The following is a 121,896-nucleotide window of genomic DNA, read 5'->3' on the forward strand; positions in this document are numbered from 1 at the left end:
CGCTTTTAAATATGCCACGTAACACTTCGACTGGCATTAATAAGCAGCCGCAGCTTAAAAAAAAAAATAAATAAAACACTCCATAGCTCCTGGTCACGACAACAAAAGTGACTACTCGTGGTAAAATCTGTCCGTCCTATCAAAGCAATATTTAGATAGGCTCCAACTCGGACAGATGAGGCACTGGAAGCACGGCTAAACTTCCCTTTATTTTATTAATTTATTCTTTTGTGAGTCCTCATTTTTGCAGTCATTTTGTACAGAGTTTCTTCAGCCTCTCCACTTAGGCCACTGAAAGCTTGTGGAGCAGCACTGTCCAGAGCTACACAACCATGCATCAACAACCCATGCAGGTTGATATAATCTAGACTGTTGTCTGCCCGGCAGCCTGGCCTCACAGCTCTTATCCCTGTGCTCATCATCACGGAGACAATGAGAGCAGCTCTCAGTGTAATAGCCCTCACTGTGGTTTGTCCCACTGCTAAACCCAAGCCTAAATGGGCACGACACCGACAAGCCATGTCACACCTCACACACCTTACTAAGAGGGATGTACAGGATTTAGCTAATTCCTGACAGTATCATGCTAGATTTATTTTTGTACTTAGAAAAATATCCATTAAATTGTCTGAGAGGCATTTACATCACAAGATTAAACGTCACACGTTGCACATTTCCAATTTGGACAAAATCAACATGTGCCTAGAGATAGTAAAATTAGACAGATGTAACACCATTTTAGTTGCATACCGTTTACAGGTGAAAAAAAAAATAATGATAGCTTGATGATCAAACCAACTGATATTGTTTGTTTGAAAGCAAGATAAACAGTAGTTGGGAAATGATGGAAGTGCGCTAAAAGGTTCAGGAGCAAGTGGACAGCGAGGTGTCCACCTCCTCTGAGCGGTGTTTGGTTTCTGGGGGGGTGAGGGAAGGATTCAGCAGGAAGCCCTGATAAAACCATCATGCCCATCCCCCCTTCCCCGAGACCAAAGAGGCAGGGGCTGGGAGTCGCATGTGAGGACTGTAACCCAAGAGGTCTTCACTCACATGACTGAGCAACTCTTGGCCTTCTCCTTCTTGAACGTGGAGGAGAGCAAATCTGACTTGCTGGGCAGGTGGAGGAGTCTTTTGGAGAGGCGGCGGGTGGGGCTGGGCTTTTGGAGAGGCTGCAGCTTGTTGATGCAGGCCATTGCTGCGGTGCGGAAGACACTGTGGATGCTCTTCTCTGAGGTGAATGCCGAGCACTCCAGGTAAGCCTCTGCACCCAGCTGCTTGGCCATGGCCGAGCCCTGCAATCAGTGGAGTCACAGGTTTGCTGCAGCGTCACCATGCGAGTCAGGATGAAATGCCCTCGCATAATCCATTTATTGGTCAAGAAATGAAAAATTGTTGCCTTGCCATCATCAAGTGGGTGACAAGTTACTCACGCTGTTCTTTGGGCTCCCGATTCAAATTAGTTTTTTTTCCTACCATTTTTAAAATCATAAATCCAGAAGGATTAAGTTGCTCAAACATTTAAAGAGTCAGATTGCAAAAATAAATTTGTGATACCAGAGAAAACTTAGGTGCTTAAAGCCTTAACCTATACAAGGCATGCATAAAGTCTCTTTACAATAAAAAAAAAAAAAATTATTCCAAAAGCAATCGATGAGACATTGTAATCAGATTTGCTGTATGTACTCAGTAGTTAAAGTTTTTAATCACATTGCATTTGTGTATTTCAGGTACCCTGTTGAAATAGGTAGTGGTAAATGCCCTAACCCTTGGAAGGGATGGCCCTGGCCACCTGGTTCACCAGTTATCACTCCCCAGGACTTCTTTCTGTGGGGTTATGTTAAAGATATTATATACCAAACAAAGATATGGGACATCACTGACCTAAAGCAAAAGATCTGATGCCATTGCGACCAATGATGAGGTGATGCTACAGTGAACATGACAAGTTTATTAAATGTTCAATTGCTTTTGTAATACATTTAAGTTGTAAAGAGCCTTCATGGACACCCTGTATTCTGATACATCAAAAGCCCTGCTTCTTCAATACTGCAGGGCCTCAATATAAAGTACAAACAAAAACTGAACACCGAAAAATAATTATTTATACCATTTAAGCGCATTTACCATACAAACATCTTATTCCTTAAAATGTGTTACTGTGTTTATTGTCTCACCTGCTCATAAGTGATAGGAGTCTGTTTCTGATTGGACAGCTCCATCAGTGTGCAGACATCTGTGCGCAGGTCAATTTTACAGCCAATGAGCAGGATACGTGTACTTGGACAGAAGTCCAAAATCTCAGTTTTCCACTGTGGAAACAAAATAAAAGCCATCTCACTGGATCGGTTTTGTTTAGCAACGTGCGAAGGAAGAAGAAAAAGCAGAGGCCATTACCTTCTTCAGACTGCTGTCCACAGTGTCAGGACGGCTGATATCAAAACACAGCAAAACTGCATCTGAGTCACTGTAGCACAAGGGCCTCACATTATCATAGTATGGAGAACCTGAGGACAAAGAAAGAGTCATCAATGTGGGTAAAAGACGAGGCATCTCTGATATGATTATAAAGAGTTCCATATGCTACAAGAGACATTAGCAAGTTAGACATCTGAAATGTAAATTTGAGTTGAGTTAAAAATGAGTTTTATATGGTTGTATGCGAGATAAGTTTCAGATGGATCTTTCAGCCACAATTTTGGCATGTTGCCAAATGCTTCTAGATGTTTTCATTATCTTCACTGTGAAATTCTGACACATGGTTTCTGTAGTTTGCAGGTTCCCCTATTTTTGATTCCTATACATTTTAAATTGCAGGGTTACATTTCTTGTGCATCATCACACAAGAAATATATGTAGCAATGCCAAAAGTAGAGGTCCAGGCCTATAGGCAAGGCAAGACATCTAAGGCTCTATTGTGCTAAGGATCAATTTATTTTAAATAAAGATTGTTGCTGGTATTGATCGCTGTGACAGGCAGTTGGTCAGAGCAAAAAAGTGTGATTGAGAGAGCAGGAGAATACAGCTGCAGGGATTATGTGGAATCTGCATCATTTCTCTCGCCGAGTCTCACTTTGCTGTCCCTGGAGCTGCTCTTTTCCCTGCTCCTGTAGCCTCTGCTTGCATTTCAGAGGGAGAGAAGATGACAATCGAGCATTAAATCCTCATTGATCTTCTCTTGCAGTAGATTACGCAAGTGGAACAGTGGGGCTCGGGGCAGGCAGACGCTCCCACTCATGCTCAGAATCCTTAAGTAAGCCACCCACCCCCCAAAATCCTCTGCTCGGTGCCGATACCTCCAGTCCCTCTGTTACCACAGCAACAGCCTTGGAATCCACCATCTACATCAGGCACTCCTCCCACCTCTTCATAAAGGCTCGCCTTAACTGCCAATCAATCATTTTACACAGCAAACTGCCCACCCACCTATTGCCAGGGACATTCCTCTGTTCCAAAACAGAGCTGAGGACTGCAGACACACATCATCACACAAAAAGCACATATCCACACATTGCAGTGCCACACCTAGTGAAACACACTCACTATTTAAATTTGGCAGCAGGCAGAGGTGATTTCAATTTGTGATCGAATGAAACAGAAGAGGCTCAATGGGATTACTGTTTACTTTAGGCTCCGTGTTAATCCCAAAAGGAATTCAGTGTTCCCCTTATAGCAACTGATAAAAGCAGTCTATGTAATCACTCATTAGATATTACACAAGCGCCCTAATTGAGTTACAGTATGGAAAACAATGCATTGGAAGAAAAATGTATGAAAATGCACACGCAACATGGATGCTCGCATTTAAAATCAGTTTCATGAATACTTAATGGTTTTCCACATTATCAAAGGGTAAAACTGAATTTGCCAGCTGCCAGGCGCTGTGAGTGGAATAATGACAAGCTGTGATGAAATTCCTCAGGGCTCAATGTCCTGAAGAAAGTAAACACCACGGCAACGGAACAAAGGGAGTTGCTTTTTGCATTACAACTCTGTTTCTTCACATCTGGAATGAAAATTACCTTCCATAGCAAATTAACTAATACATTCTCATGCAAGTAAATGACTTGCTGCAATGATAATTTCAATATGGCAGACATCGCCACCTACTCTTAGGCCTAGAGCAGAGAAGCCACACTTAGCTGAGAGACAACTTCACGTTTGCCAACGGAGTAAAATTGAGACATTCACATCAGACTAATGAGCACCAGTAGGATGACGGCTCTTTGTATGGAGGTGTCATGTCTGAGGTATCTCATAGCAGAGTCAGACACAGGGTGCCCTATAAATCTTCATCTCCTGTGAGAGGTTATCACACAGTCGGGAACCTGGGTGTGATCCTGCATTAAACAGCCACTGATCTGAATGCAGAAATCAATAGGAAGCTGCACAGAAGCTGTGCAGGGGGTCCAAGAGCCTTTGCAATTAAAACTGACAAATTAGTCACCCTGCCAATAGGGAAGGAGATGACAGGGACATCTAGGGTTTGTGTTTGTTTCTCAACCCTGTTAAAATTGATTTTATCTCCTGTTCTGGACAAAGAAATCTGTAGGCGTATATTTGTCTCAAAACCAAAAGGAAATAACACAAATCAAATGGTTGAGCAAATGTTAGTATTTAAAAGCCCATCAACATGCTGTCTGTGCACAGTAGCAGCCTTGCCAACATCTTCCTGAGACTACAGGCCCCAGTTTTTAAAATCCTGGAAGAAAACAGTTGCTATAGTAGACAGAAAAAGCCACAAGGAAGAGAGGAGGGAAAGCATGAGTGTGTCCTACTGAGGCAGATCACAAACAGCCCTCCTACGCCATTAATCTGTCACCCCCTGCAGTCCCATATCATAGGTTACCAGTTTCTTGTTTCCTCTCTTCCCTCCTCCTTTTCATTGCAACGATCCAGAAACAGATCAATGCAAATGCAGTACTATAACATGGCCCAAATGTTTCCTTTCTTCCATTTCCACAACAGATGGGGAGTTTCTGAGGCATGAAACGTGGAGAGTGAGGCAGACCAACTGGAGGATGGAAGGAAAAGGAGAGCAAAACCATGCGGCTGAACTCCACTCCATCCGTCTTAATGGTGTGGTGCCCAGAGCAAAGTGTTGAGGAAATTGGGCCAGAGAAGAAGTAGGCTTCACAGGCCGAGATGGCGGGCCTTGTGCTGGCGCATACAGGTGGGGGAGGGGAGGATTCACTTGTATGTGTGTGCATGCCCATTTCTGTGCGTGTGTGCTCGATCAACTGCGTGACATGGTCCGTCTTCATCATTAGCACACTCCTCTCTGAGATTGAGAATACAGGGGGTCAGACAGATTAATGATCCAGTGACGGGATGACTCAGAGGTTTGGGGATGGGAGCAGCACTGCCCCTCCTCCCATACTCAGCCAACTGGGAGCTGTGCTGCAGAAAACTGAAGACCTTATAGACGGGCCAAAAAAAACAAACTACAATGTGTCAGGCAGATCTCTGGTTTGACATGCCAGAGTCGGTCAGAATCAATGCTGAAGCCCCCTACAGAGAGAAAGAGAGCACGGCTCTTTGTTCCCAAGCAACATTACATCTCCAGTGCTAACGAGCTTTACTTTATAACGCAACACCATCAAAGCTGATCACTTTGGATTTTAGAGACAAGTCAAACCGCTGACGGGTTTAAAATATTTAACCTTAGGCCTTAATGTGCACTGAGATACAGGGGTCAGTGAACTACCTGAATAGTTTGTAAAATTCAACACCTTTATTACAATCAAAAATGAACCTTGTGCTGTAGTTAACCAAGTGATCAATCACCAAGTCATTTAAAACATATATAAATGTCAAACATTGGATGATTTGAAGAGCTACTGTTTTGCTGTCATTTGCTAACAAAACAGGCAATTTGAAAAATCTATTTAGTTTTTCCCCAGACTTTACAGAGCAAATGATCTTTTAAGCATACAAGTTATGGCCTGATTGATCTAGAATAAAATAATCAGTTGTAAGCCGACTGAACCTCAAACTTCACTAAAATGACTTTAAACTGAGTGGCCATTAGCAATGACTAATAAATCACCATTAACAACGCCTTTCTTTTAGAATTGTAGAGATTGTTTCATCATCTTAAATGGATATTGGGTTCATTCCAAATCAATCTCATTTATGTATTGTAAAAGAAATTTTATATACAGTGCCCTTCAATACTATACAGCCTTATCAGCGAGCAAATTCAACCTGAAATGAATCAGTAACACCATAACAAGTTTCATTATTCACCATTCATGAGTCACAGCCATTGGACGATGTTCCCCTTTCTCCCCTTTTCATCCAACATGTCCACTCAGACGCAGCTGATTAAAACTGGTGGATTGATTTTGGTCTGTAAATCCACAGCAGAGCTGGGAGAAGAAGCTGCCTGCCATGTGGAGCTGATGAGGTCAGTCCAATCAGTGAAGGGGAGTCGGGATAATGAGTGGACCCTCCCGATGCGGAGGGGCCACAGTTGAACTCCACGCAATTAGTGCAAATTACAGCAAGAAGAGGAACCTGTACGCGGTGACCAACAAATAGCCCCTTTGCCTGTCATCCATCACCTGGAGCCTGACAGGAGATACATGAATTAAAAAAATAAAAATAAAAAAGGAAATATGAGGGAGGAGGTGGTGATATATGGTTTTCTCTAAGTGGGATCAGACAGGGATAAGTCTTTAAATCAAACCCCAAAACCTTAATTTAATGAGGTGATTAATAAAAATATTCACATCACCATAAATTACATATAGCTGTTGGCAGTAATTCTATAATCCATTATTGCATTCTTCCTCTCTTGCTCATGTACAGTAACCTAAATGTTGTGTTTTCTATAACGCTGTGCAGTACATGTTTGTTTCTGGGTCCGTCAGTGCCTGACTTGCTTATTTGCCCCAAAACAAGCGGCTCAATTTTGGATTTTTTTGTAAATAAAGAGGGATCAAAAGTAACAGGATTCAAGAGAAAAAAAAAAAGTGACAAAGAAATTGTAAAAGGGAACAAAAGAAAGTGTCTGACAGTCATTGGGTCGGCCCTCTTCAGTGTTAATCCCCTGCTTCATGCTGTAGAGTGGGTGACCTCGGGCAGCATATGGAGGCGAATGCAGGTCACCAGAGTTTCTGAGCAGCCTCCTGCATGTCTGCTCCAGAAACCCTTGCTGCTCAACAGGATGCCTCTGTGCGCCCATCATCCCCAGGCACCAGGCCCACTCTGGCCAGACCAAAGTCCACAGTCTGGGATTAAAAAGTAGGATTTGGTCTGGGGAGAGAATTACACTCACTTTTTCCTATTGCGTTTGGACACTGGGGAGGGGTGGTGTGTGGTGGTGGGGGGGGAGATATGAGAACACTGAATACTGCATCATCTCATGTAAGTGGGACTGTTACATAAAGGATTTGTTGCGCGCACACACGCTAGGTTTCTCAGCCATGGTGACCCAGTGAAGCTGCAGCAGCATCCAGCACCAGTGTGTGTGTGTGTGTGTGTGTGTGTGTGTGTGTGGACGTAGGCTGGGGAGGAAAAAAAAAAAAGCCCATTGTGCAGTGAGCATGAGGGGAATCAAACAGGTGCTGCAGACTTATGTTCACAATATTCAGGTCAACACACTAAACAGCCGATCCCTCCAGAGAGAGACACTGACACATTGACCCTCTTTTTCACGCTTTGTGTAAATGAACATATGATGCACAAAGTCAGCAACAACAAGCGAAGCAGAATAAATCTCCATTTTCCACAGTGATTATTCGTGCAGAAATGTACAGAGCTTTGCCCCCTCCCCCCCTTATCGTGGAAAATAAAGATTTGGCGATAAAAGAATACATTTGTATTTTACAGGCAATTCAACAAGTGTGGATTCTGTGTGCTCACGTCAACAATGAGTATGAACTCTGGGCATAAACTTTAACACCCCCCCCCCCCCCCCCCACAGTGCACAGCCTGGGGAGGGTCGGTCAGTTACCTGAAGTGTCCCACAGGCTGAGCTCCACTCGCTGCTCCTCCAGCTCCAGACAGGCTGTGTAGTTTTCAAACACGGTGGGCACGTAGGTCTGAGGAACAACCAGCAACACGCTGCCGTTAGTGTGTGTGTGTGTGTGTGTGTGTGTCTGTCAGCTACAGGTCATCAAATTCATCCAGCTACATCAGAGCAGCAGCTGATCGCATACTCGGGATTCAAGCAGACTCCGTCAATTTGACGGAATTTCGGATCAATCAACAGTTGAATCTCTGCAGCTGCAGATCGAGCCAGCACTGGCAGCAGGCTGCAGTTTCCCTGAGCATGCAACGGAAAAGCCTGTGCAATTCAAGTTATTGTGGTGAAGGAGAAGAAAATAAGCCCAAAAAAAAAAAAAAAAAAAAAAAAAAAAGGAGGTGGGGGGCGAAAATTCAGAAAAATGCGCTGATTGTCTTCCTGCCATACCGAAGCATTTTACGAAAACATAACACTCTGATAGTAAGATCATTTTTAGTTACCCCCCCACACACCATGAGCCCCATCAGAGCTTACCTCTGGGTAACAATCCTTGGCCAGGACTTGCAACATCGCCGTTTTTCCGCATTGGACGTCTCCCACAAGAACCAGTTTACATCTCACCACCAGCGGTTGTGTATTTCTCCTTTCCTTCATGGCGCTAAGAGTTGTCCAGCTTTTTCTTTTTTTTTTATTTATATTTCGGAGAATAATATGAAAAGCAAGCGGCAGACCAGCCCCAGAAACCGTCCCAGTGAGGTGCAGCCCCGGAGTCCGGCTCTCTCAGGATGCCCGCAGTTGATCTGATTGAATTTGCCACTGCGGCTCTTTATAGAGGCGAGCAGCAGCCAATGGGAGCCGTCCTTTCCTCAGGCTTCACATCCCTCACTGCACTCAGCCATCAGCAGCACAGCCAAGGTAGGACACCACTGGGATCAACTGGCTTTTATTTCCCTCTGCTTTCCTCACAATATATCATAAAGCGAGGATTTCTTTTTTTACTGCAGCCTGGCAAGTAAACATAACATTATGCACTAACTGTCTCAGCTCTGTTTCTCACATCCGGGGATTGTGAAATACAGCAGCCAGCAGTCAGCCTCTGCAGAACTCACCTGTGGGGTTTGTCTCCTGTTCTGCTGCTAATTGATCGGTTGCATTGACTAGATCAATAGTGAACCACTGGCTGAGCACAATGGAACTGAAGGACCAACCCACAGTGGACTAATTAGTTTACTTTAATCTGCACTACGAGGTCAAGTCAGCTTAATCCAAACCGCTCGTCTTCTTCTCTCTGAAAGCATCTTCCATATTCACGGCTGCTCTGAAATTTGCTGACTTTGCTGCTTTAGAACTGAACTCCTTGAGTTTAGATTGTCTAGACGAAACAGTGGTGCTGGCTTTAAATCCCACAGTGACTCTATCAGCCCTCCATAAGCACAGACAGATAAGATTTAAAGGACTCTTTAGTGAACGTTTGCTGATCAAAGGGCAGTCTGACCTGTGTCAGTGTAATACCGCCACGCTGACCTGTGGTGGGACGGTGCGAGGCCCCCTGATAGGTGTCAAGCTATCGGCTGTCTAGAGGGTCGGCTCAGAGGTCTGTTCTCTTCTGGTGCTGGTCAAACCCCTGGAGGCACACAGACAGTGACTTTCACACCACAAAGGTTGTTTCTGTATGGAAATGGCATCTCATTGTTAGGAAAGGTAGAATTAAAAGATAAAAGTCAATTAACTGCCTTCTCCTGTGTCTGGCAGCTCACGGTCTAATTTACTTACTGTTGCCTTGCAGTTTCTACACCAGCGGGTCAAAGCAATTTGCGTCTGATAACAAACAGGCTGCACCATTCAACCCATGCTGGGAGCTGTCTATGGTTTACAACCCAATATGTCTTGTTGTCATAATACACAGCTCTAAATTATTTGGGCTGGGCTGCCGGCCAACAATGACATGTTTTGTGTTGCTTAACACTTGAACATGGACATTTTCTCTCTTTATACATAGTATTTCTCTACAATAATGCACTGTGATCTGTGCTAAAATGATACAGCCCGCCATCACTGCAAAAAAAAAAAAAGAAAGATGTTTTACAGGTGAAGCTATTCGAAAAAGAGAAGTCAGACTCTTAAATGAGGAAATGAAGACAAGTGAGAGCTCGGGAAACATGGAGGTGGGGCAGGGAGGGATGTGTCTTAGATAAGAAAGGAAATAAATTCAACTTTCATAAAGGGTCTTACAAATATGTAATTGGTACATATTATGGTAAGCTGGTTGTTTTAATATTTAGCTTGTTGATAAAGGACACAGCATTATCAGCATGTTTGTCACATATAATAGACCACAGAGTAATATGAGTTGTGATGAAGACAATGAATGATGAAAGACGTGATAGTTCATGAATCGTTCATATGCAGTTCCTGAACAACCGTGAATGTCTTGGAGTTTGTAAAATGTTATTATGCTGTTTTCATGTTAGAATACATTGGACATGCTGATTCAAATTCAGCAAACATTGAAACATGAAGAAATGCATGAATTCCTACTCAGTGAAGGCCAGAGTTAGGCGGCTCTTCACTTTTGCCATATGCCTATGCTATCAGGAAGACTAGCAGCTAAAAATAGAGCTCTGTGTTAGTATAAAAAAATCTTTAAAATATTTTAGACCATTGAAATTTAAAAGTCTTAAATGAAAATGATATTAAACGGTGATAATACAAGTAAGTGCTGAAAAAAGAGGGCTTGGATTTCAGACTGCTTAACTTTTTTTTCATGCACAAATGGATGATAAACGCATTAACAGTTACAGTGTAAATTAAAGCGGGAATGTGTTCACATAGGCTTCAGCTGAGTGGAGCCCAGATTTCAGTGCTATGCTGCCGATTGAAGCAAACCTGAGAACAGCAGTACACACGGGGAGAAAGGGACGGCTAGTCAGAAATCAAGTTGCAGATAATGAACTCTTCATGACTTTTCTAAACTAATTGCATTGAATATATTACTGTCTGTGCAGTCGCTGTAGGACTCTGATGGGACAGGGAGCGGCAGGTGGCTGTGAATAATCATCGTGCTTAAAGTGACACCTTCCAATATGGCGAGTTGGAGGAGGAGGTGGCTGGGGACAGGAGGCCGCACAAGGCCTCAGATAAACAGATAAAGCTGAGTCACTATCTCTCTCCCAGGGTTCTCAGGCGTTTACAAACCACACCAGGACACTTTTTTATTTTCATGCTGCAATATCGTCAGCAGGGGCTGATGGAAACCGGCACTGCCAGCATGAATTTAACGTGTAATATGCCACATTTTTCATATGCACCATGTGACCAATCAGAATTATTTCAACAGATTTATGTGAAAGGATTAAAGAGGATCTTTTTGGTTACCTGTCCTCACATGTTGCATTATGACATCTCCTGGAAGGTGCATGCATGATGGAAATCTTATAATGAAACATGAAAAACCTTGATTACACAAAGTCACCGATACACAACTGTCAAAAATACAAATGTAGGATGTAAATTAATGTTTAATCTCTTTATCTGAAAAGATTTTATTTCCAAACCCAAAATATTTTTCAATGTTTATGTCATTATGTCTAACCATGTTTAAAGTTTTTCATTATTTTCTGTGCATGTATATCTGTTTAAATATAACAGTGCAAAAATCATTGTGACATTACAGATTTAGATGATGAGTGCTCGACAGCACCAGTTTGACCTGAAGGCACCAACGTCCAACTTCCGTCCTCTGTTAGTTGTGTTGTGAATTATTGAGAAGAAATAAAAGCAAACGGAAATGTTACTTGAAATGTTTTTTTTTTATTCACCCCCTCTTTCAAATGTGCTGTTGACAAAAGATGCGCACCGTACACATCATCATCAGACACAGTTGGATATCATTTATCCCGTCAACTTGTCAGAAACTACAGAAAATGTTGATGGTATTATTAGACCAGACAGCTTATTCAGTATTGGAGGTGGGTACAGCATAACAATCAGTGCATTTATTGCATCATAAAGCAGACATATAAATGATAGTAGTGCAATTATACCCCATCGTAACTGAGGAGATTTCTTGATAGTCTCAGATAGTGTCTCGTCAATGCTAGACTTTGTATTGCATACAGAATTTAGGCAAGTGGAACATAATCAGAAATAATAATTGTAAAAAATTGTGCTTTGGATGTCCAAAGGACAATTCACCTTTTATAGAAATTTCCTGCATTAGAAATAAAATAAACAGGAGTAGTTGAGATATATATATATATATATTTATACGACATATGATATGTATCATTTACATGATATATATATACCTTTTATATTATAAATACAGATATCTATGTGTATATATCTTTGAAATTAGAGGAAGGTACTGTGCTTTCTGTTCCATCAAATAGAAGTTATGTATCTCAAACCTGGTCCTTCAGAAATGAATGTGTGTGTCAGTGGAAACAATCTTTATGGTGGTCCTAAATAACTGCAGTGCATCGTTCTAAAAAGAGAAGAAAATAAGTAAACACGTGCTTTAAGAGGCTTTCATAGTTTTGTGTAGTGACTAAAACAATCCTACTTCCTGTCAGCAGTTGGTGTTTCTGTGAAATTTAATGACGATGATGACTGAATAATAATAATAATCTGCATATTGGATATACAGTATGTACAGTTAAGCCTTGATAATGCATACATGTGACTGGTTATGATATTTTGCTTTGACAAGTTATGTGAGGATGGTCCTAAAAAGCCTTTCTGATGAAAAAGGAATACAATATGTCATGCACATACATTAGATTATTTACATAAGTGGTATGTTGTTTGCTGAATTCTATAGTTTTGCGTGATAGAAGCACGTGGAGCAATCTAAGAATTTTAGTGCATGATGAAATGCATCCATTTTTGTAAGTGCAGTGACAGAAAATCAAGGCAAACCAATGCTTAAATTAACATCAAATATTTTGGATGAATATTTTGATAACTGCCAAAACACTTAGTTGTACTTTCACCTGGAAATGGTACATATTTATGTGAATTAATAATGTATGTCCTGTATGGACAGAGGCAAAACTTTGGGTACAAAACCTCTAGTAATATAAATACACCACCAGATGTCGCCCTCCATGTTCATATAAACCTGCAACACTCATCGTGATTTTAATTGTTTATGCAAAAAGACAATGAGAGAATCTATTCGTGCTTATTAGGAAGAATCCTTGCACAATTTGTGGCCGTGGTCAGAAAGCCAAATTGTCTGTTGATGAAGCTTTCTCAGTCCTGTAGCACAGAGCTGTAGTGGATGCTCACTGTTGTTCACAGCATGCCTCTTTGTCACTGAGCAGCTCTCTGAGCCGATAGCTACAGTCCATCCAATACACCACAGAATCCTGAGCCTGGGGCAATGTGTCTCTCCTCTATTATAGAAACAAATGTATTTAGTGTGAGTGATTATATCTGGCTATGCTACAAACCACATTTCTCAGTGGAAGATATTTCACTTATTTCTTTGGGCTTAAAAAAAAAAAAAAAAAAAAAAAAAAAAAAAAGCATGCCACAGTGCAGAACTGAGATACAGGATGATCAGTTTAAATAATGAATTGAATCAGTGAAATAATTGATAGAACCACATCTGAAGCAAATTATTTTTTCAAAGCCAGTGAGCCTGCATTCATGCAGTCTCAGCTGTGACAGATGGATATGAACTGTTGATGTGCACTTCTACGCTTATCATGCATGAGTTCTGTTTCACTGCTGCGTACATAGATGTGCCAAAGCCATACTGCGAGCCAAGATATGAATTACAGAGAGTATCAGTTATTGTAGAAAAAAAAGATCACAACAAAGAGAGAAAGTAAACATTAGAAGAGGAGGAAGGTTTTTGTTTTCCTTGGTTGGAGTAGTGACACTGTGTTGATAGTGCCTGTTATGAAAAGTTTTGATTGAACTGGAATGACAGCTTGCAGGCAGCTGTAAAGATGGAAGACATACTGAATGGGGTTTCTGTTACACTCTGGACTCTTTGGCCAGAGAGGGAAGCCAGACTTATCAAAACCTTGGGAAGTTGGTAAACTATTCACCTTGTGTTTTTGACGGCTTTGCTAAGCTACAGTACTGTATGCTAACATACTCTGACTTCACAGATGTGCTGTTTATCTGCAATATGAGCCAAATCAGCCCATCCGTGTCTGCGATGGCCACATGTGGGCGTCTGAACACACACATGGGCTAGCTCAGCTCTGCCAGATGGGGGACCTGACCTCCATTGTGAAAGCAGGGAACTGGGAATAAGGTCAAGGTCATGGTGGGAGGAGCAGTGAGGGGAAAGGGAAGGTGGTGTGCAGTGACTGCACTGCTGTACTGGCTTTTGCTACCAGTACGCATGCAGCTGTAGAAAGCGGCCCTGAGTTGTCGCGTGGCTGTGGGAGCAGAGAGCTCTTTCCAAGGGGGCAGCAGCGAGGTGGAGGCCCTTCTTTCTTTTATGGTGTTGGTCAAATCTTCGTCCTCAACCTGCTCTATCACTGCTTCTGTTTCTTGTCTTCCTCCAGATCACCAGTCTTCTGCTGTATCCCTCTCAGGGGACCCTGCTCTTTTCTTTGCCCGAGGTGTGGCTAGGGAAGGCGGTGGCTTGCCTTAAAGAGATGAGGGGGGCTGCTGCCCCCTGGTGGCACCCTGGTCCCTGTGCTCTATGACTTCTAGTCTGACCCCAGCCGACAGCACAGGCTGCTTCTACAGGGGACAGAAGGAAGATTTAAAGAGATAAAATGATGCCAGTTCCAATAGCAAAAGAGACATACACGAAAAAAAAAAACTCACCTATGCCTGGGTGGTGATCATTCTATCAACTCTTGAGTCTCAGAAAACTAGAGGTGGGAAGCACAAGAGAGGTGAAGTAGCCTACGGATGACAATTTAGTGTCAAAAAAGAGGAACTGATTAACTATACTGCATACTTGTTGGCTGGAGTTAGCTGAGGGTGGGGTGATCACACTTTGGTCCAGTAAGGGATTAACAGGGGCGGAACAGGGGAGATGTGTAGCCCGCCAGTAAATTTCTAGGTACTCTGCAAGGTGTTCACATGCATCATCCAGCTGATTCTCATCCAGGATGACATCAAACATCTCCTAATGGGCAAAAGAATGGTATACAAGAGACAATAAATACTACTCAGTGACCAGAAAAGATCCCCATATGATTTTCAGGTCTTTTTTTGAGCAGAGAGACATACAGGTGGACACTGAGCTAGTTTGTCCCCCGCCATCATCTGAACGTTGAGGTGTTTGCTTTGGGACTTCCCTCGAGATTTGATCAGCCTTTGAAGAACCTTTTAAAAGAGAGGGAGATTCAAGCAGTTCAAAACTCAGCTGTCCAATGCATGGCTGAGTTTATTTATTCATTCTTTATTTCCTTAATATGTTACACATTTACACATTTCTACAGAGTGCTCTCAATACCATATTTTTTAAATAATGTGCATTTACCTTTACGTTTTTTTCTTTTAATGCATATTTGCATATAGTTTATCGTATTTGTACTTTTGCTGAAACTGCTGCTCTATTTCTTTTATCTCTACAAAGCTGACTCTAAGAAATGCAGAAAAAATTCCTATGTACATGTACTATAATTTACCTGTCCAAATGGCAATAACATATATTCCATTCTATCATAAAATGGTGAAAAAGTCTAATCACTTGTTCATTTACAGAGCTAAAGATACAATGACTCACATGCAGAAGCCATTAGCTGTTCAAGATGTGCTTGACTGAATGAATAAATGGTACAAAATGGTACGATCAGCATAGTTGTAGAGAAGCTTTCTGTTGACTGAGTAATTGACCAACATGATTCTTGCGTGAATGTATTTCTAAAGTGTGTGTGTGTGTTGTGCTTTACTTTAGGCGAGGACACTTTGACATAGACTATGATGGGAGCCAGAGATGTTTTGAGAAGCTGCGTTGGTTGGTTGATGGTGTCAGCATCCAGAACAACCAGCTGAAGAGACTTAGCCAACTCAAAGATCCTCTCAATCTCACTTTGAACCTCAGCTGTGAGGAAAGGAAACACAGACATGGATGTGTATGATGTTAAACACAGGCTTGACATGAAAGATGGAAGAGACATCTTTTTTTTCTTTTGCTGCAGATATTAATCTTTATTTAGCAAAAAACACCAAAGACACGTCACTCACCAAGACTGGAGCGCGTGTTGGATCTCTCCATTATTGCCTTCTTGTTCAGCACTGAACGCTTCGCCAGTGACAGATCAGCAGTCACCCGTGTAATAGAGATCCTAAAGAAGAAGCAACTTATCACAGCAAACCCACAACCGTTCCATTTCAAAGGAGGAGACAAATTTGTGTTTTCTAAAAATAAATCATCATCATCATTACCATCATGTGTCCTATTGACCATGAATATGTGACAGGAAGGAGAGCAGCTCTGCAGCTCAGTCAGTGTTAGCACTGACTGAGCTGCAGATGCAGACAGGAGGGCAACCAGCTGCACTCACCTGCCATCAAATCTATGCTTGAGGAAGTCAAACAAGGCTTTCTGCATCATGTCTGTTACCTAGGTGAGAAACAGGAAGAGCGGAAAGACATTAGGAGGGACTGTGCACCTATGCTTGCACACTCAGCACCACATTACCATTTACATTCTTGATTTTGTGAAGGGTTTGGGTTCCCACATCAGGGGTTACTTACTGATACCCCTTTTACGGTAAATATGGCACTTTCTTTCATTATATGTGTCACTATTACCCAAAGAGGCAAAGAAATAACTGAACACCAAACAAGTAAGAACAGGAGAGTGTAGGGAGAGAGGGAAGCCATCCAATAAGCTTCAGGAACTATCAGCACATAAACAACAGAAGCACCAGCAAAGAACCGATACACTTGGATTGCACAGCAATAAAAGCTTTGCTTGTGCCAATTGAAACATTAAAGGGACTTAAAATTGAAACATTGCAGGTAGGTCTGAGTTTGTGTTAACATGTAGGGACGGGAGGCTTTGTGCTACAATGACCACTTGCACGTATCAAAGAAAGGGAATCAGAAAAAAAAAAAAAAAAAGCCTGTTTGACGCAAGTAAAGGCTAAACTGTTGAAGCTATACTGTCATCGACATCGACCCTTTCCTGTGAGTGAATATCAGCGAAATTACAGCACAGTGTTTGGTGTTTGTCTTTAACTAGTTAATTTGGTCAGGCAGCATGAGATTTGACCACAGGTGGTCCAACCATATACACAGTCGTTTAATCTAGAGTTTGTGTCAGCACTTAACATAAATACAGTAATACAAAGCAATACAATACAATTCTTCTATTCCATCACCATTTTACTGTATTGACATCCATTATGAATTTATACTTCAGCTTCCACTCAAGGATGCCTCACAAGAGGAGTTATAGTGGTTGACAAATACAAATAATAAACAATTATATTTTATAATGGCTCATGTACTGCCTTCTTCTATAACCTAAAAGAAAAAGCTGCTTTTATTATTTAACTGTCAACTGGACAGCTGTATGTATCTACAAGAATGACCTGATCAGAAATGGCAGCAAATTAGTGAGAACATGAGAAGATACCCAATCAGTCAATTTAAATGTACACACACAACATATCCTCTCATTTGTAAAACCAGTACACTCCTCCAAGACACTAAGGCACACTACAGATAGTCATGGTACCATTAAAGGGCATATTGCAGCTGCAGCCCTCTTCTCTCTGTCTCTTCCTTTCTGATGGAGCTACCAAACTCAGCTGTTTCTGTCAAAGATAACGTTTTGTGTCGGACTTTAATACAAGCTAGGCTAACGTTAGCTTACGTTACAAGCTAACTGTGCTGTTTCTTACCTTGCTCTAGGTTTCTCCCAGCTTCACCGTCACCACCTTTTTAAAAATATTTGTTTGGAAAATTTCTTAACCCTTTATTGTCTTATTCTCTCTTCTTTTCCTTTCTGATCAGCGGACTGATGCTGACTGGACATTTTCCTACTGAACTTCAGACAACAGAAAAGCAAAGCTCAGCGAAGCATTGGCGGCCAAACCATTCTACTTAAGTAGTTGCTAAGTTACCGTGCGTACTTAAAGAAACGCAAAAAGAAACACAGCTGGGTGAACGGGAAGCACAATGGAACAAGCCAATGTGTAGGTTACTGGTATGGTATTTATTATATAACAAAATAAATTGAGAATGCATTTGTTCGGCCATTCTTTGTCAATCTTTGTTTAAATTGATGCCAGCTAGCATAGCTGTGCGAGAGTAGCCTACGTTAAGTAAACCTCACTGCCGGATCACTTACACTAGTTAGTCGCTTCGAAATGGACTGCTAGCTAACTGGTTAGCTAACTGGTTAGCATGCTCGGCTGACGAACTGATGACATTATTTTTGACATAACGTTACTATTACTTACCGTTCATTTGGAAACGGGCAGAGCACCTGCGAATGACATATTTCTGCTCCTCGGAAACACCCACCGGATAGTGTCCGTATGTTTCATAATTCACGAACTCGTTGAACACAAGTTTACCATTTTAAGAACATACACTCACATGACAGACGCTCATCCTGGCCGACCTTTGGGAAACTGGGTTGGGAATTAGATTATGCCCTGGGTTAGTTCCAAGTAAGGGCATGATTTATACGAAAGTCAATGATCCATTCACTGAACACTTAAAATATTTTTTCCCTGAAAGCCTACACATGATCTGTTATCTCTTGCAGACATGCCCATAAAATAGGCTACAGGTCTACATAAGTTAAACTGTAGCATATACACAAGAAAAATTCAGCAACAAAGCCTGGTATTTATTTACTCATAAAAATTATAAACAAGTCAACAGGCGTGGACTCGGAGCTAAGAAGAGGTCACGTGGGACGCTGGGGCTGGAGTGACGGTAAATTTGCGGTCAATCTTTGTGCAGAAATAAAGCCAACATGTTAAATAAACTCCTCTCCCCCCCCCATGTCACTTTCTCTGTTACTTGACTGCAGCTACAGCCCTCTCCTGTCCGTCTCTGCTGTTTCTGTCAAAGATAACGTTTTGTATCGGGCTTTAACACAAGTTAGACTAATGGAAATTAGCATTAAAGCTGGCCAGTTAGCTTACGTTACAAGCTAACTGTGCTTTTTCAACAACATTTGTATAGAAAATTTCTCTACCCTTTATTTTCTTATTCTTCTTTCTTTTCCTGTCTGCTGACTGGACATTTTCCTACCGAACTTCAGACAACAGGCTAGCATAGCAACAGTAACCAATGGGGGCGGGGATTAGCGAAGGATCGGTGGCCAAACCATTTGTTGTGGGGGGGGGGGAGTTAGGAAGAAAACAACATCTTTCACTAAAATAGTTCATCTCAGTGGGTGACTTGTTCGCTTTACTGGTCTAGTCTGTGGACGCGTCCTGTCTCCTGTCTGGTCTCGGTCCGTTCCTGGAGGGGTGCCGTCACCCGTCTGGTCTGGTTCGGCCTAGGTCCTGGGGGGGGCGCCGTATCTGCATTAGCCCAGTCCATAACTCGCAACCAACTAACTCCGTAGACACGTTCAGGTGCCCACACCGGGAATGGACCTTTACATACATATTACATTATATACATATTCATACATTACATTATATACATATATGGTTACAGTAAGTCATACAATCACATTACATTTACATCATGTATACATATTAACGTTATTATCACTAACCCCGGGGTTACATTACATTATACATTCACATCACCTACCCTAGCCAGGAATCGAACCCCTCCCACCTAGGTGCGGGGCGGCAGCGTTACCGCTGCGCCACAGCGCTGGTCGAGTTGCAGCTGACATTTGCGCTACTTCACCATTTCACATTTACGTCACCTGACCTAAATGTGACGTGAAGACGTCATTACGTAAACGTGCCGTAAACGTGACGTCATCGCGTAAATGTGACGTGACCCAGAGTGGGCTGCGATTGGCTCCAGCATTCCACGTGACCTCTTCTTAGCTCCGAGTCCACGCCTGTTGACTTGTTTATAATTTTTATGAGTAAATAAATACCATGCTTTGTTGCTGAATTTTTCTTGTGTATATGCTACAGTTTAACTTATGTAGACCTGTAGCCTATTTTATGGGCATGTCGTGCAAGAGATAACAGATCATGTGTAGGCTTTCAGGGAAAAAATATTTTAAGTGTTCAGTGAATGGATCATTGACTTTCGTATAAATCATGCCCTTACTTGGAACTAACCCAGGGCATAATCTAATTCCCAACCCAGTTTCCCAAAGGTCGGCCAGGATGAGCGTCTGTCATGTGAGTGTATGTTCTTAAAATGGTAAACTTGTGTTCAACGAGTTCGTGAATTATGAAACATACGGACACTATCCGGTGGGTGTTTCCCAGGACCAGAAATATGTCATTCGCAGGTGCTCTGCCCGTTTCCAAATGAACGGTAAGTAATAGTAACGTTATATGTCAAAAATAATGTCATCAGTTCGTCAGCCGAGCATGCTAACCAGTTAGCTAACCAGTTAGCTAGCAGTCCATTTCGAAGCGATTAACTAGTGTAAGTGATCCGGCAGTGAGGTTTACTTAACGAAGGCTACTCTCGCACAGCTATGCCAGCTGGCATCCATTTACACAAAGATTGACAAAGAATGGCCGAACAAATGCATTCTCAATTTATTTTGTTATATAATAAATACCATACCAGTAACCTACACATTGGCTTGTTCCATTGTGCTTCCCGTTTTGCGTTTCTTCTTTAAGTACGCACGGTAACTTAGCAACTACGTACGACTCAGCAGTAAATCAGCGTAAAGGGGAACAGGAACTTGGGGGGAACCAAATCGGTTGACACACCGGCCCGGGGGGGGGGTAATCTGGATTAGCTATCTAGATTAGCCCAGTCCATTACTAGCAACCAATTAACTTAGAATATACATAAATATACATATATTTAATTTATTTATTATTAGAAATATGATAGATATGATAGACATCTACTTAATTTATCCTTAGGGAAATACCAGAAGTGTGTTAGTGCCTCTCTCCGGTGAGTGGTGTGATAAGTGACGCCAGCTGCTGTTTTATAGTCGGTGTGATGTTGAAGAGCTGAATGAAGCCGGTCCATGTGTGCAACTGCTAGTTACCATGGTTACCAGCGTCCACAAGCCAAGCTAAGGTGAAACAGACTTAGCTTTATAGCTACCTACACTAGCATAACTTAGGGTAACTTATGCTGTGAACATAACCTGGCCAGTTTTTGTTCCGACTTTCGGCTTAAAGTCGGCTACAAAAAGCGCTGCCCCTTCACTGATCATCCTCCTTGAACATGACCTCACCGTTTCTGGAAAATCCAGTGGCCTTAGGTGCAAGAATTGTTAGAGGTGCTCTTCGGAGGGGGAGAGTTTACAATGTCAATCATGCTTAACAAAACATTTTAAAAGTAGCTTTTCCTTTTCTAGAGGGCCCTCACATTGCTCACATCGTCTGACAAAGACATTGAGGTGTTCATACAAGAGTACATGACAATTTTGACAGTTACCTGTGAGCTGGTGGCTTGAGCAACACTACAGTGTCTCCTTCAACTGTAAAATAGACTTTTCTCATCTGAGAAACAACTATGCATTTAGTATTTTACCACCAAAGCACTTGCTGCTGGGAGCTGCCAGCATCAGGATCTGATTGAATACCCCCTTGTATTCCCCCCCTGAGCCAGCTCCTCTGAGGCCATGTAATCTGCTGGAGCGGGGCCCCTCCAGTCTTTCTCCTCAAATTTTTCTTATTGTTTGCTTAAAATAATATTAATGCTTAATATGTTACACACTGTATCATCCACATTCCACTAAAAGAGTGATAAATGCACAGCAAATACATACAACTTTGGATTATATTATGGTCCCGATTTGCACTGCTGGCACTATAATTGATAGAACACCAATTAGAAAATTGCTTAAACTTTATCACAAATAAGACAAATCAAATTAATTTCACTTTGATTTGGCCCCCAAGTGATTTCCATGTATTCTTCATTGTGAGACAATGTCAGGAGGAGTTATATAATGATATTATATCAGCTATAGTAACTCACACAATCTGAATTTTTTTTGTCAGGCTTCCTCTCTTGCCTTGTTTGTAGAAACAGTGTTGCTTTTAGCTGTTCTTGTCGGTCTGAACTCTTCATAGCGCTCCATTATCATAAGCTGCTCCTCTTGGCAGAAATATGCGGCACGTAATCGGACAATTTTTCTGTGGAAATGGCATCAAATGACGCCTAAACGCCCCTTTTTGTGTGAACGTGCACAGAGCCTGGCGAGGCGAGCCTGGGTCAACAAATCAAGTTGATAACCACCGTTATGATACTCGTTATCTCTGGTTGGAGCTTACGGCTTTGTCGAGCCAGCTCACCCAAAGAAAGCCCAGCTCTGTTGAGCTTCCTTTGTAGTATACCCCTCAGAAGTCTCCAAATCAGGTCCTGGATGCTTCCTGCTCCAACACACCTGATTCAAATGAGTGACTCCTGATCAGACTTCAGCAGAGCTTGATGATGAGCTGATCATTTGAATCAGGTGTGTTGGAGCAGGAAACATCTAAAACCTGCAGGACAGTGTCCCTCCAGGACCGGAGCTGGAGACCAAAACCCTCCTGAGACCAGAGACTAGACCAGTTCTTGTAGGGCCTCTTTAACTGAAGGTATTTTTGAGCTATAATCATGTCTGTAGCAGAATCACAGCAGTGTCTTGTGTAATGACAATAAAGCTACTTTCCTTTCCTATATTTTCTGAGGTTTTTTTTAAATATACTTTTACTTAGGTAATTTTTTTAAGCAAATACTTTTGCACTTTTACTTAAGTAACACGTGACACGTATAGAGATGGTGTGTTTTCCTGCATATGTTTGCATGCACAGTGCAAGGATGAAGTGAATTAGTCTATTTTCAAACAGCTTTGAAAAATGCATGACCTTCAGAATAAGGGGATGAAATGCACAGTGGCGTTGCTCATTTATGGTGGGATGGAGAAAGAAAGGCAAGGAGGATAGCGAATGTAGGAAAGGAAAAAAGGGAGGCTACATTCAAGAACAACAGCGAGCAATGGAAAATAATATGCATAGGAAAGACAAAATGGAGGGAAAGTGGGAAAGAGAGATGGAGGCGGGCTGGTGTTCACCACTGGAGCATCCCCAAAGCCCATCACCAGAGTGATACATAAATATTTCACATGCACAAGATAAACGGCTTGGCACACGGCCTGCACAGTCACAGAGGAGAGAGCAAAGCAGAGAGAAAATGCTGGAGACATTCTGTTCAATTACACGCCTCACATTTCAACATGTTCGTTTGCAAGAATTATTTGGAAATGCACATTTTCTACGATTCATAATGTTTAAGGGCAATGGGTTGATACAGCTCATCCTCTCTGTGCCACATAGAGTTAAGGAGCCTGTAGGTGATTATCACACACAGTAGCTGATAACAAAGGGGCGTACATGCAATTATGGATCACAAATACAGAAAATTGATCTACAATTCCTGCTACAGGTGGTATAATTTCATCAGGATGTGACTGTGGTGTTTCATATCAATGTTAATTGGATAATGGAGGCAAGTGTGATTCCCTTTAGATCAAACCAGGCAAGTCCATACTGGAGTGGGAAACAAACCGAATGAAACAGGAACAAACAAAGGCAGTACAGCAGAGAAAAAAAAGCAGAGACTCAACTGAAGTGTGTTAACAGTTATTAATATTGCTAATTTATGTTTTATATTGTTTGTATTGTTTTTCAAAGAATCTAATTAAAGTGTGTAAAATAAGGAGAGACGATGAGTGTTTGTAATTGTTTCAACGCTCTCCATCTTAGTTTAGCAACTTGACATGATAATGTTTGATAATCAGCATTAAGCACAAAGTGCAGCTGAGGCTCCTGGGAGAATAAAATCAAGACAAATGAGATAATGAATCAAATTGTCAAAAAATAAAAGGAAATAATTTCCCTGTTTGAGATATTGAAGCCCTTATCTGAAAGACATCCAGGTTGTCACGCACCAGCCCATTTTGACTGAGGAGTATTAAAGTTCGTCTTACCTCGTATCCTTTCAGGGAAGGACCCACCAGCACCACAGGCCGCATAGAAGGAACCACATCATATGGAGGAACATGTTCAGTCTGCAGAGACGACAAGAACAGAAATGGTTGATTGATGGAAAATATGAGACATGCTAAAGTGAATTTAATGACTAACACATCTAAAACAAGTAGTCACACTGGTTTCACAATTCACATACACAACCTGTATCCTCACAGTGTTTTAATATTAAAAAGAGCTAGAGGGGATATTGCCATACGCACCTGTTTCTGCTTCTGTTTGGCTTTCAGAATAAACACAACAAAAATTAGGCAAGAATGACAAAAAACTAAGAAAACCCTGCAGGTAAGTAATTATTTTAAAGGCAAATAAAGTCAAATGCCGTTTTTTTCTATTGCTTTCAAACTTGGTACAGCAGATTTCACTTCAGGGGATTTGCTTATGTTTGCTTATCATAAGTTTAAGATGTTTCCTCACATGTATTACTTTGTGAAGGGAACATTATAGCCTAAGAATAGTCATTGTATGAAGCTAACCCTGTGAGAGCATGCAGTCTCAGTAGAAGCAGAACAGATAGATGCAGCAGCAGGACTCCTCCTGTCTCACTTACCTGCAGATGGCGGGGTGGACCTCCAGCCTCCGGATGACGCGTTGCCTCCTTTCCTGCGGAGCAACATAATGCAGAGCTTCATTATGCGTAAATTCCCTCAGGAAGCAATTTAGATAGAAAGACTTAGAAAAAAGAGCAACACATGAGCAAAAGCGTGTTACGTCCAAAAATATTTCAGATGGTACTAGACAGGAAGTTGGTAGAAATAGGGCAATAGAAGAAACAGAGGGAGAAAACAAAGACACAAACTCAAAGACAAGGAGAAGAGTGATGCTGCAGACAGATCTTTCATAGCTGTGTGACCTCTGACCTTGCTGCTGCTTTCTGCTCTTGTTTTATCCTCATGGCTTCAAGTTTGACTGGGCTGGGGATGAAAGTGATGTCTGCCCCTTCCTTCACCAGCCGACCAATCCACCAATCATTGTTATATTTCTGCATGACAGTCAAACACACCTTCTATGAGTGAGAGGTTATGATGCAAACACGACAAAAGCACATAGTGTATGTGCAGGGGGCAAAGACATCAGTGTTAAAACCTTATCGCTGAAGGCACTCACCTCTTTTATGTGCAGAAAGTCTTTGGTTTCAAAATTAATAGCAGCACCTTGGACTGGGCAGTCTTCATCAAGGGCTCCACAGTAACTCACGTTGGTTTTCACTGCAAATGCTACTGGTTTAGACTGTTGAAAGGCAAACAACGCACAAAATATTGATACCATGACGTTACACACAGCCTTTCGGGAGCTGAAGCTGAAGTTAAATCCAGGTTGTGACCTTTGACCCTTGTGGTCTCACCTTGGCTCTCTCCAGCTGCAGCTGAGCCTGGCGCTCGGCTTCACGCCGAGACGCCTCCTGGTCCTCCTCCAGGGACAGGTCGGAATCAGAGGGTCGACTAGTGTAGGAATCGGCTGAACCCTGAAATAAAGAAGGAGAGAAGTGAAAATAAAAAACCCAAACAGAGCTGCGTCTAATACCTCGTAGCAGTTGTTCAGAATTCCACCTACAGCTCCGGCTTCATCTCCGTCTGTGTCCCCGGTGTTTTCCTCCATGTTTAACCTGTCTGTAATGCCGACTGTCCCTTCCTGAGATCATGTGACTTAACTTGCTAGTTCCTGCAGCTTTCCAAAGCAGCTCTCTCAGGGGAACACACGTGTGTACTGCAACAACACCAGCAACCACTGGAGCACTGTTGATTATTTATCCACTCTGCCAGGATCACTAGATGCTGGCAAGAGCCCAAAGTTTTGTCCCAGAGATTCATGTGGACTCTGAGTCACAATAGTATTCATTATACAAAATAGTGCTTTAAAAAAGGCTGTGGAAAGTTTGTGGAAAAGGTAACAAAAACAGAAACAATGACAAATTCAACCCTTGACAAGGACACAGAGCAGAAAACTCAACACTGTCATTAATAAATACTTACATTAAAAAAAACTTTACTTATAAACAACATTCACATTTACAGTAAAGTGATAAAACTCCTTCAAAGCTCACCTCACCAGATTTGTCCTCTCACTGGAGAGAAGCTGGATCTCCCCCAGTTGCTTCAGTTCAAAGTGGGTGTGAAGCTAAAAGTCCCCTCACATACCAAACAGGATCACCCCCATTCGACAGCCAAATATAGCTCCATAACTACGTCATCCCTCTTTCACCTTTTTTCCCCCCTCAACCTGTCTCCTCCCTGCACCCCACCGGCTCCATCTCTCCTTTGCTTTTTCCGCCTTCTCACAGTCAGAGCAGAGTGTGCAGATATCTTTTAATTATCAAAGCCTGCCTGGGGTGGAGCAGAATTTGGAGGGGCTACCATCGGAAGAAACAAAACCCAATTAAAGCACATTGAGGCTTACTCACGGATGAGGATGCGTAAAGGCTATAGTCTGAAGTACAACGTTTTTGGCACAAAATGTCAATATAGATTTCAACTATTTTGCTGTAACTTGAAGAAAAAGCATTATGTTCAATAATCCATCTTTGAATTTCATAAAATAAAGCACTCTATTATGTTTACTGGGCTTTACTGGATGTTGTTAAAAATGGTAATATACTGGCAACCCTCCAGCCAGTACTCAACTGTAAAATCAATAGAATATCTACTGTAAATCAGTCCTAGTTGCATTATAGCAGCATCCTGTAAAGTGGATTACAGTAGGAGACTAGCAGCAGGGTTGCCATTAGTCATTTATATGGCAGTCTTTCACAGTGGCGCACATGACCACCGCTTAGTCACTCTGTCATATTTCAGGACATAAATCTTTAGGTAACGCATCACACTGCTCAATATTGTCTGGATTCCCAAAAAGCGATGACACAAAATGGGCAGATAGCCTGTCTGCTTTTTGACTTTTAAATTGTCCAAAACCCCAAAACATTTCATAACTAACTATCAAAGCCTCAGTGTGGTGCCCACACAGTGTTGGCATGACTGGATAAATTTACTAGCCAATAATATGATTACAGTAGAAACAGTTCACATAATCACTTCACACGTGCAGTATATTTTCTTGCTAGTTTGGGGTTTTTTTTTTAAAGTCTGACTCTTGTAGTTTTTAATGTAAAAGAGACAGAAGTGTTTATAGACTGCAAAGTCATAAACTGGAGTGGCCTTGGTGTTACTCAGTCTGCTCGGCGACCGACATTCATGTTATTGCCATTTTAGTTGCAGTCTTGGTTAATGTCAACTCATAGCGGTGACACGTCCCATAGTGCTATGTCATTCAAAGCCAAGCAAGTATGGGATATTTGGGATTTGAAATAAGTTAAATGTCTCTGGGACAAATACTGAAAATCCAAAACATTATAGGTATACGGTAAATAGATATGCAAACTTTCAAACTCTTCAGCATTTAAAGGCTGATGACCAATTTGAACCAGATGTATTATCAGAGACAGTATTTCTCACTCTGCCTCTTAGCCAAGCTTTAACTCTTAAATCCCTGCTGCTCACCAGACAACTCTGGGATCAATAATGGAATCTGATATAACCACAGACATTCAGGTTTTCCACAGATGTTTCTGTAAAACCAGCAGTCCATTGTTTCTTGATTTTTAAACAACAAGCACCCATTCACAACACAGTCGTCCTTGTACCAATGAGGAAACAAGAGAAAAGGAAGAAATGGAAACCCTCCCATACTGGAGCTCCTATTAGACACTGAAACATGAGATAATGACTCTGCAGCAGTTGTGTATTTTCACCAGCAGAGGGAAGTATAAACATTACAAACAACTTGACTTCATCTGAGAGGCAACTGTGAATGGCACCTTCCTCATTGCGTGAATCAGTGAATGGGCTGTGCTTATGCTTGGTCTTTATTTCCACAATGTGTGAGTTGGTTAGGTATTTATGTAGACATATGGATTGGTTGTTCATTTTATTGTTTCAGTTTCAATAATCATAGTCGAGGTTTTGCACTTCTGTAAAATTTCAGACTGTGGTTATGGCACTCAAAATGGAATCAAGAAACTGATTAAGCAAATAAAACAAGTGCGACCTCAAATACTGCAATTTAAAGGTGTTATTGACAAACAAAATAACAGATTCATCCTTCATGACATTCAACAGATGGGCCTCCCAGTGAAGCACAAGTTCAAATCTGAGCTGTTCAGATTGAGGAGATTGACAAACTGCATCTGGACAGTATGTCCAAAGAGGATACGGGAGGGAGTGGAGGGATGCTGGGAAAGTGAGTGAGCCAGAATAGACTTCTGCTGAGACGAGAGTGAGAGGAGAGGAGAGAAGACACGATAGAGAGCTAAAGGAAGACGTCTCAGAGCAGACAGACGGGGGACTCATGAATGAAGAGGCTGAGCTCACATGCAGCGTGATTAAACAAAAAGCGAAGCAACAGCGTACCTTGTTACAGATGAGTCCTGTAGCGCTGGAGTCGGAGGCAGACATGATTCTGCTCTGCCCCCCACCCCCCCCCAATTGTACAAAAAAGGCGTAACCCTCCTCCCCTCTGGCTGTGGTTACAGGGGGAGAGAGAGAGAGAGCGAGAGAGAGAGGCGCGCTCAGACTAAGTGCTTCAAAGCTGACGCTGCTCTGCTTTAACAGCCATTTCCTCCACAAAACTGATGCCCTGACTGCAGCACTGGTGTGTACACACCCGCATACTAGAACGCTACAGTGGCTCTCTTCAGCTTCCTGCCAGTCCAGTCATGTAAGAAAAGGAGCTTTCGTCTGGTTTCATGCATCCTCTCCTCTCCTTTGCTGTCCTTCAAAACCCCTCACCTGGAGGGCTTCCAGGATGCAGAGAAGAAAGAGCTATATCAAGTCTGTGTTAAAGTCCTTCACTTTCTAACAATGTCAGAGGTCAGGGAGTTGAGGTGGGCTGGGTTTTTTGGCTCTGACTTTTCCCCCGAAAAGCAGCTGGTGGGGCAGCAGACCTCCATTGGAGGATTGGGCATGGGGCAATAGCTTCAAACAGATACAGGCACATTGATCCTGGGGTTGGGAGGGAATGCATTTTTAATTTTTTTAATGACAAAACGCTCATGCATATATTTGTTGATTGTCCAAGGTTGTCATCACTGTTTGTGGTTTTAAAGTCCTGGTTTAGGGTAGCATTTCTCTTTTCCCCTGTTCATTTACAGACCAAAGTACTGTGCGAGGAAGGTCTCTACATTGTTTAATGAACTTTATATTCTGATTTGGCAAAATTGCCCATATGGCTAACCAGGAAAAGCCCAACTCTAGGTTTTAGTGGCAGATGAACCGGTCTCAGTTTTGAAGGAGCTAGTGACAGCCAGACTGAGAACTGAGTGATTTCAATACCTTTAGTTGTGTGTTGGTTGTGGGCTGGGGCTCTGTGGAGCTGGTTGAATATCTGATGTGAAATTTTGTTCTGTTTTGTTGCTCTTACTGTTCTTTTTGTTTCTTTTTGATGTATAAATGTGGCAGAAGTGTAGTTGCCTCAGTTAGTGGTTAGTAAAATGACTTCTTTTTAAACCTAAAGCCTCTCCTCTCCTCTCCTCTCCTCACTCTCCCCAAGGGTCCCCTTTGCCACAATACCATCCATCTTGCTCCAGCATCACAAGTTTTCCTCTCATGTCATTTCCTACTTTGGGAAATACTGAAAAAATTGATGAAAATCAATCAGTTCCAAAAGCAGATTCGTCTGGTGTTTACTCTTAACACTGCAGAGTATCATTTCTCACTGGGGCCGACAGAACTGCTATAAATAAGGCAGAACAAAGACTGGACAGTTATGTAAGCCATGCTAAGTTTTAATATCAGTAACCAGGCAAGGAAGAGCCGAGAGACTACTGAGTCTGTAATTATAAATCTGCCCTCTGCCAATTAGTGCTTTTTGGAGCAAGTTCCTTTCGCTGAACAGGTGACCTCATCAACAGTTTTAATGGGAAAAACACTGAACAACTAGCAGGAGATAAGGAGACAGATGGAGCAGAGGACATGCATGGAGCTATGAAGAGGGACAGAGGAGGGCAGGGCTGTGCCCACCCGCCTGCCTGTCTGCCTGTCCTGCACCATCCTTCTGACAGGAAGGTGATGCATGAGCCTACAGAAGGAAATGCAGCGGTGAGTCAGCAAGCAGCTATCTTCACTCCATCAGATGTCTTATTAAGCCAGGAGAGAGGTCTCTCTCGTTGGAAGCAGTCGCGTTCCTGGCAATCCAGTGCTGCGCGCCTTGCTCTCCAGGCTGCCCAAGGCACTGAGGACCCTGCTTTGGCGTCCATTATACAAGCAGCATGTCCTCGATCACCCTCATTCAACTTTGTCTGCTTTAGAATTAAGTGCACTCCACCAGGGCTTTCAGCAAGAAACGCCTCAGGGCTATATTTCTGTGTTGTTGTTGTTTTTTTTTTTTTTTTTTTTTTTTTTTTTAATTAAAGGGAAGCAGGAAGGCAAGAATACCAATATACACACACAACAGACACACACACACACACACAAATCATTGTAGTTAAAGCAACTCGCTCCAGCAGATGCCTCTGGAACAGAGAAGATTGGGTGACTATTTTCATCATTAGTGTTGTGCATGAAGCAGCTATGGAGTAGCACAGCTTTTCACACTGTGAGAGAAGCATTCAGAAGAAAACAAAAAGAGATTTAGAGACAGAAGGAGGTGGCGGAGATGGGTTGGGGGGACGTATATAACAAATTTGATTGATGGAGCAAGAGAAAGAGAACATGAACGCTCAGAAGCTCCAGAAAAAAGGGATTCTTATGAACGTAATGTTGTTTGTTTGCTGTGCCAGCTCTTCATGTTGAACAGTGAGGTAAAGGGACAGACTGAGAGATGAGGGGAAAGGTGAAAGACTTAAGACAGCGAGAACAATAGGACCGGAGATTAGCAGCAGATGCTTGTACTTTTTGTTATTTTTTATTTTTTGCTGTTCAGTCCGTCTAAAAATAGCTCTCCTCTCTTTCTCTCTACATCTTTGCTCCTCTCCTTCCTTGCATTCCTCCCTCCCATCTCATACTGGGGTTGACAGTGGGGAGAAGATACCGGAGGATTGTCAAAGTTCACTGAGTTTTGATGAATTCCCCCCAGAAAGAGAAAAACAGATCTGAGACTGTCTCAGCTATATTCACTGATGCCAGATAGCCCAACTGAATGCGAACTATGTGCCTATATGAAGATCAAGAGTAGACAGCCGCTGAGGCTCGTCTCTGTTCAGTCTGCAGCATGTATACTGTCTCTGCAGCGGTGTTGTTTCTTCTGTCCAAAACAATATTACATACAGTGTTAAGCTCTCCTGGTGCAGGGCCTATTCATTACGTTTCTTTATTTAGCCCATTTCACATAAGTTCACACGGGAAGATACACAGACCGAACTTATATTAGGTGGTCAGCGGTAAAAGATTCCAAAGACAATGTCCACGAGCAAATTAATCTGCGATGTACTGTGATGTATTAACCGTCTTGTGATTGGATCAGCAACATGCTCATTCTCACAGAAGCATGGCTATTTTTCATAATGTGCTTTTACTCCTCGTATTCTATTCACAATAAATAAATAAGAGTATGAATCTGATCATCCATTCAACACCAACTTTCAGGACAAAAAGCATCCATTCCCTCATGTTTATCTCAGTGTGTCAGTGTGACCACAGTCGCCTGTCCACATTTACACCTCTTTGATGGTGAAGAAGAACATTGCTATCTGTTTTTAGTGATTGCTGAGGCAGCATCACAGGAAGAGGTGGCTCATCGAGGGCCATAGAGAAAGCCTTTTTAACAGTGCAACCAGAGCTGGGCAGAGCGGATCGATAGGAGATCCACCCAGATTGATACAACTTCCCATTCCCAAGCGAGCTCCACCCTCCAGTTCTTATGTTACCTCAGGATACTTTTTCCTTCGTCTGCCTGTAATGAGCCCTTGGCAGATCCTACAACCTATAAATAACCACTTACAAGTAATTTCAACACACGCCAGAGAACAGCGTTTGCAGAAAAGAGCAGGATGTAAAAGCAGAATGGAGATTTAAGAGTACGGCACATCTTGTGTGAGCTAACTATAACGCGGGATGCTACTGTGCAATGAGGGCAATGTAATGATGTGTATGATCACAGAGGAGTTGACAGTGAAGCTGGCACACCGAGGAGGAAGAGGAGCAGCGAGGAGCGGGTCAGGGATCTCCGATTTTCATCAATGCTGTCGACTTGGCCTTGCTGGCTATGCTGTGCATACTGAAGCTTTCATCCCTCCAGGGATAACTCACCCTGACTTCACCAAACTGCTTCAAAGTGTGAGGCTGGAGCTAACCCACATAGAGCTGTGTATGTACCTACAGTGCAGCACACAATGGCACAGCCCTGCTGCATCCTTCATTAAATCAGATGTGTTTGTTGGAAGCTGACCTGATTTAGGCTCTAGGTTTGAGTTGGGCCTAATTGGTATGTCTTGACTGGTGGGCTGAGCAAACTGAGGCGATGTCAGACTTATCAATATGTAATAATGCCCTACATTTTTGCACTTTCCAGTTTTGCATCTAAAAATCAGTCTCTACATAATCTAAGTTTATGAATATACTCCATAACGAAGATATTTAAAACAAATTAACCCAGATAAATAATATGGAGATGTTCAAAACAGAGATTTTACTAGATGAAGCAGCCTAGCATACAGATGTCACATGAAGAAAATGTGAGAGCACACTCACATTCTGACTTGGTTCTTTAGTAAGTAAAAAATAATTTTAAAAGGCAAGGTTTCTAATGAAGAACTCATGAGAAGCTGTAACTGGAATCTTTGGTCCTCTCAACATTGCTGGTTCATCAGATTTAATCAAGGCATTGCCCACTGACACGCCAATATGCACATGCACACATGCACAAACACACACGCACACACAAAGCACTCCTCACGGGACAGGCTTTTAGTGCTCTGTCTCATGCAGTATTTAATTGACCCCACACAGGAAGCCCAGCAGTCCCAAATGCACTCCTTCCCCCCATCAACAGAGAGAGCATGAATGCCTTTGAGTCTGCCCACAGCCTCCCAGCATGGCTCCTCTGTCACACAACTGCACTAAATGCCATTGTCTGCTTTAGTGCAAATCAGACTTGCCACAGAAATGTCAGTGCTGACAGTGAAGAGTTCGGACATCCATCAAATCTGACCAAAACGCTTAAATGTTAATGTTAAATTCTGCTGCGTCCCACTTTGATGGCCACACCACACCAGCACAATCCCTCAAACTTTCAGTTAAAAATCAGTTAAAAATCAGTAGAGCAGAGCCAACTTCTGAAGTGAACCAATATTTAATCAGGGATTACACAGTTTTGGTAAAAATCTGTATTATCAGGGTTCTAGTTCCTATAAACACAATTTCCACTGAGGAGGTTCGATGAAGAAGAGATGGCAGTGTACTTACTCAGTTGGAGGTGGGAGAGCACACTCCCTGTTTCTCTTGCTCGCTCTCTTCGTTAGTCAGTCATGGTGTTCTCTCTCTTGGGTAACACTGAAGTGTACTGTAGCGTGCTTGTAAGCAGTCTATCCCTCTCTCCCTCTCTGCACCCCCACCCCCCTCCTCTTATTCTCCACCACTCACAGTGCACAACCCTTTGCTACGTCAGTGAGGCTCTCTCTGCTCTGCATAACGTCCTGCCCACCGCCTCTCCTCCTCTGTTCCTTCATCTTCTGCCTCACCTGTCCGATGGGACTCTATTGGAAGCGCGGGCTGACTTCATTCAGGACTGTAGCAAACAGGGATGTTTCGATGTGAAGAATGAAACATAAAGCATTGTGTTGTGTCACTTCTTGCAGACACACTGAATGTGAGAGCTATGTGAATACCTGAATACACCTGCATATGTTCGTTGCATATCCCGTCTTTTTTTAAAAAACCATGGGAATCAGTATGATGTTAAAGCCTTTTCTCTGTGCAGGCCTCTCTTCTTTACTGCCTAAACATTTATTGCACATATTTGTACATTTTCCCTCTAACTGAAGCTGACTGGCCCTGTAAAATGGCCCACGCCCAAGAGGAAGCAGTGGTCCTTCACGAGCACAATCCCAAAGGGGTAAAATCTTTCTGTTTTACAGTCCGATCCTTTTTTTTCCCAGCCACTGTGGATTTCAACATGTCAGAAGCCAAAGTTTAGAGACAGGAGGAAGACTTATGGTGCTGAGGGATTCCTGGAGCTGTGTTAGTTGTCTCTGTTCGACATGTGGGGGCGTCCCCAGCGTCGCCCTCTGTTCACCAAGTGTGTTGTTTAGATGTCATGGCTGGCTGTACTCTGACAGCTGCTCAGCTGCTGAGTGCATGTGTTATGGATGTGTACAGATGTGGATTTATTTATTTATTTGTTTATTTTTTTAAACCATACCAATTAAACCTACATTTCAAGAGAAGAAGCACTTAACTGCTCTATGAGTCAATTTGTGCACAGAATGCGTAATGCACAGTGTGAAATAAATAAGATGCATTGAAAGACAGACCTCAATAACACCATAAAACCATGACTGTGGATGATGTGAAAATCTCCAGCAAAGTTGGGATTCATAATTCATGGGAGTGGTTGCAGGAAACAGGGAGTTGAAGTATAAAAAAAAAAAAAGACAGGGAGAAAGAGACTGAGGAGACATCCATTCGAATTTTACATGAGCAGAAGATGTGAATAAAACATGAATAAATGAAGGTTTGGAAGTTAAACTCCATGGTGCTTTGCACTGAGCAGAAGAAAAAAAAGGAGAGAGCAGCTTTTGGAGCTGCACCCAAGCATTGAGTGCAGATGTCTGTCAGTCGGTCCCACATGAGAAGCCTCTGTGGGCAGAGCTACTGCTGGTGCATTATGGATGAAGGGCTATTTAAAGCACTGGGGATGCTGATTTTTGATTTTGAGTGGAGGGAGATGACACCTTACTGCTGCCAAATCCTTTCACGAGGTTTCTGCTGTACTTGATGGGTTCAGACATGCAGGTACAACGTGCGTTCTGATGTTGACCTGATCCCTGTTTGAAGTAAACGCACACCAAGACGAGGGAGGGGGTAAACAGACTGGTGGGATGTCGGTGAAGTGAATGACTGTCACCAAGCAGGGCAGCACACAGGCGGGGTAGTTCATGTAGTCATAAAGCACAGATATATTACATAATATCTGTTTTTCTGAGCAGTTCATGTAACTGCAACACAGACAGTCTGATTGAGCTGCCAATGTAAATATTACCAGGGATTCATTTCTGAGATGACTTGACATTATTCAAGTTTCAGCTGAATGATGTAATCAATTAAGAAGAAAGCAGTGTAATATTTTAATTTGAGAAATGTTCATTTACAGCATACTTAATGGTGGTGCTCATGTGCAGCTGTTGGAATTGAATAACAGTGCAGCTGAAACGGAAATACTGGAATGTAAAAATCTGACTTTTAGTCATTCCAGCCCCTAGTTTTCATCTTCGTGGTACTACCAACATTTTGATAAATAATATAAATGTATCAATAATAAATCAATATAATAAGCAGAAAACATTTTGGCTTCGTAGGTTGCATATCAAAGAGCACTGCTCTGTCTTCAAAGCCAGGAAAGGCAGCACCCATAGAAAAAAAATCTCATCAATAAATGCTATGCACCACAAATGAAAAAAGCAAAAATCACACAAGTCATTTTCAGGCTATTTTCCAAGAGGGGCTGTTCAATTTGAAGAGCAAAAACAGCCTCAGTGGGATTCTGGAGAAACTTTTAGCACTCCAGTACACAGGGTGAATCAAGTGTACAGACACTGACTAGACCCCCTGCAGTTTGCCTACCAGACACACACTGAAGCAAATGATGCAATCATCTGGCTTCTCTAGACGACCTTTTCCAAACTGGAGAAGCCTGGTAGGAATGACCGACATTGTGAGTTCTGACTTTTCGGACACCTTTAACCCAGTCCAGACCCTCTGGGTGGGAAAACAAGCTCATAGAGATGCAGATGGATGCCCGGATGGTGCCTGTGCGAGAGGGATTATCGCACCAGTGAGCCACAGTTTGACAGCATTTCACAACTTTTCTTCTTCATGAAAGATAAAATATCTACCCGTCTGTGTATCAGATGTGTGGGACGTGGTGTGTACAGAAATTGGTGCAATTATGTTATGATAACCTGAGATTTCAAAAATAGTCAGGCGTCAGCAAGCACAACAGGGTAAAATATGAACCAAAAAAGATGAAAGGTTTTGTGAGGGGCTTTTTTTCAGTTATTGCAAAGTTGTTTCATCACACTTTTTTTTTTTTAGGAGAATAATATCATTCTGTTAACCAACAGCTGAGTTTGGAGTGTATTATCAAGACAGAATGAATGCATTTGCAAACATGGGATTAGATTTAGTCATTTAGATGAACTTGATGGCGACATGAGGATATTGCAATACCATTGACAGCTATTACATCATCAGTGCCCATATGAGAGCGTTAGCGGAGGAACCTTTCACTCTGAATTCATCCCCTTTAACTCTCCGTGTATCATTCACATCTTTTCTTTAGGTTGTCAAGTGGGACAGTTTGACGCCCTACTGCACGTTTCTCTTTTCCCAATGCTGTCGGCTTGGAACATGAAGTACACAAAAAACATCCTGTTCATAAACACATCTGATTTAATGAAGGATGACTCGCAGGGTGTTAGTGTCGGTCAGTCTCTGAGAGAAGAAGAGTTGTGATGACAGTCACTCGTTGTCATTTATAATGAGCAGTGGGATGTGAAGGGCTTTCTGATCCCAATGAATAAAAACTCTAACAGCATGTTTCCTCTGCGCAACTTCAGCTTCTCCTGAAACAAAACTTTAGGTTTATAATTCATTTTATAACCTGTGATGAGGAACAGTCCGTTTTCATCTGGTGCCCCAGATTACCAGCTATATGATATTTGGTGGAAGTGGATGTCATGAGCATTTAAAACCCACTGCAGCCAGACTTGGCTGTCCCTGAGTGCAACAAGAAATAAAAATTCCCTTTTCTCTCCTTTACACAGCACACTGATCATCAAAATCTCATCATGTCCAGTACGGGGGGGTGGGGGGGGGGAGAGAAGAGCAAAGCTGAATAAAACCAACCTCGTTAAGAAGAAAGACGCTTGAATTGTTCAGGGACATCCGCAGTTACCGGCGATCTCCGTCTCCTGAGTCCAACTTGCGTGGAAAATCAAACCACAGTTTTCACAGTGAGGAACAACTACAGACCGAGCATCGCTTCGCCTTCTCCTCCAAACCGAAAAATACTAAAAAATAAAAATAAATAAAATAAAAAAAAAGGAAAAAGCCGACTACTCTGCCTCTCAGCTCTGCGTCTGGATGCGGAGCTCCGGAGACATCTGCGCTGTAAAAAGCTCCAGTTTGTGGACGCACGACATGATCAATGACTGTACACACGGATGGATAGATTACAGCTTCGGCGATAAATTATGCAAGACCTGCACTTTTCACACAGCCCGGTCCTCTCGGGATTTCTGCGGCTTCTTGTCGGATTTCTATTTTTGAATGTGAATCGGTGATGATCATCTGGGAGTTCAGCATCAGCCCTCCTCAGTTTGTGTCCTCACTCATCCACTGATCGTCTGCTCTCATTACAGATGAACTACATCTGCAGAACTAAACTGTTCGTCCCTCCAGTGGGACTCACACGGATAAAACTTGTTTTTCCCTTTAGGACTTGTTGAAATGTCATTATATTGCTGCATTGTTGCACTGATCTGAGCATGGGGACAGTCTCAGATGTCCCACCGTCCTTTTTGCTGCCCTTACTTACTGCTAGAGGTTTTGTGGTCGCTGGCTGAAGCTGCCCAGATCGGGGAGATGGGATCCGGATCCTCTCGGTTTTCACTGATCCAGCACTTCGGCCCCCTCACATCCTGTAAACGCCATCCGGTTACACGGGACCCATCGACCGGCCCCTGTCAGGTGGCTTGTTGCCAAAGTCAAAAGACAGGAGAAAGTCACTTTGGACACACACACACACACACACACATTTTCAGAAATAAAAATAAAATATTAAGTGCAACTCTACACAGCAACTGCTGCAACAGGAATATCTCTCGGGAAAGTTAGGGACAAGTTCAAATTTAAAAAGTTTCCCTTCAAATGTATGTTTAGGTTAGTTTGTCAGAGTGTGAGTGGTTGTTGGTCTCTGTCTGTCTCTGTGTGTTGGCCCTGTGATGGGCTGGTGACCTGCCCAGGGTGACCCCGCCCTCAGTCAGTGTGAGCTGGGATTGGCTGCAGCACCCCCCGTGACCCGGAAAAGGAAAAGCGGTAAAAGATGGATGAATAACAATTAATGTCGTTCATCAGCCCTCGAAGAAAAACAAATAAACAAAAAAAAAAAACAAAATAAAACAAAAAAAAAAAAAAAAAAAAAACTGAAATCCACGGACAGATATTGTTTACCTCAAAGCTTAAATTGTCATTCGCTTTCTTTGGCCTCCGTTTCTGCTCTGGATTTTCAAAGTGTCCACATTGTTAAAGTTTTGAATCTTGTGAGGCCACACGCTTGCAGGCTCGTCATGATCTCAGATATAAGACGAAAACTACAAACCTTCCAGTGTCCAGAGCAGATAGCAGACATCACTCTGACGGTGTCTGTCAAAGAATCGATGAACTGAGAATAGAAAAGCATATTTATGATTTGAGGTGGACTAACTTAATCCAGACTGGGCTCATAAGCTTTGGATGGTACAGCTGGTATGTAACTCTTCAATCCTCCGTTTCTCTTCGGAGAAATAACTCACAGTCTCAGGATCCCCACAAAATAAGGGCTCTATTGATGGCTCATGGCGCCCACTGCTGGCCAAGCTCACAACACTGTGCAGAAGTCTGAGACCACTTCATGGGACTCCTTTAGGTCTCACCGTGGACAAAGCTGTACAAACCTTAGTTTGGATTTTAGAGAGAAAGCTCTGGCTATTTGCCTTTATCTACTAGAACTGAGCTTGTTTTGTCACTGTTTTGAAGCTGTTTTCTGTTCTGTGTTATATGTTGGTAGTTCTTTTGGGATTGGTTTGTGTTTCTCTGCCTTAATTTTTACAGATGAACTTCAGGCATTTAACTATGTTAAATTCCTTATTTGCCCAGAGACCTAAAACATGAGAAGGCCTCGAGTCTTCTTCGGTGCAGCGCAGCTTTCTTTAAGCGCCTTTTGGCACATTTTATTTATCTTTTTTATATTGATACATTGCATTGCTTTTTGAAGCCCATATCACTAACCCTTATTGATTCAGGATGTAGGTGGTAGTTTAACTTCTTTTTTATTTAAGTAACTTATCTATAGATGGCTTCTTATGCTTGTGCTGCAGTTACTCTTTGATGTCCATGTGTGAGCTCAATGAAGTTGATTTAATGTTATTTGTGGCATCATTAGCAGTATATGGCTGTCAGTGTTATTCTGGCCTGTTACGATCATCACACAGTAAACTATTCAATTCTAATGGATCTACTTTGTTTTGATAGTCTAGTACATCATGTGGCCAGGTTTAATAATCCTGGTGGGATCTGTGAGGGTGTGTGGTTGTTTTTAAGGGTGAAAAGTCAACAGACTCTTCTGTGTAAACACTGCTGTTGGCTTACCGGTTTCCTCAGTAATGTGATTGGCTGCTTGCTGGCAGGTTGTAGACTCATCTGATACTGTTTTTCTGTGTGGCTTCGCTGTTAAAATATCTTCCTCTGATGAATATTAACAATTCATATGGTGGAGTTTTATCACCATCCCTGGCTCAGGAGAGCTCTGAGTGCTGGTTATACATGTTCCCCAGCAGGGGGAGATATAATGTTGTCTGAATGTCATGTGTGACTGAAGCGCTCGAGTTTCATTTTGATTTTGGCAACTTGAAAGAGGGAAAAGATATTTGCTTTGAAAATGTTTGCTATAATAAAACCGAAAAGGAAGATGCAGGCCAAAGAACTGATGGACAAGGCTGCAGCAAAAGTGTAAGTCAAACACATACAGACACACTAATGTCACCTCTAGGGGGACTCCTGAGTTCACGAATGGGAATGTTGTTTGTGTGTGTGTGTGTGTGTGTGTGTGTGTGTGTGTGAGAAAGAGAGACGGAGGGAGAGAGAGGTCGAGGCGGTGGGAATGTACTGTATCTCTGGCTGGAAGGAGCCAAGGCTGTCCGGCCAATATCACTGTTTTTTTTCTCTCGCTTGCCTCTGAAATAAAAATCTCCTACAGACGGCCAGACCCGCATCGGAAACGCGTGACGGCGACAACGTGAGGACAGAGGACTGAAGACAGAGGACAGAGGACAGGACAGGGTCTTAGTCAGTGTTACAGTTACTCCTGTAACATGGGTTTCAATGGTAAGTACGATGCTTCTTGGTCAGCGTGTTAGTGTCTCTGTTCCCGCACTATGTGCGTTTGTTGCGGGTTTGCTGAAGTGAGACGCAGAGAGAGAGAGAGAGAGAGAGAGATAAAGAGAGAGAGAGAGATAAAGAGAGAGCAGGCAGCGCCGGAGATAAACACCAAACAGCTGACTTGTACTACATTATTTTGCTGGTGATGGTGATTGCCTGAACTGATGTGCGGGACTGTGCAGCTTTTCATTTACACTTCTTTTCAGAGGCATTTTTAAACGCGAAGAGCCGATTCATCCTTTTTACTCTGCGAGGTGGCATTTCCACCACATTTCTTCTCGTCCTGTTTGGGATCCAAACACCATGACGTGCACCTCCATGCTGGGGGAGACTGGATCAGCATGTTCCCCACACAGACCCGGATCATAGTTAGTCCTGACACCTGCCCCCCCGTCCCTCTGTGAGGGGGGTGGAGGGTTGCTGATTGAAGGCTGAAGTTGTACGGAGGAATTTGTGAGTCCCGGTAAGTTGGTGAAGGCGCAGATGTGCGCTTGTTTGCACTTTGCCGTGCAGCCTCCTGTCAGCCCGGCTGACTTCAGGTCATCCAGCCGCACTCTGTCTGCATGTGCAGCCCGGCTGGAGAGGCTGCATTGGAACATGGAGAGCTGTCGACTTCGCCTGCAGGCTATTTGGAGCGTCCTGTTATGTAATGCGCTTCGGCCGACTGCCCGCAACCCAACAGCCTGGGCCCACAACAGCTAAACATACATTTATTTGTTTGTTTATTAGAAAGAAAATCCTGAATTAGTAATAATGACAGGAGGGCTGGATCAGTCAGTGTCACGGGGAGGAAAGGTCGTTATTGGACTGTGTGTGTTTTAGACTCGCTGCAGATTTGATTAGATGCATGCAGGCTTCGTTGTGTCACAGCAGAGTCCCATGCTTCTGTGACCTGACTCAAAGGCTCCTAAGGTGATTGGAGGACTAAGGTTATTCCTCCACAGCCTGATTATCTGAGAACAGAGGTGAACTGGACACATATTTGTCTTATCTTACTGGGGCATATGTTAAATTCGCTTGTTCTCTATAGATTATCATACTAATTTTGCCCTAGTTGTAGCTGGCTATGACCAAATTAGTATAAAGGGTTTAAAAGGAGTTATAACTAGGAAGGAAGACTTACTAAGGCCATTATGTTTTTTTTTTTTTTAAATCCTCTTGTGTATTTGAAGCCACTCTATACAAATTTTGTGTGCAGTTATTTAATAATATATAAATATGTCTGTGTGTATCTTCCTACCATTTGTCTCAGCTCAGCCAGCCTGGCAGAGATTTTCTTTTTAAGTTTAGAGGTTAGCCGTGTCCTTGACATGTGCTGCCAGAAGCCAGCTATAGTGAGTCATCAAAGCTAATGGGAGAAGCATGGACAATTGAATCTGGACTGGAGAGCTCTTGATCTCTGATGGTGCCCACTCAGTAGGTCTTTGTTGTCAAATAGAGCACACCCATCCATGCCCGCTCAAGATGTTAGGAGCAGATTGCAGTGATGGAGCATAGCGCAGCACAAAGAACCATTAGTGTCCTTTGAAATGGTAAACGTTCAGAAAGTCAAGCCGCAGTCAGTGCGGAGTCTGTGGAAATGGGACAGTGCTCAACTTTATGGTCTGATGGCAAAATTGAGCAGTGATACCTGTTGCATGAGGCAGTAATTGGAGGAGATTATACTGTCACAATCCAATGTTTTTGTCTTTCCATGGTGGTGCCGTCTCAGGCTGGTCGGAGAAGGTGATGAGCGAGAGTGGAACAGACAGCCAATTTACTCGATGTTATTTCCTGTCTCAGCCATTGATTGTCAAACCTTCTGCCGGAAAGATATGCTCAAAGACACGCTCAAGCAAGCAATAAATCAATAAAAACGGTAAGTCCATCAAAAGAAGAGAAACAACAAATACATGTGCTCCATGATGTGTATGTTTCCACAAAGCACTTGATATTTCCTCAGGCGTTTAACATCATACTTATTGTTTGTGTGTTTTGCCAGGAAAACAGGTGGCTTCCAGAAGCACTAGGTGCTGTATTGTGCTGACACACTGACTGTCTCCACAAACGAAGGGCAGTTCTCATGCAGACTCACCTCTGATGCCTCTGGCCAGCTTGAGCTCATGGTGTGTGCTTGCTGGGATAAACCAGTGGCCCGGCCTAATAGCACAGTGCTGCTACGCACATTAACGCCCACACAGGTGAGAGGTTTGTCTCAAAAAAATACACTAGAATATTCCTGATTAAATGTCCCAACTTTGAATTCTGATCGTGTCTGCGTGTTTTGCTTAGGATGTCGTGGGCCAGAAGACTCTTTGTCAGCAGAGTGGACGAACGAAAGACAGCATGGGGAGAGCGCAATGGCAAAAAGAGGAAGGACAGCTCATCACTGTGCAACCCACGCTACATGAGCTGCCTGAGGGACCCTGAGGACCTTGATCCCCCTAATGCGGCCCGTCAGCATTACCACTGTGGAGCAGGCACCAGTGGGGGCAACTTTGGCCTACGCTGTGGTTGGCAGGAGGACCACTATGGGAAAAGGATGGGTGGCGGCGGGGATCTGGGTCTAAAGGCTGTGGATCTGGGCTTTGAAGATGGGGAGCTTAAGGGCAGGAAAGAGGAGGAATTGGGGGAGTTAGCAGAGAGCAGCTGCAAGGTGATGAGCGCTGCAGACTGCTGGATGAAGGTTGTGTGGGTTTTCCAATCCAAGAAATTCCAGTCTGCCAAGTTGGAACGTCTGTACCAGCGTTACTTCTTCAGGCTCAACCAGAGCTCTCTCACCATGCTGATGGGGGTCCTGGTGGTGGTGTGTGGGGTCATGCTCGCTTTCCACTGCATCCACACAACCCCTGACGTGGCCTATATCTCAGTACTATGTATAGCTATGGCTCTTTTCCTGGCCATGATGGTGGTGTGTAACCGTAATGGCTTCCATCAGGACTACATGTGGATTGTGAGCTACCTGGTGATCGGGGTGCTGATTGTAGTTCAAGTCTTTGGAGTGCTGATGGTGTACCCCCGCAGTGCCTCAGAGGGCATCTGGTGGACAGTCTTCTTCATCTACATTATATACACACTGCTGCCGGTCAGGATGAGGGCTGCTGTGCTCAGCGGAGCTGTGCTGTCCACCATACACGTCGTCACCGCTTGGCAGCTCAACCAAGAGGACAAGTTCATTTTCAAACAGGTAAGCGAGAGCAGTCATGAGAAGCCATAGAGCAAATAAAGTAGGCCAAATTAAATGGACAGAGAAAGTCATTCACCTCTGTCAGTTTGAATGGATATTCGTCTATCAAGATAGATTATAGTCATTGTTTTTAAATAATTTTAAATACATTTTCTAAGATAGCATTTTTCTAAATAATAGGTTCACTTTTTTTTCCGACTTTCTGCTATTTTTCTTCCAAGAAAAAATTGGACAGGAAGCAGATGTACAGTTTTGTTATTGAATGAAACCACTAGTGTGGCTTCAGATGTGACACTAGGAAAGGATATTTTTCAGTACAAGGGGAACAATAACAGTGGTAATTCTACTCTAAGTGTACTGTAAATGGCTGAAGTGACCATTGTTTTGAGATGGACAAAATGTGAATCTACTTTTTGAGGTTGCGATGCTGGTAATAACATTCAAACCTTCAAACTAAAGCTGGTGCAATGAGAAAAGATTATCTTGTTTTGAAATTTTTGAGCAAATGTTAGCAATAAATATACAACTACATTTCACAACTGAAAATCTATTTATGAAACTTCGCAAAAAATTCCGCTGTCTCAGGACCCACTATTATCTTCATACAATTGAGCACAATGTTGTGACTGTATTCACCAGCAGAAACGCCCTACTTTCTGTCCCCGTCGATATAGGACAAACATTGTAGAGACTCCTCCACCACTTTTCCATGTCAAAGGTGCTGTACTAAAAGTAGATGGTGCTGTAGATCTCAGCAGCTTTTCAAATGAGATTTTTAATGAGCCTATGTTTTGTGCTGTAGGGCAGCTCTTGGCAACTCTGTTGGGGTTTGTGGAAGGTCATCTGGGTTGAATGAGCCCGTTTAGCTGCATTGTGGAGGAATATCATGATAACGTAGCTTGGTGCCATTCATGTCGCAGTCCCCGAACAAGGAGGCTATTGTAGTGAAATGAAACAGGGTGGGGTGGGATACTTGGATTGTGCAATGAGTTTGATGGAAAACAGGACGATTACTTCTTGAAATTGGAAGCTGTGGAAAAAAAAAACATAAACAGAATTAAGCATTTGTAATGGCATCAGTTCCACACACTGGAAATATGCCTTTATTATGTTTTCTGCTTGTTATTTTTGCGTATCCTCTAAGTCACGCTAAGTCACATCTTACGATTGTGCCTGGTTTGCTTTTTTGAGAATTAAACTGTAACAATGCAAACAACTTTATTATTAAATTGTACATAGGGATTTAAAACTGAACACCGATCTGTGGACAGTTGTAGTGCAGTGACATCCTCAGAGTTCTTCTTTTGACACACCAACAAACTGTGAACTGTTAATTTTATGATATAAAACAGAGATCTGCAGGAAAAAAAAATCATATCAAAAAGCTTGAACTAGCCAATGAGGATCTTTTTTTTAACAGAGGACAGCTGTATTAACATTATTGTAAACCTGAGGTTTACCTGCTTTAACAGGTGTGACTATGAAAAGAGGTTATAAGAGTTAATTGAGTATTCAATTCATTAATTGTAAAATTCTAATCATAATATTTTATGTGTTTTACCATTAAAATGAAAATTTTTTAATAAAAAAAAAATACTGATACTAGGTCAGACCAGGAACACGGATATAAAGGCACACACATGGATTCGACAATAGTCCCTGTAGAAATGTTATTGGTTTTTCTCAACCAACCATTGCTATTAAGCAACCAGATGAATGTGGAGCCATTCTGAATAAGGCAATATTGACATAACTCTGTTCATCCAATGACCTTGTTTGGTAAGTGCCCCAGACTAGACAGAGTGACTTCAGGCAGACCAGTCTCTGTGTACCTCAGCTCCGGTTCGTTACATTGGTCTTCTGATGATGGGCCGATGCCCTGCCTGAGGGGCTCGACCCTCAACACTATATGTTCCACTTCTCTGAGCAATCAATGGTGGGACACTGGTTGGGCTGGAGGCTGGTGTCTCTTTTGGGCTTTTAACAGATGAAGATGACAGATGACATTAGCTTCGCTTCGGGTTACATAATGCTGTTATCAACCACATCGAACTCATTATGTAGAAAACATGTTTTAACTGAAGGAGAGTTTCTATGTTTTTGCCATCAGGAAGAGGAGCATTTAGTTGAGATTTAGTCAGCTTTCAGTCCCAACAGGTATCCCTCAGTGTGCCCTCAAGCTACTCACAGATGCATGAAAACGTGGGGACTTTATTCACTTTGTCATGGTGTCTGTGGCAGTAGGTCCACAAAACTCTACTTCTGGCATCTGGTTTCATCTTCGGGGACCTCATCATCCTCCAGGCCTCACTCACTGTGTCGCAGCCTTGTCTTTCCCTTTTTTGTATTTTCCCTGCAGAGATGTTAATGCTGAATCAGTGCTGAGAAGACAGGAAACTGATGATGGCAAGGACAAAAGCAGTCTTTGTGAGAGGCAAAGCAGGAGAAATATTGGGGGGGGGGGTGAACATGGACGGAGGGTGTGAAATAATGCTGGGCTCACACAGCCAGCTGTATAGAGCTGCCAGTCTCTTCTCTCTTTTTTTTTTTCCTCTGTTCATTTTTCTCCCTCTTTTTCTCTGAGTCATGATTCCATTCTCACAACATCCTTCACAGATTGAGTGGCCTTTTATTTCACAACAGGGTGAGATTGAGCTCACACTACCCGTGGGGATTGTTTCCATAGATCTCCACGTTTCACTGCTCTGCTCTGAAGGGCCTCCTCAGACAACGACAGAAGGATGGAGGTATATCTGCTCTCAGGAAGGAGCACGTTGCACTACTGCTGTTCATTTAAAGTGCCTCCACGATCCTCCAGGCACAGGGTGCGCAGGGATGTCGCTCAATGATAGAGCTGGCATCTGCTGTTAAGATTTCAAAAGGACAATCTAAGAGATTCTGAAACATAATTCCATGTATTAGTCTTATAAAAGGGTCACAAACGAGCATAATTTCAAGTAGATCACAAATTCATCATCAACTTTCTCTTTTGCCCCACACTTGCCCTTTTAAGGTAAAAACTTATTTTGCCACGCCATATACAGTTGTTATATCTGAGACCGGTGTCTGAATGGCATTAAGATTAACACATGGTTATAAAACATCAAACTTGATTATAATTTCATAAAAGCAGAACTGTAATTCTAAGACTATGTATTTGTTTATTCAGTCACAATAGATCTATCAATTCCTGACCATAGCTTTTTGCACACGCATAAATAACAATACAGATATTACGTATTTTATAAATTGCAGGAAATTTTAATATTCCAAAACAGAAAATAATTGTTTCATGCATACAATACAGTTCTACAGGTCTGTAAATTATCATTTCAATAAATCATAAAAAAGCTAATTTTCTCCTGAAAACAAGTTATGTAATATTTACTTATTTTTCTACTCTTTATTTTACATTTGAACTTTTGATCTATCTTCACATTTATAATTACTATGTTTTCTTTCCCCTTATTACAATAAGGGGATAAAATATGTTGACTGGTTGTTGGAATCTCTAGATATGTTGCTGCGTTGAAGTTGCTCTGGTGCTGTAGCTCGGCCACGGAAGGGTCAATTCATTATTTCCTCCTCTTTACTTCCCCTCACTGGGATTAGCATTCTCATCCCTTGAACAGCATTTGGTTTGAAATCCCGCTGCAGGCTGCTCTGACAGCTGATGTTGTCGAAGCTTTTTCACTTTCATTTCAGTTGGCAGACGACCAGCGGTGGAAAATGCCGATAAATTCAAATTATCCTTTTGATTATGTGCATGCCTTGTTGGGTTTTTTGAGTATGCTGGTTTTGGATCTTCACTGTAGCACATGAATGTACCATAACAAAGCCAGAAGCACATGTTCCAGTAGGTTCATGATGTCTTTCTCTTCAATATAAGCAGGCAATGCTCCTAATGCATATTCCCCAGATCAGTGTATCTGACTTCTAACAGCATCCATTTGTCATCCTGGCTTAGTGCGTCATCAAGTGTGATTTTTAGAAACCTGCAAAACTTTAAATCTTCAATAGGTATCACTCTCCTGCATTGCTTTGGTATAGTCACCTGAGTTATGATCCTTTGGCGCCAAACACTCACACTCTGGCTGGTACATATGAGACACATATGAGCCAGTACTCTCTCTCCCACACACACACACACACACACACACACACACAAACACACATCACATGGCCGACAACAGATTCATTTGGCCCTCACTGAGCTTCCCTGTGAGAGACCACCTGTCCCTTGTGTTTTTTGTCATGTTATTTTATCGTGTGGGTAGACGAGGCAACAACCAACTTAACTACATGACTGACAATCAGCGCTGTGTGGAGAATTTTTTCTTTGATATGTGTATTTCCATAAGATAACTACGAACAGCTGTGTGTCCATTCACCCATACGTCTGACGGGGATTATGTTACTTACTGTGCCATTGTTTAGCTTGAAAGTCTTTATATCCAGCCAATGTACAAGGGGCCATGCTTGGATTAACAAGGAGCCAAACAGAAGTCTTTCTTTTGTGTGCAGCATGATCTATTTGGATAACCAAATCCCAATTGGAGCCCTGTAAAGAGGAGTTATTGACAAGCAGGTCAAGTGAAGTCTCTAAGATACATCTAGTCTGAGCTTTTGTAATAGTGTGCTGATCCAGCACAAGAGGACAAACCTGTTCCTTTGTCAAATTGTTATGGGGTCAATGAATATGGGACTAGTAGAAACATACAAGTCCCTCTCCTTAACATGAGTGAAAAAGATACCAATCAATGAAATGTCAACAGCATGACCAAAGAATGCATAGTGTTCAGAACATTGTTGTTATATAAGAAAAACCTGTAAGCAGCTGCAAAGGCGACAATGGCCTTTATGCATTTACTAGTGCTCAAAATATGACATCAGCAGTTTGTTGCTTGCATATCCTGTATGGTAACTCCCTACAATCTCTGATTCTGAAGTGGTACTGAAAGTAAATTTATTTTACACCTTGCAAACATTATCTCCCTGAACGTGCAGGATAAGCATTTGTATTTGATACTTCACATACTTGATATCTGTCGTGGGCACATTCTTTTTTGTTTAATACCTGGTCCTGCCTATGATTAGAAAATCCAGGGCCCAGTGTACGCAGGTTACTGCACGCTGAATTCCATGTGGCTCGAGGCCATGAGTGTGTGTTCTGTGAGCCCCTGCATCAAATGCATGGATTGGCCAGCTCACTTAGCTGCTATCAAATGGTGAAAAGCCATCATCAGGTTCTGTGGATGCCAAACAATGCATTGGCTCAAACAAAAGCCCCCCCACGTTACTCCAAACCTCACCCCTCTGGGAGAAGGCGAGAGCGTGTGACTCATCCACTTATTGTATTACAACCAGAGGCGATGATACAGACCCGGATAACTTCCACCACCATGGGTGGGAGCATTTAGGATTAGCGATAAGCAAAATATTGCTCCTAAAATACAGCGAGTGATAAGGGAAATAATAGCAGGACTAATAATAGCTGCGTGCGTGAGTCGGGGATGAGGAAGTGCAGGCCTCTAATAACTGGCAATGGTTTACTAACAACTTGGCTTTCCACAAAAGTAAATATAGGGATTTCAGGCTGAACCGCTGTGGCTCCCAGCCAAGAGATATATATTAAGAATCCATTAACAGTGTTAAATGTTAATCTGTGCGGCATGGCAGCCTCAAGGCTTTTAAGGCCAGGTTTACTCTGGATCCTGTTGAGCGTAGTACACACTATCCTAGTGCCTATGGCAGGAAGGTGAAGGGCTTGCTGTCAAACACCGCTCTTAAACTAGCCAACCATCTTGTTTTCCTAGTGTCGATTACACAGTCAAGCCAGCCACAACATATGTTTGGCCAGCATAAGAATGCACTACAGTGAACTGAGTGAAGTTAATGAACAAACATGTTTGCTATCAGTGTCCACATAGTACGCGCGTCCCTGCTGTTGAAATGTCATCTCTGCACATATTTCTTTATAGTTACACATTGTAAGACTAAGACCTATTTTCTTCAACCTAGACTTGATCGGCTTCTTAAATTGACAGGGAAGAACATTTTAATGACTTTTACCAGTTTTTGCCACAGTTAATGTTTTTATAGTTAGCTGTAAAATTCAAAGCCCTGCCCCCCCCCTTTTTTTTCCCACATTTTCATTGAATGATGTTAGATGCAATAACAAGACCCTAGTTCCATGATGTAATTTTACATACTTGGGGCTAATCCAAAGGAAGTTACACTCTATCTTGTGCCTTCACAGGATCTGTGAAGCGTATTACTTCATGTCTTGACTTATTATCCTCAATTGTAACGCTTAAAAAATTTTTTTCCTTTTAAGGTTGGAGTGGAGTGGAGAGTGTTTGTTTGGGATGGATATGTCACGAGCACCTTCATGCTGTAAAGAAGAGTCAAAGCTTCATTGCTCTGCATTCTCATAAACATTCGATGTGTCCGAATTTCACATCCAAACATTTTTGTATTGTGTGTGCAGCCTTTAACCGCTGACTAGAGATGAGGACACGTTTTAAAATCAAACTTTGTACCTGTGCTTTTGTCCTGTGAAATGCCGCGGATGTACCAAGCTTCACAAACATGGAAACTTAATCTTTCCTGAAATTGGCCCAGGTGGTGGATGTGTTACATGCATGAGTTCAGATTCAACTCATCCTTGACTGAGCAACTCATGGAAGTCAGTCGTATCCTTAGCTGAAGAAATTAACAAACACATGCCGTTACGTTATGCCACATACGTTTCTACTGTTTAAAACTACAACCTGTTGGTCTTGCTCCAGTATTGATCCACATCGGCCTCTGTTAAAGTGTAGCAGTGGCCTTGGGTTCATGTTGTACAGTGTGCTTAAAAGGAGATGTAGTCAGTAGCAGCTGAATTGGGAATTCCTGGATGTTTTGCTCACAGTGACACAGTTCAAGGTCTGGACTCCCTCACACAGTTCAAATCGGTGAGAAGAGCCAACAGAGGAGTGAATGGGGCAGTTTAGCCGGTTGGCTCATAAGGCTAATTAACCAGATCCCGTGTTCTTGTAGCCGCCATGCTGTAATTGCAGCTGTGTGCCTGTGAGTGGGCAGGAAATGAAGAGTTACTGAGGACACAGCTGGGAGGGGAATGTCATGTCCAGTCCTGCCCCCTCCCTCCATCTGCCCACCCAAACATGGACCCCAATGTCCAAAGACAGTTTTATGTTAAAATGCTCATCCAATATGATGTTGTGTTTAATACTAATAAGAACATGCAAAACCTGTTGGTGACACAATAGTTGGCTATAAACTTGACTAAGCTGTTAGTCAGTTAACTTGTAATTAGTCTACATGAATATATTGTGTCATTTTTTTAAGCTAGCTGTAAGCTTTTTTAAGCTGTCCTTGGGGTATGACATATTGGTCGGACAAAGCAATCTATTTAAAGACTTCCCTTGGGACTTTGGGAAATTATGATGAATAGTTTCATTTCTTTCTTTTTTTTTTTTTTTTACAAAATTCTTCCTTTTTCCACATGAAACAAAACAAAACATCGGTGAATGAAAATCATTGCTATTGAGCCCTAACGTAAAAATAAAATAGATTATGGTAATAGCAGTAGCCCTTCAAAGTGGATATAAGGCCTGAAAACCAAAGGCTACACACCTATTTTATAAAAGATCAGCAGGTGTTTTTCTACTTCACAGGGACAGGAAATGCTGGAGGAGAGGATGGGTGATAAATGTTCCAGAGCAGACCTAAATCTCAAGAAGCTATCTTGTATACTTCAGCCACAAAAAAACAGTCAGCTACAATGTGATATTCCACTAGCTTTGCGTTAGTGAACAGACTTCAAGGTTCTCAATTGACAGTGTGACAACAGAAAAATCGCACATAAAACACAGTGAATTTGTATTCAAATTTCCATTATTGTTTAATTTGATCATCTTCAGGCTGTATGTGTGCAGATATAGTAGGAGAAAATAGGGGATAAAACCACGGCCAGCTGAATGCATATAGTCTTGACTAATGGACAATATAATGTTACTTAACATTGAACTTTAGTCAGTCAAGAAATATCTAAATAGACATTAAAGTAGAAGGAGAAATATGCATTATAATCTTTTGATTTGCGGCAAAATTTGTTGGTCAAATTCGAAAAAGGGTCTGCTTAGTTTTAGCTGGTGGGTATGATTTTTCAGTAATTCCAGGATGGCTGGGAGATTTTCCTCATGTTTGGACAATATTTATGTGCAAGTATTAATTCAGGATCTGTTTTTCTGACAGCTGTGCAGCCTGGGTCCAGCTCTATTTAGCTTTTCGGAATTTGCCTCAGCGTTTCACAGAGATTACTTCGTGGCCTCACTGGTCGCCTGAGACCAATTTTGGTTTGGCCCAAACCATGACAAAAACAAAGCTCTAATTCCAGATGGCACAGACCCAAGATGGCAGAGACAGCCACCCCACCCCTCTGCAATATCTATGTTTATAAGGAATAACTTCTTCCTTATGTCACTAATTACACATTATAGTGACCAGAATTAGAATAGAACAGAACTGGAGTCTCATCGTATTGTCTACTTTTACCACCCTGGTAGCACGTTTTATCTTTCAGACTGTGACTGGGCTTTGACGTTCGACTCTCCAAGACATTTTAAAAGCTCCTATCAAAGGTCATGTGCTTCCCTCGTGTCAAATGTTCCCAGACCCCGTGTATTGACTTATGGGATGTAGCACTCTGGCCTTTTAAAGTTTAAACTTCTGCTTTACTGGGGCTCAGGGTCAGTGAGACAGAACATATCTTTCATCGCAGGCCTTTTCAGATACGCCTGTACAAATGGAAACCTGAACCACTGCTTTGTTCAATAATAAGTGTATGTCATACAAATGGATATCAGTTGTTCGTTTACCTCCTACCAGTGTTTTATCATAGGAGTTAATATTAGTTACAGATTCATCGACATGTGACCGCCCCAGCTCTGCACAAAGTCAAGGCTCCTGCAGTTTCCTTGACTAAACAGACTTAAAATAGAAGAAACACATACAGTTGATAAAGTGTAACAGCCTAAAATGTCTTAAAAACATCCTTCCTTAATCAATAGACCATATGAGCTGGAGCATGAGTTTGGTCTTTAACTGAATGGATAATGCTGTGAGAACCTGATCTCCACATATGTACATTCCAGCATGCTTGTGTGAGAGAGTATTGCCCGGTGGGATATTATTAAAGACAGAATGGATTTGCTGCGTATTTGCCAAGCAAAAAATCTTTTCCATCCCCTTCATTCATTCGTTCTTCAACATGCTCTCCATCCACCTTACTTCATAAAGCACCTTTCCGGGTGCCGCACCTTATAAGCCAATGTTTGGACTCCTGTTAACTTCACCGCCAAGAGGTTTCTGCTTAAGTAAATGTTGAACGAGGCTCGCCGTTTAGAGCCAAGTGTCTGCATGGAAAGTGGTCAGGAAACATCAGTGGAAGATAGTCCGAAGTCAAGCTTAGTGGTTATAAAGAGTCGCGCCGCTAATGACGAGAAGCTGCTTCTGTTTTCTTAACACCACATTGCTGTTGGAGCGAGAGGGGAGAGTCAGAGCTGCCCTGGATTTGCAGGCCTGGGTGATATAAGTGCTGCAACAGACACAACGGGCTTCAAGATCAAAGAGCTGTCAGTCCAAAAGTAGACACGCATACATGTTCACGCGTAGCTGACACACTGAAAGATTTATCCAAAAAGCTCCTCGGAATGCTTCTGCCTCTAATCTAAAGAGCGTGTGATGACTAAGTCTACAACTTGGCCCTAACACAAGCTTTGTTCATATCTCCCCGCACTTCAGTTTCACTCATTCTGTTCTATCAGGCGGGGAAATTGAGATGCCTATCAAGGTTTTGTCCATCAATTGTTGCACACTTTTGTGGCACATGCGAATGCAGCAAACCCTCTGAAGTTTTTGCAGGGCTCTCCATGTTGCACGTGCATTTAGGTCTTATTTGCAAAAACGTGTATCCTCACTCCTTCTTTTCTAAAACCCTAAATGTAAGACCTGATAAACTGTGCACTCTGTCGACATCAGTTTTACAGGAATGTCTTGAGTTAGGCTGAAATCTGAGCCCACTCACACGGGAAGCTGAGCTGCCTGAATGTAAATTGAATGCATTGGTGAGAACTGCGGTCTTGGGAATTGCAGGAGGGCTTGAATCTCAGACAGGACACCTAACTAAGTTATCTGGCTCACTCTGTTTAAAGGCATCTGCGTGGGATTAATGTGATCAGGTTGTATCAGTGAAGTTGGAGTGTTGGGTATCCAGTGGTGCTCTGTGACATAACAATGCAGGGCTTATCTGGAAGCCTTCGCTTGTTCCTGATTTAATCACTAATTGGGCAACGATTTGGTACAAATTCAATGTTGCACTTAGGGAACAATTGCTCAGCCGGCCGTGCGCAGAACACAGGTGGGTGTCCTTTGTAGGTCGTCGGGCCTGATTTTGAAGAGCATGATGATGAGGTGCCTCACACCTCTTGACAGGATTGATCCATCCCATCATCCTACAAAAAGTCAGCAAAAAGTGCTTATTGGTCTGAACCAAACACTTGCTTTAAGGGAACCTGGGTGTATCTGCAGTCTATTCTGGAGAAGAAGAAGAGAGAAAAAAAAAAGGTCATGTATTTTTGATGCTTTATTGTTCCTGAATAATGTTGTGTTGGAACTGCATCAGGGACCGGTATTTACCCAATATATCAAATCTATGTTTACTTTGGCACCTGCCAACCATCAGCGTGTTTATTTTTGCTCGCTGCTATTCTCCTAATCTAGTTCAGCCATTTGTTTTTAGGTCGAATAGGAAACTACCCCCACTCTCTCTTCATATAAACAGAACAGAATTTGCTTGCCAGTGTCCTCTGGTAATGGTGTTCTGTATAAGCACGGGTTGTTAGATTTTCTCTGTCTTGTTGTGACAACAGAGGGCAGGTTCTTGTGTATACAGTGTAAACCTCACCTCAGAAACGCCTGCCATTAATCTATCAATAGGGCTGGGTTTTTGTCTGTTTTTGGTAAAAGTTAAATGTGTGGTTGCCACATAATAAGTTGTAAAAGAGGGAGAAAAAAGAACTGTATGCATGCATTCAGATAATAATCCTCTCTCTCCGCCATTGTGTCTCTCTTTTACTGTCTACTGATAAAATCAAATTACAAACACACAAACACACAAACACACACTTGTTTGGCAACATACCAGCCATGGCTCAGAAACACTGATATGGGTGGCAGCATTTTTTTTCAAGCTCCCCAGTTTTAGTCAAGATGTTATAAAGATTGAAATTCTGCCTTGATGTGTCTTCCTGCATGTCTTTTTCTCATTATTGATGAAATCATCTTCAGAGGAAACACTCTGGTGCTCTGGTCATGGGTCAAGTGACTTTCCCAGGCTGGAGTGTGTTTCTGAACATGAAGCGAACGTGTGTGTGTGTATGTGTGTTTGTGTACATCCATGTGTGTTTCTGAGTGGAGGGGAAGTCCAGAACTCAAGGCTCCGTTTCTGATATTCAAGTCTTGGCTGTGGACGAGTGAAAAAAGAAATCACTAACAGACTTTCACACTGGCTTACAACACATAGACATACACAGAGAGCAGCACAGAGGAATGCACTGAGGGTTGATGACCCCACAGAACTAACTGCACACTATAGCTAAGCTTAATATTACCCAAGCCACAGATAATGCTTTTTTACATTTGGCCTGTCTTTATGCTCAGAGGTTTGATCAATCGTCACACACTCCCCACCGAGAATTCAGAAGAAACTCATAGTAATGCAAGTTTCCATTTCTAATTTCTAATTTTCTGTGGCTTGAACAATCCTCTACTGTACTATTTTACTGACTCACTCATCTTCGACTGCGTATGCGTTTACGGGTCGCAGGGGCTGCATGAGCCAGTGCCAGCTCACACACCCTGGAAAGACCACCAGTCCATCGCAGGGCCAACATACAGAGACGAACAACTACTCACACTGCTAAATTGACCAACGGACAATTTTAGATTCACCAATTAATGTAAACATGCATGTTTTTGGACGGTGGGAGGAAGCCGCGGAGAACTAACCACTAACCACTATGCCATCATGCTGCCTATACTACTTAACACTATTGTAAATTGCTCCATCTTGACAAGTGAGTGTTATTTTGCCCAGTTGTGTCATCTGTTTCTGAATATCAGTTTTATTTTATTCACACATTCTCAGTCATCCATCACATTTACCCATTGTGGCTTATTATATGCTGTTCACTGCGCAACATTGAGGACAATATCTTCTTGTTGAACAGCCCACAAGGCCACGTCATCATCTATAACCAGATCATGTCTAATGGACCTCAGATGTTTTAGGAATTTCCTCCTTGCAGCAAATCCTATGACATAGAGTGTTATCTCTCTTTGTGATATCATATTCTTCATGTTTTTTTAACTCACCCAGGTCAGGCAGAGTTCACAATATTCCTTAGATGTGGCAAGTGCATGTTTAGTGGGGCTCTGATGCCCCCCCTTTCTCTGTGTCCATTATGATTTTTGTGTATGTTGTGTTTTCAGGTCGGGGCCAACATGCTGATCTTCCTGTGCACTAACATGATTGGGATATGTACCCACTATCCTGCTGAGGTCTCTCAGCGACAAGCCTTCCAGGAGACAAGAGGATACATCCAGGCCAGACTGCACCTGCAGCGGGAAAACCAGCAGCAGGTACGCACATACACGTCCAAACAGTCATAAGCACAGATTCACATGCACACTAGACTGCATGTGCAAACAAATAACCAAGGGAGGAAGCCAGGCCTTGTCCCGTAGGGAAAGCAAATACATACACATGCAAAAGAGCAACAAATGGGTGTCTCCATCTTCTAGTCTGATTTGTTTGTCTCAATTTTCAAGGTCAACGATACGTTCTGGACCATAACATGCATCTCCCCTCCTTTCCATTTGAATAACATGTTCCCATGCACATGCCAACAAGCCAGGGTGACTCAGTGAACATTATAATGATGGAAACTGATGAAAATGAGTGGCCTCCCTCTTTCTCTGTCTTTAATTTCGGTCTCTGTCTATTCTCTTTCCTTCTCTCTCTCTCAGGAGCGCCTACTGCTGTCAGTGCTGCCAAGGCACGTTGCCATGGAGATGAAGGCTGATATCAATGCCAAGAAGGAAGATATGATGTTCCACAAGATCTATATCCAAAAACACGACAATGTGAGGTAAAGACAGATCAATACCCCAAAATGCCATGACACAAACACTCAAACGCACAATTTGGTGGAACTTGTCTGCTTTGCCATAACAGTGAGCACCGTTGGTCTGACTGATGTGTCAGTTACAGAGAGTCCATCCAACAGCTATTTCCCTGGCAGCATGTATTATGCATGTTGTTGTTTATTGACACTGACAGCACCGGCTGCAGTAACGATATTTGCTTAGACACACTGCTGTGCTTTCTGTAGCAAATGATAGAAGGCAGACTCAAGTTGCTGCCCCTTGCCTCAGCCCTCACCACTGAATTTCGCCTCCTCAATGAGAAAAGCTGAGTACTAAGAAGTGGTTAAAAGTTCCCATCTATTGGCTTGCCGTTGATGCCAGAGGTGACTAAAAAAGTAGTGGTAATGAATCTATTGAAACAGCACGGTGCTACCAAGGTGTAAGCTTACAGGAGCAATCCATTATCTAAATGTAACACAAGATTAAAACCTACCCAAATTGGGGCCACAGGTCATTTTCTAAAAGCACTTATACAAATTATCGGTGTCTTCTTGTTTCTGTTTGAATGGTGATTTATATCACTTATGTTGTATGTAAATGTAAAACACGCATATATTTTGTCAATAGCATGTCAAGAAACTCTTTTTTTTTTTTTCATCTAAAATCTAAAAATGTATTTAATTATACCTGAATTTCTGATTGATCACCACGATTAGAGGAAAACATATGTTCTCCTATTGCATGTAGTTAGTTTTGGTCAGTGAATTGTTATGTTATGAATTGAAATATTTCAGCAAAGTTAAAAAAAGAACCAGAAAAACATCAACAGCAAAATCTAAAAAAATGTCATGGTTAATCTGTTTGATAATGAACTCAGCCTATAAATATGATCCGGTTTATAGTTTTGGTCCAGGTGGGAGACAGGTCCTCCAGCTCTCTCCCTGTGGTGGACCTCACAGAATCTTCAGCGCCATCTGTTGTCTCTGGGTTGGAATTCGTTGTCACTGTGTTGTTTATCATCGCTTTTCATTACTATCAAAAGTTAGCAATGAAAGGCATGCAGACAGGGGGATAGGGGGTGGTGTTCTCAGAGGGACAAGCTGGAGGAGGGAGGAGGTGACCTACATTGGCTTAGACGATGGGAGCCAGAGCAGAACAAATGCCTCCCTCTTTCCTCTTTCCTGCTCACATGGCAGCTGGACAGTGAGGAGAGAGGGAGGCACTAGACCATGCTAATGAATTTTGTCCTCTATCGATTGATCTCATTGCAAAATCTTCTTTTGTCTCCCCTTCTCTTCCTCTTTTTCTCTCCCCCTTCCCTTGCCCTCCTTCCCACCACCATCCACTCCTCCTCAGCATACTGTTCGCAGACATTGAGGGTTTCACCAGTCTGGCGTCTCAGTGCACGGCCCAGGAGCTGGTCATGACGCTGAACGAGCTGTTCGCACGCTTTGACAAGCTGGCCTCGGTGAGCATTGACACCTGCCGCCACCGTTTTGGCAGCAGAACTTTGAGTGACTGCTGCTTATGTAACTGTACAGTCTGTTAGCATGACAAAACCAAAATGATGGATTTGCTGGGGTGGGGGTGACTTAAGCATTGTGTAACACATCAATTAGACTAAGCTGAGACTCATGAGTCATCTTAATTATTCATAAAAGGCTCCATATTTGACTTGAGCAGGCCGTGTAATGTGTGTAACTGAGGTTCTAATAATTTCCGTGCATGTCTGTGTGTGTCTGTGTGTTCTCCGCTGCTGAACAGGAGAACCACTGCCTACGTATTAAAATCCTGGGGGACTGTTACTACTGTGTGTCAGGGCTGCCTGAGCCCCGGGCCGACCACGCTCACTGCTGTGTGGAGATGGGAGTAGACATGATAGAGGCCATCTCGTGAGTCTAAGACGCACCAATTGAACTGAGACACACAACTGCCACACACACTACAGGGACACACACCCTCACAGTCATGTATTAATATTCCTCTGCTTTTTTTTTTTTTTGTTGTTGCTTATTTGTTGTTGTGACACAGGGTGGTGGAGAGATACTGTGAAGCTGAAGCTGACAGTAGTTCTTTTAACAGAAGTGTGTGTGTGTGTGTGTGTCTGCATCGGTAGGTTGGTGAGAGAGGTGACAGGCGTTAATGTGAACATGCGGGTAGGCATCCACAGTGGCCGCGTTCACTGTGGGGTTCTGGGACTGCGCAAGTGGCAGTTTGACGTCTGGTCCAATGACGTGACGCTCGCCAACCAAATGGAAGCTGGAGGGAAGGCGGGGTAAGTCCCTCCTACTCCACCTGCTATTGTACTGTCACAGACTCCCATAGGCCATTTCGTTTCTGACGCACTGTGTATGTTTTTTTTGTTTGTTTGTTTGTGTTTAGGAGGATCCACATCACCAATGCCACGCTGCAGTATCTGAATGGGGACTACGAGGTGGAGCCGGGATTTGGAGGAGAGAGGAATGCTTACCTGAAGGAGCACAACATTGAGACCTTCTTGGTTCTGGGCTGCAGCCAAAAGAGGGTTAGTGCACGTCAAACACACACATGCGCCCTCTTCGGGACTTCACATCAATGCCATATTTCACACAAACAATATAATGGCTTGTCACTTGGCATAGAAGGCCTCGGTTGTCAAAGCATCCACCCTGGTTTGGGTTTTTTTTGGTCTCTTCTAGAAAGAGGAGAAAGCCATGATGGCCAAGATGCAGCGGGCCCGGGCAAATTCTGCTGAGGGACTGATGCCACGCTGGGTGCCTGACAGATCCTTCTCCAGACCAAAGGAGGCCAAAGCCTTCAGGCAGATGGTGAGATAAACTAAGGAGCATTTAGGTCGTGTGTTGCAGCTGTTATTGTCTGTATTCAATTTCCTCCGTCATCCTCTCCTCTCTTTTAAGTCATAAATATTCTTTCTAATTATGTCCTCAAAGTAGCTGTTAATATTAGATGCTTCTCTTACATGGTCATTTAAGGGTCAGAGGCTTACTACAGGACACTGTACTATCCTCCTCTATAGCACCAGTAAAAACTGATTTTAGAGATGCTTTGCTTGAATTTCATGATACAGTTGAAGAAATGGCAATGCTGGCTAGTTACCAATAGTCCAGACTGAAATATTGAATTGATGCCATGAAGTTTGGAACGGACATCCATGTTTCAAGTTTCTTGGACTTCTTCACGACATCAGAAGGCTGACATAAGATGGTAGTAGTCAAAGTTGACACTGGTTGTTTTGAGAAAAATGGTCCCACAGCTGTTGGATGGATTGCAGTGGAAAACATAAACATCACACATTAAAGTAACAGGTGATTTGTCATTGTCACATGCTGACTTGCAGACTGTGCCTATGTGTGGCCTCATGAAGCAGAGTGGTATATTTCAGTCTTGGAATACCTTTACACTGAATGTATAAGATGCTTTGTAATTACGATGAACGTGTATAAAACATACGTGTATGGAAAAGGGTAAAGTAATGAGTCTGCTCTCGCTGAACAAAAGAGCTCCCAAAGATTCCCTGTTTACTGCTGAACTCAGTCTGACGAGGCTGCAGCTGCAGCTATTTCTCCTTCGAACTCACACTCTCATGACTTCCATTTCCTTGTCCTACCTCCATTCTTTCCCTCTCCTTCTTTTGTCCTCTCCATCTCAGAGGGTTTGAGCCCTAGGGGCAAAGAGGGTGTAATTTGAAGCCTCCGAGCATTAATTAAAACATCAGTCTGGCTCTCAGGGATTAGCTGTGCAGATGTCTGTGTCTCTGTCTATTTTTCAGTTGTACTGTGGCTACAACCATAATCCCCCCCCCTTCTCCCTTTCTCTCTCCTGCACCATCTCTCCTTTTTGCTCTTGCTATCTCACTCTCTCTCTCTCTCTCTCTTTTTGTTTTTCTCAGGGCATCGATGAAGCATCCAGCAAAGACAAGTGAGTGTTTTGGCCCCGGTTTTTGTTGATAGGGTGACTTTAGTTATTAAAGGCTGACTGGCAAACTGTCACCGTAGCATCACTGTTGGTTTTATACAGTCAGCTCCAACCCAGCACTAATACCATATTAGCTCTGAGTCATCATGCCTGTCACAGCATAGTCCAACTCCTTCACACAGTCACACACAGACAGACACATCCACGCACAAGCACACATTAGGCACTGACCTATTGTTCCATCTCCCTCATAGCCGTTGTACTCAGGAGGCCCTGAACCCCGAGGATGAGGTGGATGAGTTTCTTGGACGGGCCATCGATGCGCGGAGCATCGACCAGCTGCGAAAAGATCATGTCAAGAAGTTTCTGCTCACTTTTCAGACCGCTGACCTCGAGAAAAAGGTTGATATTTGACAGGGGTTTGTTTGTAATTCACCATAATATCCCACCAAATAAATGGTTTCCACTTTAACTGAGCGACGGGGAAACTAAGTTCACATTGATTTTCTACTTTCAGTACTCCAAGAAGGTTGACGATCGTTTTGGGGGATATGTGGCCTGCACGCTCCTGGTTTTCTGCTGCATCTGTTTCGTTCAGATTATCATATTCCCAAAGTAAGTAGTCCGCTCTGAGTGAAGTTGCCTTTCCCAGTTTCCCACTTATGGTAAATTGTGAACAGGAAATATGGTCTTGATTAGTTTATGAGGAGTTGATGAGAACTATACATCCTAATGAGCCTGTTTTTCTCTCTTCCGCAGAACAACACTTATGCTCGGCCTTTACATTAGCATCTTCATCATCCTTGCCAGCATCCTTTTCATTTGTGCCATCTACTCCTGCATTAAAGTAAGAAACAAAGACCTTCATCACTCATATCATTCTCTTTACAAATTTGTTCAATTAAGAGTCATTATAACGTGTCTTCAGCCCACATCACTAATGGTATTAACTCTCTCTTATTTGATCTTGTCCCTGCTGCCTGTATTCAAGCTCTTCCCGGTTGCCTTGCAGACTGTAACCAAGAAAATAGTCCACTCTCGTGCAAATAGCACACTGGTGTGCATCTTCACCATCCTCCTCCTCTTCATCTCTTCTTTTGCTAATATGGTAGGGGCTTAAGCTCTTGATTTTCTTATTTTTGTGTCACATATCTGTTAATATGTTGGTTCAAGATGTCCTACACCATAAGTCAGATAGATTTAAAGACATTTGAAGAAATTCTGTACCATCTTGGCATTTATAAAATTAGACCAATATGCCAAAAGGAGTAATACAATTGGTGATTGAGCTACAGTTAGTCATTATCCATCACCGCGACAGATGGAGTTGTAGAAATCTGTCTATTTTTAACCATCCTCATTTTTTTTCCCATGTTTACAAACAATATGCAGACAAACGTGCTTAAGGCCAACCACACTCTGTTACATTATGAATGCCCTGGTTCATGGAACTGCCATTTCAGCAATATGACACATATGAAAATGGATAGATACTGATATCTCACTTCCACGTATCAGCAACATTAAATGATAGCATATAAAAACTTGTCTTCCACAGAAGCCACTCTTTGACCAGACTTAAGCAAAGATGCTTATTTACCTTTTGTAACATTAGTACTGTTTGGATTCTGGCTCAGTTGTGGCCCCTTGAGCTCAATTAATGGAATATTTTCATTAAACCAAGTTGGACCAAGCAAAGATGCCAACTTAAGTATGAAATGTGGAAATCAGTAGTCGAAGGGGGGCATAGGGGAGGTGTATTATTGCAGGTGTGAAATGGTGCAAAACTATAATAAGAATTAAACCAAGACGATGCAGCCTGGTGTGCCATATTTCCCACTCCACATTAATCCAGCCAATTCAAAGTCCATAAGGACTCATCCAGTAGATTGCTTGTTCAGTTTAACTGCTTTCCCTCATTCCCTGGTATTGATAATTTATCAGTCTCCCTGTGTTTTGAACATTTGAATAATTAGGATGTGATCTCTCAGCACTAGCAGCTGCAGGTCTAAGATACAGATATTTAAATAAATAAGATTACATGTCTTAAATTATGGAAATACTTTTATAAAAATACAGGTGTTTAATTTAGTAATGAATGGACTAAGTGTTGTGTGTTGGATCTCAGCTAAGGCATACTGTAGATGGATGTTATTGTTGGAAGATATAAGATATTGGATTTGATCTAATAACACAATTCTTTATGCTACATTTACCAGAGAGTTATCAGAGACATCCAATTTCTTTATACTCTCTAAAGCATGGATATTACTCTCTGACCGTTTTCCTGACCATTTTCGGTTTTTGGTATTTGAATGTTTTGTAATGTGGATTTCTCTGTTTGCATATCCTTTCAGTTTTATTAGCTGGCTGCTTCATGACAGACTCTCTTTTTTTCCTGTCAGTTTATCTGCAGCAGAGAAAAGCTGCAGGACTGTGTGGCCAATGAGATGAACACGTCAGTGACTCTCTGCCTGCTACACAACCTAACCAGGACAGCAAAAGATGGTTTGACTCTGTGTTCCAGCCAGACATTGCCCTGCCATTTCCCTGAGGTCAGCCCCCTAACATTTTAGCATATCTGTCTGCTGGCGTTATCTGCTCTGGTCGCTTGTGCTCATTTTGCCGTCTATGTGAGCTTAACATTTGGATGTTCACCTAACACTTCTCCTGCCTCGCTGTCTCTCCTCTTCTGCAGTATTTCAGCTACAGCGTACTGCTGACTCTGCTGGCCTGTTCTGTGTTCCTCCACATCAGCAGTATAGGGAAGCTGGTTCTTATGTTGCTCATCCAACTCACTTTCCTCCTGCTGGTTGAGTGGCCTCAGGTGGCCCTGTTCGACAACGCAGACCTGCTGGTCATTGCCAACACCTTGTGAGTCACCTGTCAGGAGCACACACAAATAAGTTATGAAAACATATACTCTTCGTCTTTCACATTATTTTTCTTGAATAGTTCTTGAATGTGTCACAATACCAGGGTTGAGGTTGTGCACTGACTACTTTTTATAATAAAGCTTAGATTTTACAAAACCTACTTTGTATTGGTCCTAGTTTCTGAATATGTTATACCTTTTTCTCCAGGCAATGGCCACCTGTTAATGATTCCCTACAGCAGTAAGTTACAGTATTTTATGTTTTCTTCTGTTTTAATCAACCAGCTCATGTTGTTAACCAGACTGTCTCTTACTCATTTCTCAGGCCTAGTTTCAATGAAACTGCAGAACAGTGGTAAGTAGATTTAATTTGGTTTTAATTTTAAAGTTTAAGTATAAGATGGGTTTCATAAAAGGATTTATTCCCATGCACGATACACATTTATGACTCTTCCTTCTCCTCCTCTTTCACCACTCAGCCTGGAGAGCGTGACTAAGGTATCCCTAAAGGTCATGACCCCTGTAATCCTGACAGTTTTTGTTCTGGCTCTCTACTTGCATGGCCAGCAGGTGGAATCCACTGCTCGCCTTGACTTTCTCTGGAAGCTACAGGTAAATTCAATAAAACTGAAGCTACAACTGCTATATAATAAGCTGCAAGAGTAAAACTTGTGAGCACTTTAGCTAAGAAGTCAGCTACCAATGAGGCGAAGCAACCATGTCCTCTTTCTCTGTCCTCCCTCAGGCCACAGAGGAGAAAGAGGAGATGGAGGAACTACAGGCGTACAACCGGCGCCTTCTTCATAATATCTTGCCAAAGGATGTGGCTGCCCACTTTCTTGCGCGGGAGCGTCGGAATGACGAGTTGTACTACCAGTCATGTGAGTGCGTTGCTGTCATGTTTGCCTCCATCAGCAACTTCTCTGAGTTTTACGTGGAGCTGGAAGCGAACAACGAGGGAGTGGAGTGTCTCAGGCTGCTCAATGAGATCATCGCTGATTTTGATGAGGTGAGGAGAGAGGGAAATTCCACAGGGAGATTATTAATTAAAATTCAATTAATGCAGGAAACTTTTATTGAATAAGGTGTGTGAGATGGGGAAATTAGATATTTGTTTTATAATGCATACAATCAACAACCCATTACCCTGGTTGTCTGTGTTTCTCTGCCACTTAACATGTTGTTCCCTATGGCTGAAGTGCTGCTTTTGTTTGTCTCATTTCCTCTTCTCATGCACGGTTGATTGCTTGTCTCTAGATCATCAGTGAGGAGAGATTCCGTCAGCTGGAGAAAATCAAAACCATTGGCTCCACCTACATGGCAGCCTCTGGCCTCAACGTTTCCACCTACGATAAGGAAGGTCGCTCACACATCTTAGCATTGGCCGACTATGCCATGAGGCTTAGAGAGCAGATGAAATACATCAATGAGCACTCCTTCAACAACTTCCAGATGAAGATAGGTAAGCCTGAAAGGTAGAGGAGGTTGGGCTTCAAACATCATCTGATAAATCTTCTTTGGATTGGCCTTTGTCTTTTCTTTTTTTTTTAAAGGACACAGTAATCTGCCTTCCTTCAAAGAGAATTGTAATCGTGTAGATTGAATAATTTTATGAAGTGAGGTGATTTGTTCTCAGGGCTGAACATGGGGCCCGTGGTAGCAGGAGTGATTGGAGCCAGAAAACCGCAGTATGATATATGGGGAAACACAGTCAATGTGGCCAGCCGGATGGACAGCACAGGAGTACCAGACTACATCCAGGTACTACACAAGAAGCATCACTCAGTTTTAATCATTGTTAAGTGAATTAGCCAGTGCGGCATTCCAGTCTAGTTAGGTGTGAAATGAGTCATTATTACACTGTCAGTGACCAATCAGGTGTTAAAGTGTGCATTGTGTATGTTTAGTCATACAAAATCGTACATGTTGTGCAAGTTGCACTGCTGTTTTATATCTTCCACATGATGAAAAAGATGTTGACGTAATTGTAGAAAGTATTGTGTTAAGGCCATTTGTGAGTACGGACACCATTTCTACTGATGCAATCAGTGCACAATTCCACAATTTAAGAATTTAGGCTCAGACATCTGGTCCACAGAAGTGCCCTTGAGCAAAAATGGCTGTCAGCAGCGGATGTGCTGTTCTCAAGCATAAATACTACTCCAGTGTCCCTCTGGAGGAGGGTAGATGGCTAAATTTGAATTCCATGTGGAGGCCTTGCAACTACCACAGGATTATCATTTTCAGTACGGAAATTTTAACCACAGTGCTCCTCAGAGAGCGGGTGTCAGCTCAGGACAAAGGTCCCTCACTCTTATTCACCACTGTATTTATAGATGCATGGATGATGTTAATACATATTTTGAAATGTGTGAGTTACTCCACCAGTCCAGCTAAGTGCTAAAGTGGGATTTCTTGGCCTCAAATTAAATCCATAAATTGGCTGCTTTTATGGATTAGTCGGAACTATGCTGCCATCTGTTGTACAGCATCAGTTACTACAAATTGGAGTGTCTAATACATAACAGTCTTTCTACTGTCATTTAATCTTTCATTTATTTTTCATGCATACCATATATCAGACACATGTCTGAGCATCATTAAAAAAACAAATATGTTTGATTTAAAATGACACAAAACATATATCTGAGATGCTACATCATGATAGCAATTTCCATGTCGAAACTACTGTTACAATTAATAAAGTCTTTAAATTGCAGGTACCAATTTAGATTGCTTGGTTGATTAATTGATTAATTATTTCAGATGTAATGTGTCTGCAGTATTCAGTAATTGATCTGGAAAAAAAAAAACACAGAAGAATGTCAATTAAATTAAATCTTGAGATATCACATCATGTGTGATAGTAGATAATGGACTAATAGTCCATGGAAAGGTTTACAGTTGACTGCAGAAATGTCTATGGTGATGGATAAGAAATAAGTACTGCAGTATTTAAAAAAAAAAAAAAAAAAAATCTTTAAAATATTGATTAGTCTTTAAGCCTCTTATTTATACATGATATACCATCTTTGTATTATTCCAGTATTGCGGGGCTTTTGAGGGATTATTCAATGTCAGAGTGACTGCTAATGTTTCTCTTGGGAGGGATGAGTGTCTCAAATCTTAGGTGTCAAATGTCGGTGTCCTCTCTTAGGTGACCACAGACCTGTACCACGTGCTGATTAAAAACGGATACCAGCTGGACTGTCGAGGTGTTGTCAAGGTGAAGGGGAAGGGGGAAATGACCACTTACTTCCTCACCAGCGGTCCGCTGGGCAGTTAACGACAGCAGCCGACTGCAGAGTGACTCTCTCTACACTGACAGGACAGAGACTAGAGAGACTGAGTGATCAGCCTGGTGATGAGCACAGAAGCACAGTGCAAAAACAGGACAGGAGACGGCCGACAGGGACGAGCTCGGCCTGTCTGTTCTTTGTCATGCTATCAGATGCACACGTTTAGGACATTGCCCATATTTGAAGGCTTTTTTCTCCAGCCGCTCAAGAGATGATAAAGCCCAATTGCCTTAGGACGGAAGTGGCTATGCTTATGTTAATGAGCAATAGCACTAGTATTTCATCTTGAGTTCTTATTTATTTTCATGGGGATGGATTTTTGTGATGACCTTGTGAAATAAACTATATATATCTCACTATGTTGCTTAAAAGAAAATATGCAAGGACAACATGAAGGATGAAAATGACCAAAGAACAAATGTTTGATATGAAACACATGATAACTTTAACTTCTGTTCAAAGTAATTTATTCATCTTTTGACAGCAAAGGCCACGGTAACATCGCTATCATTGATGGGGACGAACACTTTTTATGCAGCGGATTTGTTAGTAAAAGATCACACTCACAAAAAACTTGCTTGGACTGTGTTTCTTATCAGGGCCTACTCCATTTTTTCCAGCCTGTGATTAGCCATAGTCTGGACGTGAGGCTGTCTGTAGTTCATTGCAATTAATTATTTGTACCCTGCAATGTATTTTTGGTTGAAGCCAAAAACAGCAACTATGATACAAGGGAAGAGTTAGTATCACAGTACTGAAGAGAAATTGTTAAACTATTATGAAACATTTTATATATATGTGTGTGTGTGTGTGTGTGTATGTGTGGGTCCAAACACGCATAACTGAATGCTGATATTTGTCTGTAAAGGGGCATACTGTAACTTTTCACTGTGAGGTTTTTATGATACTGTATAACAATGCTTTTTTGCCAAACTGGTTGCTGCAAAGCAGGTTTTATATTATTTTTGAGTTGTGTGTCCATTCCCGTTTTCTTTTATCAAAACGATCCTTTGGGGAGAATTATTTCTATATCTTTTACTGGACTGTGATTTGTAACTGACTTCATTCCAATCCAAATGAGCAAAAGCTAACAGAGCATATATATTTTGGGTTGTGTTCGAATCTTTGAAACCTGAACGGGTTTCCTTCCTGCCAACTTCAGGATCAGCTGAATGCAGGAGTTCTTCATCTGTTCACAAGTATTGCCTTGAGATTATGCAGTTCCAAGGTCCACTTACTTCATGGACCAATATTCCTAAATTTACACCACAGTATTTGATATTAGCTGGTTGGATTAGGTACATGGAAGCTTGTAACCCCCAAATTAGTTGGTCAAAATAATAATCATATGAATGTGATGTAATGAAATATTTTTGCCCTGAGTGAAACTATCACTCAAGAAGACCACTCTTTACATTGCCTTTGGTACTGAAGAAGTTAAATCATTGTATTAGAGGCTAAATTATTTGAGGTTCATTTTTGTTATAAAGCTAAAAAGTATTTCACATTTAGGCAAGCTTTACATCTGGAGCTGATATGCTCGCTTTTGTTTCTTAGCCTAAAAATATTGCCTTTACAGTCAATGAAAAATATTTTCTTCTGCTTGTTTTTCTCTGTCCTTAAAAATCTATGGTCAGCAAGACACTGCTGTTCTTTCCATTACTTAAAAAAATGGCAGAGTTTAAGAAATAGTGCAATGGTTGATTTGATTAATTTCCCCCTGGGTAAGAAGTTAATAAATGGCTGTTTTTGCAATGACTGTGTTTGCTTTCTTTGCCGATTACATGGATTCTCCTCAGTGAAGGTCACAATAAAGTTCAAAGAAATTTATATTAATATGAACTTTAATATACATCAAGTGTGGCACAACCTAATATATATAAAAAATCTGAATATATTGAAACATTTATTAATATTTATATTTTAAAGAAGTTCATCAAAATACTACACTAATATTTAAAGGGCATATTGCAGGTTAATTCTTTTTAGATGTATATAGAATATTGTCTAAAGTTAATGGAGGTTTTAATTTTTGTATTTCAAGACATAGGAGTGCAAATTTTGTCCAAAATGTGAGTTTTGAGCTAAGCCTCTATGAATGCTCTTTTTTTTTCAACAGCGCGTCATATGATGTAGGCAGAGGGAGCTATATGCTGGGCTCTGCCATCACTCAGTGGGAGGAGGTAGTGTTATAGAAAGTAAGGGTGTTCTCAGTACTGTTGTATTGCATTCATTTTTCATTATCATGGTAAATTATTGTGTTTGTTGCTCAAACTCCAGCCTGTCAGGACATTGAGTCCACAGGCTTCCTAACAGAAAAAAAAAATGCTGCTATCCTCCATGCATGGGTGCGTTTTGTGTAGCTGAAGAGACTTCACGGCTGCATCGGCTGCAACAAAAGACTCTTTAGGCCGGAGGATTATCAACCGAGCGATCTGATGGATTTCAAAGTAAGATCCACGCGCGACTGTCACCGGGGCCCGTTCCTTTGGTGCACACAGCCTCCTCAGCTCAGTTGTCCAAAGCAGGCTCCGGTTGGGCCAGAGAAATTTAGAGTTTTACAAATCTGGTGAACATTGTAATATGTACTTTACTATCCTATATGGAAAATAGAACATACAACTAATAAAGAGAACAAAAAAACTAAATAGAAGAATTCATTATTTCTGCCCTAAACATAACATACTCGTGTCTGCTGGCCTGCAGAGGTCCATGCTCCTGCCTGCAGTGCATGTAGGCATCAAATCCCAGGTGATGTGTGCAGCCCTGGCCTTGAAGCCAGGGGGTGACTTTCTCCACTAAGGCCCAGCAGGCATCTACCTCCCTGCAGCACATGCTCTCCTCGGCTGTGGTCATGGCCAAGCATTTCCCACACAAGCACCTATCAAACAAAACGTGGATCACCAAAGTGTTTCTCTGGCACGGTAGTACAGCTACATCTGTAGTGTTGTGTGAGACACTATTGATAACTTTGCTATTCCCGGACATATGATACTAATCTGTGCAATATTATGACGTGAACACAATATTACATAAGATAACACCGCCTGTCCTGCTCTCTGGGGGACAGGCTCGTAGTTATCGGGCTGCGGCCCGTCGTGTGTGTCATTGTACACATTTGTTGTTTCTTCTGTGTCAAAATGGAAATCCGGATCCATTGTTTTACTATTGTCCAGGTTCAATGCGCGCCCTCTGCCTACGTCACTTCCGATTTAGCTTTTTCGGATGCAGAAGTAAAATTTTCTCATAAAAACGACTCTAGAAGCCTAATTAATGTATTTACCAATACATTTTGAAGAGAAAACAGTTTGTATATTATTTTTTAAAACATGAATTAAAAGCGGTCTTGAACCTGCAGTATGCTATTTAAGGCTAAGTTTATTCTCCTCCGTTAGTAACTTTTTCGCTTTCCGGCGGAACGAGTTAATGTTGTGTCTTTAATTTAGATCTCACGTCAATCAGCAGCCTGCAATCAAGATTTCTCCCTGTGACAGTAACTTGAGAGACACCTACTTCTCCTCCCCTGAACAAGGCGGTCTACAGTTTCAAGAGGGTGATACAGGAGAGTATTTAATTGCTTGCGCATGAATAATGGATTTCTGTTGCGGTAATGGCAATGTTCACTTACAGCACTCTATGCTGAACATTAATTAAGAAACATAAATTCCTCCTAATCCCTGGTGGAAAAACACTAATGTTACTATAATAGGGTGATGATACAAGAGCTTGTGTTCATGTCATGTATTATGCATCAGTATGTATGCATGTATGTCTCTCTCGACACACACACATCTATTTTATCCATCTATCGATTTCTCTTTCTATATATCTATCTATATAGATATAGATAAATATGTGTAGATATAGAGATATATAGATCCTTCCGCAGGTGCACTCAGACGTTTGCGACGTTTACTTCCTTTTACTTTAAGTAGGCCGAACCAACTTTGTGTGTGTGTGTGTGTAAATATATATACACACAAATACATATACCAAGACGATGTTAACAGTAATATATAGTGTAGACATCATAAATTTGTCCATACGTACACGTGTGGCTCGTTTTCTGTATATTTCCCCAGAGAAACGAGCGCACGCGCCTGGTGGGAAGTGAGAAGTCGCGTGCGCCACCAGCAGGGAACTCCAACTAATCATTTCAACCAATGGCACCTGTTCACCTCCGAGAGAGAGCCGGCGTGTCCGCGCCAAACTAACGTCTGACAACTTTACGGAATATCCCGAGCCGCCTGCCTGCTCGGCACCAGTCCGCGGACACATTAAAACAGCCGGGACAGGTGAAACCGACAGCACTCGGTAAGTGTCAACAACTTAGGAGGCGGAAACGTGGAGCTTTTCGCGGCATCTCGGTGATGACGTGAGACGGATTGTCAATACTTTGATCTAAGTAAGATGTACATATATAAATGCATTCAGACCGAGTGAAGTGCTTTGGAAGGCGCTACCTAGACTGACTGAAAGCAGGATATTTGCAACCAACTCTTCCCCTTTCAGTGCTGAGTATCTATTTAACCGCAGCTGGCCTTACTAGTTCTTCATGCCATTTCAAAGAGAGGATATGATTAGTAATTTTTAAAAAGATCATCCTAAAGGACATCCTCATTCTGAAAATATATTCTGTAAATAATCCCGCTTCATCAGTCCATCCAGATTTGACTTTTGGAAAAGAAAAAAAAAAAAGTCACCCCCTCCTTCCACTTTTACAAAACATGTGATGTACATTGAACTAACTGGTTGTTTACCTGGTATGGAAAACCAAAATGCCGTCCTATTGAATCACTTATGAAGGAGGTTGGCCTGAGAGTCGTGTAAATTAATTATGACCAAGTAAGAGTGAGTGTCTAACCAAACAGTGATCACCTAAGACCATGCAAATGTCCCACATTGCAGCCATATCTAGTTTCACGCAGGAGGAACCTGTCTGTCATTGTGCCAAAGCATGCTGAACCAATTGGCCTAATACGATCCACGCAGCACAATCTAACTACTTCCTGTAGTGGATGACAGTTGAAGAGTATTGGTGAGGTGTCTTTGGAGCAGGTGTAAGCAGGGGGTGGGGAGGGTTTGCGTCACTTATTAACTGGCACTGTTTCGACCCACCTACAGTCATGTGGGTCCTGGAAGACTGTTCAGGGCAGGTGAACTAAAGTGTGAGAGGTGTGGTTTGTTTGTTCACTCTCTTCTCCTCTCTTCCCTCTTCACCTGCCCTGTGGGACTGTTTCCTAAAGAAACCGGGAGGGGAGGAGCAAGGTTATCTAGATTACGTGCTGCTACAACAGGTGCACAGGTGCGCTAACCAGTTCCAAGATATTAGATATAGCAAGTCAAGGTTGGTATTTGTATGTTTTTGTTGTTGTTGTTTTTCAGAAGTAACGTCCACACATGCTTAACTGGTCTGAGAATTTTTTTTTCCTGTTTTTAACAGCCTTGGGAGTGGCACCTATTTCTAAACATGCGGCTGTTTCTACGGCGGCGTATGTCTCCTCTTAAACTGGTGATCCTTGGAGGGACTCTGTTCATGGTGGCCCTGGTGATTCTCCAGAGGGATGTTGGTTCTTCAACCACTGGGGATCCCTGGTTTCAGGAGCTGGTGGACAAGAAGGATGAGATGATAGTCATAGTCCGGAAGGCTGTCAATAACATTGGCTTTCAGATTGGAGCTCCTCAGCCACAACCATCACAGGAACTGGCTACGGCAGACATCAATTGTCCCACTGGCTTCTACACACAAGATGAACTCAAACCCCACCTGCAAAGACCACCGCAGGAGTCCAGAAGCCCTGGAGCAGATGGAAAGGCTTTTCTAAAAAGCCACATGACCCCAGAGGAGGAGAAGGAAAAGGAGGAGGGCATGACACGACACTGTTTCAACCAGTTTGCAAGTGACCGTATTTCATTGAGCCGCAGTCTTGGGGAGGATACAAGGCCTCCAGAGTAAGAGAGTGCTCTGTTATTTTCAAAATTATTTTGGATTGTTTGGACTAATCATTGTTTGACCAACACATTTGGTGACATGTCCACAGCCGGGCAGATAATGTCCTACATCTTGGTCAGGGTCACGCTCAGGGGGGTAAATTATTTACATTTTCATATTAGACTCACCATTGTCCTGGAAAATGTTATACTTTGATGTGAACTGTGTAAAGTATGGCCCTAGGTACATTTCAGGTTGCAGCCTAATTGAGACTGAGGTATTATCTATTTTTGCAAACCCTTTCACTCTCTGAATATTTAATGTTATGGGCTTTGTCTTTCAACTTACCAACAGTTGGAGTTAATGTGCTAACTATTTAGGATTGTTTGCACACTGAGTCATTTAAAGTGTTAACTATTTCTAAACAGTGGTGTATGATAGGTGGGGCTGCAAAACCTTCTGGGACTTAGATTTCACGAAGCATACTGCTTAATCTTGGTCACTCTTCATTCTTATGCTGTTTCTTTTTCTCTTCCTGATGATGTGGCTCACCTTGGTCAGGTGTGTGGAGAGGAAGTTTCGTCGCTGTCCTCCTCTGCCCATGACCAGTGTTATTATAGTCTTCCACAATGAGGCCTGGTCCACCCTGCTCAGGACGGTCCATAGTGTTCTGCATACATCTCCTGCTATCCTGCTCAAAGAGATCATCTTGGTCGATGACGCCAGTGAAGCAGGTATGCACTAAAAGATGCTTGAAGGTTCACAGCAGATCAAAAAGACCTGTGTCAAATATATTTTTAGGCACAGATGATTCGCTAGCAGGAGAGCTCTACAAAGGTAAAGGTTTAGTTAAATTAATGTGTGTGAGAAAGAGTGAGAAGTTGGGTAGAGTAGTGAGAAAATTAGAGCAGGAGGAGGGGATATTCAACTTTACCCGTGCAACCCATATTTAAAATGTGTTCATTTAGAAAAAGATATAGGCAGCAGACATCTGCAGGGCAGAGAGTGAGAAAACGTTCTAATTTATATGTTACTCATTAATTAAACTGACAGTCAGCATTTTTAGGGCAGTATTGCAGCCACTGTTAAGTTTTGATAAGATAGCATAGAAGGTTGTTAGCTTGGGATTTGTAGCAGCATAGACATACAGTAAAAATCAGGGTCAGATTTTCTAAATATTAGAGAAGACCTCTGTTAAACAACAGTGTCATTTAAAAAAAAAAAAAAAAAAAAGGACTCTTAACAGGTGTATGTCCTCAACTTTGAATCCACTGAAATACAAATTGCAATAAGACAAAAGCAGGACTTTGGCTATGTATTTCATCTTTATACTGTAAGATTGTTTCCTGAAAATGGTTCAATCTGTAGGAAATGTGTATGGGAAATTAATATATAGTTTTGACTGTAAATGTCTGTTACAATACATTTCATAAAATGTTTTACTTTTTGCTTTTATAAATGATGCATTCTTCTCAGCTTTCATACACCATTACTCAAGAATGCCATGCTATAGTAGGATTTAAACAAACTCAGTGTCCTCATTAGTCCATAGTGGAGGAGAAAAGTAAAATTGTAGTCAATATTCATTTCATGTCTTAATTAAACAGTTTCCTAAGCTAAGCTTTCCGTTTGACATGTTAGCTGACACTGGAGCTGCCAGCAGGTCAGACAAGTGTAAAAGCAGTGACTGCTAATGTGTTTTTCACAATATTACTCATATATACAGCATTTATAATGTTCCAAGGCCTGTAGGCTGGGCCTGAAATAAACTCTTCATCAGTTACAACTATTCTAAGCTATTACACTCAACAGTATTTGTAAAATTTCCGACAGTAGTCAGACTTCCTCTTTTCACTTCTACAAAAAAAAAAAGCTGCGTTTCATAATGTTGATGTGGTTGGTTGGTTTACTCAGCCCGACACTTTATGCGCCACGCAGTGTGCATTGCAGTCCCGAATGCTCTTCAAGGAGAAGAATGACCCAATTTTTGCTGCAAAGTTTCAGCTCCATTGCCTTTTGCTCTGCTGATGTCACTCAGATATGTCTGTTGCATATCTGACTAAAGCCAGCCTTACTATCTTACTGTTGTGGTGAACTACCAAATGCCTTGTTGCATCTGTAACAAGAGTGTTCTATGAGTAAAGTGGACAAAGGCAAGTTGAATACAGATGCAATCATGTTTTATTTGTGCAGAGCACCTAAAGGGCCAATTGGAGGAATATGTGCATCAACTGAAGATCGTCCATATAGCGAGGCAAAAGGAAAGAAAGGGCCTCATCACAGCTCGGCTGCTGGGTGCTAGCATCGCCCAAGGAGAGATTCTCACCTTTCTCGATGCACACTGTGAGAAAACATGCACACACACAGAAAACAACAGCGCCAAGAATAATATGCAGGCAGCTATATCAGGTTATTCATCAGTCAAAGGTTAAGGGTTAAAATGTTGTTTTTGATCCTTACTCAAAATTAGGGCTCTACCTGACTCAATAATTTTTCATTAGGGGAAGGGTTAAATTGCACATTTAATTGCCAACTTATAATGGCGGGTTAGGATATGGATTTGTTCAAATAACGAGACAAGCAGCACAAATTTATTTCTGTTTAAATCAAGCTCTTATAGCTTATTTTTGTATTTCAGTTTAAATATTAACGATGAAACTTAAATAAACACATGAAAATAAATTCATAGTGCCAGTGCATGTTGTCATGAAAATTTTTTTTTCTTTTTTTAGCAAGTGCACAAGCTATTCCTGCTAGAATATCAAAAGAGATTTATGATTCCTGTCATTTATAATTCCTTATTGAAATGTTATGCCTTTGCATTTTTTTCAAACTTCTATCTGTCTTAACCTGTTATTGTAATACACAGACTGACCCAAAAAAAAACCCACAATATGCGGAATGGCTAATTTGAGGCACATAATCAGATGTAAAATTCAGTTTGCCATCTAGATTAATTTATGCTTTTATTTGTCTTCATGGTTAAATCTGGATCAATCAGTTTAAACTGTTCTGAAGACCTAATTGTTCTCATCTCTGGTCGTACTGATTCAGAAATGTATTTCTTGTAATTATTATCACTTTGGACAAAACACTTATGCTAAATATAAGGCCGATATTCACATGAAAGCAAACTATGACATATTTCAACACTTGACAATGATTGTAACTTTTTTATATGATGGAGTTTAAGGAAAAAATATGAGGTGATCTCTGTTGTACCGCTCCTGTATAGGTGAGTGTTTCCATGGTTGGCTGGAACCCCTGTTAGCACGCATTGTAGAAGAACCTACTGCTGTGGTCAGTCCAGAGATCAGCACTATTGACCTCAACACGTTTCAGTTCAACAAGCCTGTGTCCACCAATCGTGCTTTCAACAGAGGTAACTTTGACTGGAGCTTGACTTTTGGTTGGGAGGCAATCCCTGAAGATGCAAAGAAGCTGCGTAAGGATGAAACCTACCCTGTGAAGTAAGAAGTGCTGATTTTTTTTAATTTTTAATTTATTAATTTATTTATTTAATTTCATTAAGAGCATCCTGAATCATTTACATACCTAAAATGTGTTTACCTGCCTATGGAAATTTCAGAACACCTACTTTTGCTGGAGGTCTCTTCTCCATCTCAAAAAAGTACTTTGAACACATTGGAACATATGACGACAAGATGGAAATTTGGGGTGGTGAAAATGTGGAGATGTCATTCAGGGTCAGTCTATCTTTATTCCTTAAGTTCCACATATTACTTGATAAGTGGAGTCTGAATTGTAACTGATGTAGAATGTGATCTACAGGTGTGGCAGTGTGGGGGTCAGCTAGAAATCATTCCTTGCTCTGTGGTGGGCCATGTATTTCGCACCAAGAGTCCCCATACTTTCCCAAAAGGCACAGAAGTCATAACTCGCAACCAAGTGCGCTTAGCTGAGGTCTGGATGGATGACTACAAGAAAATCTACTATCGCCGCAACAAGAATGCCGCAGAAATGGCCAGGGAGGTCAGTGTGACATATTAACATTAATCACCATACCTGATTATATTTGACTCAAATTTATATTTTAACCTTTTATAGAACAGGTATGGGGACATCACTGATCGGTTAAATCTACGAGAGAGATTGCAGTGCAAGAATTTCACCTGGTATCTAAACACAGTCTACCCAGAGGCCTTTGTTCCAGATTTAACACCAGGAAAATATGGTGCCGTAAGTCATGTTTTTGTTTGGCTGTGTGTTGAGTCCAATCATGTTGATTAGCTGCAGCAGAACGTCACTATTATTGCGCGTTTGTGTGTCTGCACCAGATCCGAAACTCAGGATCTAAAACCTGTCTGGATGTTGGTGAGAACAACCAGGGAGGTAAACCTGTGATTATGTACCAGTGTCACAACATGGGAGGCAACCAGGTACAGTGACTGACACATGGGAAATTAAGAGCCCTCTGGTGAAGTTTTGGTGTGTAATTGGATGCGTGTCTCCTCCAGTACTTTGAATACACAACTCATCAGGAGCTGCGTCATAACATTGGAAAGCAACTCTGTCTTCATGCCAGTCCCCAGTCAGACCCAGTGAAGATCGAGCTGTGTCAGCTGAAAGGGAAAGGCACCAGTGTGTCTCCACAACAACAGTGGGTGTTTACGGAGGTAAGAAAGGCAAGAAATAATATGATCTAGACTCTTAATGTATTTCTTTATGTGCTGAATGCTGAATGAGTTAGTGTCTGTGTAAATAAGGAAAAGTCATAACAATACTTTTATACATCAAGTCAGTTAAACTTTATGGATATCAGTCTGTCCAACGTCCGTCTTTGTCTAAGGTAAGTTTAGTCGTTCACATGTACTGGTGAATTTCGACTGTTTTGATGCAAATGAAAGCAGGTGCAATGCAGAGATGAAAGCAAGAAAATCATCACGAAAGAATGGTTTTGCATGTGATAAGCCGAAAAAGGCCATTGGTGGCCATTGTTTTCACAAATGAGAGCATACAAGAGTCCTGAGACGCTGTAGTGAACATTATGCTGCCTGTTTGGTGGTGAGTCAGTGATGGTCTAATGGGACATATCTTTGGAGGGTCACACAGACCTCCATGGTATACCTACTGTTAATCTGATTGCTGTTAGGTAGCACTTGTCAGACCCTGGTGGAGTGGATCCTGGGTTCCTCCTGATGCCTGGCTTTATTTAGCCAGAGTGTGTAGGCAGTTCCTGGCCATCATTCTCCCCTGATCTAAATCAGATTGAGCACCTACGGGATGATATGTATCACTGCATCCAAGAATGCCTGGAGCCAGGTGTTGTCAGGAGTACAAACAGGCATGCAGGGAGTTGCATTATGAGTTGCTATGTATATTTAAATACACACACATGATACAGGCTTTTGCATTGATTCTATTTGTCTCTCGTGGTACCTTGCAGGGAAATCTTCTGAAGAATCCCAGCAGCGGGAAATGTTTACAGCTGAAAGCAGGACACATTCAGATGGACCACTGTAATCCTGCGGATGTCTTCCAGCACTGGAGCTGGAGTTGACATACCAGTATGCCCTTCAGGTGACTTCAGACACCTTATGCACCCATCTGTGGGGTCAGCGCTGATGGGCCGAGACTTCATCAATCCAGGACGGCTTCATTCTTTGGAGCATGGGGATTTTGGCCATATTGAGTGGAGCGCAAAAAATGAGGAACCAAGTAATTGCAGTCACATCTGTTGAGGATCTTCTGATTGACCTTGTTTTAACTTTATTTATAACGGAAACTCTGGAAAGAAATTTGAAAGTGGGGGATATTAAGATAGGTTGGACATGGAGCTGTCGCTTGTTCATGGACTCTGACTGTGAACTGCTATGATCTTAATTCAGTGAATTTGCACTCCACTTGGAAAAATCACTTTATAGTGATCTTTTTGTGTGATGAATGAAAGTCTTACTGAAGTGAAGGAAATGTCTGTTCTTTTTTTAAATAAAAATCATACTTGTTGGATCAAGAAAATGGTTTGTATTATGAATAATTTAAAGGTTAAACTGAAATATTTCCACATTACAACCAACTATTCGTTGGTCATTTATGAATTGTACAGTATTATTTTTTTTAAGACCTAGGATTCTCCTTTGTTTTAAATGAGCTGTTACCCTAAGTGTATAAAGAATGATTCACCTGGAGACGCTGATAAGAACTTTGTCTGCAAAGCCATAAGACTTTTCAGTCATAGTTCATTTGCACAATATTTATCTAAGGTGTGGCTTTGAAGAAGCACTTGGTTTCAGCCTTGTGTGAAAACTGGGAACAGTGAATGAACAGGATTTCTTACAGGTAGCCAAACCTGAGTTGCTGGAAAACATGTTCAGCTTGCTCAGCTATGGGATTACAGAGTTGAGAGTACATCACAAAGCCTGAGGAAGTAGTGACTTTTTTTTTTTCTCTTTGGAACTACAGGTGGCAGCAGTAATCCATGGAGTGTTTCTGCAAAGCCAGGATGACAATTGAAATTTCAACATATTTAGCTGAGGGGACATGAGAGTGGCCTCAGTAGAGAGAAAACAGATGGGGCAGAAGATGAGCACTGAGCCTTTAACTCGCTCTGAGGTGTTTGGACAGCTCAGGAAAGAGCTCTATGGAGAGGAGAAGTCAACCAATTCCAACACACACATTATTATTATCTTGGGAGCCTCCGTGAGTACAAACTACTGACTTAGAACATGATATGAGCTTTGTTGTTTTCTTCTATATAAAATTGGAACTGAAGGATTTGCATCAACATTAACAGATCTGAAGAAAGTATCAAGGTTAAAAGTCGCCAGGCTATCTTGAGACTGAGTCAGTTTAATAAGTTATATTTTTACTCTATCGGTTTAAATAAAGGATGTTAGAAGTTTCATCCCCAATAGAGACAACGCAAAAGCAAACACAGGAAAATAGTTCACTAGGGAATAATTTTGTCTGTCTCTCTTCTTGACTTAAGATCTCGCAAGATTTGTTGTTTGGCCCATTTGTTCTCTCCACTGTGTCAGTACCAGTTATCTGTACAAATGTGAGATGAAGTAGCAGACATTTTTCTGCAGAGACGGTGTCTGGTTCTTGTTTCAGGCATTACTCAACATCTACCTGCTCCAAATCACTTTGCTCACTAATGTTAAGTTTGCTTGCACTTTGGACTCTTGATTTGTTCTACAGCCACTGTGGTAATCCGTCGAGGTTCATGAACAAATATCTTTTTCACTGGTATTATTTTCACAGGGAGATCTTGCCAAAAAGAAGATTTATCCAACATTATGGTGAGTAACGAATCGTTACTTGTATAACACTCCAAGAAAAGAGTTGAACGGATGTTTTGGTCGTACTCTGTTAGGAGGAGTTTGACCCTTGGCCGTTGTTCTGTATCACTGCTCCTGACTCCATTTGTTCTTCAGGTGGTTATTCAGAGATGGCCTTCTTCCAGATGACACTTACTTTGTGGGTTTTGCCCGGTCCAACCTAACTGTGGAGGATATCAAAACAGCGTGTCTGCCTCATATGAAGGTAGTGCATCTAGTATTACTTGAGATCAAATTATCCACTGTATGCTTTCATCAATCACTGTCACCTTTCCTTCAGGTCACTGATGAAGAGAGGGAATCTCTCTCAGCCTTCTTCAGTAAGAACTCTTATCTGAGTGGCAGGTATGATGACGGCAGCTCTTTTAACCAACTGAATGCCCGTCTGTCATCTCTGCCTGGGGGGGCTGATGCCAATCGCCTCTTCTATCTGGCACTGCCACCCACTGTCTACAGGCATGTCAGCACAAACATCAGGACCCACTGCATGAGCCTCAAGTAAGCATCCTCCAGTCCACAATGACAAAAACCGTTTACATGCTTCTGATCAGCTGTGTTTGTAAAACAGAGGCTGGAACAGAGTAATTGTTGAGAAGCCATTTGGGCGGGACCTCCACACTTCACAGGAGCTGTCAGCCCACTTATCCTCTCTGTTCAGAGAGGATCAGGTCTACCGTATAGACCACTACCTGGGCAAAGAGATGGTCCAGAACCTCATGGTGCTTAGGTAACATGATCCATACAAGTTTTTTTTAAGCAATTTATCATTGGTATAATCCTAGATGTTGTCATGTATATATATATATATGCTCTATAACATTTGTGCAATCACTTCTAGATTTGGAAATTGCATCTTTGGACCAATATGGAACAGGAACAATGTGGCCTGTGTGGTTCTCACCTTTAAAGAACCTTTTGGCACTCATGGTCGTGGAGGATACTTTGATGACTTTGGTATCATTCGGTGAGAGACAAAAACTTCAGTTAAATATGAAAACCCCTGATCATTTCTCTAATTGCAGCCTCTCTAATAGCGATGTCATGCAGAACCATCTGCTGCAGATGCTCTGTTTGGTTGCAATGGAGAAACCTGCCACCACAAGCCCTGATGATGTGAGGGATGAAAAGGTAATATAGATTAGATGCCAGGAATTCAAGCTGTGTTTTTTTTTTTTTTTTTTTTTTTTACCTCTATGATACAATCATCCATATTATTGCAATTTTGTCATCTAGATTTTTTTTTATCTGCTACAGGTGAAGGTGTTGAAATCTATAGCGCCTGTTGCAGTGTCCGATGTTGTGCTTGGTCAGTATGTGGGGGACCCTGAAGGGGAGGGCCACACCAAGATGGGTTACCTTGATGATCCCGGTGTACCAAAAGCCTCCTGCACAGCAACCTTTTGCACCGCAGTGCTCTACATTCAGAATGAAAGATGGGATGGTGAGGCAAACCTTTTATTTCACCTTTTATTTACAGTGTATTTTAATGTCAGCTCCTCTGATGTCCTCCCAGTGATCATATTCATCTTGCACCCATGTCTCAGGGGTTCCTTTTATTCTGCGCTGTGGGAAAGCCCTGAATGAGCGGAAGGCAGAAGTACGTCTGCAGTTCACTGATGTGCCTGGGGACATTTTTCATGATCGTTGTCAGAGGAACGAGCTGGTCGTGCGGGTGCAGCCAGATGAAGCTATTTACCTGAAAATAATGACCAAGAGGCCAGGGGTTTACTTCAGCCCAGAGGAAACTGAGCTGGACCTCACTTACAAGAGCAGATATAAGGTGCAACAAGCTCACTATCCTCTTAAGTATCCCCTGTGGGAAATTACTGTATATATTCAAGAATTTCCTGGAATCAACTTTATTTCTGTTGAGATGCTACCGGAGCTGGTATCAGCTGATTTGTGAAATAAGTTTCTCAGAATATAATGTTGATATTGTATAATTCTTATGTCGTTCGTATAAAGATGTGACAAGTTGGAAACAAATACAATTATATGGCATGCTAATGCAATGTTCATTCAACGGGGGCTCGTGTCTCAAATCAGGGAAAAAAAAAACAAAAAACGCAAAACATCCCAAAATCCAGTAAAAACACCACCTGATGAAACTTACTGAGTCCAAAAAAGAAAAAAAAATAGATCACTGAAAGAAGCAGCTGTGTAGTCTATTTTAACAGCTTTCATCTTCCACCTAGAATGTGAAGCTCCTAGACGCTTATGAGAGACTGATACTAGATGTCTTCTGTGGAAATCAGATGCACTTTGTCCGCAGGTTGGTCGAACCATTTATGGTCATAATTCAATGCCTTTGTGTTTTGTGATAATGTGAGATTTATGTATTTAATCTGAGCTCTCTTCTTTTTTATTGGAGTGATGAGTTGAAGGAGGCTTGGAGGATCTTCACCCCTCTGCTTCAACAGATAGAAGGGGACAAGACACAACCCATTCCTTACACATACGGAGGGTAAAACCAGTTTTATGAGAGAGAAAATCACAGATGATGCTCATAAGCTGTTAAAGTGCGTTTCTATTTCATTTCTTGTTTCTATAGTCGTGGTCCGAACGAGGCAGATGATCTGATGAGGAGGGTGGGATTTCGCTATGAGGGAACTTACAAGTGGGTGCAGCCCCACACAGCATGATACCTTTCGTCACCCATGTACACACACACCCTGACATATTCATGAAGAATATCCCAAAAGTTTACAAACAATAGTTTACCGTCATCATCTCTGTTATATGTTTGATTTTGATCTCTTTCTCTCTTTGATCACTAATCATACAAAAATTGATGAGCAACTGTACTCACCTGATTTGAGTTTTCACATGTACTATTTAAAATTTTCAAAATAAATGATCGTTCACTCTTCAGTTTGCACTTTTCTTTTTGCTAAACAGCTCTTTCCAGACCTTGTCCTTTAGTCATATTTTCCTGGTAGGGTTGTCTCTATCTGACTCTCGTTAGATCCAATCAGCGAAAGATCAATATTTAGACTAACTTGAACGATAACAATAAAACCTTGTTGCGTGCAAAGCTTTATGCAATTTATGATCATCACTGAACCATAACTGCACTCATCACTGAAAAATGGCACTGTTTTGAACATAAGCAGCAATACCATGCAGTGTTTACATTTGGGGTTGGTCTAATTTGTAAGGACGTGTGTGTGTTCAGCTTCAGGTGCTGGTGATTTCCAGGTAAGTGCTTTAAGCTAAATTAATATCAAAACTATAAATAATTGCTCTCAAACTTTAGGAATTAATTTTTGTGCTACAACTCGTGACACCTGTCTCAACCAGGTGTGTGGTCTAGCTGGGATCTCACACACACAAGCACACAAACATTTATTGACTCTGATCAATAAAAGACCGCTCCATCCTACCAGGAATTAGAGGAACGTGGGAATTGCAGCAAAGATGAACATTTGTTTAAACACCTTTTCCTCTGGAAGAACTACATGTCTTCTTGTGTATGCGTGTATGCACAACTTTTCATTTACTGTAGAGAATACTAATATAATGGTGGTTTAGTTCAATTTGGATGACACCAAATAAAAAAAGCTGTTTCTACGACACACAAAGAAAGGAGGACAAGAAAATTGGGCTGTCATGTCAAAGAAATGCTGACAACAATAAAGCATAGTCAGGTCAGTCTTTTTACTGAATGAAAATTGAATAAATGAATTTTCCCTTTAATCTGTATTGATGTTTCACATGTCTCTATAAACTCATGTGACCACAAAGAAAATTGCACAGAATAAAAAAAAAAGGACCCGATTAATAAAAAAACTGCACTACAGGTAAGTCTTTTAGTAATGGAATATTCAACACACAAACACACCCACTAATTTCAGAATAAATTATGGTTTGTTTTTTTATTTGAAAACCTATGAAAGTAACTTCAATTCCAGTAACTCTTTGGCCTTGACAGTCTGTTTCTGTGTTACTTGAGACTATTTGTTCAGGATGCATCTCCTTTCACACTTGTCATGTTGCTCACTGCAGTCATGTATGTTTGTGCTGTCCTCGATGCCCCTGGCATACAGACGCACCAGCTGGCCATGAATCCTAAAAGAGGAAGTAAATGCTGTTAAACACTTGGCCATGATTTATTTCATGTCTCCTAACAAGTAGCAGTGAAGCTCATAAAGGATAAGACGAAACACAGCATACACAGCCTTTCGCGCTTACCTGCAGAGGATTTCGGTGAAAGGCAGAATCTCACCGTCACAGTTCCAGACTGACACAGAAGGAGATTTACTGCAGCACAGGCCACACAGAAAGGGCGAGGCAGTCTTCTGCTCATTTGTCATTTCTCTCCCCGTGCTTTTCTCTGCCAGGTGCTGCTGGGAGCTGCTCCTGTTTACAGTCTCCTGGTAGCCTCTCTCTTCTTCAGCTCTCCCATGTCCCTGCCCCATGATCTCTTCATACGCTTCCTCTGCTTTGTCAGAGGAAGGAAGTAAAAAACGGATGGCCTTCACACGGTGGACCTCCACAAAGGGCAAGTCAAACTGAGAAAAGTGGGTCACAGATTGGGTTTAGTACGTCCTGGTCCAGTTTTTTTTTTTTTTTTTTTCCTCTGTGAAAGCTCCCATACCTGGTCCTGTGTGCTTGTGTGCCTGTGCAGAAACTTAAGGAAGCCCAGGGGGTGAGTGTCCCAAACCAGGATGAGGTCCCCTGTTCCATCAGCCAGGTGAGCGGAAGGAGAGAGACCCAGAGGACTCCTGGGACATGAACTGGACATACAAGTGAGAGACACACACTTGAACCTGCCCTCCACACTCTGCCACTCGCCTAGAAAGAGAAACGGAAAGAGAATGACTCTTGTATCTAATAGACATCATGGCTTACAAACGAGCTACCTTTCATCTCAAAGGTCTTGTAAGACATTGGTGCCTGGCAGCGCACATCTGCTCTGGATGACCAGGAAATTTTAGATACATTTCCATCAGGCTTTTCTCAGCTTGCCATAAACACCTCTTCTGAGGGTCACAAATGATTTGTTCATAAAAACTGATTTAGGAAAAAGCTCTTGGACCTTAGTGCAGCTTTTGATGAACACTGTTTTAATACAGATACTCAGAGAATAGAATCTGTGGAAGAACCCTAAATTAGTTCTCTTTCTATTTATTTGACCGGACATTTAGTGTCCCAAACCAGGATGAGGTCCCCTTTTCCATCAGCCAGGTGAGCGGATGGAGAGACATTTAGTGTCCGGTGAGATAAGAGGTAAATATGTCTCTTCTGAGGAAGTCCTCTCTTGTGGTGTTCTTCAGGGTTCTGTTACTGGCTGTGTATGATTTTCTTTGTGTCTCCTGCCTCTGGGATATCTTATGAGAACATTTAACAATGTTCCTTATCTCTCTATGCTGATGATCTTCAGAGGTATATCTCTTTAAAATCTGAAAATATAGGGGAGAAAACTGGACGGTTGTTACACAGTGAATTTTTCGAAGGGCTAATACTTATTGGGCATATTCCTGGTTAGATTGTGTTCTTGCTAACAAACAACAACAACAACAACAACAACAACAACAACAAAAAAAGAGCCCATTTGAAACTACAAGAAAAAGTTATCACCAAATGATTTTAGGGTTTTGTTTGTTTGTTTTTTTGTTTTTTTAAACTCTAATTCTATTAGACATATTTCTTGGGTACTGATCTGAGATCAAATATTTAGGAATCCAAACAATTATTATCAGAATCACTGTTCTGTAGGCTAAAAAGAGAAAAGACTAACATGTATCAAGCTGGTATCAAGCTGATTAGATGAAAAAAAATCCTATTTATGTCAATTGGTTTTCATTATTTTTTCTCTCTGGTGTTGCACTTGATATTGCCACCTCTTCAGCCGTGTAAAAATAATTCAAATGAAATTCTTCAGGAAAAAACTTTTCAACTTTTGCAGCTGTGCAGCCTGATGAGTAGCTACAGTTATCAATATTACACATCTCGATTCTTAGGAATCAATAAAATAGACATTAAAATAATTATGCTTGGTTAAAGCTAAATGACCTAAAATATACAAACACAAACACAAGACTTTCATGTGTGTCTATGGGATTACCTTCGGAGTCACTACTGAACTGGCTGAAGTGGGAGCTGTACAGGGATGCGGAATCTGAAGAGTGAGGGAAAAGTCTTTCTGTGCTTCTGGAGCACACACTGCACCTACACAAACAAACACACGTGCAACACAATGAGTTTCAGTTGGCTTTCAGTCTGTGAAATAACAAGCATCTTGCCCCTGAGACTACAGTCATAAGAGCATCATAAACTATTTGCTGACAGTTCTGTGCTTCAGACAGGCAGCAAGGCATTGTGTGCTCTAAGACCGAGGCTCACCTTTCATCTAGATCAAGTTCCTCTGGCCCTGGTTTCTACCCTTCTTAAGGTGGTAACAGTAACACTGTCTCACACTGCAAGCTTGTGCTTGAATAATAAGGACAATACTCCAAGAGACACTTTCCCTTTTCCCATTAATTCTCATTCATCTGAAGCTCATATGTTACTATCATTAATTTTACCTCAAAAACTACTGCTGATGATGAGAAATGACAGAAAAATCAGATTGTTCATGTGTTGCTGTTCATGTGAGGTTTGCGCTTCCTCTCACGCGTGGCCATTGTCATGTAAATGATCAACAGATGAGTTATCTCAGAAAAACAGGAAATGTATAGGAAAAAAACCCCACAAAAATTGTAAGAAAATATTGTCTATTCTTTGCACAGGTTCTCTATGTGTACTTTATTGAGATAAATTTTACCCAGAGAGGCAGCGTGTTTTATCCCTCGGGGTGGAGATCATTGGGTCTGCTGGTAGGTACTGAATTATGCCTGCATAGCTCCTGTTACTCAGGTAAACCATTGCCCCTAGGAAAGAGAGCAGTCAGGTTAGCTGAAATTGCACAACACTAGGTGTACATACAACATAAAAATACAACTAATGTTGTTTTTGTATTTATCAGTGGCAGTTTCAAGATGACACTTATGCTCAAAACTCAAAAAACAAAAAACAAAAAACCTAACCCCATCCAACTGCCTGATGTAAATAATGTCATTTAAGACAGAGCTGTTTATGTTCTCTGAAGGAATTTTCCCTCCATACCTGAATAGTCATATCTGAGGGGTCCCATCCACCGATGCTTTTCACTCTCTGCCAGTACATCCCCATAAAAGCCATAACCCACCAGAGATACAGAGTATCGCACCAGAGCAGAGGCATGATGAACTGAACACACATCCAAAGGCTGGGAGTCTCCTGCAAGGCATTATGGGAAATGTGGCGCTTAAGGCTGACAAAAATAATTTGGGCATTTTCAGATAAAAGATTCATTTGAATGGGAGCACTTCCTCACCAATGATAATGTGCAACGCTGATGTCACAGGATCAATCACTCCCACTGTAGCGTAACACACACAGTCTGTAGAGCCTATAAAATATATGACAGCTAATGTTCATCGCAGCATTACCTCTGGTCACTCTCTTAATTCTTAAGTCTTAATAACACTGCCGTTACCTGCAGGAATGATGCCGATGTGAAGTGAACAAGGCTGTAAAGTGACAGCGGGATCATTCTCACAAAGGCCTGCTTCTTGTTGAGTCCGCCCAATCAAACCGTGAAGTATTTCGCTGAACATGCCATCCCCACCCACACACACCACACTGTTATAAACAAACACAAAAGTTTCTGTTGTGGAAGCAGCTCCCAGAGGGCCTGAGCTGTTACAGTATAATGCTCTGCACCACAGTCTTTGCACTGGCTCTCACCCATCAAAGCCTGTCAGGTCTTTCTTCAGGAGGTGGTCTCTGGCTTGGTTTGCCCACTCTGTCACTAAACAGCACGTGATACCATGCACAGTTTCATTAATTTTTTTTTGCTTTAAGTTGGTCAGCCTGTGAGACATAACCTTTATTTGTATCAGTAACTATTTCAATTTTTCTGTTGTATAACTTTGCAGATTTTTACCGATGACATGAGAACTGATACCAGCCAGCTCAAACAGAGGAGCAACCAGAGAGTGGTAGATCTTTCTTCCTTTCCTCTTTCCTCCAAAAGGGTTGATGAATACCAGCAGTCTATGTGGGCGCAACGGACCTAAGAGATACATTTAAAACAACAAAACTCATTTTAATTTTGATTAATTTTAATTTTAATTTTGAAATTTGCATTGTCTTATTTTCCATCCTTACTGTGTGTTTTCAGTGCAGTCCTTAGTTGTTTGGTCCACTGGTCTCTGAGGACCCGACTAGGGCAGCTGAACTGGGTCCGGCCCAGTCGCCATAGCAACCCAAAGGAGCCTCCGCTACTACTGCGTTTTACATAGAAAACTAAACATGGAAAATAAAAGCATGCTGTAAAACCATAAAATCAGCTTCAGGCACATATTATATTTGACTAACTAATGCAATTTATGCAAATTGTTCACATTCTCATGTCAGTTTGAGCTGAAGAAGATGTGCACCGCTTCAGGCTTTCCCGCTCTTTGCCTAAGCAGACAGTGGCCTTGAGTTTGTGGCACCTGAGAGTTTTCCAGAAAGACCTACCAGTGAATTCTTTGTCTTTGTCCTCAACCAACTTCTGGGGCAGGATCTCCACCCGGCCCTCCTCCACTCCAACCACCTCTGCCACAGGGACTGAAACTGTAATCACAGAGAAACGCATGGTGAAAACTTCAGTGGACATGCCTCTTTGGATACAGACAATACAATGATTCAACCACTGGGAAGAACAGCTAGAGCAAATAATATAGAAATTCTAATGTAGGTGTGTAACTACGGCCATTAGTAAAGGGTGTATCCTTTACATTAATCTCTTACAGGCTTTATATATATATATATATATATATATATATATATATATATATATATATATTTATTTATTTATTTTACAAGCTATATTTTGTCATGGAACAATAAGAAAAGTAAAAATTGGCATGGCATTAGTGGGGGGGGGGGCATCGCTATTATTATCAGTTACACATGTAAGATAAGTCATGCCTTCCTTAAGATAGCTCTGTTTAAGACATATTTGGAACTTTACATTGACTATGTGAGAGTGAGAAGTGAAACTTTAAAACCTGTTTCAGTGTATGTTTCTCCATTTCATGGTGTTACCGATGATAACCATATGTAAAATGCATTAAGATCTATCTGTGTGCTTTTTTTAAAATAGTGACATGCAAAAATACACTGCGGTGACAGAAAATGTTGATTCAAGGTGTGATGTCAATAAGTAAACGCGTTTGAAGGTTAAACGGAAAGCCCCTTTATGAAAAGAATGCGTGCGCTCAGTCTTTGTTTTCAGTAAACTGTCTCAGCAGGTCGTCTGTCATGAAAGTGCTGTTCAACTTGTTCTTCACGTTTTCTGAATGCAGCTATGAGCTTAATTAAAAGGCTCCCTCCCTGCAACAGACACGTAAGGTGTTGTAACACACTTTGTTTGGTTTCTGGTGTTTCACAGGATACTTCCAGCCGCTGGAAAGGCTCCTGTTCGTCATCCGCGCAGCTCTGTCGGAAATGCGTCGTTGAGACGAACGTGACACACACTACGCGAGTTCGCCAAGCACAGCTGGTTGTGTAGAGAAAAGAGCCACCTACTTGTTTTCTTATCGCGATCCTTCTTATCTACCTCAGTCCATCTGAGATGCCAGCCTGTCAGCACCGCCCGGTATCTCTTATTTCCGACCCACAAGCTGGACTCCAGCCGCAGGTCCGTCTCCATCTTGATCACACACAGCTTCACTTTTTCCTCAGAAACCTTTAAAGGTCACATTTCTTTCTCTTCCATAACTTCTAGGATTCCTGAGATGAAGCAGTCAGCGGTCTGTCCGTCTAACAGCCCAGCAGCAGCATCTTTCTCTGGCATGGGAACGGTTCAGTGATCCTCAGGAGCCTTTTCCCAGCTGACACACCACAGCCCGGGTCCCTGAGCCTGACACATGGCTGTTATTCTCTACATATTCCTCTGAGGTCCCTCCCTGGTGACACCTGCTCCATTTGCATGTTGCACTGCTGATTGGATGCCACCGGTTTGGTAGAGCAGGGCACAGTGGAGAAGGTAACAGCCCCACTGTGGCTCTAAGAGAATAGATCACAACATATTAAATTAAAACAGTAACATATATCCAGGTGCAGTGACACGGACGAAGCCCCCCCCCCCTTTTTTTTTTTTTACCAAATGACTGAACTGTCAACAACAACAGCGGTTTGTGTTGATTCTGTGATATTATCTTGTGTTGAAGTGTGAAAGAAAGTAACTGATTTATTTTTAGATCAGCAATGACAAAACTCTTTGAAAACTATTCGCTCATGTCTGCATCAGCCTCTTTCTGCCCTTCGCGTTCTCTTATCTGCTCACTGCTTAACCTTTATGTTCACCTGTTTTTCTAAGAACTGTTACGTTGAGTTTGCTTAACATTCAGATGATTCATCTGTTGATCAGTATAATAATTCAAAAGCCCAAGGATGTGTAATGTGTAACATAGTTATCCGTTTGGCTTACCAACAGTGAGTACTACATTCATTGGGGAGGGGGGGGGGGGAATCACACCTTCTTACATAATCCACAAAAAAAACCTCAGGTAAAAAGTGAAAGTGCCTGATTAGGGGATCGCCAAACTATTCAAGATAAGTCATGTTTGCAAATAGTTCTACTTCACAACAGAAATGGTCTCAAGGCATTTTCCACATAGAGTGGGTCTAGGTCTTAGTGAAATTATTTAGAGACCCGGCCATTTCAACCAGATTCATCTGTGCTAATAAAATCATCTTTTTTGTATTGAAGTCAACTCTAACTTAACCCTATCCACAAATCTTAAACTTGACTAAAATTGAAGTCACAAAATGTGCTTAATTCAACTGAACTTTGTGACACTTGATTTGATTTGACCTATTACTTCCATCTGGAGCTGATCCCAGCTGACCCGGGTCATCAACACATAGAGATTCACCGCTTAACCTGCACAGGAAGATCATGCAAACTCCAAAAAGACAGAGCTCAGTTTATGTTAGGATGCAGTGCAAATCAATACGCCACCATGACTGCGGGAAGATGCATAGGTGATAGTCACTGTACCACTGGGCCATCCTGACTTGGTACATGAAAGACAAGAACATTAAACTCTCTTAGGCCATGATATCCCACATCATTTGGTCATCTCGAACTGAAAGCACTTGGTTTCAATTATTTAAAAACAACACCCAAAAAAACACTTCACTGTTTTAAAAGGAATATATGAAAATACAGTTTTTGATACTCAGCTATGAGAAAATTCAGAAACTTTTTTTAATGCAGCTGTCTCATTCCTACTCTGACTCTCTGGCATTGTGCTGGCCTGTCATGTGGTTACTGAACTCATTTTGTGTAAAGCGTGTGCTTGTTTATAGATGGAACTACCCGTAATGACAGTTAGTCAAATTAAGTCAATGTATGTGTGTAATGCCAGATAAAAGAAGAAAGTATCTCAAATAAAGTAGGTCAAGACAGAACAGAAACAAAGGGAGAAGGCTCTCTCAGCAATTATAATACAGTAACACTAAACGCACCAAGAATAAGAATCCGAATAATGATAAAAGGCTACTACCACTCCTACCACCACTAATAGTATTATTATGTCTAATACTCACAAATATAGTAATCGCAGCAGCAGGTGTGGAGCATGATAATGAAGGCAGTAACAGGTTTCCAGTCATGGATCGAGGAAGACCTGAAAGAAACAAAAAGAGAGGAGCGAGAGGAACATCCAGCCTGCGGGATAAACAAACAGGACAATCTGGAGCTCTAACGAATTATTATTGTCCAATGATATTATGATCTGATCTGACCATAATAGACCTAGATATGTATTTTACATTAGCTGGTGACCATTTTCATTATTATTTTTATGCTGTCAAATTTGCCTGCTCTTGCTCCTGCAATGTCAATTTTATTCATGAATACATAATATAAAGTATTTACAAGTAAAATGGCATGTACAAAAATATAGCATTATTTGCAATTACAGGATGATCCTGCCACATGACTTAATTTGTTCATATGGTAGTGTGTTGGAGGTTTATGTTGGCTGAACTTTCCCAGCATGCTTGTGGGCAGAGCACGGTGCCAAAATGTATTTAAATGTGTTAAATGTTTAATATTCCTTGCTGCTGTAATGTTGTTAAGTGTTCCTGATAGTTTACCCTCATTGTTTGGGAAGAAACACTTGGCACTATCAGTTATGCCTCTCTTAACATCAGTGATGTCCCAACTGTCCAGATAGGACAGAATGCTTTTGACTGAGAGGCTTTTCCAATTTTATATTATGACTCTGCCTTCCTCTTCCATAAAAACACCCAGCTCACAACAGTATGTTGTGGGACAGGTCTTTCAGTCTTTCTCTATAATGCAAGTTAATTAAAGCTTTGAGTTAAGTTTGATGCTGGATTAACCTAAGTATAAAATTAAAGATGTTAATTCAAACTTAAATGGCCTTCGGCCTCTGCTTGTAGTTGCTTTAATGCATAAAATGTTCTTTTCCATCTTTATGAAACCCCAGACAGCTGATTTTTCTAAGTTAAGGTACAATTGTGAGGTTAATTCATCCCAAACTGTAGGCCTAACTCACATGATGTAATGGAGCCATTAGCAAATTGCATTTGCTCTATGGTCTATTTGTGATGCTCATTAGTCCACTGTAGGTGCTCAAACCTCAATGCTCTGTGGGTCCTGACACCTTTTCTCTTATCAGAATCAACATGAACTTTTTCAAATATTTGCATTACGGCCCCGCTAAGCGTACCTATACAGGCACCCTGCACATCAGTGAGCCTGTCACCCATTTTCCTTCCTTAGACTTTGGACCTTTCATAGGTACTGACAGTCCTACCGCAGTCATCTAATCATCACTATTTGGGCCTTGTCAAAGTTGCTGCTCTTCCACATTATTCCTACACATCGGCTTCAAAGACAAAATGTTAATTTGCTGTCTGAAATAACCACCCCACTGACAGATAAGAGTGTCACTAACTTCACCAGAGTAGAGAACTCTAAAAATATTTGTGTTGTAGATGAACTGATGGGGCCTCAGAGAGCCCAAATGAATATAATTAAATTTGCATTATCTATAGACAAAAAAATTTGTATGTTCAGTAAAAGTAACAGATGCTCCACATCACACATCTGTATTATTTCCATGTACTTTAAAATGGGACTTAACATAATAATTTTTGAGTGAACACTGAATAAAATGGCTAATCCCTTGAATTTTCTGAGCTAATTGGGGTGATAATCCTGACAGTAGTCCAAAATGAATCACTTATCATGTGAAATAAAATGTACACTACATGTTGACAAGTTTTTGAAAGTATAGCTTCTAAAAAGATACCCTCACCAATGAGAATGCAAACCTGTGAAACAGTCAATATTTAATTTCAGGAAACTTTAGACTGCAACAAACTTCAACCAACTGCTCACCCAAAGTGACATTTAACCATCTCCTTAAAAGCTTAGACAACATCAGGGCAGCCAGATTGAGTTTACCTGATGTCAACCAGTGGCTCAGTAATTGGTAGTGTGGATCTACCATAGTGCAGCAAACAACCCATGAACCTGTGTGTTTGGAGCCCCACAGCGACGGGCTGATTTTATTGTGGCGTTAACTTCTTTGTGCCGATCAATGTGAAATGTATGAAGTGTGAATTTTACTCCACCACATCAGAGCTGCCGGACTTCATGAATTCTTCAAAATAAAAGTGTTTTATGGCAAGCTTGCAGGTCATGTTGCAACGGTGCGCCTCTTACTGTGAAGTCTCAGCCCACACTCTGACCGGAAATTGGCGTCTTTATTGCGTCACTTCCCCCTCCTCCTCCCTCCCTTCATTGGTATCAGTCCGACATAGCTGGGCAGCGAAATAAGCCTGTTAAACTTCACTCTACGTGACTTACTATAACTATTATGAATTGATTGGTCATTGTACTACAGCCAATTCGTGTTTGCACAGTCCAGACAACGCTCAAACTGACAGAATGAACATACGAAACGCGAGGGTGAGTCTTCTCAGAGAGTTCCTGCCGGCAGCCATGCTGTTTCTGCTGTTAGCCTAGCTGCTAAACGGCTTAGCTTAAACACCGCATTTAAAGGGCTTTTCTGACATCCACATTTTCCTTTCATTACAGCCAGAGGACCTCATGAATATGCAGCACTGTAACCTGCTGTGTCTTCCAGAAAATTACCAGATGAAATATTATTTCTATCACGGATTGTCGTGGCCTCAGGTGAGTATTAGTGCACTTTTCCTATTTCTCAATCTATACAGTATATACGTTAGTTTTGTGTCACTCACTGTGTGGTTTCCTTGTTTCAGCTATCATATATTGCAGAGGATGAAAATGGAAAAATCGTGGGATATGTGCTGGCAAAGATGTGAGTTTTGGTTGTCATATACATTCATTTTGCATCCCTTGGATGAAGGAGCTATGTAGTGTAATTATGAAGCTATGCTCTCTCATCAGGGAAGAGGACCCGGATGATGTCCCCCATGGACACATCACATCCTTGGTCAGTCTAGATGAGACACATCATATGTGTCTATTATTTCTGTTAAACAATAATATGAATGTTGAAATATTTGAGTGGCTTCTCTGTGGAAACAAATCCCTCTACTGTGTCTTCCAGGCAGTGAAGCGTTCCCACAGACGTCTGGGACTTGCTCAGAAGCTGATGGACCAGGCCAGCCGGGCCATGATAGAAAACTTCAATGCAAAATATGTCTCGCTTCATGTTCGCAAAAGGTATGTATGCTGTGATGGGTTGTTGTGAACTTTAGCTTTGTTTTGTTCAAAATAACACAAGGTTTTTTTTTTGACCCATTTCCAAAATTTCATTAGGTCTCACAATATATGCCTTAATTTTCTTGTTTTCAAGAAACTCACCACTTGTTTCTCCCCACTGTAGCAACCGAGCAGCCCTGCACCTGTACTCCAACACACTTAAATTTCAGTAAGTCCTTTAAAAACTACGTCAGTATTTGACTAGTTGAACTGCATTGGAGATACTAACAGCTTTTTCTTGCATTGTATGAATGGCTATACCTATGTCATTAGAAGAACTACAGCACAACGAAAAGTCTCCTGGATGCATTTATTGGAAAGTAGATGCTTAGCAAAGAGAGAATTGACAAATATTTACTGTCGCGCATATTGCCGGACACGTTGAACAAGCAGTAACAAGAAATTAGTGTACTGAATTGCCAAATCCATCTCTGAGGTCAGAAATAATTAGAATACAGAAGGCACTCTCAACTCTGAATTTCATCATGTGTTTATTTTTTCTGTTTAAAGCAGTGACTGGCTTGTCAGTGGACACCATTAACATGATTTTTATCGAACTAATACCTAGCAGGTCACTTAAAAATATTCTTGCTGTTATTGTCTACAAATGCCCTGCTTAGCACATATCTTGGCCAAAATTCCTTTTCAAAAGCCCAATTTCTGAGATCAATTTATATGTTTTTATGGATTATTATATTAGTATAGGCTGTTATTATTGCTGGGCTTTTATAAAATCTGGGTATTAATGTCATTATTGACCTCAAAGCCTTTCCCCTGATCATTAGGGCTCTGCTAATGAGTTCAATTCCTGCCAATGGCCCAAGAAACCAAACAAAAAATACACAACACAAAGTCTTTTTATGACAGATATTTTTCAGCCATTAACACATTTATCTTCTTGTGGCTGCACAGGATTAGCGAGGTAGAGCCCAAGTACTATGCAGATGGGGAAGATGCTTATGCCATGAAGAGAGACCTGGCCCACATGGCTGATGAGGTGACTTTATTCTGCATTTCTTCACTTTGCTAAAATATGTTGTCACTAGGGAAACATATTTTCCACTAGCTCCACAGCGGACACGTATTGTTCCTGAACTCACATCAGTGAGTGGTAATTATGAATGTGTTGCATTTTCTCTGTGTCCCACAGCTGAGAAAGCCTGGAGTGCGTGTTTCGGGTCACGAGGCACAGTCTGGCCAGAGCCCATCAGGGTCTGGTGACCAGGAGAGAGAGAGCGAAAGAGACAGTGGAGGAGAGAGCAAAGAGCTGAGTGAAGTCAGCGAGGCAACAGAAAGCACAGATGTTAAAGATTCATCCTCCGATTCCCAATGACGTTGCAGTCATAGACATTTTTAAATTCATCCTTTGCCTCCTGTTTTTTACCTCTATTTGACAATATTCTAACAGTATCTCTGGCTTTCCAAACTCCATCTGTGCATCAAAGCAATTCCAACACTTCCATTGTTGGTTTTTTCTTAAATCTTGCAATTATGAAGAAAGGCTGTTTGAAATGAATTATTATAACAATAAAAATAGTAATACATTTTATTTGTGTAGCGCTTTTCAACAGGACTCAAAGACACTTTACAGACATAAAACTGTGTAAATGGACAAAAAGTGCAAAGGTACAGATAGGTAAAAGTGCTCAAATACAAAGGTTTGGTGTGGTAAGAATAGCATATAAAGGATGCCATCTAAATGAAGCTAAAATTTATATTTGGCCTCAGTGTATTTATTGGATTGCTGTCGATCATTACCAACTGAGGTTTTAGAATATTTTTAGATTGAAAGCAATCTTTTTTTTAACACAGTTATTCACTGTGTCTCAATCTGATTTCCTGAGTCACAGGAAATAAATCTTTCAAATAATAGCTTTTGGTACTGCACTTTCTTTGTTTTAGTAAACAATGTGAGGGGATGCGTAGCTTTGCTATTATGTAGGTCTCTATCTTAATATACCTTACGTCAAAACTTAATTAACTAGTCTACATGGACAGCAAACAGGTTACAGTTGAATTTACAATATCACAAATATTGATGCACAAGGTGTAAAATATTCACAAATGTTGCTCCCCTTTGCTCAGAAATGTCCCTTTATATTGAGGATTCCAACGTGAAGGTGCTTGCAGAGCACATTACACATGAATGAAATGATCATTTTACACTGATCAGTGTGTCAAGGCAGTAGGCTGAACGAGTTTGCATCTGTGTCATATTGTCCTGCAAACACAAGCTTAATGCTGTCAAAATAATAAACGTGCACCCATTACAGCACAAATTTTGGAATAGCTCAATTTTAAAGTTATTTGTGGTTCATAACTTTTTGTTGATTAAATTTGTATGCAGTAATACCTTAAAGTAAAACATATAGACTATAAATAACAATGGCATGTCTGCTTGCCTTAAAAACAATTAACCATGAAACTTAAAATCTGAAATTCTAAACATTCAACCACTAATTCAGAAGCTGAACAAACTTACCATATTCTTCAAACAAAGATAAGTTGTTTCAGAAAGTTCAATAAAGTTGAGGAGTTTTCCACAGATATTGTTCTATGTAGTTCCACTTAGCTTTTTTGCATACATGTGAAAAGTCACGCAATGTAGTTTTGATAAAAGTATGCTTTCTACAAAGAATGTCTGCTTGAACCCATTTCAACGATACAAAATAAACCGGCTGTAATGAAAACTCAGCAAATCAAACCTTGATTAATACAAACAAACTCTTCTTGCCAAAATATGTCAGATTAATTGATTTTGTTGTACAATCTATGGAAAAAAAAATGCAATGTCATTTCACTGTCTGTTTGAGGAAGGAAATGAACAAAAGAGAGAAGTACTGGAGAGATTAAAGCTAATTATTCACACTGATCTTCCAGAACACTTTATATATAAAATAAGAAATATGCAGACTTTTGGGCCATTAAACACCTATAAACCACATCTTCTCTCAACGCCAACAAGGCTCACTAAATTCATTTGTGATGAAGCAAGTTATTCTGGGTTTTTTCTCAAGTCAAAGACCCTCTTGACTTTTTTGCCATAAAATGACTTGGCATGAGGTTGTTTGGGGGTTAAGAGCCACAGATGACTCATCATGAACACCGGTCATATGTATGCAAGAAGATCATGGGCTCCACCGGGAATTCAGGGGTTTTGCTTTACCACTGACCTTAATAGCAGCTGATTTCATTTAGCAACCATTGAAAGACCAGAGAGGAAGATCCAATCAGTGAGAGCAGCTGGTGTGTGATTGAACTGGAAACCTGCTGTGGAGTTGAAAAGAGGCTGTGCGAAAGAGAGAGGAAGAACTTCACTTCAAGAGGTTTCCACTCATCACACTTGCACAATCACACACTGGTGTCTCAAACTGAATCTGTGAGTGAGCTAAGTGGCGAGAAAGCGAGAGAGAGCGAATCGTGTGAGAGAGAGAGTTCCACTCCACCCACATCCATCCATATCCAATGTGAGGGGGAGGTGAAATAGTTTACTTGACTGTGCTATTAACCGGCATTATTTAGTTGCCTCAGTGTGGAGAACAGACAAGTCAAGACTGCTCCTCAACAGGTAGGACTTCAAATTTTTTTTCAAGTAAATTTTGCCAACTTGCCTAAACGAATAAGTTTTTCTGTCAAATATGAATAAACATTTTGCTTTGTTGTGAAAAGTGTGGGCTGTTATGAAGGATTGTACTGCTTGTTTATTTCAGCTCAGTTGTTATTACTGGCTACAGATACAGTCCTCGGGTCATTAATGTCTTAGTTCAGACAGCATCTGTATTTTATTACTTGGAAACCACAAGTTAAGTATAAAAAAGGCCATTAACTGTAACTGAAAAAACTGTTGCAGAAAAGTTACGGCTGGCCACATTAGAATATTGCAGCAGATTGTACCGGCAGGAGTTGGTGATTCACTGCTGATCGCATAGAGAAAGAATGGAAGGGCTAATGGAAAAGGGTGACATTCGCTGGAAAAATCAGGCACTCTCCTCTGTATGGGAAGTTTTGGTTTGCTGTACTATAGCAGTTGTCTCAGCAGGTCACTTGGTACATGCCTTTGTTGGAAAATAGAGAAGGCACCTTTCAGCTGAACGAAGTGCTGATGTTTGATGTTTGGCTTTTGGGGGGGGAAAAAAAAGGGGAAGTCGAGGGGGCCGAAACAAAGAATATGTGACATTTGTGTACAGAGAGGTGTGATCCAGTGAGAAAACATCCTGCTCTTCCCCTTTCTGATATACATTGATCAAATATCTTACGCACATCAATAACTTGCTATTCACTCTCAATTCCTGAAAGGTCATTGCAATTAATTGACCATCATATATTGAGATGACCCAGGCATTTCCTTTTCTGTATTTCTGTGTTCTGCTGAGAAAAGGTCACATTATTATATAGGCATATGTTCTCAGTCAGATAAAGTTGCCACGTTGTTTTTCCAACCTAAACTGGAATATACTGCAGTCATCAAGGTTTATCGAAGACAGAATCCCTGAGGAGAACCAGACTCGAGGTGGGTGGCCAACCTGGTGGTATGACAAAGAAAATACTGAAGCAATAGGACTGTTCTGAAGAAGTAGAGCAGTTGGATTGTTGCTTTGTTCTCCCAATGCCAAAATACGCTTAGAGTATCAGTGGTAAAGCCACCTGTAGTTTTCAACATCCCCACAGAGTATGCCTTATGATTCGTACTATTTTCAGGGCAGCTGAGCTCTTGCTGGAGCTATTTTTGCAGCTGGTGTATTTCTGCAGTGTGACCGGTGCACACGGCAGCACATGCCAGCGGCTTTTCTAGTTGTCTGCCATTAAGTTCATGTATCAGTGAGATGAGCACACTCTTTTCGTTCTTGTTGTGTGGCAGGAGGAAGTTAGCTAAGGGTGTGTGTGTGTGTGTGTGTGTGTGTGTGTGTGTGTGTGTTTGGGGGGGGGGTGGTGTTACACCACTGAGAGTGTGAAAGTTTAAACAGCGGTGTACTCTGGTTGCAGCACTTCTCATAGGCCTGGATTCTCACTTATTCCAGTACAGTAACACAGAATAGCTTTCAAACACAAGCACTGTAAAAACAGTTTGATTTTTGAAGATGGGTGAATGAGAGAGAGCAGCTGATATTTCATATATGAATGATAGCAAGATGTTGTTGTCCTACACACAGAATTCCAACCAGTTGGAACAACAATGACTTCACATGTGAAACTCCGGAAGGAAAGAGTCGGTATTGTGGACTATGACACACAAATCAAAGGTGAAGTTATGTCTTATTTGTACCATTATTAAAAAATATTCCTTCATCCAACCCCACAATCACTGATCTGCATGTGAAGTTTTTCATGGTGTAAAGCTTTCTTTCATTTTTCTCTTGTACTAACTCCCCTGCTCTGCTCATCTTTCAGAGGTGCGTTGCCAGCTTACAGACCAACTGAAGGTGTTAGACCTGCAGCTTGAACAGAAGAGCCAGCAACTGCAGGACCTGACAGACTACTTGCGGCGGCGGGGTGAGATTGAAAGCGAGTATGCCCGCTCACTGGAAAGACTTGCTGAAAGGTTCACATCCAGAATCAAGAGGTAAAGGTTGACACTTAGTGTATTAAGTGAAGCAGTGGTTTGTTGGGCAGCAGTCCTCATGTGCTATAAAGTGTTTGTCCTACTGTCTTCCTTTTCTTCGCTACATGTGATCAGGAAGGAGCCCAGCAGTCACTCCGTTGCACAAGTTTGGTTGACCTTGCTGTCCCAGACCCGTCAGGAAAGTAAGGATCATAATGGACTGAGCGAAAGCTGCAGCAACTTCCTCATTCAGCCCCTCACACACTGCCTGGAGTACACTCAGCGCCTTGCCAAGAAGGTAGTCACACAAGCACAAACAAAACAGAACCACAAATATGAGCCTTTAATAAAGACGAGTTCCTACGTGTACAATTTAGCTGACTTAGTATGAGCAACACTTTTTTTTTTCTTTCTTTTTTTTTTTTTTTTTTTTTTTTTTCCCCCCCTTTTCCAACCCACCCCTTGACCTCTGGAGATAGAAAATATTTTTGGTCACAACATGTTCTGCCACATCACTTTTGTGTTTAGTCTCGACATTATGTTTCCAGAGTAAAGACATCTGCTCTCAGCTTCAAGATGGGCTTCTCAAGGTTACGACAGAGCTACAAACTGTAAGTGAGAAACCAGCCACCCAGAACATTTTCCGTTTCCTTAAAAAAAACAAAAAGCATTGCTTTTGTGTCTGTCTGCAGGCATGGCGGACGTACCACCAGTACCACTCAGACTATGTGTGTGCAGAGGGGAAACTGAAGGAGGCAGAAAAACAGGAGGAAAAGCAGAAGCAGAGTGCTACTAAGAAATTGGAGAGGCTGATAGAAAAGGTGAATCGGAATTTGAAACACTTCATTAATCCCCACTGGGCCTAATTCCCTTCTTGTGCAGTTTTATAAAATGGCACATAGATTATGCCAAACTTTAATTCCTTGCTGATGAATGTTTATCTGCTCTAGAGACAAATTAAAGCTCAAGAGATGTACCTGAAGTGCAGCAAAGCCCGAAATGACTACCTCATAAACCTGGGAGCAGCCAATGCCTCTATGACTAAGTACTACCTCCAAGACATCTCTACGCTCATCGACGTGAGTTCACCTGCTCCGCTGTGTGTCTGCCCCCCCATGTGCAAAAATAAATGTGTCACTCAAGGCAACGAGCACCGCCATTTCTTGTACTTTGCAGAGAGACATCAGCTGCAGCTTATTCATTTATTTGAATTTGTCATACTTAAAGAAGACTTTGATATGAAGGCCACCAAACTATGTAGCTACAACTGTCTGAAATGCATTTGTCTCCCATCAGTGTGCAGATCTAGGCTACCACCTCTCTTTGGAGCGGGTGGTGCAGGCCTATCTATCCAGGCGGAGGCAGTGTCAACAGAATTTGAGCACCGGGCTGCAGCAGCTTCAAACAGCTGTGTCTGGACTGAACCAGAGCCAGGACAGAGACACCCTCCTGCAGGACCATTATAACACCTTCTCCATGCCCCTTCGATTCACCTTTCAGCCCCATGATGGTGACCAGGTGTGAATAGTTGCTTAGTACTCTTAGGTCAGTGTATTGTTTAGGTTTTTGTGTTTAGTTTTTTTTTTTTTTTTTTCCCTTCCTCGTTTCATCTCTGGACTCTCTTGTATTTCGTAGGTTTCTGAAATTAGTGCTGAGTGTGAGGTGAGATGTGAACTCGAGACCCGACTCAAACAGATACAGACCAGACTTAAAGTGGTCACCCAGGAAACTGAGGAGGTAGAGTATATAACACCTACTCCTTAGTGTTTATTATCACCCTTGTTGTTCCACAGTATCCACCAGGGTTGCTTTAAGACACACCATCTGCAAGGGTTAGGGTCTTAGAGTTCATCTAAGACTCTAAATACAATTGTTTTAATGTCTTCTTTTACCATATGCAATTTAATTTAAGAGTGTGCATGCAAATATGTACAAAATCCCCCCCCCCCCCCGAAGTACATCTGTGTCTTTAAACAATCCTAAATCAGTACGTTTGGTTTTCAGGTGAGTACATAGCACCAAACTTTGTTAGTCGCTGACCCTTACATTACATGCTTGATGATAACAAACCTTATTTGTATTCCTGTTTTTTGCAAATCAATTGTCAAATTCTGTTACTGTGCACATGCTATGGTAATTGCTAAAGTCATAATTCATTTGGGAGTGAAAATATAAGTTTGCCTGTGTCTCCAGGCCAGTAAGAAAATGTCAACCGCCCAGTCTTCCCTGAACGAGAGTATCAGTGATGATGATCTGGAGCCGAGCACCAGCAGCAGCTTGTCTCAGGACGGCAGCGCTGAAGACCTGACAATCAAACCCAGTGTGGCGCGGCGCAGGGCCAACGCACAGGAGATAGAAAACACTTTCTTCACTGTAAGTCTGTTTGTGGGTTTATTTATTTATTTTTTTTAAAAAAAGAAAGATTATTAGTGACAGCTCGACACTAATTTGGAATCCCATCTGACTTTCTTTACAGAGAGTAAAAGAGTTCCTTGTTGGCAGTTCCCTGGTGTCTAAACTGCAAGCCAAACATGACCTCCTTGAGGTGGCTGTTAAAAAAGGTATTACTAATGCATTTCTTACAAAATACCAGAACACAAACTGCTGACCCACAGTGTTATTTGAGAACAGCTGGTGCGCTGTAGGTTATTTCCAGTAAATTGTAGTTCCTTTTTTTAAATTGGCAGCCAAAGTATCAAATTTATATTCAGTCCCATGCATTTCTCGATTCTTGTCAACCACTTTTTCCTGCTTAAACTAAGTTTAATTTTTTTTTTTTTTTTTTTTTCCTCACCCCCTTCTTTCCGTAGCTGAGTCGTCAAATGGGCATCAACTTAGGTAAGGACATAAATATTTATAAGACTTTGTCAGTATGCTCGTGATCTGTTGCAGGAATTCTGTGTATATTGCACAGTGGTCACAATTTTGTCATGATATGGTATTGTTTTGAAGACCAAATGGAAAGTCACTGCGTGTCAGAAAGAATCACTCAAATGCCAATCTGACGCAAAACTACCAGCTTTTCAATGGAGACATGCTATCTTTCATACAGGTAACTACCATTATTGCACCATCTTTTCTCTGAATTTCTTACCATTAAGGATATACATTACATCAATTGGCAGCAATATACCAGACTTTCTGCTTGACACTTATTTTGAAATATTTCCACCCAGACATCAGGACAACAGATTCCAATAGTGGTAGAAAGTTGCATCCGCTTTATCAACCTTAATGGTGAGTATTTGTGATTGGGGGGGGGGGGACTGCAAACCAGCAGATGACAATTTGTAGCTCTGGGGCAAATTAATATCCAAGACTTAGTGGTTATGTTCACATCATACTGCCATAATATATATATACTGTAAACTGCTTATTCATTAGGTCTTCATCATGAAGGGATATTCAGAGTACCAGGGTCTCAGGTGGAGGTCAACAACCTGAGGGATGCTTTTGAACAAGGTAGGCCTGTGTGTATTTGTGCGTGTTTGTTTCTGTGTTTAGCAGCATGAATTGAGAGCACTGTGGAGCATTAATAATGTGGGGCAGTGGGGCTTCCCCTGCAGGAGAGGACCCCCTGGCTGAGCGGAAATATGACTTGGATTCTGTGGCTGGAGTGTTGAAGCTGTACTTCAGAGGTCTGAAGAATCCCCTTTTCCCCATCGACAGCACCAACCAACTCCTGGAGCATGCTCGTAAGCGCGCGTGTATGTTGAAATATCTAATAAGTGTTGCTAAGATGCAAAAAGCAGAAACGTATCATTCTTTCATCACCTTGTCTTAGAAATAAAGAACGAGGCAGAGAGAGCAGCTCAGCTCAAAACTGTCATCTCTTCCTACCCCAAGCCGGTCATTATCGTCATGAGATACCTCTTTGCATTCCTCCATCAGTAAGTATGCCAACTCTTCTAATCATTCTCATCATTCCTGTAAGCATTTCTGTATTGAATATGCAAAATGAGAATTTTTGCATGCAACAGGAAACTATCTTTGAAAAAAAAAAAAAAAAAAAGTCAGCCAATGTTTTATTCGAACTGACCCCTTTTTTTTATTTATTTTTTTACATTGTACAATGGCATCCAGATTCCCTTTTCCTTAAAATGTAATGTGGTCTTAGATTAAGCCTAATGTGCACTGCTATTATCATAATAGCTTCAAGACAGTAGCTTAGTTTAATATTTGTACACAAACTAGTCAAAATTACATTTTTTTTTTTTTTTTCTTTTTAAATAACTATTTACAGAAGTCTATAACTCAATCACAAACACCCAGTTTTAGTGGTGCAAAGTGACACTACAATTAAGTGGTGACTTGACAGAGATAGGAAGTTGAGATAGAGATAAAGCACACCAAAATAGAAAAAGAGAAGGGGGGAAAAAAGTTCTCACACACACACACACACACACACACACACACACACAACATTGTGTGCCTAGCAACAGGAAGGAAACACCAAACAGAAGATGTGTCGATAATAAGAATGGGGAGGGGAGCACAAGGGGATGCTAGCTCAGGTTCATTTTACTTCGTACCTCTAAAACTTTTCATTTCTGCCTAACATACTCCTTCATAGGATAATTTTGTGTTTCTTTGTATACCAGTGTGTCGCAGTACAGTGATGAGAACATGATGCAGCCTTACAACTTGGCTGTGTGTTTTGGCCCCAGTCTCATCAGAGGAGCTCAAGACGATGATGTTGTCACGCTGCAGCCTCAGATCAATGCCTTGGTAAAGGGCATTATCCTCCAGCATGAAAGCATCTTCCCCAGCCTAAGTGAAGTTGAAGGACCCATCTATGAGAAATGCATGACACTAGAACAGGATGACTGGTAAGAATTAACATGTTTATACTCCATGTATACACAATAACATATATGTAATATGTTGAAAGAGGCAAACCGTGGGAGTATTTCCTTACAGTGAGGCTCTTATTGAAGAAGGAGATGCAGAAGCAGAGTGCACTCAAGTCAAAGATGGTAGGTTCATGCGCAGATCTTGGTTGTCATTTCTCTGAAGCTGTGATGTAGCATTACATTATCGATAGAATGAAAGAATACATCACTTTGCTACAGAGGTGGAAACGGGCTCTTCAGCTGACAGCACCAGCTTTTCTCCGGCACCATCTCAGAGAAGAGAGCGTCCAAGAGCGAACAGCAGTGGCTCCATTGATCAAAAGAGATCAACTGGACCAGCAGGGGGTGCCATCGTTTCAAGTGGAAAGTTAATGCTTCAGATTCCCGTTGGGCCACAGTGCAGGCCTCGGCGGATCCCCTCTCCTTGTTTGCACAGAGAGTAAGAACCGCTAAATGTTTCATCAACTGACTTGTTAGTATGTGTGAGAAATTAATGGGATTTGTCTTTCTTCATACAGTTTAGGCCCATCTTCTGAAGATGTGACCATTACAGTAAACAAGGTCAGTCTTTTGTTTCTCATTTCATTCAACATTAATTTATCCATCTAAAAAGATTATTTTATTAGGGGCTCACAGGCTACTCTCAAACTCAAACAAGTTTAGTAATCATTTGGAACCACACTGATATAAATAAATTGATTTTTCTCATCATTTTCAGTAGGCCATCACAAACTAAAGTTTGTTTTTAAGCAATTAGAGAGTTGAGTTTCAACTGTCAGCAGTCTACTGTTCCTATCCTAAACAAGCTAATAGACAAGCTTTGGTCCAGATGTTGTTATACAGGGTCAACCCATCCTTGGGAGATTTCATCCTGCTGTGCTAGAAAGACAAAGCAAAGGACCAGATTTAAAACCCTTACTCATAACTTACTTTTATAAAGTGTCTTTTTAGAAAGAAGCTCAATAACATAATTCAACAGTACTTTGACTTTTATTGGAAACAAATTGAAGCTCTTAAGAAGAATGGACTTCAGAAAACAGTTTTTTTTTTTTTTTTTTTTTTTTCCCCCTCTTGCTCATCATCTGTGTTTATTTTATCTTGCAGGAGGTCTGTCAGCAGATGGATTCAGTTTTCAAGGAACTCATCTCACGGCAAGCAGTGCAGGAGCTTTCCTCCCCAACTTCCATTCCCTCTGTCCAAGGTGCCCAAAAAAAAGGAAAGCGAGATGGACGCAAAGGGAAAGGAGTAGGGTTCTTCAAAGCAGACGAACCCCTGGACTGAGAGGACTAACATCATTAGATGCCACAAATGGAGAGTGGTGATAGAAGTGAAAACTGAGATGTGGGGTGACATTAGCCTTCAACACATCTGATTCACTAAGCTCACTAACTCATAGTCAAGTCACTGAAGTCCTTGTGTTGGTCACTCTTCAAAAATTGGCATCTTACAGAGAAGCCCTTTTTATTTATATTTTGTGCAGCAGATTCTCATTGTGGCTGCAGCTCTGCGGAACAGAGGGGAAACTGTGGATAACTTGAAATGCGAGTACAATCAAATATATTGTAGAAACATAACTGAAACGTTAACATTTATCCATTTCCAGTTCTAGCCAAATTTTCAAATTAGTTAGAACATGCGCTGCTACATATGCTCACATGATCAATTACATAAAAATCACATTATTTAGAAAACTAAACACTGGCTGTATGAGGGATTTGTAAATATTAATTATTCATAAGAGTTTGTTAAAAATCTGTCTGTATATTTGGGCTGCATGCCAAATAAATACTTTGCCTATCTTCTTCCTATTTCCTCTATCCATATGTATATATTTACATATATATCCTATCAGCCCTGATGAACAGTATGATGCATCTGTAATAAGTGGTTACAGGTAAAACCACTCATTCACTTTTTTTTTTTTTTTTTGCTCCATGCCTTCTGTGAAATAACACTGAGGTGGTTTAGTTGCTTCAATGGCCTACCATTTTTACTAAGGCGGTTCTATAGTTTGAACAAAAATCTGTAGCCAGTACCTCCATGTTAACATATGAAAGGTTCAAGAAAAGTAACTAAAAAAAAAATGAATAAAATTGTACAAATATTTATACTGTAGACTACATTCATTTAACATGTGCATGTAAAAAGGTTTTGACAAAATATAAGTGCTGAAGGGAAGAAAAAGGAAAAATATTTGAGCCCATGTTTAAATGGCTCATTGAATTAAGTGAGATTTATTAAATTAATAGTGTCATATTGAAATGAGAAGCTTTATGGTCAAATTAAAATATAAAGGCTATAATCTTGACAAAAGCAGTCAACTCCTAAAAGTAGCAATATGGTGAAACTGACTGTGGGGCCATTTATGCTTGGATGGTGCTCATCATAAATGAAGGTGTTAAAATTCCAAAATACATCTTACTTTCCAAATCTTGCTGAAATTCATTCATTCATCTTATACTGCTCATCTGTTTCCGGGTGGCGGGGCATGCTGGAACCAATCCCAGCTCCCACTGGGTGAGGTCACCCTGGACAGGTCACCAGTCCATCACAGGGCCAACATACAAAGACGAAAAACTACTCAGTCACATGGTTAGTTTGGTGTGGGAGGAAACTGGCGTACCAGAGGAAACCGACGCAAGCATGGGGACAACACATATATCCATGCAGAAAGGTCCTCAAAAAGAGGCAACAGTCTAACAGCTGCACTGTGCATCACATGCTGTATTTGGCAGGTTTGCTCAGCATATGTTGTCAGAATGGACGCAGCCAACAAAACACAACCAAGAATTCATGGTTACCATGAGAAATATCAGTTCTCATGAGAATTATGCTTTCCCTGCCCCCTTGTCATGTATCCACTCAAAAGTATTAAGTAGGGATGTGAGGTCACACACACACACACACACATGTTTTCTTAACTGTATATATTTTTATTCTTATTCCATATTGTTTGATGTCTCTGTGTGTAGTGCTGATGCTACACAGCAAGTTCCCAGCCTGGGATAAATAAAGTATATCTATGTTTTGCAAAGAAAACAGCTTGGGCTTAAATTGACCCCAGAGTAGGGTGGCCAATCGCCCCTTGAAAAACTGAATCATCCTGTATGTAGAAACAAATACACGTCCCTAGTTGGCCTACCCTGCCAACTAGGTGAACCTTATTTATTTTTCACAGAGATGGAAACCTTACCCCAGAATAATACTGATACATGCAAATTAAAAAAAAAAAAAAAAAAAAGAATCTGATCATAACAATGTTATGCTTAATCAGTTGTCCCCCTCAAATTAGGAAAGGTCATGAAAAAAAGAGAAATTGACATACATTTTTTGAATGGTAAACATTGAACGGGGTCGAATTGACCCGAAGGTCAATAGGGGGGTTCAGTCAAAAAAACAACTATTTCTGCTTCACCAATGTTTACTGTTCACTTCTGTCTGATGACGTGTCATGTGCGGACTTTCCCAGAGTGCATCGCGGCGCAGCGGAGTCACGTCACTGCCACGTCACTGCAGCGCAGTCTCAGTAGAGTGTCAGCGGTACGCTGAGGTGGACTTCTTCCTTTCGGTGTTAGCCAGAGGAGCGTTACGGTGCAGCAGCCGGAGACCACCACCACCACCACCACCACCACCACCACCACCACCACCACCACCACCACCACCAACAACAACAACAACAACAACAACAGCAGCAGCAGCAGCTCTCAGACACGGACGCCACGATGATCCGGATAGCCTCCTTCCTCGCTCTGCTGGTGGTCGCCTGCTCGGGTGAGTCGGCGGATGGTGACGCTTGTGTTGCTAACCCACTTTAGCAAAAGGCTAATTCATTGAGCCACGTCCATGTGTCTCCAGTGGTAGGAGGAAATTGGTGGGTTTTGGTCAAAACGTGTGTTGAATTCATGTGAGCTAACGTCGGCTCTGCTCTCTGGGCTGGCAGGAGAGAGCTGCACCGACCCGGTCATTACTCCGTCGGCCTACACCACGTCCGACGCAGTCATCTCCTCCGAGTCTGTGTTCATCGTGGAGCTGAGCCTGGCCTGTGCCAACGGAGCCCAGGTACCGGTCTGCCTCTGCTCCTCACAGAGACTGCTTGTTGATTTACTGATATTACCGAGCGAGTGAGTTACTGGTCTCATGTCTGTCCCTTGCAGAGCGTGACTCTGTACGCTGATGTCAATGGGAGGCAGTTCCCTGTGACCAGAGGCCAGGATGTCGGCAAGTACCAGGTAAGATGGTGTCGTTGTTTTTACCCCCAGCTGAGAGGGCACAGGGGGCACTAAGAGTCAGGAAGAATTGAGTTGTTTGACTCTCCTTTCTCCCCCGAGTCAGTTCCCTATAAGCCCTGCTGTCTGGATCATGGGTTACATGCTAAACCCGTCATTAAGTGAACAAACTATACAGTTCTGTACATTCTTTATACATCTACATGTCACCTTTTCCACTATTTTCAAATCTGTGGAGAACATGTCCAGCATTATTTCTACTAGTAGTTCATCACTTTGCACTGTTCTCTATGATAGCAGGGTTTTCTTCTAGCTGTACAGGACAACTATAAGAATTTCACAATTCCAAATTGTTGACTGAGCCAGTTCATCTTATTTGCTTTTAGCATAGCCCAGCCATAATGATATGTCCAGTAACTCTTAGAAGTATCATACAGCATTTAAGCAAGGAAAAAAAGCCTTGGACTGAAAATGTAAACACGAATGGTCATGGTGGACGTGACTTCTTTCCTCAGGTGTCCTGGAGTCTTCCTCACAAACAAGCCAGTTCTGGAACATATCAGGTCAAATTCTTTGATGAGGAATCTTACAGTGCCTTGCGCAAGGTTAGTGTTTCTCAAATGGGTTCAGTCTGTCTTCATAAGATCATCCCTTTCTTGTGAGTACACAATGAGTAAGAGGGTTGAAAAAAACAACAGAAAAAAAAAAAAAAACACCTGTGATGTGCCATTATCAGCTGTAATTCCCTGGGGCTCTGACAGCTGTACCAGGCTGGCCACCCTCCCTGACATGTGATGCTGATGGAGGAGAGGGCCCCAGTCCCAGGTGTGGGAGAGCACCAATATCCCCTCATCCCTGTTGATGGTGTTTTTGTCCCGCTCCCTGATTTCAATGGCCTCCTTAATTCAGCGTTTGTGTTTGTCGTTCTCCAAAATGATGATTCTTGCCTTGTTCTAATCTATTAAATGGTAGTTTAATATTCACACTTAAAAAAGGACAACTAATAGAGCAATAAAAGAAAAAGCAGAGAAAGAAAACAAATAAGCCACATCAGAGTAAAAGGGACATTCACCTGGCACATTCGCCCTCAGAACCCGTCACACAGTAGGGTGGCATGGCCAGCCCGGTATATCTGACTGGTCGGTCAGGCCAGTCACACCTACAGGGATTTACAGCCCATAATGGCAGGTTAAAAAAACCCTCCTACTCAGAAGAGTAGATCAGAAGAACAGGTTGTGCTTCATGTCAGTTTTCTACCACTCACCACACCAATGTGTTTTTATTTGAATCGTGTGTGATTTTCCTTTGTTCTAGGCCCAGAGAAATAATGAAGATATAAATGCCATTCAGCCTCTCTTCTCTGTCAACATTGACCACAGGGTGAGACACACTGATGGTGCCATTAGTCCTGTAGAAATCATACACTTTTGAAGTATCTTTAATCGGTTTTCTACTATTTACAATGCAAGTTGAATCCAGAGCTATAACCTGCTCTTTCCATCAGCTTATTGTCTCTCGGTTGGTTTTCCTCAGTTAACTCACTTCCTCAGTGTTCAGCGGTAAACCTGTAATCTCTTTGTCTCATGACAGGGTGCGTGGAGTGGCCCATGGGTGTCTACTGAGGTGGTGGCTGCCCTCATTGGTATCTTGGTCTATTACATGGCTTTCAGTGCAAAGAGCACCATCCAAGCATAAATGGACCCACAGTCAGTTTTCTTTTTAAGCTACTTGATCATTAAAGACTGAATCCTGATGGAACTCGATCAACGATCCATCATCCAGCGTTGTGGCAAGCCAGCAGGATTTTTGACATAATCTGCTTTGTGATGAGCAGGACTAGCAGTCTTTGTATTGTTTTTATTCAGACTGTGTCTGTGTGCCATCCGTCTTATCTCTTTACAGACAGGAATTTTGTCACGGGATCGTCAGTTTGGAAGACATTTTGTAATTGTTTTGGTTAAAATCAGATAAATACACCTGGAACATAAAGAAGCAAAACAACTATAGATTATGTTCTGCATTCAGTCTCGCTTTAAAGGTGTTGCTACATCCAGAGCAGATTAGCCTCTGTCCTTTTGTGTGGATGCAGGAGGAACTGGCATAATGGATCTGTCCCTTGTAGTGAAATGAATAAATGGTTGTTGTTTTTTCTTTTGTTCCAGTTTAATGTGTGGGTTCTTGTGTTAGTCCAGAGACCCAATGTCTCACCTATAAATTCAGTTTTCTCTGAGACAGACTTTATGGTTTCTGATTCAATAGCAACACGTCAACTATGAAGTGTTTTCCTTTATTGGTTGCCAGTTAAAATGTGAAGTCTAAATGATTTCCATTTTCTCTGAGCTCATCTAGATCAAAGAATAACCTGTTCAAACTAGATTTAGCTTTTACAGAGCAATTTCTGGTGTGAGAAATGATGGCTGCACAGATGTTAAGAACTGAAGTTTCTGTCCTCAATTTAAATGTGATGAGCAGTTTTAAAACATTTTCCCAAAGGGAGATGGACAGCTGCTCAAGAAAAAAAAAAACACTGTCATAAAATTTTAGTACTAAGTACTGAATAGGATTCATGATACTTCAGGAAATCTCAAATAGTCTCTATGGAGACGAGGACTATCTGCAGAGGAGAAACACCATTTCTCGCTTGCATTCCTGGATAGTCAAAAGGAGTTTTTCCACAGAACAGCTGATTTGTCTGTTTTATCTGTTTTTTTTTTTTTTCCCTCCAAAGCACCAACAGCGAACATATAATGGGTGTTACTTTTCATGGGAGCTCACCCTGTTATGAGTTGCCATTGTGTAGTGCCACCAGTTGAACACACCGTGGCAGATATGAGCTGTTTTTGAAACGTGTTGCAATCTCAGCCTATTACCTCATGGACCCGTTTTTACTGGTATACTATCAGCTGCTCCGAATGTAATGCAACATTACATAATGTACTTTGAGCCATTGTTCTGTTTTATGTCCAGTTGGCTCAATTTTGTCAAATTAATGGACACGTAGAGCTATCTCATGCTTATGTGATCCAGTTATTTAAACTTATTTCTATTTCTGTGTCTGGTCTGTCTCAGTACGCGCACAGTACAGAGTGCAGTTTTTTCATCCACAGCACAACTGCAACTTGTCACCGATTCCCATGAGAATAATGTAAACTTTGTGTATGAGTAACCTGATCCCCTCTTATAAACAGTTCACATTGTAAAAAGCACACAAGTGCCTTCTCATATGTCTGCTTCTCAACAGTTTTCAGCACACGTGGTGTAAGCACATCTTAGTTTTTCCACCCACAAGTGGAGATAATACATGCATGAAAATGGTGTTAAATGAGCAGCGGACATTCCTCCATTAAGTCGTGTATTAGACTGTAGCAAGTGGAGGGTGGCTGGCTGGAGGGATATAAATGAACAGAACAAATGTCCAGAAATGTCCATGGAGCTGGTTTTGAAAACAAGACTTTTCCTTCTCTTTGTGGTGGAGTTCAGAGTTTATGACACTGACCCAAATATCAATGTAGAAAAACCGCGGATGTTGAATGAAATATTTTGAGATTATTATTGTTAGAAGATGAATGCACTTACAGGAAGTTATAGTTTATTCTTTCAATAGTGAATAATTTAGGTCATGCAAACAAACAATCACATTTATTTTTATAGAATTACACAACACAAGAATTTTAGTCTTGCTTGACCAACGCCAAACATCCTGTAGCTTTGTTTTTAGAGGTACCACGTTATCACATAAGACAGACAAAGCATTTTGCTGAGGAATAGGACTTACTTTAGAGGAGCCCCTGCCATCCACCCCCACTGTGTGTGTGCGTGCATGCTGTGATGCAGAGAAAAGCTGCTTTGACAGAGGTGTGTAAAAAGACTAACTCTGGGGGCAGACATGGATGGGCTTAGTGAGATTCAGCAATGTGGAAACTGGCGTCGCACAAATGATTCTCACATGAAGTCACACTTTCTGTCTCTGCCACAAATGTTGTTTTTACTGCTTATTCCTCGTGCAATTTGTAAAGCAGCGTAATGTCAACAAACTGTTCAATAATCAGAAAAAGACAGTAACTTTTCATGCTGCTGACTTCCTCTTCCTTACGCTATACTAACAGTTATTGTTCTGGTCACTTCATGAATGTGTATGTATAGTGAGGCATGTTATATGTGAAGCTGCATAAACCACAACAGTTGTGACTGTGTTTAGAGTGAGCAAACGTTTCCCTCTGGACTGTATGGTCTTCCTCTTTTCCCATCCGCTAATCCACTCTGCCTGTCCATGCAGCTGCCAGTCAGGGACCAGCCATGTAAGGGAAACGTTTTTTTTTTTTTTTTTTTACACTCCCCCTTTTTTTATTGTATATAAATACATAGATTACAAATAATTCTAATCTCCACCATATTTGAATTTTTCTTACGTTTTGGCCATGAACCATGAAATACTCCCAATTAAACAAGAACAGACAAATAACAACAAATCGTTTGTTTACACGAGTCCCGTGAATGCTTTTTGAATGAGCTCCCATAAAATGGGGTTTAAGAGATGCTGTCCACATGCCTGTTTTTACTACTAAGGGGAAAAAAAATACAGGCTTGTGTTGAGGTGTAAACACGGCCGTGCTTTGAGCAATGAAAACAAGGTGGGTGAGTGCGATGAGAGCCATACATTGATCCTCTTTTCATTCGGTAAATATTTCGTATTCTCACAAGTGTGAGGAGCAATTTTATGCAGAATCATATCAGCAGCCAGTAAAAATAAAAGTGCAGCTATCACTGTCAAAAAATTATCTCTAGAACAGGAGCAGTTATGCTTGCTGTCATCGCTTAAGTGGCAACTCATCAGGAAGGAGGGAGAGAAATTGTGAGAAGTGAAAGACAGAAAAATAAATTTCCTTCTCTTGCTTCCTCTGATTGTAAAGTAAGATGTTTAGGTGCAAAAACAAAAACTCTGTAGTTGATTTTGTAAGCCAGTGAGGGCCAGAAACGCCTCCCCATGTCTTGGAATGAGCTTAGTAGCAGCCTCGCCAGTCATCAAGTCTGCGGAGGGGTCTTGAGTTAAGCAATGCAGACACATTGCTCAGTGTAGTAAAGCTCCCGGCTCCATCTCTGATTTATACAGACTTTAGTCAAGGCTGGAGGGCTCTGTCATTCTTCATAGCCACTGAATATAGTCTTTGGCTGACCCTAAATTGATTTCAAAGGAGAGGTTCACCTATTTCCCTGCCCTTATGATAGTCACACAGCTGGCTGGGTCATTTATTTTCCTTATACCCCATCACAACCTCAGGCCTGACAGGAAGTGATGCCTCGCCGTAGTGGAGATGTGACCTTGAGTTTAGACATGACCTTGCTTCAATATGGAAAACAAGCACATCAGGACAATCCACATAAAAGCATCCACGCTGACACAGAGACCGCAGGATTCCAAAAACCAGTGACCGTGCACGATCTATCAGATGTCCTGACAGGTGGGGGTGATGGTTTTCTATCTTTAAGAAACAAAAAAACAAACCCTCAGAAGTATCCTGAGCAATAATGGGTCTCCAGTGAATGTAATACTCACTAATGTCTGCACAGGCAGCATTATGCACTGTAAGTATGTAAGCGTAAGTAGTCTCTCCCATAAATCTGAAAGGTTGAATGGATCTGAAGTCTGGATTCTTCAGCAGAGAAGAATCATCTTCTGACCTTTCAGCTTCCTGATGGGAAAAGGAAAATTCACACCCCCTGGATTTTGGAAACGTTCATCTATTTCCTGATATAGCAAAGTGAGACGTGGGATGTTGTTGCTGCAGCCTTTGATTTGGCACAGAATCAAAGTGAAAGCTTGAGTGTGGGGAGCGAGTGCACCGTGGTAAGCTGAAAAACCCAAATTCCCTGGTCTCACAGAGGAAAAGGTGAGGCCTCTCCTTCGACCCAGACAAGTACTCCTGAGACACCTTGAAAGATTCTCAGTATTGGACTGCAGACGCATTTAGAGCAGCTCTCTCATGAAAAAAGAATGTGCTAAACTGGCTCAAAATGAGCACGAAGGAAGAGAGCACTATTTTCATGAAAACCTAATCTGAAATGGGTGTCTGGATCATATACAGTCTGTTCTACTCTCTATTTATACTAACAAAAACTTGTTATTATGAATGTATCATTGTATCAATATATGTATTTACAGTACCAGTCAAAAGTTTGGATAGATTTTAATTGGAAAGTCGGTCCATACATTTGACTTGTACTGTATATATACTGTAGACGACATTACTATTTTATATTTCATGCAGATTACAGAAACAATATATTTCTACTTTCGTGGAAAAAATATGGTAGAAAACTGTACACGAACATAGAGCAGTTCAAGGTACTGTTGTATTTAGTATATGCATATTTTCACTTATGCAACAATAAATAAAAGGATAAAAGGACAACACATGGCTCATGGTGTGATATGTTCAGTGATCCCTGCACTGGTGGTAACTCTAAGAATAACATGACTGACATCATTTGATTAATCCGCAGAGGGAGGCCCCTCTCAAAACATCTGCTGACGTTAAAGGCACTTGGCTTTGACTGTCAGTATTTTCACCTTTGATGTGAGGTTTTACTTACACTGGCATGCAGTCTAAATTATGTGCAGTAGTCTCTGTTTACACATTATAATATCTTTTGTAACGTTTTTAGTGTCAAGACCTGAAAAAGAATCTGCAATCCAATTTAAGAAAAAAATCTCTTTAGTTGAAATCTCCTTGCTTTCCACTACACACATCGGACCATTACAATTGTGTGATTTACATTCAATATTTATCTTTACACAAGATGTAATAGTATTTAATGTGCCTTACATTTTTAATAAATATACTTTACATTGGTCGTTGCTGTACATGGAATGATATTAAATGTTTCTTATTATATTCCTTCCTCTGTTAGCTTAAATTAATATATTTTTTTTTCATATTTCACAGAGAGCTTGACAGGAAGGTAATGTTTTGTACCTCGTGTTCTGTGCTTGTATGAATACAATCACATTGTGGATTCAGACGTGGATTGACCCTCACCCTCTTTTTGTTTGTGAGCATGTGTATGTGTCTTTTTTTCTGTTTCTTCCCACAGTCCTCCAGGTCCTTGTTGGGTGGTGGCTTGAATCTTCTGAAAAGTCCTTATGAGTGAATCTCCATCCATCTTCCTAACAGGTCGCTATTGTTCTCCGGACCCCGAATCCTCTCAAGCTAATACGAATTCAGCCTCCAGCAGTCTGTCTAATCCACTCTCTTTGATTTAACAAAGCTTGTTCACATTATTAGATTTCAGCTACAGTCTCCTGAGGGCCACTCCTGCAGCTGTAACATCCATGTCATCCCCTGTCTGTCTCAGTGCAGCAGTCTTGCTCTGTTTCACCGTCTGTATGTGTCTCTGTCTCTCTCTCTTTCCTTTAGCTTGCTGATTTGTTTCCTCTACACCCACAGTCTGCTGCTTTGTACTTTAGGTGTGCCGTATTGCCATTAAGTGATCCACCTCTTGTGTTCCTGCTGCTCTGTTCTGTCTGTGCAGGATGAGAGGTTTTCCTGTGTGAGTCAATGCACAAGGTTATTCTTAACAACTGCAGAGGTGAAAATCTCTTTACGCTCAAGGACAATTTTTACTGTAGACGCTGTCAATGGCTGTCACTATTTATTCCACAGAGCCCTCGTAAATGTCTGTTGACGTCCTCAATGACACCCTTTCTCACTGCTGGGGAAGGGAGAACAGGTGATATGCGATAAAAGTCCTGTTGACAGGACAGCTGTCCTTTGTTGCTGGAAACATCTGGTCTGCAGGTCAACCCTCTCTCTCTCTCTCTCAGGCTGTGATGTCTAGGGGAGGTTCTCGATTCTGTTTCTGACATGCCCAGTTCTGTCTCATCAGTTCATGTCAGTACAGGCTGTCCTTGGTGGTGGAAGTGTGCGTGGTGGTGGAGTCATCGGGCAGGGAGCCCCGGCGGCCTGGTCGCGACCAGCAGTTCAGAAGGTTCTGCAGCTCTCTGGACACACTGCTGGAGAAAGCTGTGTAGATCCACGGGTTGGTGCACGAGTTCAGACTGGCCAGCAGCATCAGGATAGTGAAGGCCACTCCTGCAGAGGACAAACACACACACACAGAAGAAAACAAATGATAAACATGTGCAGATGCAGGGACAAGTATGCATAAACACATAAAAATTTTCACATGCTTAGTTTTCGAACTGGTGGTGGACTACAGCCAGATGGCATCATGCACCGTATTGTTCTCTGCTTTCTTATGAAGCGTCAATATGCACCACAACTATTGCGTTCAAATGTAAACTGCGCAGACGCAGTCAATATAAAATATACCAGAGGAGGGAAACACTCAGGGTTTTTTCCATCTAATATGAGTTTTTTTCTATAAGAAAGAAAATATGCTGCTACACTCCGATCAGCTGAGGAAGATAAGGAGGCATCCCTTCATGTTCATGTGAGTTCACTTTTTATATGCATGAGAGAGGGTGGTTGTGCGTATGTGTCCATTTGTCATTTTTTTTGTGTGTGCAGTCTGTTGGCACGTACCATTATTGATGAAAAGTAGACATCTGGCCACATTATGAGATCAGCAGTTATTTGTGGCTTTGATTGTTTGCTTCTATCTTCAAACCAGATGACAACCACACAATCCATACTATCAGCCAGCCATGATGGCCACACAAGCCTTGCTAGCTTTATGTCTGACTGCTAGTGAAGACATCATGAGATTCTGTTTGTGCATTCTGGGCGTGTTTTGAAACAATATTGCCTTGATGTTTGTTACCCGCTGTTACCACATCTGCGTCTTGGAATAATGAATGACATTGTATTTGGTCTCACTGAAATGAACAACAGCTCTAATAGTTTAACTTTGATTTGTGGCTGCCATCAGCCGAAAATAAAATTGACTACATTGGATTAATTTATCCCTTAAAAACAACTTTTATGGTTAATTCTGAGTTGTCATATGAGGGGTGAAGTTTCAAAGAATGACCATAAACTCTTAAATAAACTTTAAATCAGGCTTGCGATGGGGACACTCTTTGTGACGGACCTTGGTCTGGAGGTTCTGGGTCCCAGGCTGCCCACAGCTGGACGATGAAGAACGGTGACCAGCAGATAGTATAGACAAGCACAATCACCAGAGTCATCCTCACGGTTTTGGACATGGCTTTAGTGATGCTTGGAGGTGGAGCAGTTGGAGGGTGAGGGGGAGCATAGTCAAAAGAGCAGTGGGGGGAGCCTGCAGCCAGTTCATAGGAAGCACAGGAATCCTGGCAATCAGAGCTGCTCATTGCTTGCTGCTGCGTTGGTGATGTTGTTGTTGTTGTTGTTGTTGTCACGTGTTCAGCTTGGCAGCTGTTATACTGGATAGCGGACGGAACATAGTCATAACACTCCTCCACCTGGTTGCTGTGTGTGTGATGGTGTGAGCCATTGGTTGCCCCCTTTAAGTGCTGCCCTCCTCTCCCATCCCTGCCCCCACCTCCAGATGCCCGTCTCCCCCTCTCCCTAGCTCGCTCATCCTCCTTCTTAAAGCTCTGAAAGCGGAAGAGGATTTCATTTTTCTTCAGCTCAGCCATTACCACCCTCTCTGACTTCAGGTAGATGTTGTTGTGAATCTCTCTGAAGATCCTTATCTGAGGAACAAGAACATCGATACAAATTAGGGTAAATTAGGCATCTGTCAAATATATCTTTTTTGGTTCTTGTTTTTTTTTTTCATCTCATCTGGGAGTGAACAGTAATCTGCATGTTGGCCTTCACCCTCAACAGCCATAAATCAGTGTCAGACATTTTAATGAATTGCTAGTGCTAGGACTCCTCCACTCCATTATGTTGAGTTTAACTGCTGATACATTTTATTGCACCAATTCAAATTCTGTATTTTACTTTGTATTTAACTGAACATAAGGATTGTTAAAGCAAAGAATATTCTGCCACCTTTGACCTTTTTTTAGTAATTATGGCACAATTTGAGTTGCCACTGCCCTCAAATCCAATACATACTAGTTACACCCTATTCAACTGCATTACTATACATACTATTTTATTGACTTAAGTCTGAAACTCTCTAAATGATTCTTATCATAGGGAAAAGGTGTTCAAGTATCATCTCGATTTGAAATGTGATAATGAAAAAGGGTTCAAGGACTCTTGGTTTGGCAAAGATCTGGTACATTCCTCTTCTTGGCAGGAGGCTCTCGGAGTGGGCAGATTTTCTGAGCACCCGTCTCAGCAGTGGTCCTTCAAGTGCTGTGTTAATTGGGGGAAATAGTTGGACCCAGAAAATATCTTTCTCTAAATAGAGCAGCAGGGTTGATGGGAGTCAGCTCAGAATGCATGCCCACCACGGGATGCTACATAATACTGACCTCAGCCCCCCAACGGGTTACCAGAACAACGGCTGCCAAATGGCCCTCTGTGAGCGCAGAGCAGCATTTCATTCATGCCACATGCTACCTTGTTGCATAATCCAAGTCAATGGTCTGTGTGGATGGCGCGGAGATTTAGAGTCCAGAATTACCTGACAGATGGTAATGATGAGGGCGGGAAGGAGGAAGACAGCCACAGTCATCCAAGTGACATAGGCCTTCAGCCCCCATGACTCAGCAAAGTGACCCCAGCACTCAAACTCTCCAGGAGCCACTTCAGAGCGAGAGAAGATGAACACCTGACAGGCCAAAAAAAGGAGCGGGGGGTGAGCATGCACACACACGACTATCAGTTTTTCTCCTGCATTAGGTGAACTGCAGTGACCCAATTGAGCTAAAAATAGACAACATCTTGAGTTCTACTGTAGCAATCAGGGTGTGAACGCCCACTGAGCTCCCATTTCCTATATCACCATGTGATTTCCTTTGTGTGTGACAGAGAGCAAGAGAGAGAGAGGTTTCATTTGCCTGTGTGGTCACCCCCCCCCACCCACCTGTGGTATACTGAGGATGAGCGCCAGGCCCCACGCCACCATGACAGGGGTGTTCCAGCGGGACACCGCTCCCCCACGATAGGCTTGCAACGGGCAACAGATGGCATGGTGCCGGTCCACCGTCATGGCCACTATCATGTAGGAGGAAGCAAACATGCCTACAATCTGCAGGTACTTGATGGACCGACAAAGTAAGTCAGGCCCCTGAAACCTCTCCGTGATGTCCCATATTAGCTGGGGGAGAACCTGAGCACACATAAAAAAGAAAAACTAATTATTTATGTAAACGTTTAAGAACCATTTCGCTTATTGAAATGTTTTGTCATCTATTTGTGTTGCATTAACTTTTCAAAGAAACTTGAGAGCTGACCTGAAAGAGGGCCACCACCAGGTCAGCCACACACAGGTTGACCATGAACACGTGCATCGGCGCATTGTGTTTCCTTCGCCTCAGCAGCACCCACAGCACAAAACTGTTCCCCAGGGTGGTAAGAGCCAGCACCAACCCGAGCACTGCGATCTCAGCCCTGGCTAGGCCCAGGTCCCTGGCCCTGGGCTGGGGTACGGTGAGGGGTATGGTGGTGGAGCCATTCTCGGGGAAAATCCCAAAAAAGGATCCCCCGCTGTGAGAAGTGTTGAATGAGTTCAGTTCAGAGAAAAACGAGGATGAGGAAGAGAAGTTGTTCCTTCCTGTGGTGACCAGAGAGGAGAGGGCTAGCCCACCCCAGTCTGTTTCCACACTGATGCTTTCCATTCCTGAGAGACAAACAGAGTGTTAATGTGAGAACTGCCGCCACAATATGCTGCCATTCTTTGGTTTGCTGAAATGATGCTCCTCACAGCTGCAGAGTTACAAAACTGTTAATGCTCAGACTTAACAAAGCACAGATTTATCAACAAACAATTTAATTGTTTCTGAATTATCACGGTATCAGTGTTATGTGCTCAGGGTTTTCTTTATCAATCTGTAAAAAAAACAAACAAACAAGCATTCAGGCCATTCATGTAAGAGCCACGATGATGACACATTTCACATTCTATATTCTTTTCATGACTGAAGGAAATGAAAGCTCGATATTGTAGCAATCATCATGCCTATGTTGTTATGTTTTTAATGTTGTCTCCAATTCTTATTAAGTCTTCAGTGAATGTTTGTCCTATTTTCAATGCTTCCATTTGTGTTTGACGCAAGTCCAGCATGGTTTATTTTCTCTGCCATATTTTCTCAAGGTTGATTTGACAGCTTTCCGCTCTATCCCACCGCTCTTATTCCTCTACCTCGGCTCTCATAGTCACTCTCATCCCAGGCTTACCCCATACATTCCTGTTTCCCCCTGTTTTCCTTCCCCCCTCCTTCTTCATCTCGCTCTCATGCATCCAGACGATCTTTTCTTTTCTCCCAGTCACACTGTCAGTTGATCCCAG

General features: G+C 41.7%; 10 protein-coding genes across 14 annotated transcripts; 6 read left to right on the forward strand and 4 right to left on the reverse strand.

Moving 5' to 3' along the window:
• Positions 1-1,046: 1,046 nt before the first annotated feature.
• On the reverse strand, positions 1,047-8,623 carry rnd1b (Rho family GTPase 1b). The gene is made up of 5 exons (XM_029505837.1): positions 8,504-8,623; positions 7,958-8,045; positions 2,395-2,504; positions 2,175-2,309; positions 1,047-1,292 (listed from the first exon to the last, which is right to left on the reverse strand). The coding sequence occupies exons 1-5, from the start codon at positions 8,621-8,623 to the stop codon at positions 1,047-1,049; spliced, it is 699 nt and encodes a 232-aa protein (XP_029361697.1).
• Positions 8,624-13,512: 4,889 nt separating this feature from the next.
• cacnb3b (calcium channel, voltage-dependent, beta 3b) lies at positions 13,513-28,520 on the reverse strand. The gene is made up of 14 exons (XM_029505844.1): positions 28,476-28,520; positions 25,418-25,537; positions 25,180-25,302; positions 24,933-25,054; positions 24,623-24,675; positions 24,276-24,295; positions 24,012-24,092; positions 16,459-16,517; positions 16,139-16,239; positions 15,844-15,995; positions 15,179-15,274; positions 14,904-15,074; positions 14,768-14,814; positions 13,513-14,680 (listed from the first exon to the last, which is right to left on the reverse strand). The coding sequence occupies exons 1-13, from the start codon at positions 28,518-28,520 to the stop codon at positions 14,785-14,787; spliced, it is 1,173 nt and encodes a 390-aa protein (XP_029361704.1). The 3' UTR covers positions 13,513-14,680; positions 14,768-14,784.
• An 11,595-nt stretch (positions 28,521-40,115) lies between these two features.
• Positions 40,116-68,645, forward strand: LOC115045769 (adenylate cyclase type 6-like). Of its 3 annotated transcripts, none has more exons than XM_029505642.1 (25): positions 40,116-40,361; positions 42,127-42,273; positions 42,397-42,595; positions 42,687-43,581; positions 56,140-56,289; positions 56,677-56,798; positions 58,153-58,264; positions 58,561-58,688; positions 58,913-59,071; positions 59,179-59,320; positions 59,475-59,603; positions 60,686-60,714; positions 60,966-61,113; positions 61,229-61,326; positions 61,471-61,558; positions 61,703-61,819; positions 63,117-63,266; positions 63,410-63,585; positions 63,795-63,827; positions 63,912-63,941; positions 64,066-64,198; positions 64,332-64,595; positions 64,844-65,048; positions 65,223-65,347; positions 66,744-68,645. In XM_029505642.1, exons 4-25 carry the CDS (start codon positions 42,688-42,690, stop codon positions 66,870-66,872), a joined length of 3,561 nt encoding a protein of 1,186 aa, XP_029361502.1. In that variant the 5' UTR covers positions 40,116-40,361; positions 42,127-42,273; positions 42,397-42,595; position 42,687; the 3' UTR covers positions 66,873-68,645. The 3 variants fall into 3 exon arrangements, with proteins under 3 accessions (XP_029361502.1, XP_029361503.1, XP_029361501.1); XM_029505643.1 differs by having other exon boundaries at positions 61,724-61,819; XM_029505641.1 differs by lacking the exon at positions 40,116-40,361 and adding an exon at positions 40,520-40,878 and having other exon boundaries at positions 66,744-66,878.
• Positions 68,646-70,874: 2,229 nt separating this feature from the next.
• Positions 70,875-78,787, forward strand: galnt6 (UDP-N-acetyl-alpha-D-galactosamine:polypeptide N-acetylgalactosaminyltransferase 6 (GalNAc-T6)). 3 transcript variants are annotated; one of them, XM_029505645.1, is made up of 12 exons: positions 70,875-71,199; positions 72,132-72,232; positions 72,329-72,837; positions 73,379-73,551; positions 75,011-75,160; positions 76,053-76,287; positions 76,407-76,524; positions 76,610-76,810; positions 76,886-77,017; positions 77,116-77,217; positions 77,296-77,454; positions 78,225-78,787. In XM_029505645.1, exons 3-12 carry the CDS (start codon positions 72,356-72,358, stop codon positions 78,336-78,338), a joined length of 1,866 nt encoding a protein of 621 aa, XP_029361505.1. In that variant the 5' UTR covers positions 70,875-71,199; positions 72,132-72,232; positions 72,329-72,355; the 3' UTR covers positions 78,339-78,787. The 3 variants fall into 3 exon arrangements, with proteins under 3 accessions (XP_029361505.1, XP_029361506.1, XP_029361504.1); XM_029505646.1 differs by having other exon boundaries at positions 72,132-72,190; XM_029505644.1 differs by lacking the exon at positions 72,132-72,232 and having other exon boundaries at positions 70,877-71,199.
• A 561-nt stretch (positions 78,788-79,348) lies between these two features.
• LOC115046133 (glucose-6-phosphate 1-dehydrogenase-like) lies at positions 79,349-82,944 on the forward strand. Its single transcript, XM_029506291.1, has 12 exons — positions 79,349-79,477; positions 80,042-80,079; positions 80,215-80,323; positions 80,399-80,616; positions 80,687-80,845; positions 80,957-81,082; positions 81,153-81,246; positions 81,373-81,559; positions 81,663-81,898; positions 82,314-82,390; positions 82,490-82,582; positions 82,670-82,944. The coding sequence occupies exons 1-12, from the start codon at positions 79,349-79,351 to the stop codon at positions 82,758-82,760; spliced, it is 1,557 nt and encodes a 518-aa protein (XP_029362151.1). The 3' UTR covers positions 82,761-82,944.
• Positions 82,945-83,773: 829 nt separating this feature from the next.
• Positions 83,774-90,070, reverse strand: LOC115046734 (ceramide kinase). Its single transcript, XM_029507303.1, has 13 exons — positions 89,719-90,070; positions 88,666-88,761; positions 88,312-88,449; positions 88,088-88,216; positions 87,889-87,952; positions 87,638-87,783; positions 87,476-87,550; positions 87,226-87,378; positions 86,885-86,990; positions 86,186-86,289; positions 84,716-84,912; positions 84,310-84,629; positions 83,774-84,186 (listed from the first exon to the last, which is right to left on the reverse strand). Exons 1-13 carry the CDS (start codon positions 89,840-89,842, stop codon positions 84,072-84,074), a joined length of 1,767 nt encoding a protein of 588 aa, XP_029363163.1. The 5' UTR covers positions 89,843-90,070; the 3' UTR covers positions 83,774-84,071.
• Positions 90,071-93,963: 3,893 nt separating this feature from the next.
• naa10 (N-alpha-acetyltransferase 10, NatA catalytic subuni) lies at positions 93,964-96,476 on the forward strand. The gene is made up of 8 exons (XM_029506455.1): positions 93,964-94,144; positions 94,274-94,372; positions 94,462-94,520; positions 94,610-94,655; positions 94,773-94,888; positions 95,052-95,096; positions 95,840-95,924; positions 96,078-96,476. Exons 1-8 carry the CDS (start codon positions 94,124-94,126, stop codon positions 96,258-96,260), a joined length of 654 nt encoding a protein of 217 aa, XP_029362315.1. The 5' UTR covers positions 93,964-94,123; the 3' UTR covers positions 96,261-96,476.
• A 1,953-nt stretch (positions 96,477-98,429) lies between these two features.
• Positions 98,430-107,125, forward strand: LOC115045975 (rho GTPase-activating protein 4-like). Its single transcript, XM_029506009.1, has 22 exons — positions 98,430-98,495; positions 100,078-100,167; positions 100,316-100,487; positions 100,602-100,764; positions 101,015-101,077; positions 101,159-101,287; positions 101,417-101,545; positions 101,763-101,984; positions 102,102-102,203; positions 102,660-102,839; positions 102,943-103,027; positions 103,277-103,304; positions 103,419-103,518; positions 103,643-103,703; positions 103,851-103,928; positions 104,033-104,161; positions 104,251-104,356; positions 105,068-105,295; positions 105,387-105,442; positions 105,539-105,758; positions 105,838-105,880; positions 106,424-107,125. Exons 2-22 carry the CDS (start codon positions 100,101-100,103, stop codon positions 106,598-106,600), a joined length of 2,538 nt encoding a protein of 845 aa, XP_029361869.1. The 5' UTR covers positions 98,430-98,495; positions 100,078-100,100; the 3' UTR covers positions 106,601-107,125.
• A 1,726-nt stretch (positions 107,126-108,851) lies between these two features.
• Positions 108,852-111,706, forward strand: ssr4 (signal sequence receptor, delta). The gene is made up of 7 exons (XM_029506669.1): positions 108,852-108,951; positions 108,988-109,090; positions 109,260-109,378; positions 109,474-109,548; positions 110,061-110,150; positions 110,860-110,925; positions 111,136-111,706. The coding sequence occupies exons 2-7, from the start codon at positions 109,042-109,044 to the stop codon at positions 111,238-111,240; spliced, it is 504 nt and encodes a 167-aa protein (XP_029362529.1). The 5' UTR covers positions 108,852-108,951; positions 108,988-109,041; the 3' UTR covers positions 111,241-111,706.
• Positions 111,707-115,957: 4,251 nt separating this feature from the next.
• LOC115046004 (vasopressin V2 receptor-like) lies at positions 115,958-121,225 on the reverse strand. The gene is made up of 5 exons (XM_029506049.1): positions 120,842-121,225; positions 120,472-120,717; positions 120,070-120,216; positions 118,597-119,182; positions 115,958-117,635 (listed from the first exon to the last, which is right to left on the reverse strand). Exons 1-5 carry the CDS (start codon positions 121,223-121,225, stop codon positions 117,436-117,438), a joined length of 1,563 nt encoding a protein of 520 aa, XP_029361909.1. The 3' UTR covers positions 115,958-117,435.
• Positions 121,226-121,896: the final 671 nt, after the last annotated feature.

Source organism: Echeneis naucrates, chromosome 7 (genome assembly GCF_900963305.1).
Source record: "Echeneis naucrates chromosome 7, fEcheNa1.1, whole genome shotgun sequence".
Taxonomy (NCBI): Eukaryota; Metazoa; Chordata; class Actinopteri; order Carangiformes; family Echeneidae; genus Echeneis; species Echeneis naucrates.

Coding starts and splice junctions, on each gene's coding strand:
- rnd1b (XM_029505837.1), bottom strand. CDS start 8,623: ATGAAGGAAAGGAGAAATACACAACCGCTGGTGGTGAGATGTAAACTG. Junction 8,046..8,503: donor CCAAGGATTGTTACCCAGAG/GTAAGCTCTGAT, acceptor GTTGTTCCTCAG/ACCTACGTGCCCACCGTGTT. Junction 1,293..2,174: donor CTCCTATCACTTATGAGCAG/GTGAGACAATAA, acceptor CACTGATTGCAG/GGCTCGGCCATGGCCAAGCA.
- cacnb3b (XM_029505844.1), bottom strand. CDS start 28,520: ATGTCTGCCTCCGACTCCAGCGCTACAGGACTCATCTGTAACAAG. Junction 24,093..24,275: donor CCAAACAGAAGCAGAAACAG/GTGCGTATGGCA, acceptor TCGTCTCTGCAG/ACTGAACATGTTCCTCCATA. Junction 16,240..16,458: donor AAGCATAGATTTGATGGCAG/GTGAGTGCAGCT, acceptor CTTCTTCTTTAG/GATCTCTATTACACGGGTGA.
- LOC115045769 (XM_029505642.1), top strand. CDS start 42,688: ATGTCGTGGGCCAGAAGACTCTTTGTCAGCAGAGTGGACGAACGAAAG. Junction 58,265..58,560: donor GCTTTGACAAGCTGGCCTCG/GTGAGCATTGAC, acceptor GCTGCTGAACAG/GAGAACCACTGCCTACGTAT. Junction 59,321..59,474: donor TGGGCTGCAGCCAAAAGAGG/GTTAGTGCACGT, acceptor GGTCTCTTCTAG/AAAGAGGAGAAAGCCATGAT.
- galnt6 (XM_029505645.1), top strand. CDS start 72,356: ATGCGGCTGTTTCTACGGCGGCGTATGTCTCCTCTTAAACTGGTGATC. Junction 73,552..75,010: donor CGATGACGCCAGTGAAGCAG/GTATGCACTAAA, acceptor TTATTTGTGCAG/AGCACCTAAAGGGCCAATTG. Junction 76,811..76,885: donor CCGCAGAAATGGCCAGGGAG/GTCAGTGTGACA, acceptor AACCTTTTATAG/AACAGGTATGGGGACATCAC.
- LOC115046133 (XM_029506291.1), top strand. CDS start 79,349: ATGGGGCAGAAGATGAGCACTGAGCCTTTAACTCGCTCTGAGGTGTTT. Junction 80,080..80,214: donor AAGATTTATCCAACATTATG/GTGAGTAACGAA, acceptor TTTGTTCTTCAG/GTGGTTATTCAGAGATGGCC. Junction 81,083..81,152: donor GATGACTTTGGTATCATTCG/GTGAGAGACAAA, acceptor CCTCTCTAATAG/CGATGTCATGCAGAACCATC.
- LOC115046734 (XM_029507303.1), bottom strand. CDS start 89,842: ATGGAGACGGACCTGCGGCTGGAGTCCAGCTTGTGGGTCGGAAATAAG. Junction 87,784..87,888: donor GACCTGACAGGCTTTGATGG/GTGAGAGCCAGT, acceptor TGTTTATAACAG/TGTGGTGTGTGTGGGTGGGG. Junction 84,630..84,715: donor ACACAAGCACACAGGACCAG/GTATGGGAGCTT, acceptor CACTTTTCTCAG/TTTGACTTGCCCTTTGTGGA.
- naa10 (XM_029506455.1), top strand. CDS start 94,124: ATGAACATACGAAACGCGAGG. Junction 94,656..94,772: donor ATGGACACATCACATCCTTG/GTCAGTCTAGAT, acceptor TGTGTCTTCCAG/GCAGTGAAGCGTTCCCACAG. Junction 95,925..96,077: donor TGGCCCACATGGCTGATGAG/GTGACTTTATTC, acceptor TGTGTCCCACAG/CTGAGAAAGCCTGGAGTGCG.
- LOC115045975 (XM_029506009.1), top strand. CDS start 100,101: ATGACTTCACATGTGAAACTCCGGAAGGAAAGAGTCGGTATTGTGGAC. Junction 102,204..102,659: donor TCACCCAGGAAACTGAGGAG/GTAGAGTATATA, acceptor CTGTGTCTCCAG/GCCAGTAAGAAAATGTCAAC. Junction 105,759..105,837: donor TCTCCTTGTTTGCACAGAGA/GTAAGAACCGCT, acceptor TTCTTCATACAG/TTTAGGCCCATCTTCTGAAG.
- ssr4 (XM_029506669.1), top strand. CDS start 109,042: ATGATCCGGATAGCCTCCTTCCTCGCTCTGCTGGTGGTCGCCTGCTCG. Junction 109,091..109,259: donor GCTGGTGGTCGCCTGCTCGG/GTGAGTCGGCGG, acceptor CTGGGCTGGCAG/GAGAGAGCTGCACCGACCCG. Junction 109,379..109,473: donor CCTGTGCCAACGGAGCCCAG/GTACCGGTCTGC, acceptor TGTCCCTTGCAG/AGCGTGACTCTGTACGCTGA.
- LOC115046004 (XM_029506049.1), bottom strand. CDS start 121,225: ATGGAAAGCATCAGTGTGGAAACAGACTGGGGTGGGCTAGCCCTCTCC. Junction 120,217..120,471: donor TCATCCTCAGTATACCACAG/GTGGGTGGGGGG, acceptor TTGGCCTGTCAG/GTGTTCATCTTCTCTCGCTC. Junction 119,183..120,069: donor TCATCATTACCATCTGTCAG/GTAATTCTGGAC, acceptor CTTGTTCCTCAG/ATAAGGATCTTCAGAGAGAT.